The following is a 144179-nucleotide window of genomic DNA, read 5'->3' on the forward strand; positions in this document are numbered from 1 at the left end:
CTGCTCCAACCATCACATCTGCAATCAAAGAAGAAAGGAGGAAAGGTGGTACCAGCTGTGCATGTCTCCTGTTAACAGGGAAAAAAAAGCTTTTCCAGAAAATACTCCCTCACCTCCAGCAGATTCCCGCATAGATCCCTACACAGATTCCCACAGTAGATTCCTCATTTCTTAAGATAGCTGACGCACACAACTTTCCCTATCTACAAGAAAATTGAGAGATCTGCCATGACAAATTTGAGCCCTGAGTCTGGGCACATTACTGCATGGGATTAAGTTCAAGAAAGAAATGGGAATTGGATATTGGTTAGACAAAGATGAGATCTACCTCAGTGCTTCCCCTGTGCAGTGAATGCAACTCATCCTGCCCCAAAGGGTTGGCACTCTGGCCAGTGAGGGATGGGACAGTTGTTGGGTCCAGCTGAGGGCAGAATTGGGAGGGGAGTAACGGGAAAGTGGTCGAGGCCAGAGCTTTGGGTCCTTGGACTCCAGGCCTGAGTTTACTCTGTACTCAAAGGGGAGCTCTTAGCAGAGTTTTCAGCAGGTGTGTGATAGGTAGAGATGCACACAGGGAGACGGAGACACAGGCTTGGTCAGCCGAAGGGTGGACAGGGGAGGACCATGGCACCAGTTTGGGAGGGAGCAGGGGCTGCCCAGACTCCCACACCCTCTTTAGGCCTCTGCACACCCCCAGAAACATGAAGTGAGCAACCCAGGCTGCTTTGTTCCATTGCTTGGTTCACGAGAGGGAGGAATGGCCCTGTGGCAGGCCATAAGAGGGTGGCTCACGGTGGATGGGCCATAGTGCCACCCACCCCTAAGCCTCTTCTCCATGCCCTGCGGTCCTCACCATGGCCTCTCATTTGTTGCTGGTCCTCTTGCCCAGCAACCCTCAGGCACCTCTCACAGTATTCTGGTTTCATCCCTCAAAAACATTGGGTAGGAGCTCCCCAGGACCCTGCTCCCATCCCCTCCCCAGGACCCTGCTCCCATAGCAGAATAGACAGGGAAACACAGAGGGGAAGACCGCCGGCTAGACACTTCTCAAATGGCTACTAACTGGCTGTGAGGGGCTTGGAGGAGAACAGAGTAAAGCTGTCTCCCCATTTCAAGCCTGAGTGACCCATCCTGCAGGCCATGGCAGTCCAGGGGACTTGGGCAGCAGTGGTGTCCCACTGTGGATGTCAGACTTTGTCTCAGATCAGCCAGACAGTGGGTAGATGAGCCCCTCATACAGCACTCTTCCTGTCCCTCTGCCCTTTGCCCATTTCAGCAAATGTGTCCTATACCCTCTAACCACAGGGCCTTTGCACAGGCTGTCAGTCTGCCTAGAATGCTCCTCCCCGCACTGTTTTTCAAGTTAACTCCCATTCTTCCTTTGGACCCTTACCTAAATATCACTTTCCTAAGGATGCCTTTCCTGGCCCTTTGCCTGGTCAGTTCTCTCCATGTTTTCCCTCATAGGAACTGTGATTCTGTATTTGGATAAGGCAAGCTACTGAGTCAAATGGAGATTTCAGTGAGCAAGCACAATAGAGGTTTATTTTCCCTAAATGTAGAGCTCAATCTGGGCTGGGTAGCTCTCCTTCAACTTGTAGCTACACCATCTACATGGTGTCCAAGGTATCAAAATAGAACAAAAAGAGTTGAAAGAAGACCAGCTCTTAAAGTCTTTCCCTGGAGGTAATGCACATCACGTCCCTTGTGGTCCAGGGCCAGAATTAATCACTTGACTCCAACATAAACTGCAAGGGGAAGGGGTGGGAAATACAGGGGAGCAGACCAAATTGGGGAGCTTCATCTCAGCTGCAGCTCATCCTGTGAACCTTTTATCACAGTTGTCATTTTATAGTAATTTACAAGCTTCTTTGATGACAAGGGTCTCTCTCATTAGGCTGTGAACCCCGTGAGGGCAGGAACTGTGTGTGCCGGCTTATCACTCATCTTCAGAGTACTATATTGTCAGAGCTCACTAAATATTAAATCACTGAATGCATGAACAAGCAAATGGGCAGGGGGCTCAGAAGTTGACAGTTCACCTCGGGAGACATCAACTCAGAGAGAAACAAAACTTTGAAGTCTAAGGGGTGATGTTGAGTTTGGGATCAGAGGGGCAGCTCATTTTGACAGAGAAAGGCGAGAAGATCTGATAAGGAGAGGCGTGGGTAGACTTCCCCAACAGCTTCTATCTCCCTAAATCAGCTTTTATTAATCCACTTGCAAATGCTGTGCCTCGTCCCCACCCCCCACCCCCCTACCCTGGCCTCTGCTGCCTTGGGGTAAGAAGTTGAGAAGCCAGGAGCTGCAGGAGAAGGGGAAGCTTGCATAGCCATCACCAACACCCACTTCTTCCTCTCCCACCCTCCCACTGCCAAAAATAATGTAGCAACAGCAGAATGGGCAGTCTCTATAATTAGGCACTGGGAAAAGGCGACACAGTCTCTAAATGGCTGTTGCTTGAGCTCTGTTAGTAGTCTGAGCAACTGAAAGAGGAGGCCTTTTTTTCCAAGACAGACAGGTTAGGGACCGGTTTCTGAGAACAGGCAGGCAAGAAAAAAACAAAACAAAACAAAACAAAACAAAACAAAACAAAACACCACTCAGGAAAAAAAGCATTCAAATCTCGGGAGAGGCAGTGGATGCTGGCACGACCTAAACCCAGCTCTGCCTCTGATTAGCTCTGTGGTTCTGGCCACACTACCCAGCCTCTCTGAGCTTCAGCTTTCTGCAGAATGCCTCATCATCAGGTCTAAGATTCACATTTTAACATCTCTGAAATTAGGATGCAATTTGCAATCGATGACAATAAAGTTGACGGGGGTTTTTTCCCCCTTAATGTTACATAAAGTAACAATGAGTCTTACAACCTAAATGTCTTAGATTTGATGAAATACAGCATTTCCCTTTGGTTTTAGGATCAACAATCACATAAGCAAAGCACAGGACCTGCACAAAGTAGTTTCTAAAAAAATTGCATTTTAATATTATTGCTTCAGGATATTAAAGAACAGTCTTAAAGTCTTTGTGAATTGTTTGATTTCTACCCTCAGACTCTGTATGACTGTCATTATGGGCCTTAGGAGGGGGCCCTGCAAGACATGTTGGGGAAAGTGTTCTGACTTTGTAGGAAGGACTGAAATACAGACTAGAAGATGGGGGGGGGGTAGGGGGTGTTAGAAAACAGAGCAAGATTAGCAGGAGGAAAAATTAAAGGTGAAGAAATAATCGGTCATCTCACTGGAACTTTACAATGACAGCTGAAATGTGAGAGATGCTGGTTCCAAGCCTGGGAAAAACAAATGAGCTCAAATGCAGTGATCAACTTCAAGAGTGACTCAGCAAGGAGCAAAGAACATCCAGAATAAATCATCCTTAGCCTCAGAGAATGGGAGGCTAAACTCTCCCAGACCTGGAAGAGCTGAGAAGCCATGAACTTTCATTATTGTAAAGTTGGAAGTTGAAAATAGAAAACTTTTCCTTTATTCTTTTTTTAATTGGATGACAGAGACCATTGTTCGGTGCAAAGCTCCCTATTAATTGTACAAGAAATGAAGGAACACTGTTAGGTACACGGGAGTAGATCTGGAAAGAACATCTAAATTTACCTGTGGTTTGGAACCCAGCTCCTTCCCCCTCTTACACCCCACCCCCAGGGGATTTGTTCAATTTGAATGGTATCAATTTTGTTAAAATTTTGTTAGTGTGTGAATATCTGGGTATTTGTACTTGAGTTTAATATTTGAATGTTTAGTTTATTATTTGAAATGCTTTTTGTAAAAGGATTTTATTACTTAATGGAGTTGGGTAACATTTAAAGTAAAATCAGGGTTTGATCTCTATTGATCTCGAGAAATTCTGCAGGATGTCAAATGTTTATGGTTTTGTATGTCCCAATTATAAGAATCACGAAAAGACATTAAAACACCAAGATAAATACGCTTACAAAGAAATTTGTGTAAGCAGTGATTGACATTTATTATTTTAGGGGAAGGGAATTATCAATAAATCACTTTCGGGGTAGAATTGTCAATCGTTATGTTAGCTTTATGGCTGAATAGAGCAAATATGAAAATGCTGTTTTGTTTACAACCAGCATACAATTGTGCAATTGTGCCCAATTCAGCTCAATGAAAGTATAAAGTTGTATAAAAGATTTATATTCAGAAAATACAGATAATACAAAAATGCAGAACTGAGTTTTTAATCATGAGATAGCTTGGCAAGTAGCAACGTGCTTATAAATAGTTTCTATGATGCAATTTGTCCTTTAATCAAGATAACTTTTCTTTAGAGATAATTTTTGTTAAAACAGTCAGTGATGGAATTTCCATTTGAAATGGTGAGGTAGGAATTGGGCTTTAATGTAATTTTAATGTAATTAAATTAAATGTTTTAATGTACTTTTAATTAAAAACATTCCATAGTGTTAGGGTTACTTTGCCTGGTGATTTTAATAGGGGCATGCAATGGTTATTGGCGCGCTTGATGGGATTTTATGTTTTTAGCAGTATCTCATCTACCTATAATCTTGCCTGTGCTCTGAGGTGCTTTGTGGTGTAGTGAACGTAAAAGAGGCCTGGGCCACCGAACAGCTGGGATCAATGGAGAGCTACAAAGCGACTACAGACACTTTCAATGAAGATGTTACACTGTTGACACTTGATACATTTTGAAAGTAATTTTTATCTCTTTTCATTTGAAACTTGTTTACTGCATAGACAATCCCCATCTTTCAGCTGGTTCCAGAAATGACTGGAAATGTATTTGCATGATCCTGGGGGTGGCTAGTAGAGTGTGCTGTGAACATGAAATTGGTATGGCTGGATGCACTGGGGTTGCAGAAGCTGCACAGAAACTATACACATAGATCTTCAGCCTGGAAGAAATCAACTTTCAGATTGATGAATTTGATCTGGGTCCTCTCCAGTACACTTTATGTACCTTCTGTACTGTTCCTCAGACACTGTGGCAATAAAAGTAGCATCTTCTGCATCGATCTTGAGATAGCTAGAGATAGTTCAGCTTCTTCTTGGGGGCCCTGCTGGCAAGTGGAGGCCAGGTGCCAAGTCCATCAGCTGTATTGTAGTTGCGCCAATGTAGGCATGTGTCATGGCGTGCTGTCACTCAGACCATGCCTGGGCTGGGGTCTTCTTCACCATTCTAGGCCTGAACAATCCTTTCTGGAAGCAGTGGACTAAGCCACAGTAGCTGACAGCTTCCCTGGCTCTCTTCCACCGTAGCAGAATCTTGGGGAAGCTGGATTCCAGCTGAGGTTGCTGTTTGAGTGATGGCTTGGTACTTCTATTCCATTCCCTGGAAGGGTGTGACCCTTGGACCCTTCTTCTTCCAGGAGGTAAGCCAGTGCTTGCTCTGGCAGAGGTCATTGGTTGCCCTGTAATGGGAGGTCAGGTATGCCTTTATTGCAGCTTGTCTTACCTGGCAAACTCAATTCATTTTCTTCTTCTTCTTCTTTTTTTTCTGGTAGGGAGTGAACTGGGTGGAAGACATCGGGTTAATAGAATTCTGTACCTTCTTGTCTTCTTGGCCAGCCCAGCATGCACCGCCTGGGGTGGGTCGGTGGGCTTCCTATGTAAGTGTTATAGGCCACCTCCAGCTGTACCTCCCTCACATGTGTACACATTCATGTTCACTCCCACATACACTCATTCACCTGTATGCCCCACCCACCCACGCACGCACATGCATGCACGTGCACACACACCCCCCCAGCCAAATGGACAAACCAGCCAAGGCAACCATGGCACATCCCTCAGCTTAATAGATGCTCTGTTCCAGCTCTCCCCTCTCAGACCCCAAGAATGATATTATTCACCAGGAATCAAGACCCAACTCTCTGCCCTAAACCTAGCACAGGAAGGATCTGGCTACCTCTCATAGGTATCTTTGTCAGGACAAATTACAGGGGGCCAAAAAGTCCATCATTCTGGCCCACACATATATGGACAGATAGCACAAATGAGTCCCTGTACTGGAGTGTCCTACTGCCACCAAAAGCATACCCACAAGCTCCTCATCTACTATCTGTAACCCGTGTGGGAAGCCCCACTGCTCCCAGCCCCACACAACTGGAAACCATTGGTCACAAACTCACTTGGATACTTGGACATGGAGCCTCATCCACTTCCTGGAACCAGCACTCTCCCAGCTAGGTGTTCTCCAACCAGAAGCATAGTTATGGGATATATTCATCTTTTGAAGCTCAGGTCTTTCATCCAGGACAATCGAGAAGAAACTTACTATGGAGAGTTAGCAAATCCTTGCCCATATCCAGTAAGGACTGATGTCTTTTTAAAGAAGAAGAAGAAAAAAAAAAAACTTGGGAATTCCAGCTAAAATAGGATGGCCCAGAACCAGGGCTGGTGCCACCAAGACAGAAGATGTCAGTCTGGAAGGGAAACTAGGATGTAACTAGGCTGCATATTCATACAGATCTCATATAAGTACTTTTAGCTAACAAACCCCTGCCTCTGTTTTTTCTCACCAGGGCCTAGACCCTATATGGCAGCCCTACTCAGGGCAGTCACATTAAGAGACTCACTTCCATTCGTTTTCAATTCATGAAGTCAATTTGGAGGAGCCAGTCCATTCATAAAGCTGGAAATTCTGAGGACAAATAGTTTAGAGGTGGGCCTGTGGGCCAAAGGAGAAGGCCTCTGGACATGTTTGGACCAGTCCAGGTATTTGGTGAACTATGAGGCCTGAGCCGCTCCAGGTGGATTCTGAGGACTCACAGGTGTGGTCCTCCAAGGCCTCCTGATCAGGGAGGAAGCTTTGACCCATGGTTATTTCCTGCACCCTACCTTTACGACATGGGTGGGCCAGGGTCTCCTCCCCCTAATATTAGTTGACTTGACCACATTTCTGCAGTGAAGCATCAAATGCATACAACACCACCAGGAAGAATCATTCTCTGGTTACCGTAGGTATGCAAAAACTCACTTTTCTAGTATGAACTTGTTGCTTATCTATTTTATATATATTAGTATCTGCAAATCTCAAACTTCCAATTTATCCCTTCCCACCCCCTTCCCTGACTAGAAAAAAGAAAAAGAAAAAAAACTTCCCTTTTCCATTACCATCTTGTCTATGGACCTCTTCAAAAGAAAAGATATATTCTTTGGACCCCAAAGGGAGCAAAAGCTCCCCCCAAAATCACGTACCTGCTCTCTTCTGCCTTCATCCAAGCCTATCCCACCTTAGCCCACCCATGTGCACCTGGCTTGGAAGCCTCCCAACCACATAGATGAGGCCACCATGTTGCTAGAAAACTTGGACTCTTGTGCCTGTTTTTCAAAGAATCTAGTTCTGTGAGAAGTCAACTCCCAGGACACAAATAACATTAAAAGAGGCTTCAAGGCTTGGAGAGGGAAGAAACTGACATCAGAAACTGACATCAGTGGGCCTCAAAGGCTAACCACTGCAGCCTGAAACAGCTCTAAGAGACAGGAAAACTCAGCCCTGGACTTAGTGCGGGCACTTGACTTTCAATGATTGGAGTTTTCAAACAGTTAGCCGAGGCAATCACGCTGCCAAACCCTTGTCATGTGAGCCCAAGGAACAGGAACCAGGAGAAGCCACTCTGACTCAAGGAGGATCCTCCATTCTAAACAAATTGTAGCTCAGCCCTCTCAGAACCAGCAGCATGATGGACACTGGCAACAGGCCAGTGTTGCAGTCGGCAGCCCCTCGTCAGGGTCCTGCACCATTCTGTAGGGACTCCCAGAGTGCAGAGGACAGGGGAGGCTTGCTTCCTCGTGACCCCTCCAGCATATTCCTTGGGGAAGAGCCAGAACACAAGCATATACTGCTGCCAGGATGTCAACTCAGAACCATCCAAATGTCAGGTCTTCTGGTAGAACATGCTCAGGTCAAGGCAAGGCCCAAGAAGACCGTGCAGGCTCCTTTATCCATCTCTGATGCCAGAGGCCTGTGAAAAACTGGGCTCTGTGACAGTTTTGGCCTCTTGAACGGCAGGCGTTATGCATCATGTCCCCAAGGTAACGCACACGATCTCCTGGACCACAGCCCTATATCCAGCCATTATAGCCCCATTGGTCAATGTTGCATTCTAACCCAATGACTATGTAGTGGCCTCAGTTTGCACCCCAATTCTGGAAGCACAAGTCAAAGCCTAAAGAGTGCCATTATTCTCTCTTTCTCTCCTGTTTTTGCTAAAATAGTAAGTGAGCCAGACCCCAGAGAAGTCCTACCATTGCGATACACAGGGATGACTTTCAGCCAGAATCTGTTCTGCTTAGTCTGTGCTTAGGCAGTTCTAGTTATTAAATATTTTTAATGTGACCCCTGACTGCGTATCATACAGTCAGCCTGACCCAGTCCCTCACTCTGCCTCTAATGAGTCTTCTGGCTTTGTCAATTTTTTACGACCCAGAACACACTTTGCTTAGTAAGTATCTCAAGCTTCATAAAATGTCTCCTCAGTCCCAGGCACTGGGCAGGGCCTGGGGACAACGCACAGAACATCCAGAAGCCCTGGGGATCCTCAGGGGCTTCCCCCTGGCTATCATGGCCCCTGGGACCTTGCCCCAGACATGCTTGCTTCACCAAGGAGAATCAGATATCTGATACACTGAAAAAAAAAATAATAAAAACCTACCACACATATCTAGAGCTCTCAGGCTACAAGAGAGACAATTCCAGAATGGAGAAAGCATCTAGGTTCCTCCCCTTCTCAGCAACATTGCTGAAGTTGGGAAGGCTTCTTTCTGATTCCTGTGAAGTTGCAGAGGTGGTGAATACTATCAAGTGCTGCCATCAAAGACCCCCACCAGGGCACATTCTACCCAGTGGAGACTGCCCTGCCTGCCCCTGCTCCTCGCCAAGAAGAGGAATGAGACGGGGTCAGGGTTGGTTAAAGCCTGTACACCTTTTATTTTCTAGCCAGTCTTTTCCTCTGGAGTTTCCCTCTTTGGAGCTTCCCCTCTCCCCAGCTTTTAGGACTGCCCTTGGCATTTCTGACTGGCCTTCACATTGGTCACCCTGACAGCTCCCCAGGGAGAGGCACCTGCTCTGGTCCTGCTCAGCCTCAGCCTGCGCTCTGCCCAGCACCTGTCCAGGCTGAGACTTCAGCTGCCTCTTTTCTTAAAAGGGTGTGTTTATCCCCAGCTCAGCTCAGAAGCATCTCAAACTGATTCCTTTCTGTCCCACTCAAGATAGGATGTGGGAGTTCCCTTCCATAACTCCACCACTACTTAAGGTATCCAGGGCCATGCTGTTCTTCTCTGCTCACTCACATCTTGAGCAGTTGAAAGGGTGGTTGTCCACAGGGTGAAGTCACAGGAGAGCTGAACAGAGCCTCAGGGCATGGATGGTTGCCATTCCAGTTAGATAGTCAGGGGTGGTGTGCTGGCTGCCATCAAAGGGAGGTCCTCACTGGAGCTGTGACAGACACAATTCATCTGATAATTAAGGAGATGATTTATTCAGTCTATTGCAATAAGGGGAACATCAATGAGGAACATCTCAAAGAAAAGGGAGGGGTCCTGGGGTGCTCTAGGGTAAACAAGGAAGTCATATTGAAGTCTCATGGGAGTCAAGAAGGATGGAGATAAGACTTCCGTCGGAAACTCTGAGGCCAGCATGGTCCTTTGAGGTTAGCTGGTTTGTCATTTCCAAAGCACAAAATGGTGGGAGGATTTCTTAACCTTCACTGCTGAAGTTGCACAGAGCTCAGATAAAGTTCAACACTGTCAGTCCCGCCTTTTGTTCAAGATGAATATTACTTGTCACTGAACAACTCAGAGGCAAGAATAAACTTCCTGAGTGTCATGAAACAGGGCCTAAGAAATTGTCTCTCTGAAATTCTTGCTAGTGTTTTTCCTCAAAACCTGGTGGCCCATCTGTTGAGAGGTAGGACCAAAGGTCAGTTGTCTTATGGTCCTCGAGATCAGATATCTTAAAAGAAGGATGCCTGAAATAGAGAAATAATACTGTAAAAGTTGTATTAAAGAGCCAGAAATTGAACCTTGAGAATTAAGCAGTCCAGGGAATTCCAGAGGTTAGCAGAAGAAAATCTCATAGCACTACTCCTTGAGTTTCTTGAAGCTAAGATGGTCACACTCTTGATGATGTTGTAAAGAGTCTTGGCTACCTCTCATTCAAGGCCATGTGTGACCCAAACATTTGCTTGGACTTCCTCAGTGGCCCAGCAGTGGCTTGTCTGAGGAGAATTCTAGCTTGTGCATGGTCTGCTGTGGAGCTCAGACCTTCAGGGTTGATGCCAAGTCACTGGGCTTCAACTCAGAGAGCTCCTTCAGATTCTGGGGGGATGGGCCAGCTGCAAGGCAATCTGGAGTGCCGATAGGGATCCAAGTAACCAGTTTGTAGTTCTTGGTGACTCTGAGTCAGGCAGGAGGAAGAAAAGTTTGAAAAGTTAGTTTGAAGGATTGTAATCAGATATGGAAGAAAGTGGAAAGAATTTTAAAGGATTGACAAAGGATTGACAATTTGGGAAAGGTAGCAGGATCCAGTCTAGTTTAAATGTAGGTACCCAAGCTGGTTTTTCCATGAGGGGCAGGGGAAAGAGATAAATGAAATCTCATCAGACAAGACTGAGTTTGCACAATCATCGGCTACCTGCAGTATACAAAAAGGAGCAAGAAAACTCAAAAGCAATGAGAGTTTGACTCAGAGTGAGAGTCTGATAACCTGGAAAGGTATGTTATATATTGAAACACAAACTTTCTCATTTTATTTACCTCTCTTTTGAGAAAAATAATCTCAAAGATTTTTCTTGATCACAAAATAAGGCTGGTCTCATCCATTTGCCCTATTTACAAAAGTGTAGCAAGAATAGTGACTTTCCATATAGGCCTTCTTAAGTTTGTTTGCTGGAAGCTTTAGTAAGTTATCTCAGATTGGACGGTTGAAAGCCTCTTGAGGTTAGGAAGCCAAGCCAAAAACTCGCCATCAAATTCACCTGCAGTACTTACAAATTTGAACAAATTCCTCTTTTCTTGAGGTTGCCCAAACATCCTAAAGTTCACGGGCTTGCCAGGAAGTGACCTTCCTTACTCACTTGTAAGGCTGGGAATTCTATGAATTGTACCAGGCCTGTTTTCCCAAGAAGGCTTTGTAGCCACAGCCTGCATAAAGTCAATCTCAGTTCCTTCAAAGTGTCAGGTCATATCTGATTAAAGAAACATCATTCTCAAATATGATAGTCCAGGCAAAACCTTGGGTTAATAACCAATGTTTCCAATTATATCCTGTTAACAAGAAAGACAGATTCTTAATGAACCTATGCAAATAGTTATATTGCCATGAAGTTAATAATACTCATAAGAGTTTCTAAATTTTGGAGCCGTCAAGGAGGGAGACTAGGATATTCATATATGGTTTGTTTCTGGTTAGCAAAGCATAATCTACTGAATTGTTAGCAGTTATAGATGTCTTTGGAGAAAAGAGAATGGGGTTCCTTATTTATCCAGAAAGCAGAACATTAAAATAACATCAGCAATATTCCATACAAAACCCACCATCATCCCTCATCCATTATTTCAGTCCTTGGTAACTAATTCTTGTTCCACTAGCTTTTGGTTTAGTATTCCCATGAACTCATCTAAATTTCAACTAGAATTCTAGACATTCTGAATCAGCCCACTGGAATGGTCCCATAGCTATTTAAATAAGGCCATCAGAAGCTTGTACCCCAAATTGCCTAGCCTCTTCCACAGGGCTTTGAGACAGTCTCTCTTTGTCAAAGACAAGCACCCTAATCGTCTATAGCTGATTGCAAGTGCTTTCAGGGAAGCGTCAGAGAAAACCAAAAAGCTATCTGTAGATGACAAAATAAGATTGCTGTGGTTAACCTATTACTGATGATTTTCAAAAGTGAAAGGTCTGCTGGGAGTTCACAGCAAAAATAGTACAACTGACCAGGAAATCTGGTTGTTTCTATGGCATACAAACCAAAAGAATAAAGTCAACCCAGAAAATGTTTTAGACAAAATCTCTGTTAGTGTAATGAATAACTCTATTTTCAAGAAGAGTGGTTAATATATCTAATTTATAAAAATGGAGGAACATAATCTTCAGAGAAAAAAATCTTCAGATGTAACATAGAGTAATCCTGACATAATATTCCGTGAATTTACTGAACGTGTAATACACTGAGAATATATAAAGAATATCAAGTAAAGAGACTCTGTAGATCTGGAATTGGTCCTAAACATTTGCATTTGAAAATAACTCCATAGTTATACGATATGAGTTTCCAATTGAAAATTGCCACTCTGGTGGATGCTAGATTTAAATGAAAGAAGTTGTGACTGAGTTACCATTTTAAGAAACAGCTGAAATTATGACTGAGAACACCTACTGTGGTTGTCTACAGTTGGCCCTGTGTCCACGGGTTCCACAGCTGCAGAGTCCACCAACCGTGGATAGAAAATATTCTGGAAAAAAATTCCAGAAAGTTCCAAAAAAGCAAAACTTGAACTTGTAGCACATTGGCAACTATTTACATTGCATTCACAACTACTTATATAACACTTACACTGTAGGCGGCATTACCAGTAATCTAAGGAATATGGGAGGATGTGCATAGTTTATATGCAAATACTTTGCCATTTTGTATCAGAGACTTGAACATCCACAGATGTTGGTATCTGTGGGAGATCCTAGAACCCCTTGTGGATATTGAGGGATGACTGTACCGTCAAATACAGCAGCTCCAAGAAACAATGGGGCCAATGAAAGCCTGGACAATGCTCTAGGAATTTCCCCTTCAGCTTATAGTTCCTGACATCCGAATTTAATCACATTTTATCATACCGATTTAACCAGGGGCATGCTAAGCAGCATCTCTTCCAATATAACAACTCTTCCTATGCAACTCATCAATAGTAACCATCAAATAAACCCAATGACTTCTTAGCATTTCTCTTTTTACAATGAAAGAACAAATCCTTTGTGTTTTGTCCTTTGGGAAATCTTAAAGACAGTTTTAGGTGCAAAATGTATCATTTAGGATCAATTTGGAGAATGGCAAATAATCAAAAGCTGGCAGGAAATTTGAACACATGAATAAGGTAAGATCATGAGTTCCTGAGAAATAATACTTGGCTACTTACTTAAAGTGACAGTGAAGGGTTTTAAAAATAAACATAGGAGGTAACGTGACTGTAAAGAATCTTAACTCTCTCCTAAGTAAGAAAACTTTGTTCTCTTAAATGATCCAGGACGTAATAAAGTCAGCACAAACCATGGAAGGTTATTCTGGCAAAACACAGAATCTTTGTTACCTTGCAAACTACACAGAAGGTAAAGAGTAACCTTTTACAACCTCACATTCATTTCTTCTTGCTGCTTGAACAAATTAACACAAATTTAGGAGCTTTAAAACATAGTTCTAGAGATCAGAAGTCCAGAATCAGTCTCACTGGGTTAAAGCTGAGGTGTCAGCAGAGCTGGATCTTCCTGGAGGCTTTAGGAAAGCATCCAATTCCTTGCTTTTTCCAGTGTCTGCAAGCCCTTTTCATTCCTGGCGCATGGCCCCTGCCTCTATCTTCAAATCCAGCAGTGAACTATCCACCAAACTCTTTCAGTTTCTTTTTCTTATTCTGACCCTCCTGCTTCCTTCCTATAAGGACACTTGTGATTTCACTGAGCCCACCAGATGTCCAGAATAATCTTCCCATCTCAAGATCCTTAACTTAACCACATCTGCAAAGTTCCTTTTACCATATAAGGTGACATATTCACAGATTGCAGAGATTGAGCCATGGCCATCTTTAGGGGGCCATTAGTCAATCTCTCAAACTCTCATGAAGGGCAGATCAATAATTTTCTCATTTTAACAGAGAGAAAACCAAATTCTAGTTTTGCATCATTATATTTGATACTAAAGCTTTTTTTGAAAATCTTATAAATAAATCCAACAAACCTTAGCCAGCTTTGATCATGACAAACAAAATTCCCTTTTCTAGAACCTTCTATAACTTTCTATATCCACTCAGGTTGTGTCCTACACTTTCCTCTTTCTTATTCTGGAACAACCAGCCATTCTACTTCAGAACAAAATTACCCTCCCTTTTCCTTAACAAAATACATCCTACACACCTCAGCTCCCAGGAACCTCCCCCTTATTTCACCCAACCACTATCTTCCTGGACCTCAACCCTCTTCGGTCTTTGCTATTACAAAGAGGGAGCCCTCCTCCTTCTCTTATGCTCCCCTGAAGCCTCCTCCCTCCTTAGGGACCTCCAAGTATCTGTGATTCCCTTCTGTTTCCCGTATCTTCAGCTTCTTGAACTATTCCCTTCCATGAGCTCAAGTCTCTGCTAAATTCCAGACCCTCTCCTGACCAGGCCTTTCTCACTACTTCCCTGTCTTGAAAGTGTGACCTCTACTCATTATTTCCATTTCCATATCTCCTACTCACACCTTAAACCCACTGCTGTATCGGTGCCTCTCCACCCATCACTCCACTGGTACAGCTCTCCCCAAGGTCACTAAAATTCTCCTGTTACTTGACTCTACTAGAGCACTAGACTGCTGACTATTCCTTCTCTTGTAACGTGCCCCTAGGACATAATGTTCTCCTGGTTTTCATCCTACCTTTTGATTTTTCCTAGATGGTGTCCATCCAACAAATTAGCCCTATTATCCAAACAGTTGCCCATGTCAAAAGTCTGGTTTTCACCCTATATTCATTATTCTTCTCTACCATGAATATCCTTCAAGTCACCAATGACTGCCTTCTAGATACTTTTTTTTCCTACTTATTCACTTTTCTCCATGCCCACTGTCACAGTTCTAGCTCAGGCCCCATCATCTCTTGCCAGAATGAGAAGAGCCTCCTACTAGTTTCACAGTCTCTAATCTGGCCTTCTTCTCATCCACTGTGCATGCAGGATCTGAGCGGTGTTCCTTAATCTAAAGTTCAGATCTGAGCCTGTCACTCAAACGTTCATTGGCTGAAAGTTTCAATGCTCACTCACCCAACTCACCCCCACTGCCTTCCTGTTGAACAGGGATGACACAGCTCTTCCTTATTGGACCTTTCTTATCCTCCAACCTTATCTGGTGCCAACTCCCCTCCTCAAATCCTGCCACTTGTGACAACGTGGATAGACCCCGAGGGTATTCTACTAAGTGAAATGAGTCAGACAAAGACAAATACTGTACATTTTTGTTTACATATACAGGATCCAAAAAAGCTGAACTCACAGAAATAGAGAGTAGAATGATGGCTGCCAGGGGCTGCAGGTAGGGACATGGAGAAATGTCCATACTATATCCAATGTAAATACAATAGGTTTAATGTAAACATAAAATATACAAGGTACATATAATGTACAATATATATAATGCACATAGAGAGGTACATATCTAATGTACAGCATGCTGACTATAATTAACAATACTACATTATATACTTGAAAGTTACTAAGAGAATAGACCTTACATGTTATCACCACTCACATACACACAGTCATAATTATGTGAGGGGATGAAGACTTGGAACTAACTTTACTGTGATAATCTGCAATATATACACGTATCTAATCATTATATTGTATACCTTAAACTTACAGATGTTGTACGTCAATAATATCCCAATAAAGCTGGAGGAAAAAAAAAAGAAACAGCAATAAAAAATAAAATTCTCCTCCTCAAGTGCTAAGCTCTATATACTGAACTACTCATATGTACTTTCCCAAATTCACTGTGCTTTCCTGCTCTGGGTACTATTCATGATTTTCCTTGAACATCTACCCCCATTTTCAACTGGCTAAATCTTATTCATGTTTCACATTTAACTCTCCCGCAGTTGCTGTTTCCTCATGTGCCTTTCCTGGATTACAGGCTCGTTGAGAGCAGGGACCATGTGTTATCCCGATGTCTCATTCCCACTGCTCGTGCCCAGTAATTACATGCTCTCAATATGTATTTGTTGAATAAACAAAGTTTCAATGAGATTCAGAGCAGGTTTTGTGGGTATGAGGGTGTGGGAAGGGCGAATGGATGGGAGGAGCAGTTAAATAGGAGAGTTACAGAGTTCGAGCTTCAAAGGTAGAGCTGTGGTGACTGCAGGGACCAGGGTGGGGCTAACCAAGTGCCTGTCAAGTGGGGTGGAAGTGAAGGTCACTGGCGCAGAGAATACGAGGGAACCATGATCCAGTATATCAGATGAGTGGCACTGTGTTGCCTGGGAGAAGTCAGGCATGGGGTGGGGAGGGAAGCTGTGAGTCAGGCTTCAAGGTCCTTTCACAAGTGGTGTGATTAAGGCAGGGAGGTGCCTTTATCCGATGGCCCAGCTTCAGCAGAGGAGAGGAAGGGAAATGAAAGCAGATTTATACAGGACCAACACGGGATCCAGGAGAATGATGACCCTGATGTCTGTGGACATGGCACAGGAGGGTGAGGGGCCTCTCTTGAGAGGGTTTCCAGATGAAGAGGTGGACGAATTTGCTAGAAAGAGGTTTTGCCTCATATATTATAAATTATAGAATATATTATATAACATATATGCTATATTAAGAGAAAGGGATTTGAGCTGGTGGAAGGATTGGGAAAGTGTCTCCCAGTGTAAATTCAAGCGGTCAGATGAAGGGGGCTTCTTCCAAAGCGGGCTTTGGCGTGAGAATTTGTCACAAACCCCTCCTCCAGAAATTTCTGCCATCTTGCTGCTACAATTCTCAGCTGCAGTGGACTTATCCCAGTTAAGAGATTAATCTGGGATCCCACTCTGACCCTTAAAGCAAAGGAATCAAAACCTGGCATACAGGATTATCCACCCCCATGCATTCTTTTATTTTGTGGGAAGTGGGGTCTTGACTTGTTTTGGGGGAATATCAGTGCAATAAAGGCTGCCCTTTGGGGGACTACAACTAAAAAGAACTCTCCTCTCTAAAAAAAAATTAAGCTGTGGGGGTAAAGTTCTTATTGAACAAAGTTTCAAAATTAGATAAAACAAGAGGGCCGGGCACCTCCCTTCCAGAGTTGCTAGAGAGAAGCAGAGACAGCTCCAGGAACTGCCTGCTCAGGCCTTTCCACCAGCTGATTCCTCTCTGAGCCTAGACAGCTGTGGTTTTTCTAATATGTTTGAGATCAATTGTCCTTGGTTGGAATGAACTTAACTTTTAACATGTGATTATTTTACTTATATTTCACACTTTTTATTTACGTTTTTTCATGTATATATTCACGAGCAAGATTAGTCTGGTTTTCTTTGTGTGTGTGTGTTGCATTTATTGAGGTCTTGGAATCAAGGCTATAACCAGAATAAGAACAATCAGCACCCTTCTCCATCCTACCTCCAGCTTGTTACACATGGAGGGCACCACCCTAGACCCATGGACTCAATATCTGCAGTTCAATAAGACGTTCCATTAGTGTGTGTGGACATTACAGTTTGAGAAGCTGCCCCAGGTGTTGTCATTTACTAGAAACTGCTTCCTCCATAATTTCAGGGTGAGCAACCTGGCTCTCTGACTGGCACCTCCTCCTTTCCAGCTCACTCTGCCTACTGTGCTGATTACAACACCCATCCGTCCATAGATCCTACTAACCACTTTCACAGGGTGTCTCCCCTCCCACTGCTCCTCAACCCCCTGCCATTTTCTCCTCCCTCCTATCCAGCTTGGAGGCAACAGTGGGCCATTACTATAACTACTTCCTTGTATATCCCTTTCTTTCCCTGTTTTCTCTCTATGGAGTTATCTAACAAAAAGAACCCTAGCTGAATCCTAGTCCCCACCAACCTGTGCTTGCACCATCCTAGCAAAATGTGGCCTCTGAGAAACAGACTGGTCCTGCTGACTGGACCTTCTTTACGCCTTCTCCTGTCCCCTCAAACTTCCAAAAGCTCCTCCCTCTTCACGCTCTGAGCTGATGACCTTGTTTCCTGTTTCTCTGAGAAAACAGAAGCCCTCAAAGGGAATGTCCACATGTTCTGGCACCTCATCTACCACGCTCCCTGCCTCTGTGTCCACTGGGCTGCCCACCCGCAGTTACTGTGAGTGAACGTGACCTTGCTGGTCCCGAAGACCAGACCTCTGACAGCGTGCTGCAACCTTCTCTTCTTGCTCACTCAAGGACAACTCTCCAGGAAAAGCTGCTCCATCCCAATCATCAAAAGTCCCCTCACTCCCGAATCATTAGCATCAGCAGGTAAGTCGGCTCTAACAGCTCCCATCCTCAAAACAAAATGAATGATATAAAACAAAAAATCTGTTTGGATTTCACATTCTCTTCTGGCTACCACCCCATTTCTCTGCCCCTCTTTAGAGCAAATCTTCATGAAAATGTTATCTACACTCATGGTCTCTCATTCTAGAGTCCCATTCTTTCTAGAGATCCTTCTAGGTCTCATACTTTCTAGAGACCACTCCAGTCAGGCTTCCCCACCCATCTCTGCAGAAGCAGATCTTACCAAGGCCACTAAATACCTCTGCAGTGCTGACACCAATGACCAATAACCAGTACTAACCTTACTTGAACTATTAGCCACATTTGGAAGCATGGATCCTTCCTCCATCCCTGGTCTTCCAGCATACGAAGCTCTCCTGGGTCTCCTCCTGCCACCTTAGCTCCTCTCGGGATCCTTTGCTGGTTCCTTGTCATCCCCCTGACCTCTCATTGTTGGGGCCTTTGCTCATCTTTGGCCTTACCTTTTATTAACACTCTCTCCCTAAATGATCTCATTGAGTCCTGAGATTTTACTTACTCTGTGGACTCCTCAGATTCTATCTCCAGCCCAGCTCTGCCCCGAAACCTCAGACTTCCACATTAAGCTTCCTACTCAGGCGTCAAAAAGGCACCTCAAACTCAATACGCCCCCCAAGTGCATTTCCAAGTTCCTCCCTTCATATCTGTTTCTGTTCGTCTTCCCCATTTCACCAAACTGTATCTTCCAGGTGCTCAAGAAAACAAAACAGAAACAAACAAACAAACAAACAAACAACCTGAGAAATCAATAAAATCCTGCCAGCTCTACCTTCTAAATGTGCCCAGAACCTGACCACTTCTTTCTTTAGTCTTCCACTGGGCTGAGCCTGTCTCTGTCACTGGATTATTTCAAAAGCCTTCTAACTGGTTTCCTGGCTGAAACCATCAGGCCCTTTAGGCTGGTCTTCACACCACAACCTGAGAGTAATTCTTCTGAAATGTCAGACCATGTCTTTTCTCTGCTCAAAACCCTCCTAGCCCTGTTTCATTCAGGGCAAAAACCATCGTCTCCACCTAGGTCTGTTTAGCCTTCAGTCTCGCCCCATCTCTGCCTTCTGCCCTCCATGGCATCCCACCTCAGGGCCTTCGTCCTTGCTGTTCCCTCTGCCTTTCCATACACATAGCTCAAGGTACTTTAGGCTCTTTCTTGGAGTCGCTGACCCCCTGCAGAAGTACTATGAATACCAATACCCTGCACTCTCTCCCTCCTTAGCCATTGTGGTTTTCCTCAACAGCACCGAAAACCATCTAATGTCACATATATGTTGGTTTGTTGGTCTCAGGAGTAGGGGCTGTTTTGTTCATTGCCCCACCACTCAGAGTAGCACGTGGCACCCAGTAGACGCTCAAAAATATCTGTTCAATTACAAATTAAAAACAAAGCAACAGGAAGAAACTAAAATAGGCATGTATGGCATTTTTCTGTACCAGAGTCTGTCAGAGTCTTGCAACTCATTATCTCCTTCATCATCGTAAGCCTGTGGTACTGTATTACTACACTGTTGAGTGTGTGAAAGAACGTAGGAATAGGGAAATAGCCCATGGAGACTAAATGGTGGAGTTGAGGTTCAGATCGAGGCTGTTGAATCCTATTAATATGGATCATTCGATCACCTTCTAGGCTCTCTCAGAGGATGCCAAAATGAGTTACCCAGCCCTGGAAAGTATGAAGGGATGAATCTATACAAGTCGGGCCCCGGCCTTTAGCAGAAATAAAGCTTTGTTAAGAATTCAGGAAGTGGTGGTAGAAAGTTGGCAGAGGATTCCTCCAGGGAGAGTGCTTAGACAGACGACAAATGGCTGAGCACCTACTTGTAAGTGGCAGGTTGAAAAGAGAGGAACTCTCCTCCTCTGCTTCCGCTTTTCTCTGCGCCCGCTAGCGCTTCGGCCTCGGCCCGGACTCCTACGTCCTGAGTCCGCCCGGCCGCCCGGGGGCGCCCGAGGCCGAAGGGGGCGTTGCGGCGCCGCCCGACGTCGCGCCCTCGGCGGCTGCGCAGTGCGCACGTCAAAGCCGGGCTCGGGCTGGGAGCGGGGAGCGGCGCGGCCTGGGAGAGACTGAATCTGCGGGAGCCGGGCGAAGGCGAAGGCGTTGCCGGGCCCCGCAACAGAGCCGCAGCCACAGCCCGAACGAGCTAGCGCGCGCAGCAGTGCGGCGGCCGCCGCGGGAGCCCCTGGGCCGCCGTCCGCCCGCGCAGCCGCCGCCGCCGCCGCCGCGGGATCCTGTCGCCGGGAGCAGGAGCGGGCGGAAGACAACGGAGGGGCCGAGCGCCGGAGCCGCGCCGCGGGGACCGAGCGAGCAGCCCGAGGCGGCGGCGGCCGAGGACGGGGACGGCGACGACGTGGAGGCGGAGAGGGAGCCGCCCGGCCCAGCCCCGTGAGTGACCCCCGGCCCGACCCTGCTCGCGGCGCGGACGCCAGCCCGGCTTCCGCCTGCTCTGCCCCGGCCCGTCACCGGCCCCGGGGCTGCCTCCATTTTCTCAGGTGGCGGCGGCCGCCCCGGCCCGCTCTGGCCCAGGAGTCGGGGGAGCGGCCCGGCCTGCTCTCTCCGCCCGGCCTGGGTCCCTCGCGGAGCCTTCCCCCCTCATCTTCGCCGGCGCGGCGCCGGGGGCCTGCGGCCGGAGCTCCGGGGGCCCCGCGCTGTCCTGCCAGCCTCCGCGGTTCTCTGGCGGGGTTGGCGGCGTGGGGATGTCCGCGGCCGCAGCCGGGAAGGCAGGGAAGTGCGGGCCCGGCCAACTGTCACTCCCACCACACAAGGGCTCCGGGCACCTGGCTCCTGGCCCTTGGTAAACTTCCTGTTATCGGGAGGCAGAGAGCATCTCTGTGATCTTCATTTCGGGAAAATGCCTAACTGATTTCTGGTTAGGAATTGTGCGGCCGGAGCGTTCCCGAGTTCGGTTGAACCAGCCTGCACGCTCACTGTGTGCAGGCGCCCTGGTCTGTCCGCGCCGGAGGGATTCAAAGGTGAACCCGGGCCCGCGGTCCCCTCCCCCGAGGAGCTTACGCTCTGGTGTGGGAGATAAAACGAGTACACAAATAACCACGTTACAAGGAAGGAGGTGATAAGTCCTGTGAAAGAACTGCAAAATGCTAGAAAGGTACCCAGGGAAGACCGGACCGATCGATCACTTCCGCCTAGCAGGAATCTGGAAGGCTTCTTGGGCGAGGCGGTGCAAAGCGGGGTCTTGAAGGCCCGATGGGATTTGGGAGAGAGGAGAGCTGCAGAAGAGAACGGTATGTGGAGGCGCAGTAAAGCTAGAGGACAAAGGTAAAAAGGCATAGTCTGGAAATAGTACATAATGCAGTTTGTTGCGTAGGACCGTGGTGGGGAGTGGGGCTAGGCCAAAGAGTTGTTTGGGGGCCAGATCCTTGAATGCTGTGGAGGAGCTGTGGAGTGGCATTCTAAGGGAAACTTAGAGCTCATTTCTCAGTGACTCATGGGCCCGGAAATGTAAGCTAGGGGATATTAAAGGCGCTCTTGTGAAAAAAGAGAGAGGAGGCCCAATGAAGAGTTGACATTCTGCGCCTTGAGTATAATGCAGTTTGAGATCGATTTTGACAGCTTCCCGGATATTCAAATAAATCCACGTCCAGGCTAAGCAAAATATTTCTTGCAGAAAGCTTCATTAGATGTCCGGCTCTTAAGATGTAATGGAAACATGTGTATAAAATAAACTCATCTGCACATAAGGTGTTTCTGTTTCTGCAGTTCCCTAAAATGCATCAAAACTTATTGCATTGTGTAATAGGTATCTACATTTTGGAATTACTGAGCTGAACATAACTTACTTTGAAATGACTTTTGTGTAAGACCATCTGAATAATTGATGCTTTAAAAAACCAGATTGTTACTAATATTCTGGGATAGAAAGTTGAACATAGAACCTTTTTGTCAAAAGGTAAAAATTTCTTAATTAGCTTTTGGTTATGAAAATCTTTATAGGAGAGCCAGAAGTGGAAGTCTGGCTTTATTTTGTGTCCCGTTCCCCCCCCCCCCCCCCCCAGTTACTAGCAAATAATTAGCTGTATTTGAAGTCTAGACATAAGATCTATGGAAGCAGCTTATAATGTGTGTGTTTTTTTTTGGTAAGCACTTATTTGTTGTTTGCTTATATGACAAGTGAACATGAACTTTTTTTAGTTAATAAAAAGGCTTGTAAAATGCAGTAAGTACCATAACATTTTTAAAAATTATTTTTTGTAATCTTAGATTTTGTTACTGTTAAAATTTTTGCACATTTCCTCTTCAGTCTTTTCATGTTTATGTTTCTTTACATTGTGAGAAAAACTACATAGGTGTATATATTTATATATGTATAGCTTTTATTAACCTTTTCTTTTTGTCATTAAATATCTTCATATAAAAATATTTTTACTGAAGTGTAAGGGAAATCTTGCGTGTATTATTTTTTCTGACAAGACATTATTTACCTCAGATAAAATGCAGTAGTCATGCTTAATAACTGCTACCTGCTGCTGTGAACTTCTTTTTAAAGGCTTTTTGTTTGTAGTATATTTATTAACTTTCCTGTAAGATTTCGATCCTATTGCTTGTTGAGTAAAGAAATGTTTTATTTTGGATGCAGTTGTCATCAGGTATGGAAGAAATCATACATACATTTCTGCCATATGAGTGGATGTACTTTTTTAGAAAGGCACTAAAAAGATTACTTTCATAGGTGGAATAAAATCTCCCATACACTGTGATGCATCTCCCCCCACCCTTAAAAAATAGTCTTTGTACTAGGGCCATCCATATAGGTTAACTCCTATGTGATCATGACATCACAAAAATTCAGGTTAGATGTATTTTGTTTTCCTATTGGTATTTCTACAGTAAAATACAGAATTTGTCATGAAATAATTTGCTGCTGTAACAAAAGGGACTTTTTTTTTTTTTATTTCAAGGCAGTTCATTAGCAGGTTCTTGTTTAAGCCAGTTTTTTTTCTCTTGTGCTTTACAATCTAAAATGTATTAATGAGGTCTCTGTTTCTGTTTCTAATGGCATATAAAGTGAGATACTGAGTTAAACTGTATAAATTTTCGTAAAGTTAACATAAAAGAATAGATAAGAAAGCCCAGTTTAAGTATGGGGCTTGGTTTGATAATAATGTTTTATTTGAAACTTTACCTGTATATTGCAAATGGGTGTACCACATGGCATCCTTCATTAGTTTTGAATATTCACCAAAGTTTTTTCTTTTGATCAGCTTTTATTATTAGTTACTGATTTCTGTAATTACTGCCATACTTTACTAAACGTTTTTTTCCAGGAGGGGTTGACCATTGATCATTCACAGTTGTGCCATCTGCCATAAAAATACAGACACAAACCCAAATGCCTTCCCACCCCTTCTCAGCAGGCAAAAATGAAATCCAATATGGGACAGAATTTCATTTCAGGTACTGTCTTCTGGTTACCTTTCTGGTGATGTCTCTATTTTAAAAATCAATTTTCCACTTTTCCACCATTCCCTGTAATTAGGAATTTGATTTTATGGGTGATGTTTGGTGTTAAAGAAATAGGAATTGATAGGTAGATTCATATGAATAATGATAAAATGTTAGTAAAACTTTGTTGTGTGATAAAGAGGTGGGAAAGAAGATCAAACCTTTGAACCTCTGAGTTAGATTGCTTGTGGTTTGCTATTTAATTATTGAGGTATAAAGAGCTTGTATTTGTGTGAATGCAGATCAAGCCAAGTAGCCTAAAAATTGTGTAACAATTTAATCATTGGTCTATATTTTGGTTTTATTGGAGTGAAGACTGGTATTGGAGCCATCCTTAATTAAAGAAGGAATTGAGCCATGTGAGTTCTCACTTTGTCTGTCTCACCACTCAAATGACTGTCCAGCTGCACCCTAATCATTACCTTTGTCAGTCCAGAGTATGAGCGCAGAGCAAAGTGAGGCAAATAGTTCTACCACCAGCATTTGTAGAGTAGACCAGTCTTGGAGTAAATGCTAAACATTTGTTCTACTTCTGTTTCTTAGGCCTTCCAAGGATTCTGGGAAGGGTTATTGCAAGACAGGGTGGCAGATGATAGACTGTGGTGATAAAATTAAGGTTAACAGCTTATTGCAATCAGCATTTTGTTTTGGGGTGTGTGTGCGTGCACGTGTGTGCATATGTGTGCGTGTGTTTTCCTCCGATATGCCATTTCTACCGCCTGAGCTCCCTGACCCCACCCTGCTTTTAACTTTTCTCTTGAGATAGAAGGGGTGAGGGGATGGCAGAATCGTGGTTTTTTAGCAACTGTGTTGTTAAGTTGGCAGAGGAAGGAAGAATGGCATGCAGAGAATTGCAAGAAATCAGTCAGGTATGAAGTAGATCTAAAGGAAGAAGGTAAAGCCTGCCCTGGTCACCTGTGTTGGCGGTGTCCAGCATGTACCTATACACATGATCCTTAATATTTTGGGTCTAATTTGAGATTGTGATACTCAGAATACAGTGTTTAAGTTGTAGATTTGTGCTTGCTTGTTTATATGTATGTATGCACTTTCATATGCGTAGTTACAAAGCAGAAAATCTAGTAAACCAATATTCAGTGGCAGTCTGGTTTTATATAATCCATCCTTGGAAACATTATCCAGCAGATAGACTATTGCTGACCAGGGAAGTATGATAATGTTAAAACATCACAACACTTTGATTATTGTGATAAAATGTTTGTCTGAGAAACAAAATATATATTTTGTAGCTTGACCTTAATTAAATTGCTAACTTCTTAACTTTGTCTAATGAACTATAGCTTGTTCTTTTACAGGGTACTGTTAACCTGTTAGTCACTGTTCTCTCCCTCCACAGTAGATCATGTATAAGCTGTAATTAGGCACAAGGAAGAAATAACATGAACAGATTTCCATTTACACGTCTATAGTTTAAGGCTCACTCTGAGATTTATATGATTCTGAGAGCCTGTGTTACCATTTGTTAAAAGCACCAATGCAACCAGACTCCTGGATTGTTGAACCCTCACCCCTCCTGTGGGCTCCATAACTTTAGGCAGGTTCTTTCTCTCCTGTCTAGCTTAGATTCCTTGGATAGAAATGATATAGACCATATGAGAAGATTGTAGGGGAATTGAATGAGTTACTATGTCTAGAGTGCTTAGAGCAGGGCCTGGCACATACTAAGTTTTGTGATGATGGTGGTGCTGATGCTAGACTGTTTCCAGGAGAAGAAATGTGAGAACTTTAGGAATCCTGTAGGGGAATGGTTCTTTCTGCACATGGGTACAGCGAGGCCTACCATAACTGGAGAGGCATGTGGCTGACTTTGAGCTGTAACTGGTGGATTTTCTCCAAAGTGGAATTGTGCTTTGGGGTTGTGCTACTTACCACCTGGTTCTCTGTTCTTCATTCAGTTTGCTTGAAAGAAAGTTTTATATTATGTAGTAATGTCTTCTTTGATCTTTTTCATTAGCATTTACAAAGATTGTATTCATGTATTAAATGGTTTATGGCACAAAATCCTTTTTTTAAAAGGTGTTTAATATACTGTTTATCATTGTGGTGTAGCTGGCAAGTTTTGAGGGGTAGTTGTATGAGTATAAAGTTGAAATAGACAAAGAATCAAGCGGTATTATCCCCAGCATCATTGCAGGTGGGAAATCAAGGTGAAGGCTTGTGCACAATCACACATTGTGCAGTTGAGCTAGAATTTGAACCCAGATATACCTGACTTCAAAATCTGTGCTCTCTGAAACAAAATATGACTCTCTCATGTGAAATAGTTTTATTTCCTCTGTAGGGTCTTGGTTTCTTGCTAACTTTTTTTGATTTAGTGCTTTAGAATGAAGGTTTGTAGATAGAGCCTAATGAGGTCATTAATAAGTTTCCAGGCAGTAACCACATTTTATAATACAAAATGAGATGTGTTATTCTAAATGCTCTAGTTGTGTAGAGTTATAATCTGATTACTGGTTTATAGTTTTTATTAGGCCAGTAGGTAGTATTTATTTTTCATGTTAGTCTTGTAGAGTAGATGGGAAGCCTTGTGTTATAGTGGGCAATGCAGAAGCCTGGGAAGTGGAAGATCTGAGCTGGGTCTTGACTCGTTAGCTAGTCATGTCACTCTGGGCAAGTCGTCGCACCTCTCTAGGCTTCAGGCATCCCATTATTATAATAAGGGAGCCGGCGGAAAAATCCCTTCAGTCTCTTTTGCTCTATTTTCAGGGATCCTGTATATAGACTTTCTGGAGGCTGTTTTTCCTCTACTGAGTACCTTTCCTCTTTGCCTGTGGTCTTGAAGTAGTTTCTTTACGTGAGCTCTGTGGCATGTAACCATGCTTCAACATTTTTTTCTCCTGGTTGGTCAGGTGCCTCATGTTATTTCACAATACAGTAGTTCTCTGCTTCAGGCAGTCTTAGATTAAAATATATATTTTTTCAAATTTTTTACTTTCGTACTTATGAATAAATGGCTAAGAAGTAAATGTTATGTGGTTGTAAAGTACAAGCTTAGTAAGTTAATGATTAACAAATACTCAAGCCTCACGTCCAGTCTCATTGTCAACTTTTAAGTACTATATGTTGTGAAGTTCTATGAGCTAGCTGTTTGTTGTAGGGAAAGGAAAAATATTAACTAAAGGCAAGGGGAGTGGAAAAGAAGAGACTAAAAATATAGAAACAAATTTGAAGATGTGAAGAACATGCTTAAGATAGTATTCTTTGGCTATAATTGGTACTAATCCTCTGCCTACAAAAGGGTGGTATGCTGTCTTAGATCACAGGATTGTTTCCAGCCCAGGGTTCTATCACTGATAAGAGATGAGAGTGAAATTCACCACCCTTGGGTATTTATAACTCCTCAAATATCTATTTTGAATTAATTTGTTCCACAGCATTTTTTATTGCCCATTTCCTGGCTCCTGTTTTACATGCCAGTCTCAGAGGTTTCCTAGTCCAGGTAAACAACCCTTCCCCTCTTTGTTGGCATGTTATCAGCCAGTTTACTTATTCTGGATTCTCCAGCAGGGAGGCAGAAACTCAGGTCCCCGAAATGATCCTTGCAGATTGTTTGGCTGTCTATTTACGATATGGCTTTATTCTCTGTTCTGCCTTTGTGTGTTACAAGTTTTTCCTGTGTATGTGAGATTTTGTCTCAGTAGATTTCCTATGTAAATTTTGTACGGTAGATTGTAATTTATTTGAATTGCAGATTTTTAAAATCTTTTTTCATATCTCTTTTCTCAACCCTTTCCCCCATCTCGTGTTTTTAGAGAATAAAACATTGTTGTGGTAAATATATATTAAATGATTCAGCCATGTAATATTCTGATGAAACTAGTCAGCAGAGATGAAATATTTAACCAAAATACAATTTTCTGTGTATTTTCTGTATTTCTGCTCTATTTGTGCTTATTTGAATTAGGTTTTAAGCTGTAAAGCTGAAGCTTATTAGGATTTCCCTTTTCCTGATAAGTTCACATAAAATAGTATTTCCTAAGTTGTGTTTTGCAGAATCTAGTCTTGTGAGAGGTTAGTACTTGGTGGGAGAGGTTCCAGAATGAAATTTTAAGTGTAGGAGAGCACTGGATTAAAAATAGTTAATCAGTTTTTATTTTTTGATAGTGGTTGTGTTTATTTTTTTTCTTCTGAGCTTTTCAGTTTTTAATAATGTGCATTGTGACTGTCTAGGAGGGAAATATAAATATTTCCCAATTTGTTAAGTATATTTGGTCACAAGAACACCCCCTTTCCGCAGAAAATACTCGCAGATATCTTGAAGGAGGATTCTATTGGAACATAATTTGAGAAACCCTCTTATTTTCATACTAATTAGTATGGAATTCAAAGTATTTAGTTTTTAATTGGGATGATTACTTACAGCAGGTTTGGAATCCAATTAAGGTTGGAATAATTTAGCTTTGTTAGGTAAAATAATGAGCACTTTAGGTGAGTAACTTTTCAAGACCTCCCCTCCTCCTTTTAAACTTCAACCCACAGTGAGAAATTACATTTTTGATTAGTGACTCAGGACATACATAAACACACTGTCAGAACTGAAAAAGAAGTTTCATGAAACAATACTTAGGCCTTTCTATGTACAATACATGCAATCTGATACTTTTTATTTTGTTCTATTTTGGGGGATGGACAGAGTATGTTGGTTCCTTTTTTTTTTTAGTTGAAGTATAGTCACTTACAGTGTAAATCTCTGGTGTCTGTTCTATTTTTTAATGTATGTTATTAGTTACTAAAGTAATTCACTGTTCAATTTGAGAAACACTGTGAGGTTACATGAATTTATAAACTCTTAGGATGTTAGAATGAGAAGGTATTGTCAAGACTGTTTTATGAGTGAGAAAACTAAAGCTCAGCCTGGAAAAGGAAGGGCTCTAGCCTGAGAATTCCTGGACTTAGATTCTAGCTGTGTTTTCTTGAGCAGGGTGGTTAGTGCACATTCTGCCTCGGCTTTTCTCATCTGTAAAATAGCGGGAGTAAAACCTATGCATGAAATGGTTGTGATGATTTGAAGATTCTGTAAGAAATGCTTTGCATAATGTGTCTGAAATGCTGTAAGTGTTCAATACCTTTTAGCTTTTACGATAACTGAAGTTCTAAAACTCCTTCTACTGTACCATACACACTTTCAAAAATATTTTAAGACTTTGAAAATGTTAAAGTGGCCTTCAAGTGAACCTGGACTCTTTTTGATCTGTACTTGGATATATCATTTATTGTGATATTAGCCCTTTGGAATAGTAAGCTTTAAAATATCCAAAAGGACCCACTTAAAGTTGATTTGCCTCATAGCTGTAAATTGCTTTATGCTATACTATTGTATTTTTTAAACTATTTTTAACAAGATCTTAAACTTAGAATAATCTTTCTTTATAGCATGTAATTAAATATAAGTAAATACATGACCTATATTAGTGATTAATTTAGCATTCTTATAGTTACAATTCCCTAAAAGAACAAGGTAATCAATTTAGCATTCTTAATAGTTTTGGTTCACTAAAAGAACAAGGTAAAAATTGTTATTTACTGTTTTATCTGCAGTTTTTAAAATTCCCCATCCTAAGTATTGCTGTTGGGGGTTTAATTTTGTGACCTGACCTAAGAAAAGGAGTATTTAGAAGGTGTTATCAGTGGTGGGGGCCAATCCAGTTCGTGGAGGATTCTCTGTTGTCCTGAACTGTGCTGGCTACCTTAGACATTTCTGTTACCTACTGAGGCGTTTACATTGTCTATCGCTGATTAAATGTTTCTCTTTTTGTTTCTTTCACTGCCCCTTTGTCCTCAGTATGGCCTTAAGTTGCTGAAATGAGAAGTTGTAGTCAGCATCATTGAGGCCTACCAATTCAGCATTAAAGTAACATAAAGATTCTGTACTTGTAAAAGGAATGAGGAATGAGGTAAAAAGGATAAATAATTGCTAACATGGCCCATGTTACCTTCTGGTGTAAAGTTTAAGACCTCTCTATATATTTACCTCATTTAATCCTATAGTAACCCTGTTTTCAGGTGAGTAAACAGGGAAAAAGAAGCTAAGTAATTGGTCTGAAGTCACACCTAAAAAGGGGCCCCAGATTTGAAACCCTGGTCCCAGAGGGTATGCTTGGACCCCACCATACTCAGTTGCCTCCACCACAAGGTATTGAAATGTAGAATCATCTTGCAATATAGGTAATTTCTGTTACAGAAACTGATGAGATCAAGTTTTTTTTGGTCAGGACGTGTGATAACCTAACACACTGAGAGAACTTTCACATTACTGCGGAGCTGGCAGTGGTCTTTGAAGCGCTGTGGAGAGAGGGAGCTAGCTGTGCAGGAAGCTTAGTGAAGCTAATGTACTGTTTTTCCAAAAAAGGAAAAAAGGTAGAATCCATGAACCATAGACACTGAACTTGATGTTGATTGCTAGACAGATTCCAAAAAGAAGTGAGTCCTTAGCAAAGTGTTGATTTCTAGAAGCTACCGTCCGTTTATTAACTGTTTCTTTTCCTAACAGGATTTTGTTAAGTGTCTTGGATAAGGATGTAGGTGAGACATGGATCTGTACAGATTCGTTTCATTCATTTTTGAGATTATTAGTAATTTAAGTTGGAATATTTTCTAGGGCTTAATAGGACTTCGTAGATGACTTAGAAGTCATTTGATGTCTTTACAAATTCATTTTACTTATGTTCATTGTATTAGAATATAGCTTTGCAGTACCCTTTTCCTCAGCTGGCAGATTAGTTGCATGTACAGTGGCCGGCATCCCTGTGCCTTGTCTTCTTGAGTAGGCGAGAAGGAACTGGTACCATCTTCCTGTACATGCACACCGCAAAGTAAATACTTCCTAGTTTTATATTGTTCTTTAAGATTGGTCATAACCCATTTGTTTACTCAAGAGCTAGTCTTGCTCTGATTCCTGAAGACTGCGTAGTGAGTGCCTGGAAGTAAGTTGATGGGAAGAGGGCTAGACAGTCGGAGAGAGCTCCTTCCTCACAAAAGCTAAAAACTTATGGTGGAGGGCAGAGGGGTGGTGAAGGTGAAGAATGTTAGCTTTTTCTTTATCTTGTGAAAGCTCCCCCACTTTTAAAATTAAATGTAGTGAGGGATGAGCGTGCTTAGCATAGGATATCATAGGTGTTTGGAAAGGGCACAACTATTTTTTACAGAGGCCTTTGTTGTTGTTAAGAAGAGGAAGGAATAAGAAAGGAGGAGGAGGAACAAGACATAGCAGTACATCCAGAAGAAAGTGACCAGAGAGAGAGAGACTGGATCTAAATTTGTATGTCATGTGCAGCTTTGAGAAAGCTAATCTTGAAAGTGGAACTGGTTGCTTTTAGGAATTGTCTCAAGGGGTAGAGCACTTGAATAGATTGTTAATCGTGGAATATATTTAATGTATATTAAAGGCCATGGCCTCCTAACCAAAAGAAAAGAGAGGAAGGAGCTTCATACCTTGATAGTATAGAAATTAAAAGTTCTTTTTAAAACTTTGAAAAACTTATCAATAAACTATCTCATTTATTCTAGATCCTAGAAAAATACCAGAAGATATAAAAATCATGTTTTAAAACCAGCACAAATGCTCAGAAGCATAATAAAATATAAGAAAGACAATTTGATAAGATATTCCGAAAGAAGAAAACTATGTTTTAGTTTCACTTATAGAAATAGCCCTGAAAATTCTCAGTAAAACACCAGCAAATTTAATTAAATAGGAAATTCTCTTAATTAAAGAGGACAAATGACATGTAACGCTTGGTATTTACTGTGTGCCAGGCATTGTTCTAATACATTATTATTATTATCCTCAGAACAACCCAAAGAAAGAGGTGGTTATTATTATCCTCATTTTATGGGTGAAGAAATTTAGGCCAAGAGATTAAATAATCTGCCGAAGGATAAATTGCCAGTAAGTCACAGAATCTAGTTTTGAACCCTTGGGTTCTGGCACTAGCATACATTGAACATGCTGTATCATACCAGTATGTGCCAAGATTAAAATGTTAATTCAACAGATCTTCCTGATTATGAACTCTTTGAAAGCTGGTAGGAGGTTTTGAAAAATCTGTCTTAAACCAACAGCAAACAACCTACTAGTGGGAGAACACTGGTGGAATTCCTCTTGAAATCCAAACATGAAACAAGCATGCCCAGCACCTCTGATGTTTGATATCATCCTGGCTGATGCAAGAATACATCAAATAAAAGTTATAACTGTTTGAAAAATGGTGGAAAATAGCAATATTTGCAGATGTCACAATCTTAAACCTAGGAAAACCAGTAGAATCGATTGAAAACTAAAAACGAAAGTTCAGTAAGATAACTATACCACATAAAGATATTTAAAAGTTGGTAACATTTTTCTTGCTGGCAATATCCAGTTATAAAAAAAAAAAACTGGGACAAAAATCTCATAGCAACAAAAATTGAAATTCTTCAGTTGGGAGGATTGATATGAAATGTTTGGGATCTCTATGAAGAAAACTAATATAAACTTAATTAAGTGAAAAAAGACTCAAGCATGGAGAGTTAACCTTGTTCTTGAATGTGAATACTGAATGTTATGAAGAAAGAAAATTTCCCAGGTTAAATTAGTGTACTGTTAGCCAGAGAGTACTGTCAGACTTCTAGAAAGGCAACTCAGGGAGTTTAGTGAAACGTATATATGCATCTGCTACATAAGTGAAATCACACATCGGTGGGGAAGGAGGAAAGATTATTTAGCTTTAAAGAAGATTTTTAGATAATTGGTTATCTGTTCTTTGGGAAAATCAGTTTTGATAATTAAGCTACCCTTTGTGAAAATAAATCTGTTGGGAGGATGAGTTAAAAAATATTAATTAGAAGAACATATAATTGTATGAATATTTGTCAGACCTTTGGATGAGAAGCAGGTTTATTTCCACTGCTGTCAAGCAATTGAAAGGAAAAAAACACTTAAGATAAATATGTGAAAAAAATTTTGCATGATAATAGAAGGTAAATACTTACCTTCAGTACAGTAAAAGCTCATACACATTGGTAACTGCCATTTATTAGTAAGCTCCCCCTATTTTTTAAATGCTATCCTGGGCATTTTACTCATGTTAACAATTTAATAGTTATCCTATCATTTTACAAATAATCGAGACTCAGAAGGTAAATGTTTTGACCAAGGGTTTTTGTGTATACTTCTAAATGGCAGAACTCAGATTTGACCTTGGGTCTGATAAGATCTTACGCCTCTTAACCCTTACCAGAAGTTGTTTTTCAAACAAGTTGTAAGGCTAAAAACGCTGGATAAATGAATAGTCAATTCAGATAGTGACTAAATAAAAGAAATGCAAATAAACAATGAGAGAGAGGCTGTTAAATAGAGATTTTAAAAATCGGTAATGCTTCTGCTAGTAAGGATGCGTGGAGACTTGAGATAAGGCAATGTCATATACAGCCCAGCCCTCTGTATCCGCAGGCAGGGTTGGGGTGGGGTTGGTTCCAGGACCCCCATGGATACCAAAATATGCAGATGATTAATTCTCTTATGTATCAAATGACATAGTATTTGCATATAACCTTTTTACATCCTCCTGTATATTTTAAATAATCTCTAGATTACTTTTAATACCTAATACAATGTTATGTAAATGTTGCAAGTACAGTGTACAGTTGACCTTTGAACAACATGGGTGTTAGAGGTGCCAGCCCCCTGTGCAGTGGAACTTTACCGACAGCTCTCTGCATCCATGGATTCAACCAGCCTCGGATCTTGTAGTACTATGGTACTGATTTTGTGGGAAAAAAATCCATGTACGTGGACCCCTGAAGTTCAAACCTGTGTTCAAAGATCAACTGTACCTGCTATGTAAATAATTGCCAGCACATGGCAAATTCAAGTCTTACTTTTTGGAATTTTTCTTTTCTGAATATTTTTCATCCATGGTTGGTGGAACCCCTGGATATGGAGGGCTGAGTATATTGCTCATTTGGCCTTTCAGGAAAATTGTATGGTTCATTGTATATCTAGATTCTTGAAATGTTCATTTTATGTAAGTCAGAAAAAAATAAAATAACATATTCATTTTTCATTCTTACTATAAGTGATCTCCAGTGTCTCAAGAACAATCTAGATATTTTATTGATTATGGTGATGGCTGCACAACTCTGTGACTATATGAAAAACTAATGAATTGTATACTGTAAATAGGTGAATTGTGTGCTATGTGACTTATATGTCAATAAAGCTGTTATGTAAAATGATCTAGATATTTTAGCTGTCAGGAAGAAGAGAAAAATAAAGTTTGCTTCTCTGAATCATTGAATTGTTAAAGATGTGTGAACAAGCTAGATTCTTCCAATTGATGCTGCACTGTTTTTATCTGTATGCCTGATTTGATGCAGTATCATAAGCCTAGGTGGAGTGGTGCTGAGAATATTCTAGTAGTCAAAGGAGAGAGAGCTGGTAGCCCAGTGATGTCATCTCTTAGTAGAGAGCTCAATAGTTTTACTTCAGGTTTATCAAAGTCAGTCTTAGACCACATGCTTGGGTTACACCTTACACCTTACCTTCATTTGAAACTCATGTGCACGCACACACTCTTTCACTATTGATGTTCCTTTAGTATCCCACCTTGTGAGGAGTATATGAACATGGCCTTGGCTCTCTAGGGGCATGCATGAAATGTATTTTTTTTGTAATTTTCAAATGCAAGAGTGCATAAGCCAGGGTAAAACAACTCAAAGTTTCAGTAGAGGGAAAAGCTAACACTGAGATACTGGGCTCTTGGGTGAATTAAACCAATTAGATCAGCCTGCTCTGATCCCTTTAGCAATGAGAACAAGGTGTGATGAATCAGGGTAATATTTAAGTATATGTCTATAGGAGAACTGGTAAATTGTTGACTACCTAGCCTGGAGCAAAGAGCAGTTGGTGAGAGGTTGAAGAGTTAATAGTTATTCCATGACATGGGCATATTCCCCCCAGTGAATTGTTGGTGTTTACTGATTTGAAATACCAAACATTGCCAAGAGACACTCATTTTCATCATCACTGACAAATATTTATGTGCAGGTGACCCTGCTAGGCCTTGATCTGAGTGGAGGGTGCTTTGCCCTTGCTGCTTCAGGGTAATGAAGTAGAAAAGTGGCAGGAGACAGTTTAGTAGGGGTAACCAAATGTCCTGGTTTGCCAGGGAAAGTCCAGGGCTGTGCCTGTTGTCCTCACATAATTAAATCATTCTGTCCCCTTTTGTTCCCTGAATTGTCCTGGTTTTGGATGATAAATTATGTTATCTAATGTTTAGCAATTGCAAGACTAGCTGGTTTTTTACTCCCTCCCCTCATTTTTTTTTTTTTTTTTGATGCGTAAGGACCAGGGCTATTTTTCAGATCCTCAGGTGTCTCCCCCTAAAGTGTGGTTCTTGAGGCATTAATTCTGTGGCCATGGCAGCTATCTGATCCCTCTTTGGAACCAAAGGGTTTTCTGTAGATTGGAATCAAAAGACTTTTTTTCTCTGAATGAGAACGATGATGTTCCAACTCTAAAATGTTCTGCTTTACTTCAAGTCAGATACTTAAAAGGAGAGATTCTAAATGTAAACACCTTGTTTTTGCCCAAATTCCCTCTTTCACCCTTCCTCCACTCATATATGTAGCTTCTAAGGACCTACTGAAGAAAGAGAAGTTGAGGGGTTCTAGTTTTTGTTTCTAAATGTTTTTAACATCTTTATTGTGGTATGGTTCCTGTATAGTCAACTACACGTGTTTCAGATGTGCAACTTGATGAGTTTTGATAGATGTATACACACATGAAACCACCACCGCAATCAAGATAGCTAACACTTCTATCACTAGGGGAGTTCTAGTTCTTAGGTGATTGTTATTGAATGCCATGTAATTCTTGAAAGAATGGTTTAAAGGGATGATGTGCCAGTATTCATACAGTTATATAATATATTTATGTAATCCTTAATTCTTTTCCATATTTCTTCCAAGTTTTAGAGCAACTGTTTTCAAGGGAAAAATCAGGAGTTTCACAAAATCATCTTGAGAGTTCAGTTTAGGAAGGCCAGGGGAAAAAACGGCATTTAATTTGCATTTGCTTATATAATCTTGAACTTTATTCTCAGTTTGTGACATAATCTGTTTTCACATTTTAATTTTTTTATGTTTCTTCCTCTGTCATTTAATGACACATATCAGATCTCTGGGCCCCAAAAGTAAGTATGCAGAGTACCTGGAAAAATAAAAGGCGGTTCCACTCTCAGTCTTCACTACGTCAGTTTTGGCCTCTGAGAGTTTTAAGAGAGATGTCTAAGGTCTCGCCTTACTAGAGTGGCCTTTCTGGGACACAGGGCTGGAGCAGTGATGCCTAGGAAGTAGCCCCTGTGCTACTTGGAACACTGTTTCTTTCAACAAGGCAGGGATTTAATGAAAGTTTATCCCAGGGGAGAGTCAGACACTCAGGCTGTGGGAAAAGGCAGAGATGCACGTGGGTCCAACCAGTAGTTCTCACCAGGAACACAGACTCCATGGTGATTGTCCAGTGCAGACCGACTTTTTCTGCCTGATAGAAAGGCAACCACCTACATCTTTTATGGAGCTTCAGCCTCTCAAAAGACACTTTAAGCAGAGATCTACTTGCCCCTCTAGGCTATTTTGCTGTGGACAGCAGGGGTACAATTCTTTTAAGACTATGGCACCTCCCATTGGAGCTGTGTTAATGGTGTGTGTATGGTCGGGGGGTAGTTGCCAGAAGGAGGTGGTGCTGGGGATAATATAGAGTGACCGTATGAACTTCCCAACTGTGAGGATTGTTGGGAGTCTCATCCTCCTGTCTGATTTGTTTAGGTGTCCAAGGTACACGTTCTAAAGGACTTCTTGGTTGCTTGTCTGCCCTGAGGCCACATATTTCTTGCTATTCGTATTTTGTCCTTTATCTCTCTTTTTAGCCCAAGCAGGTTCATTTTAGCTCTTCTGGCCAAAGATATCCTCAAGGCCCAGAAGACTGTGAAGGATAAGACCATAGGATACTAAAGGAATTCCACCTTTGACCAAAAAGCCATTGCACTTACTTCAACAATCCTCGGAATACAGAAGGAGGGACTGTGTGGACCCGAGTTCTGCTTTGTTAATCTGCTTTTTGTCTAAACGAGCAATGTTTGCTAATTGGGTAGCTTTTGGTTTAGCTCATCATTCTCAGTTTGTTTTGATTATAATGAAATGCCCTTTGCCTGTCACCCTGCCTGCCTCTGCCCTCATCCCTAGTTATATTCTTCTTGTTTTTCCTAATTTCCTAGAAGATACTGGAATAAAATATACAATAAAGGTTTGGAAGTACAACTCAGTCACTATTTTAATTTATGAATGATATTTTTTACACTAGTTGAATAGCATACATTTTGTATAACTGGCTAAAAAATATTTTCTATAAAGGCAGCCATTTAGACCTCTTACCTATAATGCCTCATACATAACAGGGGCTTGAAAAATATGTTGAATAAACTTGGAAGTATTTTAAATTTATCCTTACTTACCAAATGGCAGGGACTGAACAGGCTTTGCATGCTGGAGTCGGAGCTCTTTGAGAGGTGGAGGAGCTGTGATAACCATCTCTCACATTACAGAGGAGGCCTGGGCCGTTGTTATTCACAGAAATTATTTGACTCTAAGGAAAAATGATGGAAGTACTGTATTTTGCTATACACTGTACATGTTGATTGCTTTGATACACTTTCCCTATTTGACTTAATTTAGTAATCTTTTCCCAGATAGGATGTTACCTGTGTTACCTGTTTCCACTCCAGCAAGAAAATTGACCACTAGATCCTGCAGTATTTAACAAATTTATCATGATAGTAAGGTTAAAGGCTACACCTCATGTTAAAATTAGCTAGTTCATTTTTCATGTTCCTTGCCTTTCATTTTAGGAAAATGGAAAAATATAGGGGTATGTTTCCTTCTTTTTTCTCCTTTCTGTCCCATCTTCTCCCTCACCCCCAAAGAATTAGATAAGGAGCAAAGAAAAAACAAGGAAAGACAAATGAAATGATTCCTGGAGCAGGGTTAGTACACAGATAAATGCATGTCTTTGACATGAAGTAGCTGGGGACCACTCATTTTGCTTTGACTTTTAGAACAAAGAAGAAAACAAGCTCTATTGCAAGGTTCTGTTCAGGAAATAAAAAACAAACTAGCCACTGAGCAGAAGCATAATTTTTTCAGAAACTGAGACCCTGTGGATCCTTTATTAGTGCAGCTTTGGGTCCTTAGTATACGTCTCAGTTCTCTACAGTGTCTGTAAAAGTACCCAGTTCAAGTTTAAAGCATCTTAGTACAAGATATAGGAATAATGTTAGACTGGCATGCAGTTTAATTAAATCACTACTTTTCTTGATGCTCTGTACATGTGGAAATGGCCCCCATCATTATTCATGCCACTGAACTTTTCATTACAATTGGGTACCAGAGATGTCCAGGGCTATAGTTTTCTTGTAACTGCTCTGCTTTGACAGCTGAGGGGCCAGCAGCAGTAATCATCTGCCTTTGAAGATTCAAAAGCTTAACCAGCACTTTATTTCAAATCTAGGTGCATAAATTGAGTTGGAGGCCAGGTCATTGTTTGCCTCAGGAAATAGTTCTCTGTTCAACATGCAGATGTGTTTAACGGACAGTGTTTTATGTTATAAGTAGTAGTTTTTTAAAATTTGTTATATTTCTGACACAGAAGCCCAGCATAAAAACCTGATAAGAGTGAGGTATTCAGGCCAGAGAGGAGGTAGATCCTTACCTGCTGCGACCTTAGGGCAAGATTTAAAAGCTACTGTCAGATTCATGGCTAACACCATTTTAGTTTGGGAAAACTTTAAAGCCTGGCTCACCAGACTCCACTTTGCCCCAGCTACCCCCAAGGACACTTGTACAAAGCCAAATTTTAATATTTAACTCAATAACTTCCTGTTTAAACCACTATGATTCTGATAGGTTGGTGATATGGTTAGCAGTAACTTAAACATTTAGTAGATCAAGTTAAAAACCAAGAAGGTAGGTTTTTGAGGCTTGCACAGAAATGATAATCTCTGTGTGCTTTTTTTGCAGATTTTAGAGCACTTCCACAAATATTTTAGTAATCATATTCACTTAAGTTGGTAGCATTCTTCTGCTAAATAGCAAAGGAAAAACAGAATCCCATGTTCAAAATTTTTGCAGAAGGAAATAAGTTTTTAATGTAAGTAAATGTATCCATTGTAGCTTTTCCTGAGTGTTTTGGGGGATTAACTTTTTATACTCTCTTGGGTATAAGATGTTTCTGTTGTGCATTTCCAATACAGGTTTCAGATTAAAAAGCAAGTTTTCCATTGTGGCTGTATTGTCATGTCAACACTCACCTGGAAAGCACCACTCCATAAAGTGTGGAATGTTCTTTGAGCAATAAAAGAAGGCATGTGGTTATTCTGTAAACAGCACTTGAGTTTACAGTGAGTTCTGTAAACTCATTGCCTTCTGCCTTCCTTTTCATTTGATACTTTATTACCCACCAGAACTTGATGAAATTACAAAATAATTTTTGTTTCCTTATCGTAGTTCAGATTGTTGCATAAAGCTCCCTAATCAGTCATAATACATTTTTCTGTTATCCAGATTTATTCTGCCTACAAAATGCAGCTCAAGAAACATCTCGTCTGTTGAAGTCGGCACACAGTGCCCTGTCTATCCTCTGAGCTTGCTACTCGGATCTCTTATTTGGGTTTTTTCATGCAGGGTCGGGTGGCATACATTAGTCTTCCATAGATTTCAGTCTTCCTGTGTGTGCCTTTTCTCCCTAGAACACAGTCCTGGAACTCCTAGTGAATGTGTGCCACAAGATGAGGTGTGTCCACATCTTTTGGTCCCTGAGCTGAGTTTTGGCTGTAGAATTGGGAACTTTTTCCCTTCAAAAGCACAAGCAAGAGTTATATTTGATCATGCCGGTCAGTTGACAAGTATATTCACTTACTTCCTCTGAAATAAAATGCTTTTCAACCTCATTGTTTTATCTAGAATTTTTCTCTCAACCCAGGATCAAGCCTCCATATGCCAGTGAGTATGTTGATTGGGAGGGGTGGGAAGGAATGTTGACCAGTTAGAAGAATTCTCAGAGAAATCATCCTTGAGTAAAGTGTTCCACATGGTCCTCTAAAGGGCCATGCAGTTGTATATTCTGTGACTCCAAATACTTCTGCTGGAAGAAGTCTATTTACACTGAATACGACCATACGGTGGCCTTTGAGCAGTTTAAAAAGAAAACAAATCTTCGAATCTCCAACTATGGTGCTTCAGCTCAGGCTGGTTTTGTGGCATGTTTGTGCTTTTGTGGGCATTTAGCCAGAACAGAAATAGCCTCGCTGGACCTTGAAGAAGACCGGGTTTACATCTGATCCTCTAGAAATAAGTTTTAAGGTTATAAGTTTTAAAAAGGAAATTGTTTATTCAAAATACAGTTTTTCATTGAAATGACTAAAAGGAAAGAAAGAAAAATTATTTCACCACTCTCAGGTGTAACTTTAGAACCACAGCATTTTACCTTTTCAATCTATCTTAATTCTTTGACACAAAAGTAATTTTCTGAAAGGCTTTTATTTTTCATATTTGAACTTTGTTTCAAATTCTCTCACTTGTTTACTGTTCAAGTTGTGAATTACACTTTTTTTTTTTTGTAAAGAATTGCCATCTTTTTAAAAGAGCAGGATTGGCTATTTGCTTTTCTTACTTACCAAAACGTGGGTGAGACCGTGATGTTTGCTCATGATCATATGGACTGTGCTTACACAGCCTTGTGGCAAAGGGAGTAGTAAATTTAACCAGAAGAAAAATGGAGTTATAATATTATCCTTGAAGATTGACAGTTTCACATTTTAAAATATAGACATTGATTAACCTTTCGTATTATTAGAGTGCTAATTTGTGAAGAAATAGTTGAAGTTCACCTTTTCTGACACTAATTCTAAAACTATGATTATATAACTTAATTCCTTAGAATGTGAATGAAACAGTGTAGATAAAATTAAAGATGGCTGATCCATATTGATAAAAGGCCTTTAACATATTCATGGAAATCAGTTAATTAGTCATGTATTACAGATGTTTCTAAATAATGCTTTGTAATATGTAACTATGATTTCAGGTCTTAAACCAAATGATGAAATCTTTTTGCCTTGTAATAATTTGAGAAGTTCAGCATTGTGAATAAGATAGCTATCATTAGTAAATGAACCACCCAGGTTGATTATAAATCTGTTTTACACTGCGGGTCCCATATTGTCAGTTGGTTGTGAAATCAACTTAGTGGGTTATGACTAGCATTTTAAAAGGGAGGGAAGGAAGCAGGGGACCTGGATAGAATAAAATAGAATGGAGAATATCAGTGTAATTTTACATAGTGAGGATAAGTGCTGTTTGGTGATACTTTCTGTGTGTGATAACTTATTTTTTGTGTATGAATATATGTGTGTTATGAAATCAGACAAATCTGTAAGCCATCACCACTAGTAGTAATGCAGTTAGGTGGCCTGGTGGCCTTGTGGTTGTTTAAATGACTGTACACACAATGCAGACTGATGGCAGGCTTTAACTGGAAAGTTCCAGTATTTGTACTTTTAGCAGGGAGTAAAGGCTGTGACTTGCTGATCAGATTTGTAGTTGACAGACATCTGGTAAGGAAAGCTAATAATACTCTGGATAACAGAATCAAGATCCAAAAATAAAATTGAAATGTCAGATGTATATTGAATCTAAATCAGAAGCAATTTAATATGAATAATTATTGTTCAACCCTGCAGATACGTCCTAGAAAGCTATAGTAAACAGTGGGTGAAGATGTGGTTCACTACCGAACATTGAAGTCAATTAAGTTACTGGATAGAGATCTCATGTAATGTATCAAGACTGTTAATGGTGTTTATATGAAATCTGTGGATAGGTTGTCTTGGCTGGTCAGTGGGCTGGTCAGATTGCATATGGAGTATAGGGTCTCGTTTGGAACACCACACTCTTAAGACGGATGGTGACAAGCTGAAATCCTAGAGAATAACTGGAGGGGGTTGGGGAAGCGTGTGGTCCTCTGATTGAGCCAACTCCCCCAAGTTGTATCTTCTTTGTAGCAAAATCACAACTGGATACATTTTATAGAAATTTGGTTGCCAGCAGTGCTAAATGTAGTACAGACTGAATATTATGGCTCTTGCTCCCAGACAGCTCACAGGCTAGCATGGTGATGGTAATTTATATGTTAATACGTCTGATTAGACTGTTCAAAATGCCTGAGTTCTTTCTATTTGACATCTCTCGCATACAGTTTATTCCAGTCCCAGATACAGGTCTTAGGACATAAGGATACAGGTCTACTACAAAATATTCCTACCTGATGCCTACTGAAATTGCTGCCAGGTGTGATGATGTAGTCTGTCAGTTTACTTCTAGGCCTAGTAATTTGCCTCTGGCTTTGCTTAGACTGAGATGAGTCTAGGAATGGAAAGTATATTATATCATCATTGGAATCTGTTTCTAAAAAACATGTCTATAAATTCATTTTTTTAAAATATTCTCAAGTCACAGACCTATACTTTTGAAAAATCTATCAAATTTAAATGTTTAACATCATCCTTATTTAACATGTATTTTAGTATAGTTACTATATGTAAAAAATACATTCTGCACCCCTCCCCCAATAACTTAAGTAGGTGGTAATTGGAGAAAGGTCATGAATTCATGTTATAGTGGATTTCTTGATCGATTTTTTCCCCACAACTAAGCAGTCCTGGTATGAAAGTTGCTTCACTGTCAAACTGGATAATATAATGAGGTTTGTTAAATTAGTTTCTACTAGAACTAATTTCAGAAAAGGATGTTGTTTAATTATAAATAATTTCTGATATCTATAATATGAAATCATGTATCATATTTAATATGCAGTTACAAGCCTGATAGGAAATTTGGAATTCATAAAGAAGATAGATAAAGCTGGAAGAAAATGAAAATTTTGTACATTGACAAAAAGTTGAAATACAAATGGTAAACCAGAACATATTTGCAAAAAAAAAAAAAACTAGCTGAAAGGATAATATTCATAATTATAAATATCCTATAAATCAGTAAGAAAAAGACTCCAAACCCAGTAGAATAATGGGCAGTAGAGATGTACAATTTTGATAAGGAAACACAAATGGATAATAGACATGAAAAGGTGTTCATGTCGTCAATGATCAGTTCAAATCAAAAGAATCAAATTGATGAGTGGGTAGGAAGAGGAGAAGGTCAAGAAAATAGCATTTTTAATCTGATGGACCGGCAAAAATCAAAAAGATCAATAGGGCTTATGCTGGGTGGCTGGTGAGGAGATGGCTGCCCTCATGCACTGCTGATGGCAGCATAGATTGGCTTTTGGTACAAGCTACTGTTCTTCATGTTTTGACCCTCAGACTGCTACCTTACCCCAGTCAGAGCCTCCTTGTCTTCTGTCATTCTGGTATCTGATATACAGAACACTGTGGTCTTTTTGTGGCCAGAACAGCCCTTTGCTTTGTCATTCTTTATAGAAGATTGCTTCCTAAGGTGGACAGGTCAAGTATCATTTCTTTGGTTTTTATAAAGATGAAGAACTGACACATACACTCAGTGACTGTCCAGAGTCAGGTATGTCTGGCTGGTAGAGAGAAAGACAAGAAGTTTCTTTATTCTCACTCATTTTACATGACTTCCAGGAAAAAGTCAAGCTGGGCAGACAGGTTGGGCACAAAAGAGAAATACAGTAATGCATTAGAAATAAGACCTGAAGCCTATGTATGACCTGAGTATTTTTGCTGAAATAGTTACAAAACAGTCTGTCCTTTGGAGGAATGCTGCAGTGACCTCCTGCTGACTCAGAAAAGAGATGTGTTGGTCCAACAATTTCAGCTATGAAAAAAGTATGTATTTACTTATATAATGAATTTAAAAGACATTGTTAAATGTATATTTTGTGTGAAATTATTGACATAAAATATTTAAAAGTTTTGCCAAGCTGTGTTCATACAGAAAATTGAAATAAGGACGTAGACCTCAAGTTATATAACTCGACTTTATAATATTATTAAGCAGATTTGGAACTTGACGTTCATTTAGTCACAACTAGAAGAAAGACATTTAGAAGAGTACTCCCATTCATGACAACTTATTTTAGTCCTGAGCAAACTACCTTTCTTTTAAACAACAAAAGATACTTGAAAACTGTATTACTGGGCCAATACTAAACTGGAGCAAGAAGCAGATGTATAAAGAGCAAACTTTTCTGTGGAAGCCAGATTCAAGTCAGTGTGTGTGCGTGCGTGTGTGTGTGTGTGTGTGTGTGTGTGTGTGTGTGAATTTTTAAGGTTTTTTAAACTTACAAGAAAGATGGCAAAGAGCTCTGAAACATGATAAACTCCTAAGAATTAGTTATGTTCAGTTTGCTTAAAACACTGTCAACCATATTTTTAAGGGAATTCTAGAACTGTTTAAGTGATTGTTTGTACGTGGCCTGCCTATTTTCAGAAGGGATTTAAGGCAGCTTGAAATATTCTATTGTACTTAATTATTCTAGTTTTAGTCTTGGAAATCCACTATGACTGCATAGTCCACAGTGAAATGTGACGCTAGTTATATAGTTCTCTCCATAAGTGTTTGAGGTTTAATATGAGTTTCCTGTTTGTAAAAGTAATACATAGCTTAAAAAAAAAAAAAAAAGAGCCAGTGGCTTAAAAAATCCTTGTAAAATTACTTTTGTTTAAAAATCTACTAAAGCAAAGCCTTCTTCTATAAGGTGTCTCTTGCTTTGTTGTTCAAATAAAGAATGAATTTTATCATTAGAGCATATTTCAGAAACATTCATAATTTGACATTCTCTTGTTTAGTATAACTAAAAGAAACTTTCAAGGAATAACAGAAAGCCTGTTTTAGAACAAAAAAGTGAAATTATTTCTAAACATCACATTTACTAAGCCTATATTGTTAAGTATTTGATCTGTAATTCATTCAGAACAAAAAGCTATTAATTTAAAATAGGATTTTTCTCTAGAAATTTAAACTTGTGGGAATACTACTAAAGATCCATTTACCTAGTAATTTTTTTACTACTTTTGATTACGAAAAATTGTAATTAATGATCCGTATGACATATATAATTGGTACATTGAGCTTTAGGGTCATGGAGAATGTTCCACCAACAATAATCTGCTCTTACCTACACCTCTATGTTAAAAAGATTTGAAGTCTCTGACATTCTCTCTTTTTTAGAAATGCTCTGGAAAAATTATTAAGCATATGCCTGAAGGAGCTTTGTTTTAGTTAATAGGGCATTTTCCCAGAGGATGAATCCCTGGAGAAGCTCTGATCTCTCAGACCTGTGTATGTGTTTGGGAGACTTGTTTGGAGCTGGAAAGTAGTTCCTAGTTCTCGAGGCAATGTGCTTCTGATAACTTAACACAAAAGGAACTTGGGTTTTCAATGATGAGCAATAAAAATCCTCTCTAAAGTATATGGAACAGAGGTATTGGCCAGTTTTGTTTTTTTGTTTTTTGGTTTTTTTTTGGTAGTTTTTTGTGTGCGGGAAGGACAAGGGATATTCAGGGGGGTATCCTTTTCATATTTAATTCATAATAATCTTAAAATTGCCTTTTGTCTATTTGATCAGAATTTTAAAATGTTTTTAAAAAGTCACTTAATGAACATTTATTTCTGGTTACTGTTTTTGATAGTTTTCATACTTTTATGTTGTACATTTTTGTAATACTTGATCCGTATAAGATGACAGAACAAATAGAAAGAGAATTTGGAGTCAAGAGACTTGCCTTGAATCCTGATGCACACACTCAACATGGGATCTCAGGGCTGGCCTTTTATGTGAATCTTAAGATGTACAGGAAGTATTTACCATAGGAGCTGGGGAAAGTGAGAAGAGGTAGTTTCATGGATAGAAAGCATTCATAGACCTTGGATTAGAGAATACACGGCATAGTGTAATGCCCAGGTGATCAGTTTATTAAGTTTATTCTAATTTAACACTAATAAAAAGTCAATGCAAAAGAGCTATGATGATCTAAAACAGGATGGTTCTGCAAATTATGCCACAAACTTGAGAACCCAGATCAACCTTTTCAGTATTTCATCTTGGTTAATTACATGACTCTATTACACTTTAGTCAGAATTTTGCCATGCTTATATTCATGGCACAAACAACATACAGTTGGAGTTGCTAAGCTAATGTGGGTCCAGCTTTGTACATAGTAGTAGCTAGATTATAGATGCTTTCTTAGATTTCCTGCTCACTCACCCTGCAAGACCATCTCTAGTGGGTGAAGCAAACCCCAAACCACCCATACTTCAGTATGTATGTCTAATTAATAAGGATTTTCTTTTACATATAATACCTAACAAAATTAACAATAATTTCTTAATTATCATACCCAGTGTATAATTTTCCTGATTTGCTTGTATATCTTTTATAGTTTATTTGAATCAGGCTTCAGAGAAAATGCATACATTTAACTATTTCTAGTGAGTCTCTTTTATTACTTAACATCATCTTCGTGCCTTTCCTGCCCCTCTTCTCTCGTGCTATTTGATTTGTTGCCGAAACCCAATATTTGTCTTGTTGAGTATCCCTTGTTTTGGATTTGACTCAGTGCTTCCTTGTGATGTTGTTAAACTTGTTCCTCCATCCGCTGTGTTTCCTGTAGACTGATAGATCTAGAAACTTAATTAGATTCTTTTTTTTTTAAAGTGGGGGAAAGGAGGTCAAATATTTTTATAGGTAGAGCTTTGTACTTCCTGTGCATCCTATCATGAGACACATTGATGTCTGGTTTTCCTATTTTTAGTGATAGATCAGTGTGTTCCAAAGTATCAGGTCCAGTGTATCCACTGTGAAGTTCTCTTATCAACCTTTCACCTCTGATTTTGATGGCCATTGATGATTGTTGCCTAAATTGATGCTTATTTCATCAAGGATTACAAAATGGTGATTTTCTGTCTTTCTACATTATTAGCTATGTGAATCTTCTATAAAGAACTTTCCCATTCAACTATTTGGTTATCTCAAAAACAGGCTGTTACAGAAAAGATGGGATAAATGTGCCATTCCCTTTCTTTTATTTCCCAGTTTTTGGGGTGTTGAGTTCTCACAAACTCTAAGGTGACCAGTAAATTTTCCTTTTTAGTATTATAATTTTCAAGGATTTTAATGTTTCATATTAACTATATTATAGTTACTTATTATATATGATAATTTACAAATTGTACATGTAACTTTTAAAATTGAAGTACAGTCAATTACAGTGTATCAATTTCTGGTGTATAGCACAATGTCCCAGTCTTGCATATACATATATTCATTTTCACAAATTATATATGTAACTTTTAATTTGCATGTCAATTCATTGCAGTAATTTTTCTTTTTTTATACCCAAATTGTACTATCCTAGGCCTATGGGAGTCTTTCAGACTGGTTCCTGTGTCTTTTTTGGCATGACCCCATTCATCTTTGCTTTCTGAGGTAACATGTCCCAGGTTCACTTTATATATTTACTGTTCCTTCATGGAGCCCTTGTTCCTTTTATTGGGAATGATCTTGTACTAATTTTTTTTTTTTGAAAAAGCACTTTTATAATCAGTAAAAAACAGTATTACATGTACATTGTAAATATTTAACCTTTAGAAAAATTTAATATACAACTCACATTCTCGCTATCCATTATTAACCTTTGATATTTTTTCTCCTAGCATATGGGTTTGCATATTTAGATCACACACAGGAGAGAGAGATATATATACACATACATACATACATACACACGCACGTATACACACACACACACACTTTTGTATCTAAAGTGTTTTCAGTTAAAAAGATTGTGGGCATTTTTTCACATCAGTAGAAATCTTCAGAAGCTTTGATTTTTAAGTGACTTCACAATGTTTAATTATATTTCCTGAGGATTTTTTTCCTTTTTCCACTGTTTTAAATAATGATTCAGTTGCCATCTTAGTACATAAATCTTAGAGAAGCAGGTTTAAGAGAGAAGCATTTTTAAGTCTACTGATATATAATGAACATATTCATTGTCATATGAAAGATAATAGATAACCTGACAGATGATGCTAATAAGAGTTAGAGTCAAAACCTTGGAAATCCTTGCTCTTCCACTTTACTAACTAGCTTCATGGTATTTGAACAGATTATTCAATATTTTTGAGCCTTAGTTTACTCATCTATAGAACAGGAAAAAAAATGATTAAACTTCCCTTAGGAATAAAGGATCAAAAGAGTTCTACTCTTTCCTCAAGGATCAAAATAGACAGGTTGTTTGTTCTACAAATATTCTACAAGTATGTTCCAGACACTATTCCAGTTTCTGGGTTTACAGCAATGAATGAGTGAAACCAGCAAAGCCCTTTTCCTGGGACTGATGTTTATTTGCTCCCTTCTTTATTAATGTGTGTCTGGTAGTGGTGATCAGTGCTGGGAGAGCAGTGAAGCAGGATAAGATGAGATTTGGGGAGAGCGCTATTTTGGAAATATTGGTCAGGGAGGGCCCTGTGAGTAAAATGAGGGAGAGAACTGTGGAGATTTGAGCTAAGATCTCTCCATGAACAGTCTGGGGAATGTGCTTAGGTCTGGCACTGGAATGGCAAGCCAGGCAGTGTGGCTGAAGCCAGAGAGGAGGAGATCACAAGGAGTCTTGCAGGCCTTGGTCAGCAGTGTGGGTTTTATTCTGAGTGAAATGGGAGGTCATTGGGGGAGAGGTTAAACAAATAAGTGACGGGGCTTTGTAAGCTGTGAAGTATATAGTACTTTAGGAGAGATCTTACGTTATTTTGAATACTGCTACTATTACCACCGAGGCAACCATCTGATTTGCCATCTAGGCTATTAAAAACTGTCATTTGACTCCTGCATACTGTTCAGTGTCGAACATCATTGGGCTGGTCAAGATCTATTAATTGCAAAGCACCTGTCAAAGCCTCGTATGCTCTTGAACACTTAATTTTGGTTTTGACATAGTTGATGATGAGCTGTGTATTTGGTAGCTTTGGTAATTAACCAAAAGATTCAGCTATTTCTTAAAGTTACTCATGGTTTATTTTAATGGGGCTCAGTGTCATTGGATCTTTTTTTTTTCCCTCATCTTTTTTTCTTGAAGTATGGTCAGTTTACAATGTTTTGTCAATTTCTGGGGCTCAGCATAATGTTTCAGTCATACATATAAGTCACTGCATCTTATTTGCAGCTTATAAGGGTGTATATCCCATCCTTCCAAAAACTGAATCAGAAGTTTTAAATGCAGTTTTAAAAAGGATAAGATCACTCATTTTATATTGCTGTACAGTCTGTGTGGATATCTTTTTTTTTTACACGCATTTTGGTTCTGGAAATAATAGTCACGAATCAGATTTTAGAAGGGAAAAAAACCCCACATAACTATCCTTTCCTACTATTTGGATTTTACCATATGCAAATGCTGTGCTAAGCACTTGAAACACGTGCAATTCTTGTACCAAGTTGTGAGGGAGCAATTGTTTCTCCTGTTTTAGGAGAAGAGGAAAGGGAGCTTAGAAAAGTGTAAGTCACATAAGTGAAATCAGGATTGGGACCCAGGCTGTCTTTAAACCCCATGTAATTAACTACTCTGCTTTATATGATTGCCCTGCCTTACTGTATAGATAGTCTACCACCTAACACAGTATCTGGCATATTGTAGATACTTAATATTTATTTGAATCAAGTAGCATTAACCTGGAAGCAGGGGATTCAGTCTCAGAGCCATCTATCTAAAAAATGGATTCAGATGTGTACTACATTTCACACTTTCCATGACTACTTAATTAAGTACCTTAATAGTTCTTGTGTACAGCGGTCTCATTGTATGCAGTTTTTTCATTTGAACACAAAGTTTGTGAGTCAGATGTAGCAGATATGTTAACATAGTGTCCTGTGAACTCAGCTGTCTAGGAATGTGTTGTCATTCAGCAGCTTTTCATTATTGTCTCTAAACATTGACACCCACACCTACACATGCCAGAATGGTGTCTGCTTGAGAGCAAGCACTCTTGGTGCCTTGAGTTTGTAGCACATAGTGTGTGCACAGTTGGTTCTTGAATGAATGAATGTCCTAATTAGTGGCTTATGAACCATTTGGCTACTTTTCAGTATTTGTCAGTACATACGTAACTAGAGTTAGTTACAGTTAGGGATGTGTTGCACAAGTCAAAAGCAGTCAGAGTGCCTAAGAAGGGCAGTGCCTAACCATCTTGACTCTAGTGATGTTAGACTTCCTGGGTTCCCAGTGGGTGTTCTGTGTGTTACCCAGCAGTTTCTTGGGGGTGGAGTATTAATACTCTTAGGAGTATTAACCTAAAAGAGCAGTGATTTGAAGTTTTTGTGCTTTGTAAGATAGAAGTGACCATTTCTGCTATCATCTGGTCTCCATCTGTTTTGGAGAAAAGAGTAGATTCCCAGTGCAAAAGACCACAAATACAGAGCAAGTAATAAAAAGACTGTTAATCAAACTGTTAATACTAGCTGTCCCTGTAGGCTTTGCAGGTGGTTTTCACTTTCTACCTTGTGTAGTCCTTTAGTGTTTGAATTCTGAATGAACACTGTAACCATTTTTTTTAAAGCTAGAAGTTTAACTCTCAGTGATGGACATAGATGCAGGAATAGATAGAAAGGCTTCAATTATTCTGATCCCCAGCCTAACTCTTCTCCCCTCTACACCAAGGATATAGAAGCTAGTTGAGGACTATGCTTATGTGAACAATGACACAAAAAGCATCTCCTCTCCCTTTTTAAGTGATTTCAGCAGATCAGTAAACGTCCCAGCTATTGTGACAACCACATTTCCAGAACATCTTGGGATGATTTTGGCCCCATTGACAGCCACTTGCCCTATGTGGAGAATAGTGAGGGTCTCCACTTGATGTCTGTAGGGATAGAAAGATTTAGAAAATAGAATTTACTGAAATTTTGAACTGATTATATGGAAGAGTTAATGAGTGGGAAGAGTCTGCTGTAAAGACCAAGTTTTGTGATTGGGTGAACAATGGATCCATTCACTGTGAAGGGGAATTTAGAAAAATAAGCAGGACTTGGGGATGACGTTTGAGTTGCAGGAGGACATCTGTAGGAAGCAGCGGTTGGAACTGCAGGCTGATTGGTTGGGGCTGGAGATAGATTTCAGGTTGTTGAAAACATGGGTAGATGAGATCACTCAGAATATGGGTAAGAAGACAGCAAAGATAAAACCTTGAAGGACATCAACATTGGAATAGAGATGAGTCATTGAATTAAAGGCAGAAAGAAAGGGCATTTGGAGAGACAGGAAAACAACAAATGCATGAAAGCTAAGGGGTGTGCAGTGCTAAATGTTCATGCAGATTCCTTTCATGCAGTTTTAGCATGTAATTTCATAAATATTAATTTTAATATAAAAGCATGCTAAATTATTCCCCACTCCTGTCCCCACTCCCCCTAGTTTTCGAGTTAAATTTCCCTTCTAACTCTTTATCTTTGGGATTCAAGCATACACCCTGATTACCATTAGGAGCAGGCTTACCCCTAGTTTGAGAAATGTAGGTGTGGGTTTTCCACAGCCCTCTTTATAATTCCAACGGTGACTAGCTTTCTCCCAATGGCATTAGTAATTTTGACTCAGCCCAAGGAATCCTGCGGCTTATTATGAACCTTTTTTTTTTTTTAAGGGATGGGGGAAGTAGGTATTTGATAACTAAATTATTTAAATTATAATATGTATTTTTGTCCATTTCCTTCGTGAACTCCAGTTCTGTCTAAAATACAGTTTAGGCAAAACATAGTTTAAGAAAACACTTGAACATACAGAAAATTGAGTAAAAATGAAAATCCATATATCCAACTAGATCTAAAAATTAAGGTTTTTGCAATATTTGCATGTGTGAGATAGTTGCCATATTAATGAACAGAAAAGACCTCAGTGTGGCTGGACCTCTGTAATAGAGGCCAGAGGGCTGTGCTGCTAAGTTGGGGATGGGTAAAGCCTTGAACGCTGTGGTAAAGAATTTGGATTTTATCATAAGGGCAATGAAAAGTTACTGAAGGGCCTTGGTCAGTGGATTCTTGTTATTGTTCCCTAAAATTCTTTCAAATGCTTATGATAAAGGGGGGAAAGTGGAAATGAGAGGCAAGCAGATGGTTATGGTAAAAGGTGTCTTTTAACTATCTTAACCTTGCTTAATTGTTGTTACTTCCAGCTTGGGCATCTGCATACTCTTGGGATTGTCAGTTCCAAAACTCAGACATGTCCCTGTGTGTTTCATGTCCTTCAAGGACACAGAGCCTTGTGAATAGTCTGCTTGATGGTGGACCAGCCGCCTGTGAAGTTACCATCTCCACTCCTAGGAGGAAGCATTGTGAGCTGAAGAGTCCACTCTCAGTGGTGCCTTTACTGTCATTTGAGCCTTGTTGGAAGGTCATGAGTTGTTCTGTGAAGGGATTAACCTCTGTTGCTTGTAAGGACTGAAGTAAGGAGACTGAAGCTTCATGTTCAACTCTTAAACTGTTTGTATTTGGTTCCAAATTTTCATGTTCCTCTTTATTGTCTGTCACAAAAATCAATTAGTGATTCAGGAAAACTAGTTTAGTCACCAACTTTTTTTAAAAAACATAATTGAATAAAATAGAAAATATCAGTTTTGGCGGTGTGTGTGTGTGTGTTTGTGTGTGTTGTGCAAGTGCACATGTGTAACATTTTAAATAGTTTTCTTATAGATCATAATCAAAGTTTGAAAAACACTGCTGGTCCTATTGGTTCTATCTGATTTTCAAGATTAGTAAATTGGCAGCCTTACTTTTCTCTGTCATTCAGCCTTCCATTCAAATTTTTTATGAGTAGTATAAAGGATACTTTTTATGTGTTAACGATAGATTGTTTTATATTATCCATTGATTTCCTTAAACTTAGTTTTTATGTTTATTGAAGTTATACATGTGAAATCGAAGGAGACAAATAGTTACAAAATGTGTTTGTAAGTAAAAATACCAGTCCTCCACACTTTTCCTGCTCCCTAAAGGTACCACCTCTTTTGACTGGTTATTTTGTTATCTTTCTCCGTGTCTTTAATGAACGTACTTAAGGACACATCCATGATTTCACCATTAACCTGTAACATTTGTCTCAGTAGCTGCTTTTGTTTTCTTTAGTATATGCATTGTAAAGTCAGTAACGCAATAAATACTTAGTTGCTCTATGCATATTAATCTAACATTTATTAAAAACTATTTCTTAAAGCATTATGCTTCTTAGCCTTTTAGCAGTGTTCTAGGGACATGTGTTGTCAACCTGCTTGGTTACCAGTTAGGAACCATTCATGAATTTTAACCTTACCTAGGTTTTCAGTTAATTACTTAAGAAGTTGGATCACTGAGTAGCATACATTAGTATAAGATATGTAAGCTTAATACAAAGCAAATTCAGGCATAAGCAGTTTCCAATGCAGGAGTTTTAAGGGGTTTTATTTCCTTGTTTTTGCCCCTCAAGCATAAGAATTGGTGAACCTGAGGAGTAAATGAAAGAAATAAAAGGATTTGTTTAATTGCTGCACTCATACTTTAAGAGCTGTGTGATATAGTTTTTATTTATATATTTGATAATAAAGTTATACACTTCTTATTTATTCCTTTACTTAGTAGTTATAGTTAAATGTATTTTTAAAGCAATAAATTTAAAGTGTGTATATGAGAGAGGGAGGGAGGAGGAGAGAAAATAAAAGCATGCCAGGACAGCCTCACCACCATGGCTGGATTGGAGCCTGCTGAGGAGTGTCCACTGCTTGTTTGGGGTACTTGTTCCTAATTGTATTTCCTCAAAGTGCAGTCTTCCTAATTTGTAAGTTCTGCAAAATCCTGGCTGCCCAGGGTATTAATTAGGAGGAATGATTGTATCATGCTTCCCCTTTCCCTCACAAAAGCATTTTATACATATGTTGTCTTCAGCCGCTGTACTCCTTCTGCTGTGACCAACATTTAGTATGTGGTAGGACTTTTTAAGACCCCTTTTGCCCTGAAAAGTCACTTCTTCCACCATTGAGCCAGAGCTGAAAATATCTCTGTTGCATAGCACCCTAACACTTCCTGCAAAATACCATGAAACATTCCCACCCTCCACCCAGCGTTGATTTGTAGCATCACTGCCATTATTTGTGGAGTACAGATAGGGAAGATTATATCTTCATAGGATCTGTTGTGAGTGTGAATCCACTGTGTTTATGGAGAAGCAACCTGCATTGCCCCCCACCCCTCCTCCAAAAAAAAAAAAAGATTAAAAAGAAAAAAGTAATGGAAAAGAATGATTTGGGATTTGGGCCCCATTTAGCCAAGTAATCAGAGAGAGAATGTAACAGCCACTTGGGAATAACTTACCTGTAGTTGATCCAAACCTCTTGTCATAGAAAAGATATTTAGAATTTTGAGAACCTGTGTTTGAGGACATTTCCCTTTGGTTAATGAAGATGCGGTTTTAATGTGATTGAAAAGGGATTTGCAAGCTGAGATAAGGTGAACTATATAGATGATATCTTGGTATAGAGATTGTCAGAATAGATCATATCAAAGCATTGTCTAGAAATAGCATACCTGTTCATGATTTAATTGTAGACTTAACACTGGCGTTCATTTGCATGTTCTTTTCCCTAAAGGTTTATTTGTAAACAGATATGCAGATCACTATATCTCAAACTTTAGAGAAAAAACATTCCAGTACTTTCTTCAAATGAAGTCTTAGGCAGAGGTCAGAAGAAGCGTTACTATGATGCTATGCAACAGAGATATGTTGACGGGGGAAACAATAGGGTTAAGATAGCCAAGACCCACCTCTTCCCACTTGGCAGAAGTGGGCAGTGGGTGCCAGGGGCAGTTAAATATAGGAGTTTCAAACTCACAGTTTGAAAACCGCTGATCTAAGCAAACTGTAAGGTTCTTCTCAAAAGTGTTATCTTTTGGTATCTCGTATGAGGTTGTTTAATGCCTGTGGGTATAACTTCTTTTAGTTTATTTAGTGAAAGAAATTGTAACTTCCAACATGTTCCTAAGTTACTTCCATTGTTTATACTGTTAACTTTGTTTTTCATTGTGACTTCTTGGAATAGTTGATGTCCTCTTTCTGGATGATGTAATATTGTGGTTTATGTGGTTGAAGTGTTGTTTTCTGCTGACCACAAAAAAATCGAGAACTTCCAGAATTTCATTATCCCCAGAGTTTTATCCCTTGAGTTCCTTCATAAGAGATAGTTGTATCCAGGCAGTAAAAGTACACCGTCACTTAAAGGATTTGGGGATCTGATGAGAGATTTGTCCAAGGCTCTGTCCAAGGTTCTCTCCAGCCCTGAGACCATAGGACTGACTGAAGAGGAGGATGGGTGTGCCCACCAGAGTGATTGGGAGGAAGCAGCATGAACACAGGAAAAGGCCTCCTCTGGAGAGACAGGGAGAGGGCCTGTTGCTAGTGCTTTTTGGCTAAGTTCCTTACCTAACTTTTTACTTCAGTTTCCTCAACTGTACAATAGAGGTGTCTATTAATCGGAGGTATAGTGTCGTGATTAAGGATATTTTGCATCAACACAGACCTGAGCTGGTTTTCCCCCTTAGTACCTTAAGCCAGTTTCTTAACCATGTTCAACTTCGCCTGTAAATGGGAGTGATACAGTGTCTGTGTGGGAACTGTTTGAAAGGATCCCATAGATGATGGGTTAAATTGCTTAGCGGGGACCAGGCAGTACTAGTTGCCCTCCCTCATCAGCACCATCATGTTCCTCCTTAAATGGATGGTTAAGAGAGCAAGGGATTAAAACTGTGATTTGAAAAGTACAAAGTGTTCTGTAATTCTAAGATATTTCTTTATTATCATTTCTCATATATTTATTTGTTTCCAAGTACTAATTTTGAAAGTCATATAAAATAACTTTCTCGAACACTAGTTTTCTTTTCAAAGGAGGATTTAGAAAGCATGTCTTCTGTCAGCCTCACTTTTCCTCACTTGTTCCTTGTGCTGTGTCCCCAGGTGAAGCAGGCAGAGCGCAGTGAGGCGCCTGTCGCTGCCGCCATGCCGTTCCCCTTCGGGAAGTCTCACAAATCTCCTGCAGACATCGTGAAGAACCTGAAGGAAAGCATGGCTGTGCTGGAAAAGCAAGACATTTCTGACAAAAAAGCAGAAAAGGTATGTATTTGGCTTCCTCTTATATTTTCAATATTTTGATTAGGAGCAAATATAAGACAAATTATGAGGTGATTTCTAAAAATCAGTAAATCCCAATTTGGGTTTATTTGGGGTTTTTTTGCATTCTTTTTTTTATTGACGTATATTCAGTTTACAATGTGTCAGTCTCTGGTGTACAGCATAATGTTTCAGTCGTACATATACATACATATATTCTGTTTTCATATTCTTTTTCATTATAGATTACCACAAGATATTGAATATAATTCCCTGTGCTATACAGTAGAAACCTGTTTATCTATTATATATATAGGAGTTATATCTATATTTAGGGTTTTAAAAATATAGTCCTAAAGTGGCATTTGCTGCGGCTTAAACACCATGTGTTTTCTGTGGTACTACCATCTAAGAATATATTTCTAACTTTTTTCCTCCATTTCTCATTAGAGGTTTTCAATTTTATTTAGATTTCAATTTTTTTTCATTGTTGAAGTGGTTTATCTGATTCCTGGAATCAGTGTTTGCACAGTAGTCCTCCTGGGGAGATACCTATCCTGGTTTCTTTTTGTGTTCCCTGTATCCATGATGAGTATCTCCCTCTACCCAGGCACCACAGTCCAAAACCTGACTTTCATCCCAGTCTGTCTCCCTGCTAACTAAAACATCATCTTTCAATAAACAGTATGAACCCCTACTTACTAAGGGGTTTATGGGTTGATCTCAGTTTCCATTCCTACTTGATGAAAATCCTTACGACTCTTCTTATGGACCTTAGCTGTAGCCTCCTTGCTGCTCTTTCTGAAATATCTCCCCTGCTTTAAATCTTCAGTGCAACCTTCTCAAGGGGCACACAAGACCCTCCGTGACCTGGTCTGTGCTTCTCTGGGTGAATTTGAACCCCTTTCTTCCTTATTCTGTATGCTTTAACAATCTCAGCTTACCTCTGTTCGTTGAAAGCAATTTAAGTAAATAATCAGCTACACTGCCTTTGTCTTGTTTTTACCTGTTCCATTTTCACCTCAGCCCCAGTTCACCTTTCAGAACCACCCTATTCATTTCTTTACTCCAGGTGGCTTCCCAGAATGCTCCATCTCCTGGCCTTACCCTTAACCCCAAGAACAAGTCTCTACCATTTGGTTCTTCCTTTGTAAATGCCAAGACTGCTGCCATCTTCAACATGATTTTATTTGGGTTGTATTTTTCTTCCTTACTAGACCTCAAGCTCTTTAACCCATGTGTCATTTCTGGCCCACCTGTGCCTTCCACAGTACCTGATTCCCATGGGCTGGATGCCTGATGATTCATTGAATGAATGTTTGTTTGGAGCAACATCTTCCACCCTATCTTTTATTTTAGGTTGTTTTCGGTTTTGAGTTGGTAGTTAAACTGATTAACTTTTACCATTTTTTAAAAATCTGAGACTCTGTGGTTTACCTGTGTTCTTATAAGGAAAAGAAGTTCACATTCATGGGATTAAGATTTGTAAGTATAGGCTATTTAATTAGTATATTTTTCTGTCATTGAAAGCAATCTACAATTAATAAAATTTTCTATTATTCAACTTTACTTTAGATCTTCCATGAAAATTCTAGATAATTTCTTGCATACTTACACTAAGTAATGTGGATAAATGTTAATGATGTGATAAAACTAACTCATTTTAAAGATGTCTGGTTTAACAGAAGATAGCTGAGTTCTCATATCTGTGTTTGCATTCAGTCTGCTGTTACGTTATTTTGGTTGAAGTATATAAAGAAAATCTGGCTTCATACAGATATATAATTGGAAAAGGGAAAAGTAGTTTAATAGCTTTTCAGATAATTTTGAATATTTTTTGATATCACATCGCAATTTGACAGTTGATAGTTTCTTGTTTATAATAGACTGAAACTATGTAAATGAACTTTTCATACTCTGCACTTTGAAAATATCCTTTATCCATGCATGACTTTGTAACATGCACTGGTCATTTAAAAAGTTCTGAATCACTGACTTACACATCTTCCAAATGTTGACACATTATTAAATATAAAAAAAATCACATTTTAAAATATCACCACTGTGATCTCACCAGAAAAGTATGTTTTGGGAAGTGGTCAGACTTATTTATGGTGTATTCAAATTTCAAAATTCAAATTTGGCAACAAATACTGTTGGTTGTTTTCCCTAATTAAAGTGACAGGTTCACTCTGTTTATTTTTGAGAAAATGTCTGCCAAATATACAAGCCTGAATAATTTGTCAGTTTTTCGTTCAAGGAAAAGTGATCCTCCATAAAGAAAACAGCTTGTTCGGCTCATAGCTCAAACATTATTACCCAAGTACTTTTCCTTAAGATAAGCAGCTGTACTTCAGTAAGGGGCAAAAGGTGCTTTATGCATTCTTCCCATTTATCACACCAAATGTTAAAAGGATGTATGTATACTCAAAGGTCAAAATTTAATAAAATGAAATTTTTTCTGCTTCCTCATGACATTTTTAAGTGAAACTGGCCTTTTTTTGTTAACTGAGTGCATGATGATGAGGACTACAGTGATAGCTAGTCTAGTATAGTTCGTTGTCACTGCCTTGACTTGGGCTATGAGTCAACACCAGTGCAGATGGCAACAGTGGAAAAAGGCACATTATGTGTTGGCATTGATATGAAAACAGTTTTGACCTCATAGACCCCTTGAAACAGAGGTGAGAATTCCTGCTCTAACCCTAAGCAAGAATAGACCTCTTGCTATTAGGATAAACAGAGCAAAGAAAAATAGTTGAGTTTATGAAAAATAAATTTTATTTCAAAGGAAGGGGACATCTCTGAAGAGCAGTCCATGCAAATTACTTATTCTGAAATAGATGAGGAATAGAGAGGAAAATCCTGGACTTTCTGATTTTACTTTTATCAAGAGTCAAATGGAAATAGCACTAATGCAGATGGTAAACAGAGAACTGAGACTTGAAAACATTGCAAAGATGAAAATCTAACCATTAAATTAAAAACCATGAAAAACAACTTTGACATCATACTTAAGACTGAAAACTTGAAGGTAGTCCCATTAAAACCAGGTTGCTTGCTATAACTTGTTATTTAGCATTGTTCTGAAAATTCTAGCCAATTCATGAAGAAGTGGTTTAGAAATAAAAAACACAGCTATTTCCAATAAAGAGGGGAAATTTCAGTGTTAAGATATTAATATATCTTTACAAAAAACAAGAGACTCAGTGTGAAAATGAGAGTTCACTAGGGCAGCTAAATACAAAATTCATAGCTTCCCTAAATACTAATCAAAACTATCTAAAAATTGTAATTTTTTAAAGTATTTTGTTTACTTTACAACAAGAACAAAAGTAAGGTGTTTGGGAATACTTTCATCAGGAAGTATGTCGAACCTATATAAAGAAAACTGTAAAAACTTATTCAGAGGTACGAAAAAATACTTGCTCCATGTTATTGGATGGAATATAGTTAAGATGCCATTTCTTATCAAATTAATTTTTAAGCTTAAAGCAGTTCTATTCAAATCACAGCAGGAGTTTTTTATACCTTGACAAGAAATGATTCTGAAGTCCTGGAAGAATAAACAAAATAGCTACAAAGTTGTGCTACAATTTAAGGAATATGAATTCTATTTTGTTTTGGAACAAAACATGCATTTCACACATCCACTCGTAGTCTTCCCAGTCATGGTTAATGAAACTCCATCCTTCCAGTTCTTCAGGCCAAAAGTTTTGAGTCATCCATGACTCCTTTCATACTTCCCAAATCCAATTCATGAGCAAATCCATCCACTTTATTGGGGTGGGGGTGTTAAAAAGCCAGAATCTAATAACCACTTCACCCCGTTTTCCTAGTTACCACCCTTGGCTGAGCTACCATTATCCTTGCTCTGGATTACTACAGTGTTCTTCTAACTCATCTCTCTTGCCTCTTCACAACCAGAATGATTCTTTCAAAACATGCGTCAAATAATATTTCCCTTAGAGTAAAAGTCAAAGTCCTTACAAGGGCTGAACTAAGTTCTACAGGTCAAATCCTGCCTACGCCTGTTTTTGTAAGGCTTGTAAGCTAAGAATAGTTTTTACATTTCTAAAGGGTTGGTTTAAAAATATGAATATACAACAGACTTTATGTGGCCTATAAAGCTTAAAATATTTACTGTCTGATGCTTTTACAGAAAAGTAAATGTCCACCCTTCTCCTGGCCAGTCAGGCCCATGACCTCAGTGGTCCCTTCTGCTAATATTCCCCCCGCATTGGTGTCCTTTCCTCATGCACTCTGGTCACACTCCTGCCTTAAGGCCTTTGCATTGGGCTGTTCCCTTTGCCTAGGATGTTCTTCCCCCAGCTCTCCGCTTGGCTTACTCCCTTATTGCCTTCAGGTCTTTACTCACGTGTCCCTTTTCACCCAGCCTGATGCTTAAAATGCAGCCTTGCCCCCGGCATGTCTGTTCCCCCTAATCTTGCTCTATTTTCCATTGTATCACTTAACATCTTTAATATACTTAATGAGGTTTGTTTATTGTTTCTTCCCTCTGTTAGAACATAAGCCCTCCAAAGACAACTCAGTAACTATTTGTTATTGAGTTTACTGAAAATGGAATACAGAGTTAACATGAAAACACTGGCACCTTATAACTCTTCTAAACCCTTAATTTCTACTGAATAGGATGAAGCGTATTACTAAGAGTGTTGTAACAATTTGTATATTGAGTTTATGATCAATAAGAAAGTATCACAGCCAAGTATCTTCTGAATTTTATGATGGTGGCCAAGTATCACATTCCCTTTTAGTGATACCACCCACAAAAATAGTTTAATGACCCTTCTCAAGAGATCTACCCTGTTGGTCCTAGTATCTTCCATATAATTTTGTGTTCATTAATTATCTTCCCCTGTAGTTTGGGATATTCAGTGGACATTTTTCATGACTGGATGAATAATTATACCTAGTGGATCTGATTAGTGGATAACTGAGCACCTAGGCAGGATTTTGGTATCTGTTGCAGGATACTGTCCCCAGTTCTAAACTTTCGATAGTATTTGTTATCATTGATTTATATGAGGAAAATTAAAGGGCTTAATTAACAGAATTTGTGAAAGACAAAAATTGGAGAAGGATAGAAGGCTCTACAGGTGACTAAATCAGGTGCAAAAGAAGGATCAGTTAGCTGGGGGTGGTGGGGTAGGGGTTGGAGGAAGGATATGATTATAATTAATAAACTGCAATATGGATAAAAGTACAGATCTGTACTACGGTCTAAAAAAAAGATGAGATACCAAGGGAGAAAATAAGACAGTCACTAAAAATATTTGATTAAACCAAAAGAAGGCAGAAAAAGAAGAAAAAGTAGGATTAAAGAACAGATGGACCAAATGGAAAACAAGCAGCAAGATGATAGACTTAAATGTACCATATTAATAATAACATTAAGTATAAATGTCTGAAAACCCCGATTAAAAGGCAGAGATTGTCCTGTTGGATGAAAAAGTCCTCTAACTGTATGTGCTTACACGAAATATACTTTAAAGACAGTGACACAATTAGGTTACAATTGTGGATGTCTCTGTTGTATTCTTGATCTCAGAGGTAAATGACTCAGCCTTTCACCACAGTGTATAAGGATGGAGAAAGACCATTTTAATTAACACTTGTCAGAAGAAAACTGGAGTGGTCTATTAATATCAGACAAGAATAGATTTCAGAGCAAAGAATATTATCATGGATAAAGTCATTTCATGATAAAATAGGGGTCAGTTAATCCAAGGGACATAACAGTCCTAAATGTTTATGTACCTAATAACAGCTTTAAAAAAAAAGTGAAATAAAACAAAGCAAAAACTGGTAAAACTAGAAGATGAAACAGTCAAATCCACAAATACAATTGGAGATTTTAGTTCCTCAATCCCAATGGTTGATAGAAGAAGTAGGCAGAAAATCAGCAAGTAAAAGGCTAAACATATGTAACATGTCTGTGACTACAGTGGAATTAAATTAGATATCAGTAACAGAAAGAGCCTTAGAAAAATTCCAGAATATTTGGAAACTACGTATCATACTTTTAAATATCTCATGGATTGAAGAAGTTAGGAAGTTATTTGAGTGGAATAAAAATGAAAACACAACATATTAGAGTTAATGAGATGTTACCAAAACATTACTCATAGAAATTTATAACACTAAATTCATACTTAGTGCTATAAAGGTCTCAGCTTCTACCTTAAGAAAATAGAAAAAGAAGAGCAAATTAAACACAAAGTAAGGAGAAAAGAAACAAATAACAATTAAGGCAGAAATTAGTTAAAAGAAAACCAGAGAAAACAATGAAACCAAAACTGATTCTTTGAGAAGAGGAGTAAAATTGATCAACTCTAGGTAAGACTGATCAGGAGAAAAGACAGATTACCAATATCTGGAATGAGAGAGTTGACAGCACTACAGATTCTACAGATAGTAAAAGGGTTATAAGGGAATATTATGAACAACTTTATGCCAATAAATGTGACAACTTAGATGAGAAGGGCAAATTCCTTGAAAGACACAAATTCTTTCAAATAGATACAGTACCTTAATAGCACTGTATCTATTAAAGTAATGCAAAATTTAGTTAATATCTTCCCACAAAGAAAAATCTAGGCACAGATGGTTTCAGTAGAGATTTCTACCAAACATTTAAGGAAGATATAACACAATTTCTTCACAGACTTTTCTAGAAAATTTAAGAGGAGGGAATAGTTCTTAACTCATTCTGTGAAGCCAGGATTATCCTAATACCCAAATCAAAGACATTATAAGAAAACTATAGACTAGTGTCCCTCGTGAACATAGATATAAAAATTCTAAAGCAAATTTAAGCATTCCTGATTAAAACTCTGCAAAACTAGAAACAGAAGAGAATTTCCTCAACCTAGTAAAGGACATCTACAAAAGCTGTACAGGGAGCCTTATACACAATGGTGAAAGGCTGAGTCCTTTACCTCTGAGATCAAGAAGAAAACGGGGGCGTCCACTTTCACCTCTTCTATTCAGCTTTGTGCTTGGAGTTGTAGCCTGTGCAGACGGGCAAGGGAAAAAAAAAGGCATGGGATGAAAGAAGTGGAACTGTCTTTGTGAATGACATGATCATCTACTCAGAAGATCTACAAAAAAGCTAGTAGAGCTAATGTATGAGTTTAGCAAGCTTATAGGTTACAACAATATACAAAGGGCCAATAGGAGTGGAAAAACAAAATTCAAATTTTAAAATGTTAAATATAATATTAAATAAAATATTAAATAAAAAACATGAAACATGTAGAAGTAATCTGACAAAAGAAATGAAAGACCTGTACACTAAAAACTACAAAATACTGTGAAGAGATGAAAGACCTAAGTAAGAGAGAGGCACCTTGCTCATGGGTTGAAGACTCAATATTGTTAAAATGTCAGTTCTCCCCAGATGATTTATAGATTCATTGCAATCCCAGCAGGCTTTTTAATAGAAATTGACAGACTGGTTCTAAAATGAGTATGGAAATACAAAAGACCTAGAATAAAACAACTTGGAACAAAAAAACTGGAGAGTTCACACCTTCTGATTTCAAGAATAGTAAAGCTACAGTAATCAAAACAGTGTGATATTGACATAAAGATAGACAAATAGATCAATGGAACAGAATAGAGAATCCAGAAATAAACCTACACATATATGGAAAATTTTTGACAGAGGTGCAAATGCAATTCAGTGGAGAGAGAACAGTAGTTCCAACAATTCATGCTGGAACAGTTTGATTGCCACACATGCAAAAAACATGTTGGACCCATACCTCATGCCATATATAAAAGTTAATTCAAAATGGATCACTAACTAAATGTAAAACCTAAAATTATAAAAACTTCTAGAAGAAAATGAGATAATCTTTGTGACCTTGGGCTAGGCAAAGAATTCTTAGATATGATACCAAAAGCCTACTCTATAAAAGAAAAAAATTGGAATTTGTCGACACTAAAATTTCAGCTCTTCAGAAAATACTGTTGAAGGATGAAAAGACAAGTCACAGACTGAGAAAATCCTTTCAAAGCATTTATTTGACAGCAGATTGCATCCAGAGTACATAAAGAACTCTCAAAACTTAATAAGAAAACAATCCAATAAAAAATGGATTAAATACACACTTCACCAAAGAAGATACACAGATTTCAGACAAGCACTTGAAAAGATGTTAATCTTAGGAAATTGCAAAGTAAACTGTGATGAAATACCACTACACACCTATCAAAGTGGCTAAAATTGAAAATACTGCTATACCAAATGTTGGTGATTATGCAGAGCAGTAGGAACTGCTGGTGGGAATATAAGATAATACAACTATTTTGGAAAACAGTTTGGTGGTTTCTTAAAAAGCTAAACTTACATCTAGCCATTTCACTCCTAGGTATTTACTCAAGAAAACAAGAAATACATGTCCATACAAAGACTTGTGCATAAATACTTATAGCAGCTTTATTGTAATAGTCCAAAACAGGAAATAGCCCAGATAGGTGAATAAGCCAGTTGTGGTACATCCATAGAATAGAATACTACGCAGCAATAAAAAGGAATGAACAATTGCTGTACACAACAACGTAAATGAATCTCAAAATAATTGTTGAGTGAAAGAAGCCAGACTATTAAGAATACATAGTGTATGATTCTATTTATACAAAACTCTGTGACTAGCCATAATGACAGAAAGTACATCTGCGGTTGCTTTGGGGTTGGCAGGGGTATATGTGGAGGGTTAGAGTGGAGTTAGTGGAGGGAGGGGACTACAGAGGAATCATGGTGGTGATAGATGTCACTGTCTTGAGGGTTACATGAGTGTGTACCGAAGTCCAGAATGATCAAATTATACATTTTAAACGTGTGCTTTGTTGTATGTCAATCATAATTCAGTAAAGAGAGTTAGAAAATTTTATCCATGTACCAACTGAGATATATAGGTGGCTTAGAAACCACAGATGTTTGCCCTGAGACTAGATTGTGTAATAAAGCTCCCCCAAAAAACTATTGAAAGCCTAGGTTGCAGTATTTAAATTCAGAGTGATCATCTTCTGCTCTGTGTAGACAAGTACACTCCTGGGGATGTAGAGAAACTACGTCTTAGGGGGAGTGACCAGGTTGGCACAGAAGAACAGTTTCCTTAAGAAACAGTTGAATGAACTGGAGATGTGAAGTAGAGAAAGAATAAGATTTGAGCCCTCAAGCATAGTAAACTGTTTTTAGGGGATCATCTAATATTAGATCAGGGGAAGGTTCCAGACAGTGACAGAAGACAGAATTAAGACCTGTGAGTGGAGGTAAAACGAGTCCAACTTCATCTTGATATTAGGAAAAATAATAAGTGGAATTTGGCTTCCTTGGGAGATAACAAGTTTCCTGTCTCTGGATATGTATTGGTGTGGACTAGGGGACCACCTAAGTCTTGTAGAAGGAATTCAAGCTTTGTATGATTGGCACATCCTTACATTGATACAACACCGTAGTTTACGAGTTGCCTTTGTAGAGAACAGGCCTCCCATCTTGTTTTGAGGTGGAATAGTTATTATCCTCATGATCCACATGAAGAAAGCTGTGGTTCCCTAAGACACCCCTTATGTTAGAGTCAGAGGTGGTAGTCACTCCTAGCTCTGCAAACCCATGTAAAATCTTGTCTGTTTCTGCTTTTTTCATTATACCCATGGGCATTTTCTCATTCATTTCTTGTGATCTTATAGACGAAAATGATAAATATAACATTTCAGTGTTTCTTTCTTTGTAGCATGTGGTATTTTTCCGTGTTCTATATGGTACACAGTTGCCATATTAAGAATTGTGTATAATACAGATAGATTACTCCCTTAGGAACTATGCCATACCTTTTAAAGAGAATTTGAAAACTACTTTCCTTATACCTTTAGCAAAACCCTTTATTTTTAAGTAACCAGGCCATGAGAGTGGGGTGCAGTGGAATTTGTTTTTCCGTTGCTAACAGTCACACAGATCTGGTATAAATGACTATTTACACACTCTTTGCCCACTGCGTGCTATATAAAAGAAGGTATGGCTGCCTCGCTCAGCTTATACTTGGTTCCCTTCATCGCTGTGAATGCATGTGTTCACAGCATTGAATAGCTATATTCACTCATTTCACAAGAGGAGTAAGTTTGCTGGCATACTTAAAAGGGGGGAAGGGAGTAGCCTTTTCATAGCATAGCCATTTAGCAGTGACTCATGGTTACTAAACTTGTTTAGAGTAATCTTTGACACCAGAAGGTTATTAATAGGGTTTTCTTAGTCCATGATCTTTTAGCTTAGAATACTCAGACATTTTCTTTAGTAGAGAGGCACATATGTGTGTAGGATTTTTTTTAATGTAGAAATTGATATGATAATAGGATTGGTCTCATTATTGAATATTTGGCACCAGCAGTATTTGTCAGTTTACTTTAGGTTCCATCTCACATCCTTTATCTTAATTTATTTTAAAAACTTACTTTTTTCTATGAGATCATCTAATAAATCCCTTTTAAAGAATGAACTGACATTTAAAACAGTAAATATAGATTGGTATATATTTAGAGGACTCTTATCTAAAATGATTCTTTTGCTAAAGAGTGGATGTAAAGAAACTGAAAAAAAAAGAAAAATACAAGACAAAATAATAAATGATTTAAATCCCCTCCCCCTCAAAAAAATCTAGGTCCTTTGAGGCATTTCTCAATAATAAGAACTAATTACATGTAAACTATAATAAACTCAGTTATGTAAACTAATAGTGAACAGAAGCATGGAAAATTCTGCTTAATAGATCATTTCAAAATTGTTTCTAAAAAGGATGACTTTATAAACAGTGATTCCCATCTGAATTATGTTTCCTTATGCCAGGTTCCATACTCACAGTAGTTGACAGGACAGTTTTTTTGGCAAAAGATGACAGTGGAAGTAATTACTGTCATCACTTCTATTCTTATCTTTTGCAAAAGATTTCCAGCTTGATTGAATCCACAGACATTTTAGTACCGTTGTGTATGTGGGCAGATAGATGGGCACATGGATCAAATTTTATCCCTATTCTTAAGGAGTTTTTAATCTAATCGGGAACAGATATGTAAACAATACAGTACAGAGATACTTGGGGGTATGAGTGAAATTTTGTGGGAATGAAGAGGATAAAGCAGTTATTATCTTTGTCAGAGACAGGCACAAAGATAGCAGTAGGTGAGATTTGAACTGGTTTTGAGGTGTTTGGCAGGCAAAGAGTGAGAGGAAACACTGAAACAGCCTGAAGTGTGGCGTGTTCAGAAAATAGTGGAGTTTAGGTGACTTTATGGGGTGATGGAAGAGAGTGGTTAAGAAGTGAGGCTAGAAATGTAGATTGTGGGAGATTGAAAAGGGCCTTATATACAACATAGATAGACTGGGGGAGCTGAAGAAATCTATTGTTGTTTTGCTTTGTTTAAAAATCCTTATTTTAAAATAATTTTTAATTCATAGGAAGTTGCAAAAAAGTATACAGGGAGATCCCATTTACCTTTCACCCAGTGTCCCCTAATAGTAACATCTCACTAAACTATATACAGTATCAAGACCTGGAAATTGACATTGGTGCAGTCCACAGGCCTATTCCCAATTCCCCAGTTGTATAATTCTGTGAGTGTATGTGTGTAGCTCTAAGCATTTTTATCACACATATAACCACTACCACAGTCAAAATACAGAGCTGTTCCCTAGCCACAAGGCCCCCTTTTGCAGTGCCTTCATAGCCACACCCATCTCCTCTTCCCCATCCCTAACTTGCTGGCAACAACTGATCTGTTCTCCCAATCTGTCATTTTGTTATTTTAAGAATGTTTTATAAATAGAATTATATGGTATGTAACCTTTTGAAATAAGCTTTTTTTTTTTTACTCAGCTTAATTCCCTCCCTCCTACTTGCATGAGATCCATGCAAGTAGTGATTATCAGTAATTCCTCTTAATTGCTGAGTAGCATTCCATTCTGTGAATGTACCATAGGTGTACATAGGGTGAATGTTTACCCTTTCACCTATTGAAGGACATCTAGACTGTTTCTAGTTTTTGACTAATACAAATAAAGCTACTATGAACATTTTCATACAAGTTTTGTGTGAATATAAGTTTTCTCCTTCCTCTGGGATAAATGCCCAAGAATGCAGTTCTTGGGTCATATGGTAAGTGCATATTTAGTTTTATAAGAAACCATCAACCTCTTTTGCAAGTTGCTGTAACATTTTACATTTCCACTAACAACGTCTCAAAGTCAGAGATGGGGTGAGATTGAAAGTGTTGGAGAGATGGACGTAATGGCAGAGGGTTAACTTGGTAAGAGGACTTTGATGACAAGGAAAGCTTAAGGGTAAGGTGGAGATGCAGGGTATGAGACTAGATTTCTCAGGGAGAATTGAGAGGATTTGATGGTTGTCTGCAGTTAACCACAGGTTCACATATCCTTTGGTCTATCATTCTACCCACCACATTTTTTCCAGAGCATGAGTCAATAAACTGTGACCTGGGTCAGTCCATTACCTAGTTATTTAAATAAAGTTTTATTGCAACACAGCCATACCCATTCACTGACACTTGATCTATGGCTGCTTTCCTGCTGCAGAGGCAGAGTTGAGTAGTTGTAACAGAGATCATACGACCCACCAAAAGATCACTACCTATTATCTAAAGAAACTTGATACTTTTTTTTAAAGGGCATGATAGTTTATTTTTTTAAAATGTACCACTCTGATCATAATGACCAGCATATGTATTATGATGGCTTTTCTCTTGGGTATTAACATTACAGTATATTTGTATACTGAAATGTTTCAGTAGGATCAAGAACGTTAGAGAAATAAAGATCTTAGATGAAAATGAACACTGATAATTCTGGTGTCCTACCCCACAGAATTAATATTTAAACCCCTTATGAATCAGTGACATTATAATGTTATATAATTATGAAAAAAGAAAATTTTCTTTTAAACAGGAGGCATGGACTTATACTTCTTTGTTCTTTAATCTTTAGTTTTTATAATTTAAGTTATGTCCACCCTGGCCAAAGCACAGTCATGTAAGATACTTCAGATAATTTCCATGCTACCATCACACAAGTTTAATGATTTTCTTTAAAAAAAAAAACAAAAAAAACTGTCAAAAAAGTAGGCAAATAAAACTGATTTTTTAAATCATTTGAAAAGCATAGTGCTTATTTGTCCAGTAGACTCGAACTTAAATGCTATAATTGTAATTTCCAACCTTCTGCAATAAAATTAACATTTATACCTGATAGATACTTTTGATGAGATAGATTTTAGTAGGAATTCTTATTTAGGTTAGAAATCAAGGCAGGTAGGTGCAGGGAGAGTGTGTGTTTTGTGTTTGTTTGTTTGTTTGTTTTTTGTTTTATTTTCATTTTTTGAGGAGTAGGGTGGTAGTTAGGTTTATTTATTTATTTCTTAATGGAGGCACTGGGGATTGAACCCAGGACCTCGTGCATGCTAAGCAGGCACTCTACCACTGAGCTATACCTTCCCCGCTATGTTTGTGTTTGTTTTACTTTTAAATTTAATGTTCCACATATGTGTAAAGGGTGCCCTGGAGAAGCAGGTAGAACCATGCTTTCAGGTGCTCTTTCTCCCTTCATCCACTTTTTCAGCTTTACTTGATCCTTGTTTGTATATTGGGATTCTACACAAGATCTTTATTTTGAAAAATGGTGACAGCAGGTTTAGGGAGCATGATATCGGTGACCCCAAAAGCATTTAAAAACCATTGATTTAGATGAGCTATGTCATCTCTTTCAACACTTAAGATATTGAGATTCCATACTTGAGTTACCACTTCAGACTTAACACATTCAACTCAAAATTCATTTTCTCTGCCCCAGAAGTGGTCTCTCTCTTCCTGACTGACTGGTTTAATTTTGCCTTTATATTCCTGGCTCAAAACTTTAGGGTTATCAGATTCTTTCTTTACTTCAGCATCTGTTTGCCAAAGTCCTGTACACTTAAAATCATTTGGTGAGGGGAGAGGAGGCTGAAATTTGCAGCTTCTCCCTCTTTCCCTTTTTATAAGCGCTCCATAGGTAATGTGGGTGTGTGGGTACATGTGTGTGCAAGAGCTCTAGTCTTCCTTCATTGAGCCTAGTCTTAACTGATTTCTATAATTACATTTATCTGTATGAAATAATGTATTTTAGTTGATGTTCATTCCAAAAATTCAACAGAGTATGTAAGGAAAAATAAAGCTCATCCTGATTACACTGCCCCACGAGTGAGTGCTGTTAAGATGATAGGATATCCTCACCAATTCTCATTCATATTCTGACTCTCTCTCTCTTTCTGGGGCAGATAAGATACTGCACACAAAACCATGCTATTTTAGAACCTCATTTGTGTTTTAATTTTAATGTTAACATCTTTGCTTATCAGTATAGATCTACTTAATTGTCCTTAAAGCTTGCCATGATCTCACATTTTATGGGCACACCATGATTTAACCAGCTCAGTGGGATAACTTTTACTTTTAAGCCTTTGCTCTTGTAAATGACACTGCTTATACTTACATCTTTGTGTAATTAGCTATTTCCCCCAAGGTAAATTCCCTGTAAGTACAATGGGTGATTCAGAGGGATTGCACCTTTTAAAAAAGCTTTTTGATAATATTTTGCTAAAATACTACTAGCCCATCTTCTAGAAGTCTTTGCCTCTGATAGGAGGAGGGAAATCTCTTATCATTTTAAGTTAATATTATTATAAAGTAGAATATCTTCTTTTAAGGTTATTAGCCTTTTAATTTCTGAATTAAGCCTCATCTATACTTTAACCATGTTGCTGTAAGTGTGCTTTATATATTAATAAGCTAGGCTTCACAAGTAACTTTAGCTATTAAAAAAAAGTAGTTGGGCCTTGTTGGGTCTAGAGGAGGAGTGGGTAATAAGGGCTTTGAGCCCTTAGAGACATGATCTGGAAGAACTTGTGGGTGAGTGAGTACCTCCTCTGGTCTTCTAAAATTGTATTTTTGCATCTGTGTTTTGTATCTGAGTGGTTGCTGCTGCTGATGGTAAAATAGTACAGGGACAGGTATACTGTGGGAACGTTGGGCTTAAGGGAAGAGATTTAACATGAAACCTGAATTGGTGGGTGTCTTGAAATAGGCCATTTGTACTGTTTGACTTTTTTCCACCTCGTATTTTTTGATGAGGAAACAGGAAGTCTTACAGTCTTAGTTCTAACTGGAGAAGTTATTATGGGCACTACCCTGAAAATTTTGGAGTAGTTACTTGTCTGCTCACTCTGGGAGGGAAAGAAGTATAATTCTGGTACTGTTACTCGTAAGGCAAGTAGTAGTTGTGTACTTTGGAACATTTGTTACTGCTTAAGTAGATCCTGTACCTTAAATTGTTTAATTTAAAAATATTTTTTAAGATACTAATTAGAAGTAAAGTTGTTTGTGGAGGATTAATATGCCTGCCTCCCCCCCACCCCGCCCCCCGCCGGTAGTTAGGGGCGGCACTTCTTAACCCAGAGCCTTGACTCTGAGAAACTGCCCAGCCTCAGACTCTTTCCTCTGTGGCTTTGCTCGGCTGCGTGTCCCAAACTCCCACAGTATGGCTACTTAGTAGAATCACACAGGTCAAACTACTTCTCAAAAGCTGCAAGAAAACTACCAAGAATTAAAATTCTATGCCTCTCACCGAGACGAGTCGGCAGTGAGCTAGTGAGGCAGGGTCCGCGTCATTTTCCAGTCAAAGGAGTGGGCTTCTCACCCAACAGAGTGGCTGTTCTCTCACGTTTCTCTCACGACCATGTATTTATAAAACAGTTGACCATGTTAGTAGTCTGTACCCATGAAGCATAATAGAGACTCACTGGCCACACAAGCGTGGCGTCTGTGTCTCAGAACCCCGGGTTCTGCTGACGAGATGTTCCCGGCAGTTCAGTCAGGTGACAGAATCATGAAGTCAGATCATGTGCAAATCACCGTCTCAGACACTGGCGGCAGGAGGGTGTAAAGACGCGTAAGCAGGCCCTTCCCAAAGCTCTCGAATGTATGGTAGGGAAATGAAAGGTAGGGATGAGAAGAAACAGCACTGCAAGGCCAGGACTGAGACCTGTATCAACTGCTGTGGCATCAGGAGGAGAACAGGGGAGGGGGGGAATGGGCTGTGAGAGGGAAGGGGAGCAGTTTGAGCATTCAGTCTCTCAGGGTTGCTTGAGCAGAGACAAAGCTTCCAGGGCAAAAGAGTGAGAATAGGTGATGTGGTCAAAGAGAATTGGGAGAACCCTTATTTGGGATTGAGATCTTCAGAAATGGAATGGATCCCAGCAGGCATTGAGCCCAGCAACCTTCCATGAGGCCACACTATTGACAGAATTGCAAGGGGGGACTTGATTCAAGGCCGGCCCCCTCCATGTGTAGGCCCTTTCTCCAGCACACGTACATAGAGCCATCAGCTGGGGAACTAAGGAGGGGTGCCTCTTACCTGTGAAGTAAAAGCAAAATACGAAGATTGAAGAGCTTTTTAGATTGATAAAAACGATTGCAAGAAGAGTGGTCTTCACCCAGCTTCCTCAAATGTTAACATTTTATGTAGCCACAGTACAACAATCAAATCAGAAAACTAATGTTGATATAGTACTATTAAGTAATCCACAACCTTTTTCAAATTTCTGCAGTTGTCCTGCTTATGTCCTTTTTCTGGACCAGGATCCAATTCAGGATCACACGTCGCATTTAGCTATAACGTCTTAGTCTCCTATCGTCCGGAACAATTTCTCAATCTGTCTTTGACTTTAGTCACCTTGACACTTTTGGAAAATACTGTCCAGTTATTTTGTAGAATCTTCCTTAATTTGAGTTTGGCTGATGTTTCCTCATGATTCAATGCAAGTGATACCTTTTTGGCAAGAAACCCACAGAAGTGATGCTGTGCCCTTTGTGGCATGTCCTTTCTAGAGGCACATGCGGTCAGTCGTCTTGTTACTGTTCAGGTTTGGTCACATGGTTAAGGGCTGTCTCCATATTAAAGTGCTGTTTTTCCTTTTGTCTTTGACAAGTCTCTTAGGGGAGTGGGCATCTTTGTTTAAAAGTCCCCCAAGTGATTCTGCTGTGTCTGCAGGGTTGAGACAGAGGATGGCAGGGATACACAAGATGGATCAAGGAAGTTGAAGATGTTTTCATTAGAAAGTCTTATCTCAGTATGGAAGGAGTGAAGCTAAATGTTCAGATACGTAGACTGGAAAGAGAGCTAAAGCCTCTTGAGGAAAGTGAAGCAACTGTTTAAAATATTTGCTGCTGGGAGTAACTGGTTAAAAACCAATCCAGCTGAAAGGAATGTTTCTGGAGGGAGTGAAGGCAATTGAACAGGATGAATTTTAGTGAACCAAGTGTGCACAAGTTCCATCACCTTCTCTGCAATGCTCAGAACCCTGGGCGCTGAAGTAGAGAAGATTTTCAGTAAAGGCCATCCAGCGTTGCGTAGGGGAGTGAGAGACCTGGAGCCACAGGCACGGGCAGCCCTGAAACATACAGTCTTCCCAGACAGGTAGCACGGTCATTACGGAGCCCAGCGGATTAGGTATCATGATGATCTCAGCAGCTTGACGTGGGTACAGTGTGTGAGGAGCTGTAAGTGTGAATAGCTTACTGAGTAGGTGTGAGGAGACAAACTGGAAGGTGGCAGATAAGGAGGATGTGGTCAGGGAGGCAGAGAACATATTGATATAATGCAGGCTGGCCAGAGATGGGGAACTGGGCAGGGTCACTACTATGAATGCTGATGTAGAGAACCAGGTGAAATCTAAATAAGAATTATGGCCAAGTTATTTGCTCTGTATGTGGCATCTTCATTCAGTAAATTCTTCATCGCCTTTTCTGGTGAAACACATAAATTCTTAAGCTTTTCTGATCACCTTTTAGTAATAGTTGGTCATATTACTTATTTTTTAAGCTCTTTTTTAATCAACGTGTGGTTGATATATTGGGGAACAGAAATCACACAAATAGTTGAAATATGCGTTAAATTAGAAGTCATCAATTGAAATATGAACTTGATCACTCTCATTTATCAGGACTGTTAATAAACAATAAAGTTGATGAAGTTTAGTTTTTCTTTTATATCATGCTGCCGATTATCCTGTGAAGATGGTAACTAACCTTGGTAGTACCCAGGTATTTGGAAGTTTCTTGTCCCCAGTGCCATTCTCTATTTCAGAGTAGTTCGAGTCAACCTTTTATCTGTTAAGCTCTATTCCAAACTAGCTTTTTATTTGGCATCATTTGTGGCGCTGTTTTTTAAGTGCCTATTTACATGGTTGGTAGACCTATTTACATATGTGACCTATATACTTAGTTATTTGTTAGAAATCTTAAAAGTTTAGGGTTGTGTGGGGAAGAGTGAAAAGGGGGAAACGAAAGTAGAAATAGGAAGATAAACCAGTTGTTACCAACATACTGAACACTTTCATCTATTTATCTCATTCCCTATGGTATTTTGCTCTTTAAAAAAATTAAAATATGAATTGTAAAACATTCAGACAGCTCTAAAGTACGGCAAATGAAAAGTGAAAGTATTCTTTTTACCCCTTGCCATAGGCAGACTGTACTCAGTTTGGTGTGTATTCTTCCAGACTGTTTTCTCTGAGAAAACGAGGAGTTAGGTTCCTTGCTCGCCATTGTAACTCTACCAAGTAGATTCCCTTAACTTTTCTCGGTGAGATGTTGCAGGGTGTCCTTCCTTCCAGCCCCTGTATCTGCACTACTTTTTAAGAAGGAATTCCTTGACTTTATGGTGTGATAATGTCACATTTCCCTCCATCCCATGTTCCTCTGGATTTTATACTGATGTTCAGTCATTTCATGAAGCATGTACAGAGCACCTGCAAGCACTGGGCTCCTGATGGAGCAGAAGGAAACAGACATTAATTAGAAATCGTAAGGAAAAGCAGAATTATATGCAGCTCTGAGAAACACTGAAGAAGGACCAGGTGGTAGGAGAATGTATGATAGAATTTACTTAGAAAGACTTCTCTGAGGAAGTGATCGTTGAGCTGAGCAATGAAGGGAGAGTGGGAGTTGGCCAGGAAGTGGGGCAGGATGTGAGCACAAAGAACGTTGCAGGCATAGGAAACCACGTATGCAAGGACCCTGACAGGAGACCAGTGTGACCAGAGCACTGGTGTATAGATAGTGGGGGGAGGAATTGCACTGGAAGGTAAGTCAGAGAGGTAGGTCAGACGATTCAGGGTTTTACAGGCCATGTTAAAAGGAAATTTTCTCCATCCTAAGAGCAATAGGTAATTAAAGCATTTGAAACACAAAAATGTAAGCATTTTAAGACAAAGCCTTTTAAGTTTTGAGCACAAATGTTAATCATATTTCTGTTATGAAAAGATTGGTCTAGTTGTTATGTGGAGAATGGACTGTAGGGGATTCAAGGAAACCAGTCGGTAGTCTACTCAGTAGTCCAGACAAGAGTTACGGAGACTCTGACTTGGATGGTGATGGTGGGGGGATAAATAGATGGATATGGGGGACTTGATGATGAAGTAGATATTGGGGCAGTGTGAGGAAGATGGAAGAGGATTAATCCTAAGTTTCTGAGATGTTAAGAGCATCAGCAGTGGTATCACTCCCAGAAATATGGGACAAGGGACGAATACCAGGCATCAGGCAAGGTCATGAGTTCTGTTTTAGGTGCGTTAGGTCTGAGGTCCCTTGAAGCATCCAAGTAGAGACATTTTGAGTAGGCTGTTTAATATACTAGTAAGAGAACTGGATTAAAGATAGGAATCTGCGAGGCATCTGCATTTAAGGGTTAATTAAAGATGTGGGTGCGGATGAGATCACTTAGGGAGAGATGACAGAATGAGAAGAGGGCCTTGTGCTCTGCCTTGAGGAATTCCCAGTGTCTAAATGGCCCAGTCAAGGAGGATGAGCTGAAAAGGAGACTTAGAAGGAGCAACCAGCGAGACAGGAAGAAAAAAATTAGAGTTTTGGTAAGTCACAGAGGACAGGGAGGATCAGTTTTAAAAGAAGGATGTAATCAACAACTTCAAATGCTGCCAAGAGCACACATGTAATGAAGACTGAAAATTGTGTTTAATGGCAGGCAGGTCATTGGTAACTGTCTTAAAGTTATAAAGTACTAGTCATAGAAGGCACATGGGATTGAGGTGGAGAGTGAACTGGAAAGATATGTGGGCTATAAAACACAGGTAGGTGTTTTGAGAGGTTTAATTATGGGTAGGCAGTAGCTGGGAGTGGGTTATGCAGTCAAAGGAGAGCTTATGTAATTTTGTTAATGAAAATCTTGATCATATTTAAAATTGAGTTTGAGGGGAATCAAGTAAGAGGGGAGCTGACTATATGAGAAGGAGATAACAGATGGGATGAGATCCTGAGAAAGCAAGGAGGTGAGTGGAATCCAGAGCGAGGAGGGTTAATATAGGTCGAGGGGTATAATGGTTAGCAGATGAGGGAATTCCATTGGTATTTTCCTCCACACTCATGATGTAGGTGACAGTGTCGTCTTCTGAAAGGCAAGAAGAGAGCTTTACGTGTGAAACCAGGATGTCTTTAATCTCAGAAGTCCCTTAAGTAGCTTTCTGTTTCCTTGCTTCTCTCCTCTGTTTTTCAAAAACAGCTTTATTGCAATATAGCTTGCACATCATACAATTCACCCACCCAAAGTGTACCATTCAGTGGTTTTCAGTTTATTCACAGATAATGTGCAACCACAACCATGGTCAATTTTAGAAATTTCATCACCTCAGAAACAAACCCCATGCCTTAAAATACACCCCCACTTCTTACTCATCTTTTACTATCAGAAAGCATAGAGTATGGTCTGAATTCAGATTCAAAATCCTATCATGATTTCAAAGCAGAGTATAAAACTCAGGCACATGAAGGGTTGTTAAAAGCCCCCAAGCTTTGATCTAGTCAAAGAAGCAAAGGGGGCTGAGGTCTACTACATAGGGTCACTGAATAAAATCCACAGATAATACTCAGAAAACCTACTAATTGCCAGATTCTGCCCTGTCAAAGAGAATCGTCTTAAGAATAAAGACTAATACAAAGAAATTGAAAAGGCAACACATGTAATTAGATTATAAAAGAACATTTACTGCTAATAAGTGATTTTTATCACCTGGCTCAGAAAAAGTACATGCTGAGATACTTAAGATTTATATATGGGATGATGACAAACTGCTGTCAGAAATCTAAGGCATTAACAGAATAGAGTAGTAACAGCAGACTGGAAAAGGTAAAGATTCTGCTTAATATTGATACTGAATAAGGTTTCATGATGGGATTAGGAGGAGGATAATTTATAAGCATTTAGAAAAGAAAGCAGTAGTCAGTAGAAACCAGCAAAGACTAAGTAAAGAAGTCATACCAAATAACTTCATTTCATGTCCTCTTATTCAGGAAATATGGAGGAAATAGTATATTCATATTTTAATCAGAGTAGTTAGCAAAAAGCCTTTTGAATGTGATTTGGAAATAAGTATAGATATAAGTGGCTGAGCAACCACACCCAAAAGATTATTAGCCGATTGTTGCTGAAAAGAGTGTGATGATTCAAAGGCTCCATTCATAGCTACTTCCTTTTCAGCATTTTGGTTAGGGATTGAGGCATGGGAGACATACCTACCTATCAGATTTTCAGTTAATACAAATGAGAGCTATAGCTGGCATACTGGATGTCCTTCAGAATTCAGAAATACTTCCACAATGTTGAATGATGGGCTGTTAATGAGATTAAGTTAAATAGCGAGAAGTATTAAAGCCATCATTGCAGTGTTACTCAAAGATCTGGCTTTGAATGAATTATATGATATAACTGCAGAAATTCTTCATGGCGGTCCTGAGCTACAATGACATTTGCAGCGTTTGCAGGAAAGTGGCTGTCTGGTGTCTTCTGCATCATTCCATCTGGATAGAGTTGAAATGTTAGTCCTGCCTTTAATAAGGAGGACAGTTAAAGAAGCTGAGCGGAGGTTTTTGGAGAAGACTATTTGGGGAAGACAGACAAGCTGTTTTCAGTGAGGAGCCTTTATGTGGAGGAGACGTTAGGAGACTGGCTTATCTGCAGTGCAGGCCCAGGACCAGCAGACACTATGGTGAGGCAATGTTTGTCTCACTATAACATTTTCTAACAGTTGTCTGATTCTAAAATCTGTTCATACTCATTACTGGACACTGGAAATATTTAAAGTGAAGCAATGTGACCATTTGGTAAGAGGATTATGAGGTTGTAAAAGGGAACACCGTGGACCTAGATGATTCTTTAGGTAGCATTAAGCATTGCTGTCCTCTGACTCTGTGTTAAGTAATCTCCCTGAGGTATATTTCTGGTCATAAATACTTCTGTTTATTTAGCTTTTTATAGCCTTCATATTTTTCGTATACATTTAATAACCTGCTTTTTCTGTGTATTGGCTGTAACTGTTTTGTTTTATAGTGGTTCTTTTAAGATTTACAGTATATGCATTTAACTTTTAGTTTGTCTTCAAGAAATAGATACTGCTTCACATAGAAAAACCTTACAACACTAACCTCCCTTTGAGTTACTGTTGCCACATATTCTTGGTCTACATATGTCATAACCCCAGAATACAGTTACTTAAACAGCCAATTATTTTTAAATACTAGGAAAATCTTTTATATTTATTTGCATTACTATCTCCAGTGTTCTTCCTTCTTTTCTGTATATACAGGTTCTCACCTTGAATCTCCTGCGTATAGGACTTCCTTAAACATTTCCTATAGCACAGGTCTGCTAGTGACAAAATCTTCCAGCTTTTCTATGTCTCAAAAACTCTTATTTCATCTTCACTTTTGAATGATATTTTTACAGTGGGTTATAGGATTCTACAATGACAGTTTAGTTTTGTTTTTCCCCAGAACTTTAATGATGTTCTTCTACTGTCTTTTGACTTGCATCATTTCTGTCAAGAAGGCTGTTGTCATTTTTTGATTCTTTGTAATGTTTTTTTTTCCCTCTAGTTGCCATAAGTTTTTCTCTTCATTGAACTTAAGCAATTTGATTTTTCCATGCCTTGACATAGTTTTCTCCCTGTTTCTTGTGCTTAGAATTTTTTTTAAACTTCTTGCCTCCATGGGATTACAGTTTCCATCAAATTTGGAAATTTTTCAGTTGTTATGTCTTCATATGTTTTGTCTGCCTTCCCCCTCCTTTGGGGACTGTAGTTACACATATGTTAGACTACAGTTACACATGCATCAGACTGCTTCCAGTATCCTGATGTGCTCTTCCCCCCCTTGTGTGTTTCATTTTGGATAGCTTTTGCTGCTCTGTCTTCATATTTACTAACCGTTTCTTCCATAATGTCTAATCTGTTAATCCCATCCAGTGTCATTTTTGTTTCAGACCCTGTAGTTTTTATTTTTTTTATTGAAGTAGAGTTGTTTACAGTGTTTCAGGTGTACAACAAAGTGATTCAGTTGTACATATACGTATCTATTACTTTTCAGATTCTTTTCCATTATAGGTTATTACAAGGTATGGAATATGGTTCCCTGTCCTTAGATCCTTGTTTATCTATTTTATATATAGTAGTATCTGTTAATCCCAAATTCCTAATTTATCCCTCCACCCCCGCCTTTAGTAACCATTAGTTTCTTTCTATGTCTTTGAGTCTATTTCTGTTTTGTAAATAAGTTCATCTGTATCATTTTTTTCAGATTCCACATATAAGTGATATCATATGATATTTATCTTTCCCTGTCTGACACTTCCTTCATTTAGTATGATAATCTCTAGGTCCATCCATGTTGCTGCAAATGGCATTATTTCATTCATTTTTATGGCTGAGTAATATTCCATTGTGTGTATATGTGTGTGTGTGTGTGTGTGTGTGTGTGTATACACACCACATCTTTTTTATCCATTCATCTGTTGATGAACATTTAGGTTGTTTCCATGTCTTAGCTGTTGTAAATAGTGCTTCTGTTGAACACTGGGGTGCATGTATCTTTTTGAATTAGTTTTTTTCAGATACATGCCCAGGAGTGGGATTGCTGGATCATATGGTAACTCTATTTTTTAGTTTTTTAAGGAACGTCCATATTATTCTCCATAGTGGCTGCACCAATTTACATTCCCACCAAGAGTGTGGGAGGGTTCCCTTTCTCCATACCCTCTCCAGCATTTATTATTTGTAGACTTTTCAATGATGGACGTTTTGACTGGTGTGAGGTGATACTGTAATTTTTGTTTTTAAGTGTTTGATTTTGGTCTTTTTTTTTTTTTTTTATGTCTTCCTTACCTTTACTTAACATGCTCATTTTTTGCCCTGAATATATTGACAGTAGTTATGGTAACTTTCAATGTCCTTATTTAATTTCTACCGTCTGTGTCACTTTGCAGGGCTATTTCTATTGATTGGTTCTTCTCCCCCTTAATGGTTGTGTTTTCCAGTTTCAATTCTTTCTAGGCTTGCTTTTCATTGTTTGGCAGGACTAGAGCAGAAATTAGTCCAGGACTAATTTTTTATAACAGCAGAGACAAAGCCCTTTGAGAGCTCTGCTTGCTGCCTGTGAATATGAGGTTTTCCATCAGGTTGATGTGAGCCTTGTGTGAGCTCCATGGCTCTGTTCCCCGGCCTGGGGTGCTTTCCTTGTATGCATGTGCTTATCAGTACTCAGCTGGAGAAGCAAGTGCGTCTTTGCAGGTCTCTAACACCCGTTCAGTGCCTCTCTCTGCTTTCTGGTACTTTGCACTGCGGAACTAACACGTCTCCTCGGCCTCCGTAGATGCCGAGCTCGGTCTCCTCATGAGGAGATTGCCTGTTCTGCCTGTCTTTCCCTTCCTGTGATATGGCCTAGAGATTCTGTCTGGGTAATGAGCCAGGGCAGTTGTGAGGTTCACTTCATTTGTTTCCCTTCTCTCAGGGCTCGCTGTCCCGTGCTGCCTGAAGTTTCATGTTTAAAATTCATTGTTTCATATATTTTCTCCAATTTTTGGCCCTTTTCATGGGGAAAGGTAAATCTGACCCTTGTTCTTCATCTTGGCCAGAAGTAGGAACCTTTTAGTGTCTTTTTATTTATTGCTAATATTTTAGCTTTCCATTCAAGGCCTCTTTCTGCTTCATTTCTGCCATTACTCCCTTATTCCCTCCACACCTTTTCTCTGACAGGCCCTGTGCTGCTTCCTCTACCTCAGCCCAGTCCCTGTCAGTCCTTTCCCCCAGTCTCCTCCCCAGCGGGTCCTTGCTTGTCAGTGTCTCCCAGTTCTCAGGGTCAGCTCACATGCCTCTTCCACGTTGTTTCTCTCTCAGGGGAGGCAGAATTGAACCTTTACTCCCTGCTTCTACTATAACAACGTTGTTTTCAGAATTCAGGTGTGCAGGTTGTGAATCTGGCAGCCTTCTCTGTTGAGCGCGTATGTCAGTCCCTACATGGGCGCATGCGCGCGCGCACGTGCGCGCGCGCTGCGCGCGCACACACACACACACACACACACACTCTCTCTCTCTCTCTCTCTCTCTCTCTCTCTCTCTCTCTCTCTCTCTCTCTCTCTCTCTCTCTCTCTCTCTTTCTCTCTCTCTCTCTCACTCACTCACTCACTCACTCACTTTCACTCAGTGTTTGACTCCTGAGGTTAAGGATGGGGCTTTCCCACTCTCTTGTACAAAAATCTGTGGGTACATAATATATGGGGAAGGTATTTAGCAAATGTACGTATGCTGTTTATGTTTGTTTAAATGAATTACTTTTCTCCTCTCCTACAAAATCAGGCTACAGAAGAAGTTTCCAAAAATCTGGTTGCCATGAAAGAAATTCTGTACGGCACAAATGAAAAAGAGCCACAGACAGAAGCAGTGGCACAGCTTGCTCAGGAACTGTATAACAGTGGCCTCCTTAGCACCCTGGTAGCTGACTTACAGCTTATTGACTTTGAGGTAAGAAATCAATTTTTATAGCTCTTTTCCGTGTGTTCTCTCCTTTGAAACTCCTTACGATTCCTGTTGGGCTCTTGGCTCAGGGAAACTGACCTGCAAGCATGCCCAGGCTGTCTGCCTAATTAGCGGGGCCAGGGCAGGAGCTCAAGGGCGTCTCGGGCTTAGGCCAGGTTCCCCCTGCTACCCCCCTGTTTCACTACATTGTATGTGAAGTTTCTTAGGTATTCATTATGCCCTTTCATTTAGGTTGTACTTAATATACAGCTGCTGTTTTACGTAATTCACTGGTCCTTGGCTCTCAAGGAATAAACAGTCTAAAGAAGAATAGACTTTTAGAGTTGTTGAGATAGATGAGATCTTAGAGAACATCTAGTTACGCCTAATTTTTTTAACTTGTTGAGAACTTATTACAGCAGAGATTATAGGTGTTTGTTTGGCACTGCTTTTAAATATTTAAATTAGGGTAACTTAAACTGACAGGAGATTATATACACAATTTTGAATTTCTGGCTTCTGTTGAACATTTGGCAGCACTGGGCGTGTGGTCCTGCACGGCCCCCTCCGCCTGCCACGCGGGAGGCATCCGCACTTGAGTTTGCTACAGGCAGCACAGCTTGCTCTTCTGCCTCAGGGCCTGCTGCACTCGTTTGCATTTCCTGACCAGCCCTGGGAGGCATTTGAGATCCTTTCCCAGGCTTATACAGCCAGATCATACCAGATCTGATGGTTAGATATTCAGTGAATTTAATAGTGAGAAGAATGGTCCTTGATACTGTTCTGAGAAGCGTGTAATGAAGGTTTCTGGCATGGTCATGAGCAGTCTCCTCTTTGACTCTTTGTCATAGGTGTGCTTTGTTTCAAGCCCCAGTGTTTATTGTTCTGAGGGATTGGATATCTATGTAGGTGTTTGAAAAACCAGGGGGGAAAATGACAAACTTATAGACAGATTTAACTTCGGAGAAGGATGGGAAGGTGTGGTTCATAGGCTACTTGAGTATATTACCTGTAGATAATAAAAAAGAATAAAAATGTATTTCTGTCCTTTAGAACAGATAGAACTATGATATTTCCACTTAATAGCTGGTTTCATGTATTTTTAATGGAGTATCAAATTCTAACAACAGTTTTTATTTCTGCTGCAAAGGTGCGAATGCACTGGAACATCTAGTTCCTTCTTTGTCTACCCACCCAGCTCCCCAACCTGTACCCCGAGTTTAAAGTCACTTGGGACTTTAGAGACATGAATTTAAAAGAAATGTGTGCCCTTGAAACTGGTTCTTAGAGATTGCCGTTACTACTCCAGACCTAGCACAGGCCCCAGGGGGATCTCTGGAAAGCCAGCATTTCCCTTACTCCCCAGCATACTTGTCAGCCTCACAGCAGGTGGCTGCTCTGAAACATCTCTTGGAGTCTGCTTCTCTATTTGTTGATTCTTGTGCAGCTTTCATTATAAGATTCACCATATAGCGTTAACATCGCGCTATTTTGTTTAGTAAAATACAGTGGTATAATTCTGATCTTTAAACTATTGCATCATGTGACACTTAGTACCTTCGTTATTAATCCATGTAAAGCTTTTCCCAAGTAGACCTAGTTTAATAGGATATATCTACTTACCATTAAAGCTTAACTTCTTTGAGAATTCTTTCACTTTTCTTATACTAGCAGAGTATAGTTTCTCCTTCTACCACTATAAAAGGAAGCTATCTGTATTGTTTACAGTATGAGCATCCTACTTGAAGCTTCTTGTTCCGTTTGGGTGGGAATCAGACCGCTGAACAATGTAAGCATATAGCAATGTTTTGTTTTTCATATCTGAGTCAGCATGATTCTAAGAGTTAGAAATGGTTCAAATTATATGAAGTAAGATTTCACTTTGTCAACACATTATTCATGTCAAAAATATTTTACTATTAAAAGTTAGAATTTGGAATTATAAAGGAAATAAAATAAGAAACTTTAATGTCTATGAACATTTTAAACTAAGATATTCAGTCACAATTATAAATATGCAGTGCCTTGATTTTAGTTTATTTGGGAGAGTGGATGGGCATTTTGATACTTAGTCAGGTAAATATTTTTGTCTTCCTAATAGGGCAAAAAAGATGTGGCTCAAATTTTCAACAATATTCTCAGAAGACAAATTGGTACAAGAACTCCTACTGTTGAATACATCTGCACCCAGCAGAATATTTTGTTCATGTTATTGAAAGGGTATGTATAATGTAATAAAATTTGCATTTTTGACTTGAAAAATACAAAGGGAAGATGGTCTTGGGCAAAAACAGTATGGTAAATGTGGGAAAGCATTTTCTCTGTAGTTTGAGCAGCTCATTTTTCCATAGATCTTGAACACATTTCTGTCCTTAAAATTCAACCTGTGAGCTAAACTGAATTTGAAAATGCCCATGGGGTTTTAAAGTTAGGTGAATTGTGATGCTTTAAAGTCTCAAATCATGCATGACTGAAGAAAGAGGTAAGTCCTTTGTGGCCTCGTTTCACCACTCTAAGATGTAAAAACCTTAATTATATGAAATACCAGTTAAATCTTACAGTTAAAGACATCTTATTTGGACATATGTGCACACTGTAAGGCAGTAAAGGCTGCCCAGTAAGTGGAGCGTGGACGCTGTATAGCTTAACCTTCTTCAGTCTACAAAGTCATGTTTATGGCATTGTCCCCTTTGCAGTGCACCTGTGTGTGTCCATTCGCTAACCCACTTAATTTGGTAATTCACACTGCATCTTCTTAGAATTACTGTTGGACTAAGCAGGCATTTATCTTTGGGTAGCCTGTCAGTTTCAAAACAAACAAACAAACAAACAAACAAAAACTAAAAAAAATGCCTTACAATTGAAGCTTAAAAAAAATCCTCTCTCTCTTCTCACTGATTGGCAGAGTAGCCTCTTGTTGTTTCACACCGGAGCGGTTGCCAGCTCTGGGTACGGTGTGCACCGGTGTGTGCTGTCAAGTTGACGGGCGAGCGTTTTACTGGCATGACTGTGGGCGTGCATCAGCCTGCTCCCCTGCCCCGAGCTGGGCAGCTTGCCTCACTCTGATTCGTATCTCTGTGGTTTAACACTTCCCCCAAGTTCAGACTTGTTCAGGCAAATCATGAGTCAGTGCGTGTGTTGGATGCCAGCATCCTATTTCCTTCATTCTAGTTCTAACTATCTATGTTGCTTCTTCAGATGTTGCCATACAGAATTTTTGGCATCTAATTTTTTTGTTGTCTCAATCTAGCACTGCATGTGTAAGCATGTAGTGAGTAGCCTGACATTTTGGTGTTCTTAGAGCAGCTTCCAGATGTCTTTGTGTATTTTTAAAGCCAATATTCCTTTTTCCATAGAAAGCAGTGGTTATTAAAATCTATAAATTAGTTAACTCTGCCTGTGTTTTCACTTTAGAATAGTAAGGGGTATGATACGAAAAACATTGTTAAATATCATATAAAGTCAGACTTTTGAGATACAATGTAAAGAAAGGTTTAAGACTCTCCACTGAGCTGGCCAGAGCAGAAACCTCGGCTTAGGGAGGTGAGAAGCATGGGGAAGCCCTTGGTGTTGGGATCCAACAGAACCCCTCCCCCCACCCTTTTTAGTTTTTAATGTGGAAAATATACATAAAACTGGAGGGAATAATACAAGAAACCCTTCTCTCCTGTCACCCAGCTTCAGCAGTTACTAACATTTTGTCATTCTTGTTTCGTCTATTCCTTGCCTCCTGTTTTCCTCACACACATCACTCCAGTGTGCAGCACTAGTACATAATACATAAAGGATTGTTTAACATAATTATAATATCATTTTTAAAACCTCACATCTTATACCCAGTCAGTGCTCAGATTTCCTTCATTTTCACCAAAAATGTCATTTTTCAGTTACTTTGTTTAAATCAGTTTTCAAGCAACTTCACAAACTGAATTCGGCTGCTGTGACTCTTAAGTGTCTTTTAATCTGTAATAATTCCTGCCCTCTTCTTTTAACACCATTTATTTGTTGAAGCAACTGGGTTATTTATTTTGTAGAAAAATCATATATTTTAGATTTACACCCTGTGGTTTCATGTATCATGTTTCTCTAGCCTCTGTTCTTTTTAACTGGTGATCAGGTCTAGAGGTTTGATTAGATTCGGCTTCAGTTTTGAAGAATTCTTCACGAATGGGGCTGTGTACTTCTTACTGGGTAACACTAGTTGTCCTTCTTCGGGTCATGTTTAGACTGGTCAGTGGGTGCACGTGTTGTCCGTCTAATCTGTCTCTCATGAAGTTCTCCATCAACCCTTCACCTAAACGTTTTCAGTACCCACTGAGGATCACTGCCTAGATTGAGAATGGCGATTTCCTAATTCTGTTATTCATTCTCCATATAGTAAATGTGTTTCGTTCCTCATCAGTGACTGCTGTAGGAAAAACAGAATAGATGCTTGATTTTTTTCACTTGAATTATCATTTTTTTAGTATAAACAGTTGGTACCCTAGCTACTTCCTTAGATGAGCAATGAGTATATTACTGTTTGAAGCATCATTATAAACTCAAGTTTTAGGGGGTTTTAAAATATATTTGATGTGTTTCAATCCATTACAGTCATTATGACCAAATTTTTATGTCCAAATTGCCCTGTCTTGGGCTATCGGGAGCTCCTTCAGATTGGCTCCTGTGTCTTTTTGGCAAAACCTCATTAGGCTTTGATAGCTTCCTTGCTGTCTGGTCCCTTGCTCATTTTGTGCAGGTTCCTGCATGAGACCCAGAAACAGCCATTTCTTCCAGGAGTCTTGTGAGCTACCTTTTTAAGATTTTTCTGCTTTTGTTGATTAATTAGTTTGAACTACTTTCATGCAATGTGATTATCCACCCAGGCTAGAAGTTCTTTGATGTTAGACATTTTGGGGGGTTATGCTGCCAGTATTAGCGTGCATTTGAAAATGATCTTGTTGCTAGTGTTAGTCTGCATCTGTGGGCAGTAGGTTTTTTCACTGGCGATTTAAATGTTAATGTGCTCTCCACTCTAGTGCTAACAGGTTGTGCAGCATAACTGTTTGCCTTGTACTCATTGGTTTGTGGTTTAATCATTCAAGATAAGCTTGACAAATTGCCATCAAAGCCTGCCCTACTTGTTGTACGAAAGTATCTTACCCTCGTCTCTCTAGTCTCCTGCCTGTTACAGATCAGCTGAAATGAATTGTGCGATCAGCCATTTTGTGAGCAGACATTCTCGTCACCTAAGAGCCAGTCAGCATTCCAGCTGCCGTGCCGCAGGTGACACAAAGGAATGTCGTTTTGATCTGGTTGAGGGTCTGTGATGAACATTTGTACAACAAAAGGATACTACTACTAGATACCCGTTCTATTGGATTTCAGGGGATAAAACGTGGGTTTAGGCAGTAAGGCAAGAGTTGATAACAGAGTAGGACTTAGGCTTGAGATTCCAGATAGTTTAGAATATGCATAGACCGAAAAAAGGGAGTAAGTACCGGGGTGAGAATGAGCACGGTGATCAGCAACAGCAGGGAGATAATCAGGATGTGCCCTGGCCCAGCGGTGCCTCTCAGAGGAAAGGTACCTCCTGCAGGGAAGCCTGCACGTCATAGCCCAGAATTTTGTCCATTTGATTAGCAAGAAGGAATCATTTTAAGGCCCTGAGCTGGAAAGGCTATTGATATACTTGTACGTTGGGTAGATCTGTTTAGATACAGCTTGAACAAAGATGCTAGTTAGGGGGCACTTGCATGAGGAGGTGTGACTTCATGCAGCAGTGGGAATGGATCAAAGGAGACTGAGCTATCTCAAGTATTAAAAAGTAGTGGTGAACTGAAGATGGGAAGATCAGGAGTGGATAAAGAGGGAAGGTTTAGAACTGTGCTGTTCAATACAGCACCTGCTAACAGCATGCAGGTATTTTTTTTAATTAATTTAAATCAAATAACATTTAACAATCAGTCATACTAGCCAATTTTCAAGTGCTCAGTAGACAGCACAGATACAGAACATTTCCATTATCAAAGAAAGTTCTGTTAGACCTGTTTTAGACACAAGTAACTGAAACAAAATAGTGATGCCAAATTAGACCCAGAGAGTTGATGGTAGACTTTAACTGAAGTTGTCCAGAAGCAACAGAAAACACCTAACTACAGTTCAGGGTGGCTCTGAGTGGGGCAATTTAGGAGTCATGCTGGGAGCCATGAGGTCATAAGGCCGGTCACTAGCAGGCCAGAGGCAACGGAGGAAAGACCTCAGCCAGGCAAGAAATGGGAACAGTCAGGAGGTAGAAAGGAGAACTGGGAGAGTTTTTCTTTCTTTTTTTTTAAAGAGAGAGAAGCAAAGATCTGCATGTCAGGAGACTAGCAGAATTTGTGTTATGAGGAAAGACCATTTATTTTAGCCAAGAGGAGGCCCTTCCTAGTAGCATGTTGGGAAATGGAGTCGATGGCAGGAAACCAGAGGACACTGTGAGTGGGGAAAGAGATTAAACCTGTGCCTGCATCTTGAAAGGAAGTGGAGGAACAGAGCGATGTTTCTGAGCAGAGTAGCAGAGTCCAGTCCGAGAGGTTTGGTGTGTGTCAGAACGGAAAAGGCTGCTAGGCTGAGGGGAGAAGGAGGTTTTCTTTCTACTCATCGGGCAGGAAGAGGCGAGAGGCGTTGAGATGGGTGTGAAGGACGGCCGTGCTTGGAGAGCTGATGAAGGATGTCATGGGGTCGCCTGTGTCCACTGAGAGAGCCCTTGGGCCATCCCTGACCCGGCACTTGGTGACATCCTCAAGACGAGGCTGTCAGCTTTGTGGTATTTATGTGTTGCCAAGAGTCTATTTTGAGTGTTATCTTGAAACAACTGAAGTATAAATGCTATATATTTCATAGACCCATTTAGGTACTATGAATTTAAGAAACTATTTTGTATTTCATATTGTTTTCTGACTCAGCTTTTGGTTTTTCTGAAGTGTTGAGAGCACCACATGTAAAATTAACCCTACTGGAGGTGTGATCCTGAACACTTCTCTTTAAACCTTTTAGCTTAAGTAGTGGACTTCAATTCACATGATCATCCTCATGGCTATTACTTTTCTTAGGTTTGAAGCAGTCACGACCAACTATTGTGTGTGTGCCCTCTAGAGTCAAGTCCTCTGAGCACCTATTCTGCTCTAAGAGGAATGCATTTTGTAACCTGCTCTGGTCAGTTAGGACACATCTGAAACTTCCTGTTCTAAAAATTGGAACTGTTCAGTGTTGGAGTTTTTAAAAAGCAGTAATTGGGGAAGAAGGCAATCATATTTGTCTTTTTTTTCTTTTTGCAGGTATGAATCTCCAGAAATAGCTCTAAATTGTGGAATAATGTTAAGAGAATGCATCAGACATGAACCACTTGCAAAAATCATTTTGTGGTCAGAACAGTTTTATGATTTCTTCAGATATGTCGAAATGTCAACATTTGACATAGCTTCAGATGCGTTTGCCACATTCAAGGTAACATAAAAACTATAGAATTCTAAATACATGCAAGTCAGATTAACGGGTGTGCTGTTTTTTTCCCTAAACTTTCTACCCTCCAAGACTGTGCACGGCTGCCCTCTAGCGGGGAGAGAGACTTTATATTCTGTGTGTGTGTGTGTGTGTGTGTGAGAGACTCAGATATACACAGTAGAGTCACAGCTTAAAAGAGGTCGGAAAGGTAGATTCTAAAGTCTTTCTAAAAGACAGAAGTCCTATATGGTCAAAAGTACAATTTTCTGTTCAATTACCAGTCAAATACGGTATATAGAATACAGTACGTGTAAAAATCAGATTTCTCTCCTGCATTGGAACATATAAAGCATCAGACGAAGCAGTTGGCCTCTGTTCAGGGCTGTGTTAATTTGGAATATGCGTGTCTTTAAATACTGGAAGCACGTTCAGGACAGGGATTTCACTATTATGAACAGGCTCGAGGGCGCAGTGGACTTACCTCTCCCATCTCGTGCTCAGGCCAAAGCTTGTTTATTAAACGCAAGGGGTAGGGGGAGTGGGGGCGGAGTCACTGGAACTGTTCCTTCCGCTCCTGCCTGCCTTGTCTCCCTGTTGTATGTCTGTATAATTTAAGTACACATATGGTGTGGTTACCACGGTATAATGTGCACAATTTTGTTTTGAGTTGCACAGTTGAGTGCTGTTTAAGGTATATAAATAAAGCAGTAATCTTTATTAGTGTTTTTCACAATGAGAGCGAGTCTTTATATGTTACATTCCCTTATATAAAGTGTCTGACCTCCTAAGTGAATATTTAGAACTGCAGTTTTCATCAGAATTTAACATACTAACATGCAGATGACTGTGTTCAGGAACCATGAACACTGTTACAGTGAGAAGTGGCCACTTTTCTTGTGAGGGTTCAGTTTTATATATAAGGAGCTGCTGAGGTAATGAGCACACAGCTTGGCATCTGAATAAAATTTGTCCCTCGGGGCGAATGAACATTCTTAAAATAGGATGAAAGCCTGGGGACCTTTCACATTGAATGAGAATAAGGTAATGATGTAAGAGGTGCCTAGGGATTATCAGAGAGGTTTTCAGAGGCCTTAGGGTAAGACCTCAGATATTTATATGCTGATGTACAATGCAAAATGAAATGCATTTGAGATTGTAAGGTAGAATGGTAACAATAACATCTTAGGGATCACTGCACTTGGTGGGATGGGACTCAGGGTTAGGATGTACTGGTGGAAGGCTGTGCCCCGTTCAGAAGCAGCAGACCTGTTATGAAGGGAGGTGTAGCAGCACCGTGTGTCAAGAAGGGATGGAAAGCCAGCCAGGACCCGAGAGTGGAGCACTCTGGGAGCAGGAGGGTGGGGGCAGAGGGGAGGGGAGCAGCAATAGTGTGAGAGAATGCAGCCGGGCCACCTGCCCCAGTGGAGGAAGGACATGGAGACGTGCTCCTGGCACAGATGGCAGAATTGGCCTAGAGGTGAGAGAGGTGCTCACTGTGTGCCAGAAGTTGATTCGCAGTACTTGACAGTCTTGGTTGGCCTTGCTGATAATTTCATCTCAGTTAGGGTAGCTTCTTTGAATGAAATTCTCATCAAGAAGATGGTGGTGATAGGATCACTGTGGGTAAAGCAGCCCTGTCAGGGCATGGTAGCCAGTGCAGGAGGGACCGGGCAGAGGGAGGCAGGTGTTCTCCACTTGAAGAAGGGAAGCTTTAGAAACTGTGTAGGATTCTAAGGATGAGCTCAGGACAGAGAGGAGTGAGGAGCAGGCCTGGCTTCTATATCTCAGCTGCTCCTGATGACCAAGAAAGGGGGAACTAAGGCCCCTGAACAGAGAGCTCTCCAAGGAACAAAATTAAGTACAGCCCAAAACTAAGCCGATATAGGAGAGGCACAGACCTGTCAAATAGACTGAAGCCACACCCACCCCACCCCACCCCAGGAAAGGCCACCCAGCACAGGGAGAAGGACCAGCAAGGATGGTCTCACCTTCGCACCAATGAAGGTGCTGATGAGGAGGGAAGGAGGACCACTCCTCTCTGGTTTGCCGCCGTTCCTCTTTGCAGAGAGTATTTTTATAATGGAAGAGAAGAAACCCTTAGTTCATTCTCTCCTTTGAGAAAATGTGACCAGAGCTACCTTCCTAGAAAATGCATTCTACACACAAAAACCTCCAAACAAATGCAGCTCATCCATAACCCTGGATTTCAAGTCTGAGGAGCAGGTGCTGAGTCTTAAAAGGAAATTAAAACTACCTGCTTGAAATGTGTCCAAGATTCATAGCTCGAGTGAATGGGTACTGGGGGATAGTAAATCAGCAGCAAAATATTTGTTTGAATTTTTTTTTTTTTTTGAAGAATTAAGGAGACGGGAAAGGGTGTCAGAAGGCCAACAAATTTATTTCCAGTTTTCCAGAAGGAAAGAAGGTAGATTCCCCAGAATGGCTGCTGGCACTTGGATTTTAAAGTTGTATCTGTGTGAGGTTCTAGAAAATACTGCTAAAGAGATGATTTCTGAGCATTTTGGAAAGGAAACCACGCACCCATAGCCCGCATGGATTCACTGAGAGTAAGTCAGTCCTACTGGTCTCATAGATGCCAGTAGATCAGGGGGCTTGAAGGCACAGCTGCCTGGATTCAGTTCCCAGCTCTGCTGCTGATTTAACCGCAGTCCTCTCATTTGTCAAAACATAGGTAATAATACTAGTATGTCAGGTTTGTGGTGCCCCCACATAGTATGTCTGCAGTAAACAGTAGCTGTTAGGATTATTCCTTTAGGACAGTGTGGATGCATTAGATGTTGAATAATTGTACAGGTCTCTTTTCATGGAAACAGTGAAGGTAGGCACTAGATAAGGTTTCAGAGTAGTAATTCATGACGAGTTCATAATTTATAAGGTGACAGAAAATGAACTGCCACCATCCTGGAGAGAAATTTTCAGTGGATTTGTCTTCACTCGGCACAATTGAACATTTCTGTTAAAGACTTGGATAAAAAGCGACAAGGCATACTTATCAAATGTATGCCATAATGGGATAGAGAGCAGAAAACAGAGGTCCTAAAATAAGGCTTCATAAAGACCCAGAGAGGCCAGAGAGAACAAGGTGAAGTTAAACACGGATAACTGGTGCGGTCTTTCACTTGAGGACCCAGCTCTGTAAGTGTGAGATATGAGAATAAGGCATAGTAACAGTTAATACTAAATGTAGTCGTTACCAAGTGTAATCATTACTGAAATGCAGGTAATTTCATGTCCCACCCAGACAACCCTGTGAAGGAGGTATTGTTATTATCTCCTTTACAGATAAGGAAACTGAAGCCTAGAAGTGTTGGGTGAAGTCAGACAGTTAATGGGGAATCCAGAATTTGAACCGAGGCAGTCTGACTCTGACTACAGAGCCTACTTGAGTAAACAAATTCTGAATATGTCCAGTAAAATTAAACAGCATGGTGCTGCCACCCCAGAGCTACCTATGACCACATAGTGTGTGATCTGAGGAGCTGTTGACGGTCTCGCCCCACTATGAGCTTATAAGGTAACAACACATAAATGTGTTCCGTTCCAGGCGCTACACTTTAAGAGGCACATAGACAAATAGATGACTTTCAGAAGACAGTAGATGGTGAGGGGGACTCAGAACCTGTCATTCGAGGAGTGGTTAAAGGAACTGGACGTATTTAGCCTGGAGAAGAGAAGACTCGGTAGGGACTTGCCATGAGAACACTACTTGTCTTTAAAGTGGGGTCCTATAGAAAATGGGTTAAACCTATTTGTTGACTCTGACAGATTCTGGAAATAACCTGGGGATAGGTTTTGACTAGCACGGCAGGAACTTTCCAACTTTAAGAACTGCAGAGGTGAACCACACAGTGGGAAGAGTCGAGTCTCTTGTCCTTGGACGTAGTCGTCAAGCACGAGTTTGGGCCACACGACTTGCTGAGGCCCTGTGAAAATCAGCTCCCTGGGAGCAGCGTTTCTTCAGGCGTTCCAGGGCTGTCTTTGTCACATGATGTTTGGGACCCAAACTCACGTAATTTTCGGGAATCTTTTTGATTCAGCCCACCCTAAAAGTTGGCTGCTCAATCTGCTGGACTTGGGAGATGATCCCTGACCTTTCTCCGGGTAATAGAGTTTAGGTAGGTTGGGAAGCCAGAAATCCTGCTCTTTCTGCCCTCCCTGCTGGCTGACCCAGCAACTTTGCTGGTCTGGGACCACGTGCACCCTGTCAACTTTGCACGTCACTTACCAGATGCTGACTATATGACCATTTCCCTTCATTTTCTAGTCTGTTGGTGTCTGACCCCCTACCCTGCTTTGAGCTCTCCAGAGCTCTTGGCTCTAGTCCAGATCGCAAGGTTCTTCCCACCTCTCAGGAAGTAGAGGCTCTGCCCAAGTCCCCACCTCCTCTTTTCCCAGCTTAGTGTCAGCCTTGTTCCTGCGTGCTGGCTCCCAGCAATTGTTTCTTCCCTGCTAATGTTTTACTCTCCCTGCCAGGCCCCACATGGCCCTTCTTAACAAAGGGCTTTCCTCCTGTCGTGCACTGGGGTCCGGCTCCTGCTTTCACGGTCTCAGGAACCCCTTCCCGTCTCTCCTACTGAAGGCTATGGAGATGTGATTCCTAGATTGGCGGCGGTTTCCTGAGCTTCCTGGTCTCTTTAAGCCAGATGATAAAAAGCAGAGTCACCGATGGGGCGATATTTGAGGCTCCCCCTTGTCGTGTGTGGCCCAGCTGTGACACTTGGCCCGTGCTGGAGAGACAGCCTTCAGGGCAAGCAGTCTCCTTACTCAGACCAAAGGAAGAAATCTTCCACAGCATGTTTAGGATCTCCGCTTTTCAGAGAAACACCTTCTACCTGCCTGTCCCTGAGAATCCACGCCCAGCTGAGAGCCGCCGTCTGTAAGCCCCCTCCTCGGGCATTCTCTTGCATCAGGTTCATGACGGAGCAGCGAGTGCCCGGTTCCTGTCGCTGTACTTCCTCGTGCTGGCCTCCAGAAAGACTCAGCCACGAAACAGTCGGCCTTGCCTAGGTCCAGACAGAGCAGTCCTTAAATTGGCATATTCACTGTTTCACAAGTCTGGAGTGCCCACCCTGTGTTGGGCGCTATTCCTTAGGTGCTGGGGTTCAGCAGTGAGCCGTCCAGACAGACCCTGCCCTTGAGGCTCCTACACAGGCAAGACCTTCATAAATAGATCACAGTAGCATCTTAGAGGAGGGACACTCTCTTTAAGAAGCATGCTTGATAAATTCGCTTAAAGTTGGCACATTCCTCTCTCCCTCACATCTGATGCCGTGGACCCATATACTCACATAATACAAATTCTTCTTCCCCCACTGTCTCCTCCTTCCCCAAATGGGGAAGCCTCATATTTCTTTCCAGATTCTTGAAGGTATTCAAAATAAACCCCAGGTTTTCTAATTTTGCCTGTTTTAATCCCCAAGAGGGATTTGGGAGGAACTGGGTAGCTCTTCCATGGTCATAGGACACATACCCTATCCAGCAGTTTGGACACCTGTAAATCTTTGGGGTGGAGTTAGAAGCCTTCTTAAAGCATACTTTGAAGATTGCTTAATGTGATGTTTTCCCAAACATGTTCCCTGATTCTGTTGGTTCATTCATTTATTTATTAAATATTAAGCTCTTACTATGTGCTGGGTACTGCATGGGTGCTGGGGATTCAGAAGTTAGTGAAAATAGACCTGACCTTTGTATTTATAGAATTTACAGTCTACCGTGAGTGAGACGTTAATAAATCATCCCACAGATGTAACGTCATAACTGTGACCATGCTTTGGTGCCAGTGACCAGTCAGGAAGGGCTCACTGTGGAAGTGATGCCTGAGTTGAGGTCTGAAGGTAGTAAGTAACCAGGCCGAGGGGAAAGCCTGTGCAAAGAAAGCCTTTCAGGGAAGGATGTTAACAAAACAGGGAATGGAATTGCTCCCTGCAGAATCTCTTGAGACCTGATGGATTCCCACGGGGGAACCAGAGTTGCAGCAGCATTTCCACATTTGTTGGCCATGGAACATTCCTTAGAGCGCTTTTCAGGACCAGTGTTGTACTGGACATACTTCAGGAAACACGAGTTCATTGTAACCTGGGTAACTCAGAACATAAAGAGCAAAGAAAACAAATGTGGAAAGTTGTTTTGGAGAAAGGGAATTAATTATTGGCACTGACCTCTCCGGTAGGCAGCTCTAAAAGAATTTTATTCATTAAGTCACCAGAGATCAACTGGCCGTTCCTGCTGTCACGTATTCCCATTCTCATCCCCACCTGAGGAGACCAAGGCTAGTTCATTGCTAACTTCTAGGTCCTTGAAGGCAGGGACCACATCTTTCTGTCTGTGTAGCCCCAGCACCTAGAACTTTACCTGGCACATAGTAGATGTTTTCTGAGTGAATGATCCTTGAGTCGTTTCCAGGGAAAGCTGTGGGATGAGGCCTAAGCTCTATTTCATAGGGATGCAGAATTGGACTCTAGTTCACGCTGACTTTGGTTCTACGTGTCTGCAGCATTAGTCCGCTGACTTACGAGCTAATGTTGTAATATGATGGGACTTTTGAAAAACTTTCTGCCTCTGAAAAAGGATTGCAGTCAATATGAAACTGAATTTAGGAAGAAAATGGGACCTCCAGTACTTTTTCTAATAAAAGAAATTTCCTTTCTCCACCAGGAGCAGTATGCTATTTGACAGTTTATCACAAATGTTTACTTTTACTTCACTTCAGTTCTTGATTCCCTTTCATTGGGTTTTTGTCTCCATTGCCTTTCATGTTTGCTTTTTAATTTTTCCTTCTAAGAACTATAGACCTGTGACAATCTTAATCATTACAATAACAATTTCAAATCATTAATGATTTTATTTGCTCTTGCATAGAATCAACATTTTCAATACAATTTATGCGCAAGTTTTAAAGTATAGTAATTTTTAACTACAGTTTTTATCAGGTAAAATGGCGTGGAATGTTTAGGATTCTCTTTTCTAAAAGAACTTGAATGCTAAACAACTGTAAAGAGTATATTTTCTTTTTCTAGGATTTACTTACAAGACATAAGTTGCTCAGTGCAGAATTTTTGGAACAGCATTATGATAGAGTAAGTATATTAAATGCTATTTTAAAATAGCAAATTGTAGATTTTGTTACCAGAAATGAAAGATTTTAATTAGATTTTGTACCAGAATATTTATTTTGGAAATACAATGTTTTTAATTGGTGCTGTAATCATTTCTCTACTAAAACAAAGTATAGGGCATTACTTGGTCAGAAGCAGAATTTTATCTTTTTGATGACATACCCCCTTGCATCTTTTCTTGCTTTAGAAGAGGAAAATAAAGGCACTTTGCTGCTGAATGGTAATACACAGTTAAAATAAAAGGACTTCTTAACTTCCCCTTATTTTCCGTTAGTTGCTCACAGTCCTGCTGCTTCTAGATGGACGGAAAGGAGGCAGCAGCTGATAGAGCACTAGCCTGGAGAAGGCGGCAGCCAGTTCTGCCCCTGGCCCGCTGCTGACTCGTGGCCGTCACTGCAGGGGGACTGAAGTCTGCCCTCCTTTGTAAAGTGAAGACATTGGCGTGGCCCAGCCACACGGCCCCCTCCAGCTTGAGTTGATGTCAGACTTCCCGATGGAGAATCCCCAGAGGTCTGTGACCAGTTCTGAGTAAACTGCCAGCCTGGCAGCTCCGATTGTCACAGCAGCAGTGTCCTGTGTTGCCTTCTGCCACATGTCAGCTCTGCGCACCACGCAGCCACGAGCACTTCCTTCTGCGGAACTAGTTACATGTATGCATTGTCCAAGATCTCAGGGCGCTCCTAGAGAAGTTACAGTAACAAAGGGCCACCTAAAATTTCTGTCTCTTCCCCACGATTTGGCTTGGGTTTCCTCCTTCCACTAGTTGTTTGAACTTTTAAAATCCTAGGTATTATTAACACCTCATTGTTCACTGTACTGGTCAACGAAAGTAGAAGAGTCTTGGAAGCAAACGTATGCTTTCTAATTCTTTCATTCCTTCCCCTCCCACTCCAAGTAGCGTCGTAACGCAGTGCCAAGTACGTAGTAATTCCCTCATAAGTAGCTTCTTAAATGGCTTAAACATTGCTGGTCACTTATTTTTATTTCTGTCTGGGTGCATTTGGATGTGGGTGTGTTTCTTTCTGTTGGTGCCATTTTGTTGGTGCCTTTTACAGTAGTTAGAAGCGTGGGCCTCAGCACCAGACTGCGTGCAGCTTGGCTTCAAGTCCCAGCTCCACCGTGTGCTACCAGACCTTGGGCAGCCGCCTTCATCCACCCTCAGAGTAGCTCCTGTTTACTGCAGGGTTGTCCTGAAGGTTAGACAAGAATGTGTGTCAAGTTCATGACATAGAGCCTGGAACACAGGAAGCATTTAATAAACACTAGCTATATTATTTTTATTACCACATGGTCTCAAAGATTGTTTTAATTGAACATATGAGTATCTTATTTAAAGCCTGCCAAAGATAGAAACTAATTTCCAAGAAATTTACTACAGGCAGTGACATCAGTTTAATTTTTAAATATTTTCCTGTGTGTTATTAATGGATGACATCAGTTGACAAGATTTTAGAAAATTTTTGTGCGAAACTGACAGAAAAGTATATATATGCACAATGCAGTCAGGTATGAGGGAGGAGATTGCAAGTGGGGAGATGTGTGCAGTTTAAATTATGCGAGGGGTGGAGTTATTACACAAAATAATGCATGCTCTAAAATCTGTTTATTTTGGCTTTGAGCTTTCTAATAATCAAAGCATAGGGGGGAACAAAACCAATTGAAAGATCAGAGTATCTGTAAAGCAAAACATGCATGTTCAAAAGAAACAACCTTTTTTAGCACAGGACCTGAAACAAATTTCTCCAGTTGGCATCCTTAGATGGGAATTGAATTACAGTGTCGTGTAGGCACGCAGTCCCCGAGGGTGACTCTGCAGTAAGTAAAAAGCTGGGCTGAAGCGCCGCTCGCGGAGAGCAAGCTTGGAGGAGCCCACACAGTGCCCGTCCTCTTTCCGTCCCATTCCTTCTTCCTGAGCCAGGGGTCTAGTCTAACCAGACAGCTCTCCTTGAGAATAACTTCAATAATTCCTACCTTCTGTGGGACACCTACTTATTTAGCAGTGCTGAGTTTGTCCTCTCTTCTATTTTTAATTATTTTCTCTTCTTGCTTTGCAAGAACAGGTAACTTTTTTCTTTGTGGTTGTCCTTTGGACTAGCTGAGTTGTAACAGATACGAATTTTCTAACACCAAGAAATGAGAGCTGACTCAACAATGAGAAAACAGTATGAGGAAAGGGAGTTAAGTTTTGTGCATATGGAGTTTGGGTGACAGAAGAGGACCAGATTTAGGGTATCTGCATTCCTCGCTCGAGCAGGGGGGTTGGTCCGAGGAGCCTTTTTCACGGAGGTAACCAGCAGGTTGTCACGCCGAGGATGGGTGTGAAACAGATGGGAAGAGGTGAGCTTGGGCAGCAGTTGGCTTTTGTAGTGTTAGAAGTTTGTACTCATGCTTTTTAATGTTACCTACCAGTCTTAAAAAAAAAAAAAATTCTGATATGTGTTTTCTTGTCTTTTAGTTCTTCAGTGAATATGAGAAGTTACTTCATTCAGAAAATTATGTGACAAAAAGGCAATCGCTCAAGGTATGACACATTTCAAGTAATTTATCTCTCTCCACTCCGTGCTTGAAATGTGTATTTGGGGAAAGGGATATATGCTGGTAGGAGTCCTAGACCTTTGCAGGGAAAGTCCACGGTCATGATTTTTGTGGAAAGGAGCAGGCTTCAGCAGTGGTCCAGGCAGGGCCCCTTCCCCTGCTCACTTCCTTGCACATTAGGGATACCAAAATGGAATATACAGAATTTTGGAGAAGATTTAATTTCTTAGCAATGAAGTATTTTAGATTTCGAAGACTTTTTTTTTTTAACACTTAGACGCATATCAGCGAGTTGAAGGCAGTGCGGGTGCTGTGCTCCCCGGGATGCTGCTGGGTGGCTGGCGCGGGCTTGCTGTGCGAGGGGAGGGCACGGCCGGGGGCAGTGACACTGGGAACCATAGACAGGTTTGGCTGTTTTGTGTCAGAATAGGATGTGGGCAATTCCATTTGAAATTAAATATAAGATTTAAAACTCTAGAACAAGGGTTGGCAAACTACAGCCCGTGGGCTGAATCCAGCCCACTGCCTTTTTTTGTAAATAAAGTTTTATTGGAAAGAGATACATTCATTTATTTACATATCATCTGTGGCTGTTTTGGCTACAACAGCAGATATGAATGGTTGCCCCAGAGACCATATGGCTTGCAAAGTCTGAAATATTTACTGTCTGGCTCTTTACAGAAAGTTTACTGACCGCTGATCTAGAAAGTTCATACCTCAGTTAATAAATGCACACCCCTCATTCTGCCAGTTAGTGGTCCTGACGGGAGCTATAGATGGAATCACAAAGGATCTGGGGGGAGGGGAAACTGTAGTTCCATTTATATTTTTTGCCAGGTCCATTTTAAATTCTACTCTGCCCAGAGACCTTCCCCTCAGAGATGTCTGAATTCATTTTGATCAAGACACTCCATTCCTAATTCTCCTCCTACTATGAGGATATCACTCTTGAAAACCATATATTTCTGTGGAAATTGACTAAAGGACATGGGGAGCATCCGTTGTACTTTGTGTCCTTTGATGAGAATACTCCCTGCCATCCAGATTTCCAAAAGATCCCTTTCCATCTGACCATCTACTTCCTTCATTCTCCTTAAGGCTATGACTTCTATAACTGAGGGCCAGTAATGGCCACAGCTTGGAAATGTGTCACTACTGAAGTGTCCTGGTCAGGCTGGGGTGCTTTCCACTCGTTGCTCTTGCTTGGGCCTAGCCTCCTGGTCTTCCGTTGGCCCAGTGTCAGGGATCCATAACCTGTTTTCCATCTCCAGGTGTGCAGCCTAGATGGTCACCGGTGATTCTGATAGCTTACGGGAACAATCCTCTCATTTTCAGGGGTGGATGCAGCACATCTGGCAGCTGTTTAAGGAGTTGTTCCTCCCTCTACATCAGTGTAATATAGGCAGGTTCCCCTGTGGTCCTCAGAGGGAAGTGGCCCTACTCCAGGAGCTTCTTCATATCTGAGGGCCAGGATATCCTGCTCTCCTCAACTGGATGGAGTCAGTGTTTTCTGAAGCCAAGGAGGCTAGAGAGGATTGCATAGGATACTAGCTTCCAGGGCCAATACCTCTTCACAGGGCAGGGGATTTTTTTTTTCTTTCAAATCAATAGACTTTGACCAAATTCTGAATTCTTGGGCTGCTTATATAAGGAGAAAGGCTTTCTGCCACTTCAGAATTACCAGCATGAAAAGGAAGATTGACTGCCATTTTCAGGACCTTGGTAATGGAAATGAAGCAAGTCTTTCATTCCTGCTGTTTCTCATGAACACAGGGAGCAATTTTGAGGACCAGTGGTACTTTAAAAATATATTTTAATTTGTACTGTCTTTTTTGCAGCCACATTGGCATTTATTTATCCCCATATTTATTTTACCAGCAAATTTGTATTCCCTGTACCAAACTTCAATCTTTATTTCTATGGCCAAAGAAATTTTTTAAATTACCAGTCGTCCTCGTCTAGATAATCAAACTGAAATGAGCCATTTTCAGTATTTCCTTGGTTTCTGTGATAGAAAACAAACACCAGTAAATCTATAAACCTTCACATACTTAAATAATAACTTTTGAGCCTCCATAAGACTAAATACTGGGCTTCTTACTTTAAAGGTGGAGATTTTGTGATTCAGATTGATGTGAAGCCTGTCTGAGCTTTTGAATTCTTCCTGTAAATTCTTTATAAATCCTAAGTAGAATAGATTTGTTTTGCTGCACATTGGGTTATTTTTGATTTACTACGATGATACGTTATTTATCTAGAGATCAGTTATCTGAAAACTTCAAGTTTCTAGATCATAACCAGGAACCCAGAAAGGAATTAACAAAAGCAAGTAATCCATGGGAAAGTAGCTCTATTCGTGCGTTTTCCTTACCTCAGGCCTCACTCCTTGTCTCTTCAGGCTCAGGTCCAACGTGCTTTGCACGTATTCCTGCTTTTATTTCTCACTACACTCTCATATGATGTAGGTACCATTACCCACTCCCATTGTACAGACAATGAAACTGAGGCACGGAAGTTAAATAACATGTTCTAGGTTACAGAGCTCACAGGAGTAGGGAGCCAGGATTTGAACCCAGGCAGGCTGTTGCCAGGAGCCAGGCTCTCCACCACTCTGCTTCTGCATCTGTCCATGAGCACTGCAGCTTGGTCCCTGTTCCCATTAGGTTATACCACCTGCACACTAGACCTTGACTAGAAGTTGGCACACTGACAATGTGAAGAGGTGACTGCTGGTTTCAGAAAAAGAGAAATCTAGTACAAGCAGGAACAATTTTAAAATTCCATAGACCTCAGTAAGCACAGACTTAGCTGAAGGCATAGACTTTTTTTAGTTTAATTGATGTCATTAGTAATGTTGAAGAATCACTAAAAAAAGCTTAGAGTATCTTCAGGATGCTTTGCTTAAGAAGGAACAGAAAAGTATTTGTTTTTATAAACTTTTCTGAACAGACAAGATAAATGTGATGAATTTGGTGTGTCTAGGGGTAAGTGATGGAAAACATTGGACATGATGAAACCCTTCGTCCTGTGAAGTTCAGATAAATAAAACTTAAAAATAGTAAAAATTTTTTAAAATTAAGCAAAGGTTTATAGTTATTCAGTAACTTATCTTCTGATCACTTTTCTTGGATAGTTTCTTTTTAGTGAGATAACACAAATGCATGCTTACAGAATAGGTTCTGACAGTCTCAGATTCTGGGCAAAATGTGCCTTGAATGTCCTCTTCAGGGAGCAGTGTCAGACTCACCATGGTTTTAAACTCCAAAAGAAAAGGGAGGTGTTCAAGTAGTAAACAGTAGGCACTCGTTAGCTTTTAGGTTATAATTCAGTACAGTTCATCAGTCTTTTGAGTGCCTCCTAATACTCCATGCTTAATAATGATGATTATTAAGTGAATTGTTTGTAAAACTTTCGTTTTTACTTCAAATCTGAATGCTAATGTTCAATGTTTTCTCAGCTTCTCGGTGAACTTCTATTAGACAGACACAACTTCACAATTATGACGAAATACATCAGTAAACCTGAGAACCTCAAATTAATGATGAACCTTCTACGAGACAAAAGCCGGAACATCCAGTTTGAGGCCTTTCACGTTTTTAAGGTAGAGAAGTAAAACCAGAAACATTGTTTTCCTCTAGAGTTGTTCATCTTATTTCATTTACAAATTACTGAAGTTTTACTAGCCTCGTTTTGGTAATCTAAGTCACCCACTTGAGTTCAGTTTTCATATTTGTGTGGTACAACATTTTAAACAAAAATAGACCCAGAAATAGGGTATATACCATTTAGATTTGGGAATAAGAAAAGTTTATTTGCAGAGGAGTGTCATTTATCTTTGGCATAGAAAATTATTAATCACAAAATAAAGGGTAATCCACGTCTTAATGCTTTCCATGAAAAGTTTTTGTTCTTAAAATCCATTCTGATCTCCTGTGCCCAGACATAATTTCTGCTCATTTTATTCTAAAATCAAAGTCTAAATTTATAAATACCAACTGAGTTTCAGAGCATGAATGAACATCAGTCCTTTTTGTGCTGAAACATGTAATTCTCTCTCTCTTTTTTTAAATTGTAAGATAAGGGCTTCAAAAGGAAGAACCTCTGAGCTCATCATCCTGACTTCACCACGCGCCCAGGGAAGCCCTGGCTTGTGCACTGCACGTGCTCTGCCACCTGCAAGGTGGATGTCTCCGTGTCGTCCTTTCCCTGTGGCTGATGTGTATTCTTTCTGCAGGTGTTTGTGGCCAATCCTAACAAGACGCAGCCCATCCTCGACATCCTCCTCAAGAACCAGACCAAACTCATAGAGTTCCTCAGCAAGTTCCAGAATGACAGGACCGAGGACGAGCAGTTTAATGATGAGAAGACCTATTTAGTTAAACAGATCAGGGATTTGAAGAGACCAGCTCAGCAAGAAGCCTAATTTCCAATAAACATCTAAAATGTTAAATCCAAATTCAGCATCTGCTGTTAGCTATTCAGCATCAGGCACTGTTATCGATTCATGAGGAACATTACTGCTAATCTGCTGTTAAGTGAACGGTTTTCATTTTACCTTTTTTGTTGTTTTTTAGTCCAAGTTGGAGAACGTAGCTGCTGCTTTCTTGCACACTAGAGCACACGTGGACTTTCTCTTGATCTTGGTGTCATTTCAGAATTCAAAGACTCCGTTGGCTGTAGGAGTTCTGAACACGGCTAGGTTCATGAAGGCAAATGGATAGATGATAGTGTGTTTTAGGGAAGGAGGGCATTGATATTATCAGAGTAAACCTGCCTGTTTGCATTTATCTTTGTTAAGGATCTGAGCGCAGATTCTTGGTCAGATTGTATGCCTTCACTAATGGAAGATCGTGCAGAGCTTTATTTGAAATCATAGGGGAACTATATCCAAGATGTGAGCTTTCTGGGTGAATAAAGTTGACACATGAATAAATTGATATTGAAACTTAGCAACTTCTCAGAAGTGTGGAGCTTCATAAGGTCATAAGGAAAATGTATATATGCTTTTCACAGCTTTCTAGAATTTTTTGACAGTTGATTTTCTTGAGATTCGTAAACCTGGATATGTTGAAGGGTATTGTTAATTTTACTTTTTGAAGGTATTTTAAAACAGTAGAGCTAGCAACGACACCTCGCATTTCATTTCAATGATGCTTACAAGTTTCTTTTGTATATAATTCTTAGAATGCTCATTTCTTTTAAATGATTTAATTTGTACAGCAGAGGAATGTTATTGTATTAGTATGTAACTATTACCTAATATTGAGTTTTTGCAAAAAATGAATGCTCATATGTAATTGAAATACTTCAAATCACACGAAAATGCTGATTTAACATTTAAGTATCACAGCATTAAAAGAAAAAGTAGTAAACCAATCCTTTATATTCAGTTATCTAATGGGGTGCCATCAATAGGCTACAGTACAGACCTGGAACTCAGTCAGCTACACTTTCCTGCATAATATTGGCCTTATTCATTTAAATGAGTCATGAGCTCGCCAGATCTATGAATGATCCTGATTATGCTAAATTAACGCTGATTCTTTGTGTGTGTGGGAGACCTCTGTAGAGCACCTTTTCTTTCTTAGAGTAAGTAATCCAGTACAATAGTTGTGAAACTGAATAATTAAAACTTTGGCTTCTCTTAGGAAAAGAAGAGTTCCTAGTCATAGGTGTCCTATGGGGAAATTTATTTTTTTTAATGTTCTGTTCCTTAATGCTGCAAATTACCAGTATTTATAAAGTAACTGATTTTGCACCACCTTTTTGTTACTGTGACCACGGCAGAACAGCGTCTCCTAGAATATATCTGTGTAAAGTTAGAATGGTATTTGTTCATCTTAGTGATATGAAAATCACAACTAACAACTTACGAATCAGAGTCTGCCAGTTCGAATTCAGCATGGCTGTAGCTGATTAAGAAATTTATATAATTATTCTTTGCTAGCCTCTCTTACTGATTGAAATTATTTATCAGCCAGTAAAATGAGACTCCCAATTGATGTTTCAGCAGACTTTAAGATCTTCTAGGAGCACCAGTTAGGAAAATACCTCCAGAAAATACAGATGTGTTTTATTCTATTTCATTCAAATGGCAGTCTACATTATAATTGGTTTTTCTGAGGCTGTCTTTACCCAAATCTGTGTAAAATAATTCATGTTCTTCTGTTGGAAGTAGAGAGTGATCCAAGCTCTCTGAAGTGGAAATATCCAAGAGTTTAGAAAGGCAGACTAGGCCGTGATGCATCGTTCTGCTTCTCGTGGTCCAGTGCTGGGTACCTGGATTCAGTGCAAGAACAGTAATTACCCCAAGTAGAAGGAAGGTTTCCTTGCCAAGCTGGTTCTTAGAACTTGAAACAACAAAACAGCTTCCACTTCGGCAGTGCCGTCGCAGCACTGGAGCCTTGGTGTGGATGACATGAGGGGTGCAGCGTGTCAAAGACAACACTGAGGTGTTACTGTCGCATTGGAATCTGGGGATAGTTGAGACTTTGGGGGGTTTTGTTGTTTTTAAACAAAAATGTGAAAACATTCAAGTTGAAAAGTTGCATTTGAAGTTATCATTTAATATATTCATATTACCAAAACTATTATACTGGAAGTGGTTTCTTTTGTGTTATCCAGGTTTAATTTTACATAAGTCAGTTACTCAATGTGACTTTTAACCCTTAAAAAAAAAAAAAAGGTGGAGATGTATACAGTTGTTAACAATGCCATGGAAGCATTTCCTTTCTCCTGAGGAAAAGTAAATTTCTTATCAGAATATCTGGCTGGCCCTGTAATTTAAATTAAAATAAAATTTTGGAGAAACAGCATTGTTGGTTTTTCGTTTTTCTAATGTCTTATAGATAACAGCATTTGTGTCTCTGTGAACAGCCCCATCAGGAGACGCACAAGCACAAACTTTTGTCACACACTGTAGCCGGTTTATTACATATGTCTCTCAATCTTTTTTTCCTATTCAACATTTTATTTTTGGTGTCAAAAATGTGGTTTTCATTTACCTTATAGGGCTCATGGTTCCCTGGCCCTACTTTCCACAGTTAATTATTATTAAACCTTTTACTACCATCACTTTTTAAACCATAGCCTTTGGGGAGATGCAAGGTAAAACTAAGCGCGTGGCAGGAGTACTTGCAAGTTACTGGAGTGAAATTACTAGGAAGGTAAAAGAACTATGGGAGCACAGTGTTAAAGGGCACCTGGAAGGAAGTCTGCCCTCCAGGCCACCTGCTAGCACGGGCACACAACGCTGTCCTCGAGGACCCTTGTCAGCAAATGGGATCTCCACTCTCCGGGACATGCTGTTGCCAAAAGCACTTAACCTGAACTCAATTAACATTTTACTCGTCATCATCTCTTCTAGGTAGTTCAGCCCGCACGTGTGTCGTGCTTCTCCAAAATGACGCGGGAACGGGTGATGCGGCCGTTCCTCCTGAAGGTGAGCACAGGAGCCCCGCGTCACACAGGAGGGTGGCCACACCGCGGGCTGGATTCGGCCCTTGAGCGAGTTCTGCTTCCTCCCACAGCCCGCACACCCGGAGCTGAAGTTACCCGGCTTCTTCCTTCCTCCCTCCCTCATGTGTAAGGATCAAACAGATGGCAGCTGCGGAAGCTCGAGGAGGGCTGCCGTGCTCGCCAGCGTGCTGGTTCTGGAAGCCAGAGCCACCGGGGCAGCAAGTCACCCTCGTGGGCCTTCGCCCAGCGCGCCCCCCGGGGACCAGAGGCGGGCGTCCGGCCACTCCTGTGTCCTCCCCGCGCCGCACGGCCCTCTCTCTGACCACGTGGCCTCCAGGAAGCAGGAGGACGAGGGGAGTCGTTCCCCGCCACTGCCTCCAAGCCCTCACGGCCAGCCCCGACTCCGACCCACGGAAAGACCGCCCGCACGCGCCCTCTGCTCCCGCCCAGCGGCGACGTCAGCTTCCGGTGTCCGCCTGCACTTCCGGTCCGCGCACAGCCCCAGACGGGTAACGTGACGAGAGCCTTGGAGCCTCTGGCCCGGGTTTCCAGCCCCCGGCGTTCATGCCGCCTGCGGACCCGGCCCTCGCTGCGCCGGCCGCTCCGGCTGACCCCTGCATGAGCTCTCGGTGACCCGCGAGGTTGTGATGTACAGGCTCCTGCGTGTCCGTCCGGTGGGGACCCCGCCCTGGGTCCCCAAGCCTGGTGACCACCAGGTGTCTGCGCAGGAGGTCGTGTGCTCCGAGATTGTGAGACACCGTTTTCTAGGTAGCCCTTTAGGAAAACCGACACGAGATTTGGGGAAAGATTTCTATTTTTCACCATCCTCCACAAGATGAGCCTTAGCTCATCTTGAACTGCTGTTCCTTGGTGATACATTTGTATCACCTGCAAACGTGGCGTTCCGTGCTAACAACCTGGTTCTGTTCTGTTTTTCAGGGAGCTAGGTCCTCCATTCATTGGAGATTAAAACGCTTACAAAGGTGGCTGGCGGGCCCGGGGAAGCTTGCAGACAAGGCCGCTGTCCATCTGGCTCCTTCTTCCTCCCTGCTGCCCCGCACACTCCCCTCCACACCCCCAGACTTCGCTGCTCCCTTCCTTACAGTCTCCCCTGTGCAGAGAAGGCGACCACCGTCCCAGAGGCGTCGCTCCTAACCTGACAGTGCTCTGTCCTGCCCCGCTCATCCCTGGACCTCATTCCCTGGGGCTGAATAGGTGGCGTGGGCAGGTGGACCCCCGTCACACGAACACAGTAAGAGGACCTGGCAGTGCCTCACCCCAGCCCCTTGGCACCTACTTCTGCTCTCGGGAAGCTGCTTGTTGTGGCCCAAGGTACCAGAAGTGCAGTAGTTGATGCCCCAGAAGCTGCCCTTTCCCAGCGTCCTGGCCCCTCAGCCCGGGAGGTGCTCCTAGCAGGACTCAGCTCAAAGCCATCACATTAATGGTTTGCTGACACATTTTACTGGATTCTTTCCCTCCCCTGACTCAAGTCCCACTCTGTACTGGGGTTTCCGGGGACTGAGTTACAAATAAATAACATTTGAACCCTGATCCCAGGCTGTACTTCCAGGGCAACCCCAATTAAGACAGGCTTGCCTTGTTCCTTGTAACCCAGGGGCATGAACCGCCACGCCTGCCGGCTGCCAGGTGAGGGGCCTCCCTCAGAAGCGGAGGCCTGGTATGGCAGAGCGGTGCTGCCTGCCCTCGGGAAGCACCCATCCTGCCCCTCTGGCCTCAGTATTTAGGAGAAACTGGCCCGGCCTCTGGTGACCATAGCTGTTCCTGCCTGAGGAGGCTGTCCGGAGGCCCAGACCAGGCCCCGACGTCCAGTGAGCTGAAACCTCCACACCCTTATCTTTCTAAAGCAGCTGGACAGGGCACACCCACTGCTCTAAAACTGTTCTTCATGATCATCTAGACCTGCTAGTGAAACTTGAAAACTCCCAATTCCCTCATGCTCTGCCCCCTTCCAAAAAATTGAAAAGTATTGTTTAACCCTACAAAATAATTGCACAACTGGAAATTGGGGCCAAAGTTAGGAAATGCCTAATTCTAAATTAGAATTGAGATGGGGATCAGTGGGGAAGGGGCCAGGGTGGAGTCATCTCTGGGCTCAGGGTCCCTGGCAGCCTGAGGGGCCCTCTGCCAGCAGGCCTCCTTCAGCTTTTCCTGCATTCAACCTTTTAATTTAAAAATCCACTAGGTGGCAGTAGAGCTCCTTGTTTGTAGCGGCTGAGCCTGGGGAATGGGCATTGGGAGAGCAAATCCAGCCCAGTAGAAGTGAAAGGACCCAGAGACACTGTGGGTGTTGTGTGCCCATCGGCCCCCGGCTTCCTTTTTGAGCCAGAAGGAGAAGATAGTCAAGAGAGGCTTTTAAAAAAAGAGACAGAGAGAGGGACAGATAGGTGATGCAAAGTATGATAAAAATACTAAAGTGTGAAGGGTAGAATTTAAATGATGCTTATATGGTTGCTTTGTTTTTTAAGAAACTTTAGATTTTAGAAGAGTTTTAGTTTTACAGAAAAAATTGCAAAGATAGTACACAGAGTTCCCATATACCCCCGCACCCAGTTTCTCCTATTATTAACATCTTAAATTAGTATGGGATTTTCAACACAATTTATGAACCAATACTTATGTATTATTATTAAGTCCATACTTTAAGCAGATGTCCTTAGTTTGCCCCTGATGTCCTTTTTCTGTGCCAGGAGCCCACATGACATTTAGTCTTCATGTCTCCGTAGGCTCCTATTGCCTGTGTTGTCTCTCAGACTTTCCTTGTTTTTGATGACAGTTTGGAGGAGGACTGGTCAATTTGTAGACTCTAACATAGTTGGGATTTGTCTGATGTTTCCCGCATGATTCGAATGAGATTATGGGTTTAAAGGAAGAAGGCCACACAAGTAAAGTGCCATCCTGGTCACATCGTATCAAGGACACACACTGTCACCGGGACTTAGCCTAGGTGATGTTGACCCTAATCACCTGGCTGAAGTCGCGTTGTCAGGTTTCTCCACTGTAAAGCTGCTCTCTCATCTTCCCTCTTTCAGTTCTGTCCTCTTAGGAAGGAGCTACTATGAGCAGCCTACACTCATCTCCTTAGGAGTGAGTACCCACATATATTAACTTGGAAATTTTCTGCATGGGAGCCTTGTCTCTCCTCCCCCATTACATTGTTTCCCCCTGTAAAATCCTTTCCATTTTCTGTATGCTTGAAATGTTTCATGATAAAATTGTGGAAACAAAGTAAGTGATCCCAAAAATGGCTGGGGGTGGGATATACACTGAGCACGTATGTCTGAATGCAAGGCGAAAGGCCGCTTGGGTTTTCAGGACGTGAGGGGACAGAGCAGCGCACACCGCTGCACGTGGATGTCCAACAACCCCTGATCTGCCAGGTCCAAACCGGAACTCCTGCAGCTCCCCCCCACCCCCACTCCAGGCCCAGGGCTCTGGTGACTTAGTCAACAATCATCCTTGATGCCTTGCCTGGTCTCCTACCTCCTCCTTCCATTCTATTAACAGCAAATTGTTTGTTCTGCCTCAAAATGCTTTAGTCTCAAGGTTTCGAGTCAAACACCCTTGAAATGATTATAACCAGCCTTCTAAAATCATAAGAAAGCTCTTTCCCTTCTTAGGAAACAGACTTCAATTGTGTGATGATGCAATACAGAATAAGCATCGATTGAATTTATTTTTGTGGTAACTGGTAGCTAAATATTTGCTAACCATCTATAAGTCTTCCTAAATCACCCATGTCAACAGATTCTTTCAAGGTTCTTCGTTAACTGCCAACAATCCTCATTAATATTGACTTGAGTGGTCACCAAGCATTTTACAAAGGCTAACTCACTTAATCTTCACAACACTCAGATGAATCAGCCCTCCATTACCCTGATTTTACAGATGAGGAAACAGAAGCACAGAGAGGTTAAGCCACTCAGCCAAGGTCACTCAGCAGCAGGTAGCAGAGCCAGAAGTGAACTCAGAAGGCGGCATCTCTTTTCTTCAGTCCTACACACAGCAACCTCTTCCAAGTGCCTACATTCCTCCAAAACCGTTAAGAGCAGATAATTGAGGCCAAATAAGCCTGGCAAAGGGGGTCTCTGAATCTTACCCACTCTGACTGTTTACATTAAATGCCCAGATGAGGCCATTCGTCTGGCACCCTCCTCACAGGTTCCCGGAACTCTGAGGCACGGCTCAGAGCAGTGTTTCGCAAACGGTGACGTATATGCCACTTAAGGGGGAAGGGGGGGCGTAGTTCTTGACAAAAAGCTGATTCTGATCAGTGTGTCTAGGGTGGTGCCTAAGATCCTGTTTTTCTAACAAGATCCCAGAACCACCCCTGGAGGAGCAAGAGAGGGCAAGTGTCACAAGCTGCAGGTGCCAAGAACCTAGTAGGCTACCCAGCTCCTGGGGCTGCCCGCAGAAACAGCTCCAGTGAGGCCTGGCCAGGCAAATGGGCAAAGAGGAGCACCACCCACAAGTGTTCACGCTGGAGGTGAACTGGCCTCTCCAGGAGGAGGGCAGGCGGGAGACTGGGGGCAGCAGGGATGGTGGGTCTCGGAGACCTCACTGAGGCCGCCCTTGAAGGCCATGGCCACCAGAGAGGCCTGAGGGGCTGAGCCACAGTGAAGACCAGCCTCAGAGGTCAGGCCTGGACCTAGCACCCGGAGGGGGTCTACAGGGCCACCGAGAGAGGGCACAGGGCTGGGCCGAGCTGGGCTGACAAGCGATGCTGGGCACCCACCGTGTGTGGTCCATCCCTCACTGGGGAGTCAGATTTATCTGTTTATGCATTTGCCCCCTCAGACTGGGAGCTTCTCAGGATCAGGAATTGGGGGTTGTCACTCACTTTTATGTCCTCAGCCCTCACTGGAGGCTCAGCAGAGAGCTACGTACCAGGGCAGCCACAACTGCACACTTCTAGGGGGCGCCGTTCACTTTCAGACTGTCTCCATGGTTGTCTGTTTCACTTGATGGTTCTCAGGCAGATGGCAGTGAAACATCTCACGGATGGGGCGCCTTTGTTTCGGTGCCCACCAAACACCACCAGAGCCACCTCTCACTGACCCAATGAATGAACAAAACCCAAGTCATCTGGTAGCTACAGTCCCACCAGTGGGTCTAGGGGCCCAGACTTGCTGAAGAGGGAGGCGGCCACCCACTCACCCTGGGAACTTGAGATTTTCTGGATCTTGAAGAGGAGCCTAGAGCTGCAACTGGCCTATTTGTGCTGGAGCAGCTGAGAACCCAAGCCTTAACAATGACCTAGGCTCTGGTCATGGGGACAGCCCACGCTGCCATCAGGTCATCCAAGAGGGCCATGTGCCTCCACCACGCAGAGGAAGGACATTCCTGAGCCACCACTGGCCATGGTTTTCAGTCTGGCTAGTAGCAGCTTCACCCACAGACATGGAGGCAGCAACCTCTGTCCTTCACAACATGCACGCAGACAAAGCTTGAGAGGGAGTCCAGTTCTTCTGGGCTCGGAGGTTCTCCCTCATCCCTGCACCAGCCCCTGTGGGCACAGCCAGAGGGGACGCCAAGGGCTGGGCACTGGGAGACACAGGAGGTGCTTCTGCAAGAAACAAGCCGCTGGCTGCAGATGGTGTCGCGGGCAGAGCAGGGACTGCCGCCGACAGCTTGGGCTGGGCCTCCCTAGCTTGCGTGTAAGCATGGGGCTGAGGGTGTCTGTGCAGCAGCTCATTTAATCCTCACAACAGCCCTCTGAGGTCAGGACTGAAACAGCAGTAAAACAGAGTGGCTGAGAGCATTCATTCTGCAGTTCAGTACCCAGCGGAATCTCCAGATTTGGCCTCTGCTTCCAGCCAAAGTTTAGCAGGTCACAAAAGACTTTATTCCTGTGGTAAGAAGAAGGAAAGCAAACAAACAAAATTGAAATAATATGTTTCTATGAAGCTAGCAAAAAGTGATGGACACAAGGGAATCTTATATGAACTAAAGTTCCAAGATGACTGAGGTTTCATAGGTAAATGGGAAACTGAGGCAGCTTCTATAACCTGGAGGTGATGCCTGCTCTGGAGAAGAGCAATTCAGCCATAGATGGAGAGGCTTTGCGAAAGATAAGGGGAAATCAGCCAGATCTTGGAAAACAGATGGATTTTGGTACAGACTGGAATCTGGAAGAGCCCCAAACATAAGGACACATCACTTGGCCCAGAAGTTTTCTCCTCTGAGTTTTGCCAAGAAAACAGCAATAGGATAGAGGATGCTAAGCAAAAGGAAACAGCATAATCTCAAACATTCTTGTGGTGATTGAATTCTGGGGCTTTGCCAGAGCTGAATCCAAAGATGCACCAAAAATATCTGAAATTGAAGCCAATTGCCTCCCAGTTCAAATGATACAATCAAGAAGGCAGTGACCCAGGAGACTGGGGGTTGGGCTAATCACAGAGAACACAGTTGAAATAAAACTGCAGCCCAGTCAAAGCTCATCCTGTTCTAGGAGGAATCTGAAGGATCACCCCCACACCAGATGGAGGAAGGAGCCTACAGTCAACATGAGTGTGTCTAAACAGCATTATTCTACACATTCAGGAAACTCGGTGAACACCAAGCAAGATAAATACAAAAACATCCACATAGTAGGGTCTCCATTATGTTGAAACCACAGGGAGAAAAACTTGAGCGCAATAGAGGAAAACAACTCATCAGTAAGGGGAACTTCGATACAATAGTGGCTGATGGCCCGCGTCTGCAGGGATGGCAGCCAGAGGCAGCGGAATGACAAATTCAGAGTGCTAAAGAAAAAACTGTCAATCAGGAATTCTGTATCCAGTAAAATGTTTCTTCAAAACTGAAGTAAAGACTTTTTCACATAAATGAAGACTGGAAGATTTTATGGCTAGCAGACCTGCCTTAGAAGAAATATAGAGAAAATCCTTCGAGGGGAAGGAAATGACACTAGATGCTAATTTAAATCCATGGGAAGAAGAGAAACAGAAATGGTAAATATGTAGTTTTATGTAACAGATAAATGTATTTTTCCCCTATTTCTTCTCGTAAGACATAAATTTGCATAAAGCAGTAAGTATGATACTGTAGTATGGTGTTTCTAACATAGATAAGTATGAATAGATAGATGATAGACTTATTATCTGTGACAATAATAGCACAAAGGAGAAGGGGATGGAATTGAGCTATACTGGAGCAAAGTCCTCTGTTTTACCAGGATTGAGTTAGTATCAATCTGAAGTAAATTGTGATAAAATGTATATTGTAATGCTTAAAGCAATCACTGTGGGGGGAAAAATCTTAAAATGTCATTCAAAAATCAACAAAAGAAAAGGGTGTACCCAAAATATTTATTTAACACAAAAGAAGGCAGTAATGAGGAATGGAGGAACAAAAAGACATACAGAAAGCAAATAGCCAAATGGCAAATATAGATCCAAATATTTTAATAGTTATATTAAATGTGAATGGTCTACACACCCCAGTCAAAAGGCAGATATTGTCTGATTGGGTGGAAGAGACAGATCCAGTTAAATTCTGCCTACAGGAGACACACCTTAGATTCAAAGGCACAAATAGGTTGGAAGAAAAAGGATGGAGAAGGATAAACGATGCAAATAGGTAACATAAACTTACCATGTCACCCAGCCATTCCACTTCAAAGAATCTTCCCAAGCAAAGTGAAGACACATGCCCACACAAAACCATGGGCCTGCGTGTTCACAGCAGCATTGTTCATAATAATGAAAATCTTGAAACAATCCAAATGTCCAACAACTAGTGAATGTATAAAGAAAACATCATAGACTTACACAAGGAAATATTATTCAGCAGTTAAAAAGAAAGAGCTGATGATATAAGCTACAAAATGGATGAACCTGAAAAGCATTGTGCTACTGGAAAGAACCCAGACCAAAGACTGCATATGATATGAAATGTCTCAAGTTTATGAGATAGAAAGCAGATCAGTAGGTGAGGATGGGAGCAAGAATGAATTGCAAATGGCATGAAGGAACATTTCAAAGTGATTGCACTGTTCTAACACTGGATTGTGAAGATGATTGCTCAGTTCTACTATTTACTAAAAAGCATTGAATTGAAAATATATATATATACATTTAACAACCAAAAAAAAATACATTTGACAGAATATTTTGCTTCTATCCATCTGCCTTAATGTTTGGAAACATTTTAAAATGCAAATAAAGATTGTTTGTATTTTTTTCTATTGCCTAAATATAATCCACTGAGAAATAAAGTAATAATGGATGATGCACTTTTTCTAGTACAAAGTCATGGTAAATATCATTGTAAAATGGAAATGAAAAAGAATGCTTTAATTTCTATTGTATCAAAAAATGTTAACGAAGGTAAAATAGACATTTTCAGATAAATTACAGCTGAGAGAACTCATAGCCTGCAGACTCGCTGTACAGGAGGTGCTAAAGGGAGCTCATTAGGCTGAAGAGAAACGATACCAGATGGAAACTCACGGAAACTCAGACTTCATAGGAAGGAACGGAAGAGTGCCAGAAATGTGAGCACACGGGCAAACACGGAAGACTGTTTCCTCTCTTTCCTGACTTCTTTAAAAAGCAGTTGACTTTCTAAAGCAAAAATAATAAAATACTGTGGGGTCTATAACACATTTAGAAGCAGGATATATGACATAGGTGAAAGACAAGAAAGGAGTGATTACCCTGCTCTAAGTTTCTTGTGTTAGAAGTGGCTGAATATTAATTAAACATACACTGTGATAAGTTAAGCATACATGCTGTATTTAATCTCTGAGGCAACCACTAAAAAAAATAATTCAAATAAAAGAAAATGAACAATGTGGAGCTGCAAAACCAATAGAGGTGCTGAAACAGCATACTACAACATAACTGATTCATTCAAAAGAAGACAGAAAAGGGAAACCAGGACCAAAGATCACATAGGATGAATAGAAAACAAACAGCAAGACAATGGACTGAAACCAACCATGTCAACACTTACATTAAATGTATTAATTGTCAGACCCACAGAATGCACAACACCGAGGGTGAACCCTAATGTAAACTCTGGACTTTGGGTGATAACGACGTGTCAATGTAGGTTTATCAGCTGTAACAAAGGTACCGCTCTGGTGGGGGGTGTTGACTATGGGGAAGGCTGCACATGTGAGGGGCCAGAGGGCCATATTGGAAATCTCTGTACCTCTCACTCAATTTTCCTGTGAATCTAAACGGCTCTAAAAAATTAACTCTTAAAAAATGAAACTGGAGAACATTAATAAAGAGCTGGAGATTGCCAGCTCTTTAACTGGGCTTCAAACAGGCACTTTTAGAAAAGGACATATCAAAGAGAAATCTATAAACACTCAGAACAGGTTGAGCTGATGGCTAGCATTACAAGAAACAGTCAGTCTGTAGAAGATTCATCAAAATATATCCAATATCAAGTACATGCAACTGAAACAGCCTTCAAAATACACCAGAATTAAAAAAGGACAACTTTAGATAATGCTAAAAGATGCTTTGGATGAAAAGGATGATCTTTGAGGATGCAAGAAGCTGCTTCCACAAGAAGCCAGAGAAGGGAAAGGGAGAGGAGCGAGCATAGTAAACAAAATGAAATGTTAGAGAATTCTGAAGAAAATCAGGTTAAGCCTCTAAGTGGCCACTGCCTACAGAGGAGTAACTTGGTTGGTGTTCTTGGGAGAAGACAACGTGGGTGGTGGGAGCTTGGAACTGGATATAACAAATGCACCGGAAAACAGAGACGGCCTAGGAGATGAATCAAAAGGACTTCTGAGGAAAGAGAAAGAAAAATACCATATGATATTACTCATATCTGGAATCTGAAAAAAGAAAAAAGAAGACAGTCATGAACTCATCTACAAAACAGAAACAGACTCGCAGACATAGTAAACAATCTTATGGTTACCGGGCGGGGGAAAAGGGGGTAGGAAGGGAGTTTGAGATTTGCAAATATTAACAACTATGTATAAAAATAGATAAATAACCAATATCTTCTGTATAGCACGGGGGACTGTATTCAATATCTTGTAGTGACCTTTAGTGAAAATGTATATGAATGAATGAATGAATATGTATGTATATGTGTGACTGGGACATTGTGCTGTACACTAGAGACTAACACATCGTAACTGACTATACTTCAATTTAAAAAAGGACTTCTGAGGAAACTGATTGATGCTACTCAATTAAATGATTATTTTAAAACACTTTAAAAGAAATAGAATATACACTAATAAATCAGCTGAAGAAGATGAAATAGCCAATGCCCTCATATTTAAAGTCTTCAAACTGAGAAAGCTTCACTGAACTTAGAAAAACACAAAAAGAGAGAGGCAATCGCACCAGCAGAAATTTCAAGTCCTTCCTGAATTACAGCAAGAAAAATAAATGAATGCTCGCCAAATATCCAACCAAGAGAGAATTTGCCCTTTAACGTTATAGGAGAATCTCTCCAAAGCAGATGGCAAGATCAGCCGTGCTGGATACCTACAGAGTACAAGCCAAAATTCCATCAGAAATGTTCAAAAGAATCACGGGCTATTACTGAAGCCAGCTTACTTCCCAGGAAAGAAGCCCATAATAGTGGGCTTCAAGCTCTCTTGGCCGAAAGAAACCTTGAGAACTTCAGAAAAGAATTTCATACATCAGACAAAAAAATCTGAAGAAGAATTTACATATTTTGAAGAGCATCCTATGTCCTGGATGCTCCAAATGGACATTTGGCAGCAGTGGAGAGGACCACTAGTGGGGGCTGCCAGGAAACGGGATGCCCATTTAAACTGACAAGTATCACCTCAGCCAGGTGCCCAAGGTCACCATCAGCAGACATAAGTGATGCTGATAGCCCGTGTCTCTGATAACACCTGGATGAAAATGGCACTTTACCTCTGTGCTCCTCCTCCCCCAAACCCATAACCCCAATCTCAACATGAGAAAAGCATCAGACAGATTCCCCTTAGAGAGACGTCCTACCAAATAGCTCAAAACTGTCAACTGTCATCAAAAACAAGGAAAATCTGAGAAACTGTCATAGCCAAGAGGAACCTAAAGAAATGTGACAACTAAATATCCTGTTGGATCCTGGGTGAGATCCTGGAAGAGAAAAGGCACATTGAGTATAAACCAAGGAAATCTGAATAAAGCATGAACTTTAGTTAATAATAATGTATCAACATTGATTCATTAACTGTAGTAAAAGTGCCGCACAAACGTAAGACGTTTGTTAACAAGAAGGGAATGGGGTGTGGGGCCGATGGGAGCTCTCTGTACTATGTTGCAATTTTTCTGTAAAGGTAAAACTTTTCTAAAAAATAAAGTTAATTTAAAAAAAAAAGAAAGGATATAGAAGATTTGAACAATACTATCAACCAACGTGCCATATTGACATTTACAAAACTTTGAACCCCAAACAGCAAAATGCACTTTTTCTCCAAGTCCACATGGAATATTTGTCAAGGTCTACTATATGCTGGAACATAAAGTGATTCTCAAAAAATCTGAAGAGAAAAGGATTGAAATTATATAGAGCATGTTACAATATGTTCTCTGAACACAACAGAAAGAAATTCGAAATCAGTGGCATAAATTTCTCTCTCAAGTCTCCCAATATTCGGGAACTAAATCACAATCTTCATAATCTTCCACGTGTCAAAGGAGAAATCACAAGGGAAATAAGAAAATAGTTTGATATTAGTGAAAATTAAAACCTAACACATCAAAATTTATCCTGACCTTTGGCTTCTCCAACTATGGTTTATTCCTGAGTGACCTCACCCAGTCCCATGACTTTAAATTCCTTCTGTAAGCTGCTGAGTCCCACAGTTATACCTCCAGCCCAGCCTCCTCCCAGAATTCACATATCAAGTTATTTGATGTCTCCTAGATGCTTGAAGGGCATCTCAAACCCAATCTGGCTGGGAAAACTCTTGGCTCTTCTCCCTATAATCTTCTCACCTCACCACCATCCTGGACTTGGCCCCAAACCTAAGAGTCATCTCTCTCCTTTCCACCTCCCCTCATGTCTGATTCCTCTCCACGTTCTTCTTACTCCACTTTCAAGCAGATCTTGTATCCACCCTCTTCCCTCCATATCCCAGAACGTAATGCCTCCCTCGCTGTGTGTCTCAGGGCCTAGCACAAAGCAGATGCTCAACAAACAAAACTTGGGGTGAATGGTGGGCCTTCTTTCCCAGATCAGGGGACTTGGAAAGCTAAATCAGAAACCAGAAGGCTGCTGAGTCAGCATCCATCCAGTGGGAGGAGGGGTCACGTAGGGCCGGCTTGATGGTCTCTTCTAGCAGAGTGCGGGACAACCTGATAACCTCTCCCTGTTGTCTAGGTTGCTCCTCCCTTGAACTTGATTCACTTCCATCCTCTAGCAAGTAGGTGACACTAATGTTGGCTGGATGTGTGGGTTTCTGAAAGCTGCCTGGTCCCTGCCCACTGCCTCCTTCCTGTTAACGTTCTTTCCTTGCCCCACTCTGTACACATGGTTAGTTAGGACTCAGTTTTCCTGGGTTTCAACACATTACAATTCATGGCTCCAACCCTAGTCATGTGCTCCTCAATCTTCTAAGCCCATGTTTACAAATATTTTTCACAGTAAGTCATTTACTTCAACCATTATACTTTGATTCTTTTAAATTTCATTCTAAAGGTAATAATCATCTAAGTATATCAAGTATCAGAGACTGGCTTGCTCAAACAACAGAAATTTATTTTCTCCTAATTCTGTAGGCTGAAAGTCCAAAATCAAGTCAGCAGGACCCGTTTCTCCTGAGGCCCCTTTCCTTGGCTTGGAGACGGCCGTCTTCTCCCTGTGTCTTCACAGGGTCTTCCCCCATGTCTGTGTCCTAACTGTCTCTTTTAAAGACATCAGCTGTATTGGATTAGGGCCCACCCTAAAGACCTCATTTTAACTTAATCACTGCTTTAAAGGTCCTATCTCCACCTACAGTCATATTCTGAGGTTCTGGGAGTTAGGAATTGGTTGGGGAAGACTATTTAGCTCATAACACTGGGTTAATTCCTAGATTTTGGTTTTTGTATTGACAACAGGAAAAATATCTTTAATCACAGCCTGAAAGACAGCTCAAGGTCTAAAGCGAGATGTCTCCCACACCCAGACCAGAGCTGCCAACATCCATTGTCTCCAACAAGGACAAATTGCAGGGTCTGCAGGCGGATGGGAACTTCACTCTTACCTTATGGGTGAAACGTAGCTGCATCGTAAAATATGAATATGAAAGAATGGACAAAGCAACAAAGATGCATATATTTACATTTTCCCTGTTTAAATCTCCCCTCCTATTAAAAATACAGGCTCTGGATTTGACAAAAGACCGTAACCTCTAGTCCAGCCATCCTCCTGCACTGACTCCTCATCCAGCTCTTCGCTTCAATGACACCTCCTCAGAGAAAGAAGCCCGCCCTGACCCCCTCTCCATTCTTTTCACATCACTATTTTTTCTTCAAAGCACATAACATTCTTGGGAATAATCACATTTATTGACTTGATTATTTTTGGTCTCCTTTCACTAGAACATAAGATGCAAGCGAACAGTAGGGCCCTTGTCTGTCTTGGTTCACGCCTGAATCCCTACAGCCCAGCCCATAGGACACCCTCCATCAGCAGGCGTTGAGTGAATGAATAAATAGCTCTACATGTTTAAGAGTCGATTTGGCTTTAGAGTGACTTTTTCACAATTCGTCTTCCAAACTGTATTTTACTGAATCGAGAATGTTGAAAATCGTTTGCTGTCCTTGTTTAAGAGGTGTCTTGAAGGTCTAGCACGGAGAGAAAATCAAAGAAGGTGATGTGAAGGTGAAATTGAAAATTAGCGGAAGCGCCGCCCTGAAGGTGGCCACCAGGGGGCGCCATCGAATCGCCCCGAGCAGGGTGGGGACGCGCCACCATCCGTCGCGGCGGGCGGACCCTGGGCGTGGCCATGTGCGGCTCCGAGAAGCAGGAGGGGCCCCCAGCTGCCCGCCGCCCCCACGTTCTACGTCCCCAAGTGTGCGTCTCCTTCTCCCCGGGTTCCCCGACCGCCTGCGATGGTGTTCCCAGGAAGAAGGCTGGCTGCAAATATATTTCCTTCCCAATAGCAGCTACAAATACAGAATTCCTGGGAATCAGTTTTACGACCTAGAAACTTCACTGAGGACCATAAAGCTTAAATGGAGAGACAAACCGTATTTCTGGATGGGGATGTAGACTCTCCCCCAAATTAAAGCAAATCCAATAAAAATCCTAATAGTTTTTTGCAGACAAGTAGAAAAATCATTCTAAAATGTGCCTTGAAAAGCCAGTACATTACAATCATCAAGAACTTTGAAAGTAATGCCCAACGATTTCGATGTTCTATATACATAACAATGCTAGAAGAATTGATGAATATATAAGTTTAAAGAGAAGAGAGTTTTTCTAAGTGTACAGGCGAGGAAGAAATCATAATGGAAAATTTGAGGGATTTACATATCAAAACAGTCCGTGAATTCAATAAAAAGACAGATGTCAAAATGGAAAACTACCACTGAATTCTGATCGACAGAGCTAATGTTCTTAATATACAAAGTGTATTTTTTATGAAGAAAAACACGAATAGAAGAACTGGGAAAGAACATAGGCAGAGCCTGATTATAGTAGAGTCTGGAGCCCCTGGTCAGATCTGTGGGGTCTATTCTGAAGGAAATGGGAAATCAGAGCCGGGTTTGGAGCAGATACCAGAGCATGGTCCGACTTACTTTTTAAATTGCGCTCTCTGGCGGCTGCATGGAGAACAGACTTTGCGTGGGCCGGGGAAGCGGGGCTGCAAAGGTCCAGGTGATATGATGGCGTGGACCAAGGTGAGAGAAACTGTCGGATGCGGATAGACTTTGGAGGCAGAGCTCAGGGAACTTGCTGGTAGATTCAGTGAGCTGTGTGAGACAAGAAGAGGTAACTGGATGACCAAGATTTGGCGTCACCAGCTAAAACAGGGTTGTCCTTGCCCAGATGTGGAAGGCTGGGGACGAGCAGGTATGGAAGAGGAAGTGTTCTGATGGAGGGAGTGTAAAAAGTCACAGCTTTTCTGAAGGGCAGGTTGTCAATATGTTTCATAATATTTTGCAAGATGTAGGTCATTTAAACCAGCCGACCGACTTGTAGCAATTTATCTTAGGAAAAGAGCAAGCTAGCAAGCAAGGAAGCACACTGCATACAAGCATCTTCATGGCTGCTTTGCTTGGAAGAGCGAAATTTGCACTGTTCTTCAATCAATAAAGTATGGTACATCAAAGAATAGAATTCTATGCACTCATTAAAATATAATCTGTATTTGATGACATGGAAAGGCATTCAGAACATTTTGCCAACTGAAAAAAAAGCAGATTAGAAAACCAAAGAACCCTATTCTTTACAAAATAAACTTTGTGAGTGTACATATGCATGTAGAGAAAACCTAGAAGAATATACACCAACTGCATATGGATACTGATGGCAGAAGGTATCCTAGGGAAGTGTAATTACGGACAAGCCTGTGTTTTGGGTTGAATTGTGTCCCCCAAATTCATATGTTGGATTTGAATTTGAATTCAGCCTGAGGGTTAGTAATTCAAGCACCTCAGAAGGTGACCTTATTTGGAAATAGAGTTGTTGCAGATGTAATTAGTTAAGATGAGGTGATTAGGATGGGCCCTAATCCTGTAAGATGGGTGTCCTTATTAAAAGGGAAATTTGGACACACACACACACACACACACACACGGAGAACTGCACGTGAAGAAAAAGGCCAAGATTGGGGTGGTGTTCTACACACCAAGGAACGCCAAAGATGCCAGTAAATCAGCGGAACGTGGGGCAAAATATGGAAAGGATTCTCCCTCCCAGCCCTCAGGGGGAACGAACCATGACAACACCTTGACCTCAGACTCCCAGCCTCCAGAACTATTATTTCCACTTCAAATAAAAAATTTTATTAGAAATTACGTCTCATAAACCTTGACTGGGTAAAAACAACTTGCTTCAAAATACATTTCAAATGTGTATACCTGCTGATGACATTTTTATTTTTCTGAGCAACATTCTGAAAAACTCAGATAAAATAGTATTACTGTTTTTCAGATGATTTAAATGGAACATCCCCCTCCCCAACGGGGAGGGGTGTGGGGGGAAGCAGCAGTAGTGGCACAGCTGGTGGGGTCTGAACTGGATGCCCTTTGTGGAGAGTATTGAGGATGTCCACTGCAGCATTGTTTATAATAGTGAAAAACTGAAAGCAATCCAACAACCAGCAGCAGAAAGTTATTTGAGTTATAATGCTTTCAGTTCTGCACTATTTATCATCTCATTTACACCTAATATTATTACTTAATTATTATTACCTATGAAATAGCTAATATTTCCCCTAATTTGTAGACAGAGACATAATGAATATAAGGACAAATGTTTTATCTTCACTAGTAAAAAAGAGTTAGGAAAAAATAACAAGTTCTTACTATATAGCACAGGGAACTATATTCAATATCTTGTAAAAAAAAAAAAAGAAAAGAAAAAATTAAGAAAAATAACAGAACAAATCTGAAGAAAAGAGAAAGATATAAAATTTTTTAAAGGCAGAAATAAAGTAAATATAAAACAGGAAAAGAAACAGAATTGATCAATCTAAGAGGTAGATCTTAAAAAAACACATAATTAGCAAATATCTGGCACTTTAAAATTTTTGAATAAAAAATTGACAAAATATTATAATATTGAATAGAGATAACATATGATCTAGCAATCCCACTCCTGTGTGTGTATACATGTATATATATATATATGATTATTACTCAGCCATAAAAAGACTAAAATATTGCCATTTGCAGCAACATGAATAGACCTAGAGAATATTATACTTAGTGAAGTAAATGAGACAGAGAAAGACAAACAGTATATGATATCACTTATATGTGGAATCTAAAAAATAATACAAATGAATCTATATACAAAACAGAAACAGACTTACAGATGCAGAAAACAAACTTACAGTTACCAAAGGGGAGGTGGGAGGAGGATAAATTAGAAGTATGGGATTAACAGATGTAAAATACTACACATGAAATTACTAAGCAACAGGGATTTACTGTATAACACAAGGAATTATATTGAATATCTTGTAATTACCTGTAAAGGGATATAAGCAGAAAAAAATAACTGAATCACTTTGCTGTACCCTTGAAACTAACACAATAATGTAAATCAAGTATACTTCAATTTTTAAAATTATAATATTGAGGTCTATGTTTTTACTTATAAAATTAAAGGACACATTTTAAATAATTTCACCAAAGGTAGTATAGCCATTTCTTGCAAATATGCCTGGTGATAAATTGAAAAAAACAGTTCTGGCGAGGACCTTGGCAATGTTTAGGAAAAAAGCCTATGAGATGAGACAAAGATTTACATACAAAGATGTTTGTGAATTTGAGATGATTTTCAATCCTGCCAGACACATTGTTTTATATTGCTGCTGTAACATATTGTCATAAATTTGGTGCAACACAGATTCCTCGTCTAGGAGTTGTGTAGGTTAACAGGACAGTGGGCTCTGCTGTTTCCTCTGCTCCTGGTCTCACAGAGTCAAAAGCAAGGTGCAGGCCAGCTTGGGCTCCTTATCTGGAGGATCCAGAGGGGAATGTTCCTCCAGACTCACTCAGGTTGTTGACAGAATTCAGTTCCATGTGGTTGTAGGACTGAGGTCCCCGTTTTCTTGCACTCAGCTGGGAGTCTCTCTCCTGCTCTCCTCACAACACTCCCCCATCATCTTCAGACCAGCAAGGCCACATCCAGTCCTTCTTAGTTCAACTCTCTCTTGATTCTCCTTCTGCCGCATCCCTCACTCCAGCCAGGGAAAGCTCTCTGCTTTTAAGTTTTATGTGATTAGACTGGGCCCACACTGATAATCCAGGATAATCTCCCTATTTTAGGCTCGTAAACTTAATTACATCTGCAAAGTTCCTTTCACCATGCAAGGTAGCAAATTCACAGGGTCCAGAAATGAGGACATGGGGAGGGAGATGGTGGGCATCCCGCCCAGCACCTGATAAGATGCTGAAATTATCTTAAAGGGAATAAAAGGAGGATATTAATCAATATTTCTCAACCTTGACGCTGCTGACGTTTTAGGCTGGATAATTCTTTGTCTTGTGCACTGTGTTCAGCAGCATCTCTGGCTTCTACCCACTAGAGGCCAGTAGCACCGACCCTGCCCCCCTTTCTTTCTCCCCCACTGTGACAACCAAAAATGTCACCAGACATTGCTAAATGTTCCTGAGGGTCAAAAATACCCTCAGTTGAGAACACACACACGCGGTGCACACACACACATACACAAAAAATGTGATTCCAGTTTTCTTAAAGTCACAGCACACATAACCATACTCATACACAGAGAGTGTAAAAAATGTTGGCGAACAAGATAACAGGACATTCACAGTGGTTATTGTGGGTTTTGTCATAATAGTTGCTTTGTTTTCTTTACGTTTTTCTGTGCTGTTCAAGTTTGAATAACTATGAGTTTTAAGCATTATTTTATAAATCAATTTCTCCTGAAATAGATTTTTAAACACAAATTCTGTGTCATTACTCTTAGGAGAAGTTCTCCTTGATGGCACCTCACTGTTCTTGTAATGTTCTATTGAATTTTTGTATCTCTATTTGTAACTAAAATTATGTTTTCCCTTCTATTTGTCAGATTTTTGTATCAGAATATATAAAGTATGCCTGAAACTAATCAGAGCATCAGTGGAATTAACTGTTCCTTTAGTTGGAAAGAATTATCCAGTTAAATGATCTGACTGCTCTTAGCCATTTTTTGAGATAATTGCTTGAGAACTTTTTCCAGTAGCTTCCTTAATTATAGGGCATCATGATCTACTTCTTCTTGAGTCCATCTTGGCCATTTCTTCTTTTTCATAAAATCATTATTTCAGAATATTTATATTTATTAGATATGATTGTGTATAAAATATTTTATACCTTGTAATATCTACCTTCTCTATACTTGTAACTGCAGAATATAGAAAGGTATTAGTATTTTCTCTTATTTATTAATTAGATTTTCCAGAGATTTGTCTCTTTTTACTGATTTTTTTTCAGTAGAAATATCTCTTCAATATACTTAGCAGGTACAGCCATTATGGAAAACAGTATGGAGGTGCCTCAAAAAATTAAAAATAGATATGATCCAGCAATTCCATATGATCTGGCAATTCCTCTTCTGGGTGTACATCCAAAGGAAATGAAATGAGTATTTTGAAAAGATACCTGCACTCCTATGTTCATTGCAGCATTAGTCACAACAGCCAAGACGTGGAAGCAACCTAAGTGTTCATTGATTCATCGACAGATGAATAGATAAACAAAATGTGGTGTATATATTAATGGAATATTATTTAGGCATGAAAATGAAGAAAATCCTGCCATTTGTGACAACATGTGAACATGGAGGACGTCATGCTAAGTGAAATAAACCAGACAGAGAAAGACAAATACTATGTGACCTCATTTAAATGTGGAACCTAAAATAGTCGACCTCATAGAACCAGAGAGCAGAACAGTGGCTATCACAAGGTGGGGATGGGGTAAATGGGGAGATGGTGGCCAAGGGATATGAACTTTTAGTTATAAGATGAGTAAGTTCTGGGCAGCTGACAGAGCTCTGAGGGTGGTGGGTATACCCTTGTCTGAGACGCCTGCATGTTTTTTTCGCTCCACTGACCGTCTAGAGCTTAATTGTAATTGTAAGGCTTAAATAACCAGTGCTTTAAATTGTAATAAGCCAGATCTCTTTTAAGAATAGCACTCAACTACTCAATTTGGAGAGAGGTAAACACACGTGGGGTTTTAGTTTTTAAATGAGCTTTTGCAGGAGTTGATTCCAGGAGACTTTCCCACGGTGACCAATCTTGGTCCTCAACTGAGTTGATGGAGGAGTGGGAGGAGTTACGGGAAAGGGCGTGGCCAAGCAGCTCCAAGGCCTCCCCAGTAAGAGAAGGATTGAGTCTCCAGACACACTGCCCTGCAGATCTTCCCATTACACTTGCCATAATCCTCCTGGATGGGTAAGAAATGGGCAACAGGACCCTTCACTCAGTAACTGAGGCCACAGCTAACACAAGAGCGCCAAAGAGCAGGGGCTGCTTTCCTTTCTCTACTCCCAGTGTTCTCCGCATGCTCCCCGTGAGGGCTCTCAGGAAGGTTCTGCAGGAATGAATGATGAAGGGAAAAGAATGATGGAGAATGAAGCCGGTGTGGATGGATGCAGGATGCGGGACAAAGGCAAGTAGTTAGGCACCTGGCCTTGACACCTCCTCCCAGGGCCCAGGACAGGTCGGAAGAGGGACTGGGAGGAGGGAGTGGTGGGAGCATGTACAGTGAGGGCTCCAGCATTTCCAAAGAGGATGGTATGAAGTGGGGTAGAGGAAATGTGGAACAGGTCTAGAAGATGCATTTGCCTGGCAAACACGATTTTAACAAAGATTGTATATTCTGGGGATGCTGGTCTTGGAGAGGCAGATGGAAGGGATAAGGCTGCGAAGGGGGTTGAGTCCATGTCTGATTGGATGGATGGATGGATGGATGGATGGAGTGAGTTACTGAATGAGTGGTTGCGGGAACTTCAGACTTCCCCGGGTCGGAGCAGCGCGCCCGGTAGGGGTCACTGCAAGCCCCTCAGGCGGGAAGGGGGCGCAGGCGCGGCAGGAGCCAAGGCCCTCCCTTATTGGGGCGGGGGCGGGGAGGGCTGGGGGTGGGGTTAGAGAAAAGGACGCGAAAAGGATCCAAACTTCCGGTGCCTGCAGAGCGCGGAGCGGTGGTGGCACAGAGAGAGGTTGCACTGAGAGAGGCTGCACGGGCAGAGGCTGCAGAGCGGACGCGCGGTCCGTCGCAGCCATGGTGAAGATCAGCTTCCAGCCCGCGGTGGCCGGCATCAAGGGCGACAAGGCCGACAAGGCTTCGGCCTCGGCCTCTGCCCCGGCCCCCGCCCCGGCCGCCGAGATCCTGCTGACGCCGGCTCGGGTGAGAGGGGCTGGGATTTGTTCAGATGGGGGGCGGGGGACCAAAGCGCGCCTTGCCGGTTCCGGCAACTGCCCGAGGCGCACTGGGATCCCGGAGCCTAGAGCAGAGCGGGGGTGGGAGTCAGGAATGGGTCATCGATCCCAAAGTGGGGAGGGGGCTTGGGTCCTGTCCCCTTAAGGAGTCAAAAGCATAAGTCTGAAGAGTGAGTGGGGGTCCGAGTCGAAGATGCCAGGTGGGGAAGCGCTCGAGGTCTCTTCCAAAAGTGGAGGGGGGCCCTAGACGCCTGGCCCCAAAATACGGGGAGGGGGCTGGTCCGAGGAAGTTCGAGGAATGTTGGTGGGGGTGTGTGCGTCTGGTTCCAATCAAGGAGGAGGGGCCGCGAGTCGATTCCCCAGGTGGGGGATGGGAGAAGGGTTGGACATTGTTTCCCCAAAGTAGGGCGGTGGGTTGTGATTGGTGGGGAATGAGGGGAGGGGGTCTGGTGCCAACGAAGGGGGAGGGACTATTGATTTCATCCCAAACCGGGGACTGCCGGGGACGAAGGATGGGCTGCTAGTGTGCACCTGAATTTGTGGACCAGATTTAAAGCGATGAAACATGAAATGGAAATAAACCAGAACCGGCCTGGCCACAAGTCCGGGATTCGAGATTCGAGTTACGAGTCTGGGTGCCCTGAGCCCACCCCGCCCCCCGCCGTCTGGGCCTCCCAGCTCTCCTCTTCCTTCCTCTCCTCGTTCGCTCTCCCTCTGGGCTACCCCCTCCACTCGGCGGGGACGCCCCTCCTCTGCCCGGGGGCCCTCCCGCATCCAGGTTGCGCTTTGTGGGGGCAGCGTCCTCCCCTTCCTCCCCTTTCCCTCCAGCCTTGGGGAGAGGAGGCATTTCCGCCGTGGAGAACTGTCTGAGCTGCGTGGAGTCTGACCGGGGGAGGGCCCCGAGGGGCAGGACGCGTGGCGGGCAAGGAGGGGAAGGAGAGCTGGTCCGGCCAAGCTTTATAGTGCCCCAGCAAAGGGGCCTTCGCGGCCGTCGCCCCTGGCGGTCTTGGAGCGCACCAAGCACCCGCCGGCGCCCCCCCCCCCCCCCATCGAAACAGGAGTTCTCTCCCTCTCTCTTTCCGTTGCTAGCTTCTGAGGAGTCTTCCACAGCACCAAGGCCCCTCCCCAAGTTGACTGCTCAGACTAAACCTTGAGGTGGGGGCGGGGGGTGGGGGGGCAGTCGGCGGTGAGGAGATGCTGCCGGATTACCTGTGCCCTGGAAAAGGGGACGCTGGAGAGGGGACTCAGAGGTGGGTGTCACAGCTAGAGCAAAGACTGAGCATAGAATTCCAGGAAGAGCCTTAGCGAGCCCCCTTGCCCTGGTGTGGTCACTGCAGCATCAGTGGCCACCGGGTCTGGTTTGGGGGTTGCATAGCAACCCCCACCAGAGCAGCTCTGTCTTCTCAGCTTAGATGCTGAGGGGATACTCCACATTTGAAGGCGTGGCCTGCAGCTTTAAAAGTTTGAAAGGGGTTCTTCAAGCCTTCTTCCTCCCTTGCACCCAGCCCCTGTAGGGTGCCAGGATGGGATCCCAAGTACTTCTCCCAAGGCCCAGAAAACTGGACCCTGCTTCTGAGAGCTATAGGATTCTGGCAGGAGGGAGGACCAGCCAGACAGTCGAGGATGTAATTCAAACTCCCGTTAGAAGGTCTGCCGAATTTCTCAGGAGTGGCACATTTTCTGGTAGCAGCCGCGCGATGGTAGATGCAGCCTTGGCTGTAACTGACATCCAGCTTCTGGCTCCAGAATCAAGCGTCCTCTCTTAAACCGTCCTCTCTCCCCTTGCACAGCGTGAAATGGAAACATCAACATCTTCCTGGTGCTGTTTGCAATGGTCTGAAGCCAGCTGAGTGCGCCTCCTCCCCAGACCTGATTAGTTAGGCAGGATTTCCCCCCTAAAACTCCCCCACCCCGCTCTCTTAATGGGCAAGGGGGAGCGATGGGGCCCCAGAAGGAGGATTAAAATCCCAGCACCTTTAGGACAGATCTGCTTGTTAGTAAACTTCCACAGCTCACCCGCCCTGAGGTGATCAGAGGAGGCTTTTGGGTGTCACACTTTGGCCCTGCCAGTCACCTGCTGGAATTGGAGGCTTGTGAAGAGAATTGATCTCTCTGAGCTTCTTGTGGCCTCGCCTGGCCAGTGGGCACATTTTCCACGTGTGCGGGGTGTGGAGCAAGCCCCCCACTCCTGCCTCCTCCTCCTGCGGTAAACACATCAGGCGCCCAGCATTCACAGTAGCCCAGGACACCAGCCAGGGACAGGCAGGCAGGCTAGGAGTTCCCGGGAGCTGCTGCTTTAAGAGAGGGCATTTGGGTTTGTCCCCTGCTGATGGGCGTGTGAGAGGAAAGCTGATTAGAAGGTCTCTTCTGGCTGGGGGCGACCCTAGAACCTTCCTTGGCTACTGAACTGCACTCAAAAATAAGATTACAAGCTCTGGAAGGACCACTCAATGAAGAGTCTTGTGAGTGCCTTTCAGCAGTGAGCCACCCTCTAGCTGTCATAATAAAATGTCAACCTGTATGCCCGCCCCGGGGGGCTAGGGGAGGGCAGCCACAGCAGCAGCACCAGCACAGTGGGCCTCCCCCGGCTTCTGAGTAAAACTGAAACAAGGAGGATTTTGTCCCAGACCTGCTGCTGGAAGGAAGTGCCTCGGTGGGCCGGGAAGGGATGGGGGTGGGGGCCCAGCTGGGCCTCCAGCTGCCCACCCTCCCCACGTGGTGCTTGTCTCTGAGATAATAAGAAGCCAGCGCTGATGGGCAGCTGGCGGGAAGTCAGCTTGGAAAGTGGGCTGGACGGGAAGCACCCCCTCTTAGCACTCTCTAGCCGGATCATTCTTCCCCTTTGGAGGCCCACCGGCCAGCCCTGCAACTCTCAGCCCAGTTCCCCTGTCCCTACTATCTGCCCGTGTCTTTGTGTATGCGCGCGCGCGTGTGCACTCACGCACACACACACACACACAGGCAGGTGTGGGCGTGTACAGACTCGAACAGTCAGGTTGGAGGCGCCACAAGAAGAGAGAACCATGTTCAGTAGTCATCTTCTCAGCGCTGTAATTTTCTCCTTGGCTTTTGCCTTTGATTAATGGCCCCTGTGTCACCCCCTCCCCCAGCCCGCATACCTGGGATCAGATTTCACTTTCCACCTCCTGGCCTCAGGCCCTTGGCAGGAAGGAGCTGGGTCTCCTGGAGTGGTTGGGGGAGGGACCCCTGCCAGCCAGGAGAGTGGATCTGGTGGGGCCTGGAGCCCTGCTGCCCCATGGGCCCTGAGGGCTGGGCCAAGAGGATCTTGGTGAATGGGCGGTCCTGCCCCTGTGGTGGTGTAGGAACTTCGGCGGCCATGCCTCGCCTGCCCTGGGACTTCCCCAAGGGGCTCTGGCTTTTGGACTTGTGCCCCAGTGACTTTTCTGCCTTCTCTCTCATTTCCCTTTCTTTTCTGTCCTCCTTTCGGCCCCTCCTTGCATGATTCAAGGCTGTCAGCAGATTGCCACGAAGGGATGAGTTTCGCTTACCATAAAAAAATCTTAATGGTAAGATCACGGAAGCACAGCCCCTGCAGCGTCTCCGAGTTGCGTCTCCCCTAGGAGAGCTTCCAGCAGCAGCTGTGCTCCTCGCCCCCCGAACCTTTGTTCTCTGGGGTCTCATCTTGACTGTTGGGAATGGAATAGAAAGAATTAGCAGAGGGAATCTACCCCGGCTGTGCAGGGCTGTTCTCCGGTCCATACCCTTCTTCCTCCCCAGGCCTGCACTGTGGGCACCACTGGGTCACACGACAGGAGTGGGGTTTCACTGATGGTGAGTTCATGGTGCCCTGTCCGCGTTTACCTAGCTGATGTCTGTACTTCTGACCACACCTCTGCGTGCTCGGTGGGCGGAGGGCATTTACCCAGTCCCCCCACCTCTCCAGGCTTCTGTTTGTCTCAGTCACACACACACTCCCTCCTTCCCTCCCTCCCTCCCTGGTGCCCTTGCCTCTGTGTTCTGCAGCCTGGGAGAGGAAGAGGCTGAGGAGGGGGAGTGGTGCCGGTGAGCTGAGGTGGGAGCCCACCCCCAGCCACCAGCCTGGGCCTGCCATGAGTGTATTTCTGGCGCCTGTGCTAGCTTCCTCCGAGCAGCCTGCCACTGTAGTTTAATCTGCTTGCAGTTAATTTGGACATTGCCATGGAGGGAAGGTGGGTGAGCTTTCTCCCTAAGCCGGGGAGTCTTCAGAGTTAATGCTTCTGTTGGCAGGGTTCCCCCTGACTCTTTTGTCGCTGGCTTTACTAAATCATTTAATGAGAGCCCTGCAGACTCCTGAAACAGGCAGGCCAAGGCCCGGGCCCCTCCTAGGTCCCCGGACATGTGGCCCAGGTGCCCCAGAGGCATGCACAGCAAGGCATGTTTCTCAGGATGCTCAGTTGCCATGGAAACAGTATCGCTATTTTTCTGCTTTCTCTCAGTGGAAGCCCCCCAGATGCCCAGCTGTGAGTAACTGCTCCACTTGGGAGCTGTGTTTTCCTGGGGCTTCAGCATGACAGGTGAAGCAGCTTAAGGGCTTCGGGAAGCAGGCTCCTCGGCCATCATCCTGGGTGAGCTGTGCAGCCAGGGATTTTCCAGCCCAGGCTGACTGCGTGCTCCCAGGGGCCTCAGGGCTGCTGCAAGGGGCTGAAGGTGCAGGCACGGGGAGCTCCAGGCAGGATTCAGGGGCCTCCCCTGTGTGGCTCTTTCTGTTCCAGAGCGTTTGTCTCAAAGCAGAGTCTCTGTGATTTCCAGTCGGCCTCCTAGCAGCCTCTGGGCCTGCTTTCCCTTCCACCCCTGCTGCTCCGTGATGCTTCTGGGGGTTTGGCCCCTGCAGGCCAAATGTGTTGGGTCGGAAGGGGAGCAGGGTGTGAGCCAGGGGTGTGCACTCGGTGGGGGTCTGTAGGGACCAGATAGGAAGCCACTTACCTGCTGCATGTCTAGGAAAGGTGGGGGTCCACCACAGAGACCTGTGAGGACACAGGGTGGCGTCCCGGGGTCCTGACTGGAGACTCTTTCTCAGTAATGGTGGCCTCTCCTCCCTTCAGCTGCTGCCTCTCTTCCCTCCCCTGTCCTCACTGACCTTCCCTTTCCCCGCTCTTCCGCCTGCCCAGCCCCTCCCCCAGGCACTTAGAAGCACCTGACCCAGCCTGGGCCCAGAAAGGCCGCTGTAAAGCTAGTAGGTCTCACCTTGTCCGTGAACTTATATTGTGGAGCAGACCTTGGGGCTCTTGCTTTGTAGCCTATTGAGTTTTTTTGGTGTTTGTTTTGTTTTGTTTTGTTTTGTTTTTTAAAGGCAGTTCTCACAACCCTGCTTCTCTGGTTTTCCCCAACAAACACAGGAGCAAAACTTGGCCACAGTGCAGCTTCAACAGCTGGCTCGGTGGTGGCCCTAAAAAGGAAAGGTTTAGCTGATAAAGGTTCTGCTATTTTTATCTAGCACTTTATCCTTTATAAAGGGCTTTCAGGGTCTTTGTATCCTTTAATCCTGACAAAACCCTGGCAGGAAGAGTCTGTTCACATTTCACAGGAGGACCTGTGGAAGGTCAGGGGGCTGGGTGCTTCCCACTCATGGATCTCAGCCCATAATGGGGCTTCTGAGTCCCTGCAGTCCAACAAAATACACGTCCTGCCCTTAGGGCAGGATTCAGAGCAGGTGCAGTGCTTGGCCTGTCTTCCTGGTCACCCACCTCTCCTTTGGACCCACTCACAATAGCTGGAGCCTCTGGATAGCTTGTTCCTTGTGAGACCCTGGCAGAGCTTGGCCATCGGGTCGCCAGGTCCTGGGCTGCTCCTGGGAGCCCACTGGAAAATCAATGCCATTGCAGCCCCCAACCCATTCTGGCTGACGGCCATCCCTCAGGGCCCTGTGGGCAGTGGTCACGTGTGCTAGTGACCTTGCATAGTGCCCCCAGGGAGCCGAGGAGATGGCAGCCAGGTGGGTGGTCTCACCAGCTTGCTTCTCTGGTTTCGATCACAGGACCCCTGCAGCAGGGCCAGGGTTGGGAGAGGCCCCAGGCCTGTAAGGGGGAGCAGGATGGGCCAAGGTTCCTCTCCAGCCTGCATCCCTTGGTGCTGGAGACTAGGGGCTGCTGGCCTGGCAGTAGGTGTGCGCAGTGAGGGGGAGAGTCCTTCAGGCATTTTCTGCCGTTTTCCTCGGGAAAGGGGTTGGGGAGAACCCCAAGCGGGGAGGTATCAGCCCCTCTGATGGGATGGCCCTCTGCTCCCTCAGGCCCAGGCCCCACACCCCCATGTGCCCTAAGCAAAGGGGCGGGACCTGAGGGACACAGCAGGCCCTGCACCCGACCCCTACCAGTCTGGGCCCCCTTTGCTGAACTGAGGATAAGGGCCTGTCCTGGGTAACCTGGACCTGAACTGTGTCCCTACCTTCCTACCACCTGCTCCAGGATGAAGGGAGAATGGAAACACGGCACAAAGAGGGCTGAGTGGACAGTGGCAGAGCTGGAGTGAGAAGGTGCAGGCTCTGGGCTGGAGCTCCCGCCTTCCCCAGCTCTGCCTCAGCCCCTTAAGTGGTGGGGGAGGGGAGCTGGGACTGGCCTCTAACCTCTCCCGGCTGCATCACGGAAGAGGGTGGGCTCTGTAGGCAGAGACAGGCCTGGGGCCTTGGAGACATCTCCAGGATGAATGAGGCCTGCATTAGGGCAGGGGTGGCTGGGAGGACAGGCATAAAGATGAGGGGTGGCCAAGGCCACACACAGCTGGTTAAGAGCCCGAGTCACTAGACTCCTGGTCCAGTGCTCCAGGGAGCGCAGGGTTACTGAGTTATACACACACACCTTCCAGCCACTGGCCCAGATGTGTGTGGACTAGAGCTGGGTCAGGCTGGCTGGCTGCTTCTTGGCAGCCCTGCAGCTACTGTCCCGAAACCAAGCATGGCTCCCCAGAGCAGGTTTTTTTCCAGGAACCTCCTGCCCTGGCCTCCCTGCCGGCAGCTGCCGCTGCCACAGCCACGTTTCCCTCCTGGCAGAGGCGCCCTGGCTTCCAGAAGCCTCCAGACTTCACCCTACAGTTTCCACTCCTGACAGCCTGCTTGACGCTCCCAGCCAGTGCCTGGGTGATGCCATCACTGTCGTGGCTGGCTGAGCCCTGCCCGGTGTGGCCTGAGGGGACAAGCACCCCTGCCCAGACCCTGTGGGCTTCCAGGAGCCCTGTCCCCATCAGTCAGTGACCGCTCCAGCCTGCAGGTGGATCTTGTCACTTCCTACTTCAGAAGCCTTCCCTTGCTCCCCATTGCCCAGAGCAGTGGCTCCAGCCTGCCCAGTGCACCCCAGTTCCTATAGGTTCCTAGGCCTGGAACAGTCACCAAGGTCACGTCTGTGCTTCCCCACTCTCTGTTTGAAAGAACCTACTGTGGTCAGAGCTGGTATAATGAAGGGGACTAATAGTGTGGGTAACTCAAAATACGCTTGCTTGATCTCCATGGGTCATCTTCAAGGTGGGGGTCCGTTTCTCTTTAGATGAGAAGAGCTGGGGGGACCCTGGCGATGTTTTCCTTTCCTGCCAGATGATGTTCTGTGTGTTTTGAGCATCTCCCTTCCCTCTGCCCCGAGGCTTCCCCTCCAGCCGGTGGGGAGAGGTCTCACTTCGGGAAAGGGGATTCCCAGGGGGGTGGGACCACCACCTGCTGACCCTGTGCTGCTGTCCACAGGAGGAGCGGCCCCCCCACCACCGCTATAAGAAGGGCGGCTCCGTGGGCGGCGTGTGCTACCTGTCCATGGGCATGGTCGTGCTGCTCATGGGCCTCGTGTTCGCCTCCGTCTACATCTACAGATACTTCTTCCTCGCTCAGGTGAGGCCGGGACGAGAGAGAATGGCGTTTAGAGAGAAGCAAGGAAGTGTGCGTGTTTGCAGGGGTCAGGGGTGAGGGTGTGGGAGCGGGAGGTGTGAGCTGTTGAGAGCCAGGGGCTTGGTGTTGTGAGGAGAGGGCAGCCCCAGGTGGGAGGAGTGCTCAGGGGAGCCCAGAAGATCTGCATCCTCGCCCTCCCTGGTCTCGGTCCAGGATACAGGACTGGGGCCCCGGCCTCAACTCCCATGGGCTCTGGAGGAGGGTCCTTGCCTAGTTCTTCAGACACACCTGAGCTTGACAGGGCGCTCTCCCAGGAACACAGTCAGTGATGGGGGAGCCAGGATTAGAGTCTGGGCCCTTGAGGCTCCTTCCCACAGTGTCACCCCCAGGGCGCTATTACCGGAAACTCAGGTCCAGCAGAACTTGGATCTCTGCAATCCCTTGAGAGTCCAGCCCCTATGCCTGCGGGTCATGCTTTCAAGAATTCCATTCCGGGCCTGGACATCTGGGCTACAAACCTTGAAAGGTGGAGGGTGGGTTGTAAACAGATTCACCTCCACCTCCTGTGAGGGCGGCCTTCGCCCAAGATTGCACCCTGGTTATCTGCTCACACAGCCAATCTGGGCCCAAAGCTGGCCCAGACACCTGGTCGTGGTCACAGCGACCTTGTGATCAGCCCAGACCTGGGGAGGGAGGCAGTGCCACCAAGTTCTCAGACCTGAAGGTAGTTCAGTTAAAGGTCGCTCAATAGAATAACCATGAACACAACTTACGGGGAATCTCAGTGACACGAAGGCTGAGAATTGCAAGTCATTTATGACCCAAGTGACCTCCTCCCACCCTTTAGCACTGGGCTTTCGCTTTGTTGTCACCCAGTTTTTCTGCAGTGGAAATTACTGAAGAGTTTGTGTTCCATGTGACTTACCCTGTGAAACCACACTCCCACACACCACTCACTTCCCGTTTTGTTCAGCATCTGCTCCAACTCCCCATGGCCTGCTCCATACCTGCCCCTGGTTCTCTTTCCCAGCCACGCGCCCTCTGGGGCCTTTTCCTGTTGCAGCCTCTGTACCCAGCCCCGACTCACGCCCTCCTGGGGTTCCTCACCCCACCCGGATTCCTGGGGAACAGGGCCACCTCAGAGCAGCCTTTGGGTCTGGGCCCTGGGACAGTATGATTTATATGTGATGATTCACTCTCCTGGGAGAGCTGACACTCAGAGAAAGGGGAGTTCTGCCTATCACGGGCCAGGGCCAGCAGTCCCTGCTCTATCTGAAGGAGCCCCTGGGGGAGTGGGAGGGGCACACGGTCCCTGGTCAGTCAGTCACGTGCCTATCAGTCACGCCAGGCTGCCTCCCTACCCGTGCTGTTGGAGTGATTAGGCTGCCCCCCGAGATAGGATACACCATGTTTATCAAGGTTTCTCATGAGGTACGGGGTCCAGGGAAGGTAACGGGACTTGTGAGAGAGTGGACACGCAGCTTGTGGGGGGTGGGGGGGTACCACCAGAATCTAGTAACAGGGCTGCCTCTCAGCTCCTCCCTCTTCCTCCCGTGCTGGACCCCGCAGCAGAGGGCAGGAAGCGCAGGCGAGCACCCTCTGGTGGCAGCGGAGGGTGGCTCCCCACAGGGCTCCGCCTGTCCACAGTCCCTGTGTTTGCCTCTGCAGATCCACCCCATTTCACAGCCGTAGACTCACGGACTTGGAGGCCAGAAGAAGCCTGAGGGGCTCTCGTCTTTTTACAGATGGGGGAACTGAGGCCTAAAGGTGTCTTCCTTTTAGGAACTGGCAGACCTGGCTCACCCTTCCTGACTCGGCATGTTTCTCGGTTTCTCCTTCTGTAAAATGGGTCTCACAGCCCCACCCTGCCTGCTTCCCCAGGCCTTCAGAGCCTGCTGTGGTTGGGCAGGCAGCAGTGGCTGTGCCGAGGGCACTGAGTGACCAGGCTCCCTCTCTTTCTCGCTCTTTCTCTCACCCCCCACCCACCCTTGCTCAGCTGGCCCGAGACAACTTCTTCCACTGCGGTGTCCTCTACGAGGACTCCCTGTCCTCCCAGGCCCGCACGCGCATGGAGCTGGAGGAGGACGTGAAGATCTACCTCGAGGAGAACTACGAGCGCATCAACGTCCCTGTGCCCCAGTTTGGTGGTGGCGACCCCGCGGACATCATCCACGACTTCCAGCGGGTGAGGCTGGCCAGGGACTGGGGCAGGGGCGGTGAGGGGGCACCCAGGGACCCAGAGCCCCCCTTCCACCAAGAGTCACCAGGAGAAGAGGAACAGGAGCAAAAGGAGAATGCCGACGTCCCTTGTCTAAACCTGAAGTACATACTGTGTAATGTACACTGTGTGGTAGATGTCTACGGTTTAGGTCCATCGGGGATTTAAAGACACAGCTTTTATCATATAGGTAATGCGGCTCTCACAGGACCTGAACTAGCCGTGTCTGACTTTCTCCTCAGCCTCCTGACAGCTGCAGATTGTTACCTTTTTACTGAGCTGTTTGCATGTTGACATCTTACAGAGGTGCCACACACAGGGCCTGGGGTGGAGCATCTCTTGCTGAGGGTCCAGGCCGTCCACTGGGGTGTTTGGACCGCGCAGGTTTGATCAGATGGACAGTTGGGACACTTACCGTGTTTTTCAAACCTCAACTGTGTGACCCCCCTGAGAAGAATCCTTGTAACAACTGAAACACTTAACAGGTGGTGTTTTCATCTGGTGAGTGGAAGCTTCTACAAACAGGCTAGGAGAGGTGCAGGAGAAGGGAGCCCCACCCAGGTGTTGAGGAATCTGGGAGCGTCGCATGGGTGCCCTGGGGTTCGTGCCTTGCACAGCCCACCAGGGCCAGGCTTTCGCCTGCGTAGACTGATGTGGCCCCCTCCTCCTGCTCAGGGTCTCACCGCCTATCATGACATCTCCCTGGACAAGTGCTACGTCATCGAGCTCAACACCACCATCGTGCTGCCCCCTCGCAACTTTTGGGAGCTGCTCATGAACGTGAAGGTGGGCGGGGCCTCGGCAGTGGCTGGTCCCCCCCCATGAGGCCACGCCAGGACAAGGGAGGTTCCTGCGGCAGGGGTGGGGGACCCGATGTTGTGGTCAGCTAGGCCGGGCATCAAAGGTCGATCCCCCACCTGCTCACTTCTCCCACATTCGAAGTTAACGCCTAACCCTCCAGTTCGGCCTCCCTCACTACGGAAGAACCTCGAAACCAACTTCCTTAGCGTTCACGGCCAAGTTCCGTGTCACCCCACGTCAGCAGTGCAGGGAGAAGATGGGGGCCCTGCCCCCGAGGAGCAGTCCCCAGAGGATGGGGACCAGGCTTGCACACCTGCGTGACTCACAGCAGTGCAGGTGCAGGCACTTGGCACAAACAGGAAGTGTCTCGGAATGTCAGAAGGGCGAGCCATGTGGCCTCTGGATGAGGAGGGTGGTGTTGGATGAGCATTTCAGGCGGGGGGGAGCTTGGCTCAGGTGATCAGCAGGATGGTGATGAGGGGCGTGGGCAAGTGGGGACCACGGGAGGAGAGCCCTGGTTCTGACCTACCACTGTGGCTGCTCCCTTTGCAGAGGGGGACTTACCTCCCGCAGACGTACATCATCCAGGAGGAAATGGTGGTCACGGAGCACGTCAGCGACAAGGAGGCCCTGGGCTCCTTCATCTACCACCTGTGCAACGGGAAGGACACCTACCGGCTGCGGCGCCGGGCCACCCGGAGGCGTGAGTGGCGGGCTCCACCCACCTTGGCCCCTGCCCCAAGCTCCAAACCATGGCCATCCTCTGGCAGTGCCTGGCCGCACAGCTGGAGACCAGCTGTCAGAGAGCTCAGTAACAGTGAGGATAACAGCTGGTGTTAGTTGAGCCCTGCTTCACATTCGTTATGTCTCCTAAGAGAGAGTGTAAGCAAGCAGCATCATCCGCATCATCACTATTCCTGCTGCCCCTTTTAAAGATGAAGAAACCGAGGCACAGAGAGGTTAAGAAACACTCCTGAGGTCACACAGCAGGAAAGTGGCCGTGCTGGGTGGTCTGACTCCAGCTCTTAAATTCACACCACTTCACTGCGCTGCCTCTGGGTGAATCTGGGTGTCATTACCTGGGCCTCCCGCTTTCCCCTGGGGGCCTGAGGTCCTGCTAAGGCTCCAAGGCTGGTGGCCTTTGTGGCCCAGCCAGTTCTGGGCCAGGACACAGGCCTTACTGGGATTTCTCGGTTCTCTCTCAGGGATCAACAAACGAGGGGCCAAGCACTGCAACGCCATCCGCCACTTCGAGAACACCTTCGTGGTGGAGACTCTCATCTGCGGCGTGGTGTGAAGGCCCCTCCCCCAGGCCCCGTCCCACCCTCTTTCTTTTTCTCTTCCGGCCACTCTCTGGCCCTCCTTCCCCTCGCTTAGCTTGTATTTTGGACACTTTTCCATAGATGTGACGTGTCTCCCCGTTTCTCTCTAGCCCTACCCGCCTCCCTGTACCAGAGCTGTGACCTCTCAAGGCCTCCACCTCTGCTGACCTCCCCGGTCTGGGGGATGGATGGGGTGCCCCAAGGGGGTTTCTTTGACCACCATCTGGAGGTCAGGTCCATGGGGGCCGGGCCCACAGCTGCACCGACAGCCCAAGAAGAAGGGCTGGGCAGAAGGGCCAGGCATGTTGGGGTTCTGGCGGGGGGAGGGATGTAGAGTGGGGTTCAGGAATGTCTGCACAGCTGGAAAAGTCCCGAAAGGCCTTTTCCTTGCACGGTACACTTCCTCCTCTGTTCCGATTCTGGGGCCTGAGCTGAGGGTGGCAGAATGTGCCCCAGGATGGAGCCACCCAGAGCACAAGGGAAGATGGCTGTCCTGGGGTCTCCCCAGGATTCCTGTCAGTGCCTTCAGCCCACCAGCGGGAGCCTGGAATTTGGGGGTGGGGGTGGGATGAGTCCGGCAAGCACAATCGTTCGGGTGGAACCAAAGAAGGGAGGAGCCAGGGCCCCCAGCCCTGGCCCCCCAGGAGCACAAGTGGGGTCCCCGCAGCCACAGCCACAGAGAAACGGGCAGGAGGTGGGGGGTCTCTTCCCATCCTGTCCACAGGCAGCCCTGCCCTGCTGAGCACTGAGCCGGGATGCACTTGGGGCTGTGGGTCCTGCTGAGCAGGTGGGGCTCACTGCATTCTCCAGCTTAGAGCTGTCTTAGAAGATCACTGGGGGAAGAGGAGGGAGAGCCACCTGGTACTTGCACACCCTGCCTCCTCTTTGTTCTGAAATTCCGTCCCCCTCTGCTCTGGGGGAATGCAGCGGTTTTTTTTCCTTTTCCTTCTCACTTCTGCATGTTTTTACTGATCATCCGATATGCTAACCCTGTTCTCAGCCCTGAGCCCTGAAGGGGAGGGCTCTGACGCCTCCAGTCAGACCTAGGTGCTCTCTGGAGATGAAACTTTTAAGTGCTTTGTATGTTTTCTCAATTAGATCTCTTTTCAGAAGTGTCTGTAGAACAATAAAAATCTTTGACTTCTGACTCTGACTTGGGAGTGGTGGGTGGCGGTGGGCGGGAGGTGGGGTGCGGGCTGGGTGAGGGGTGCTCCTCCATCCTGTAGGCTGGGCAGGTGTCCCTGGGGTCAGAGGAGCAGGTGGGCGTGGAGGGGGAGGCAGGCAGGAGAAGCTCACAGGCCTTGACTTCTGGCCCCCAAAGAGGTGGGCCTGCTCTTGGTTCAGCCAAGGAACCAAGATGTCCCCTTCATTCTCCCCTCAGTCCAGGTAGATTTGCATTTTACAGGCGAGAGGAGTAGGAAAAGGCGGAAGAGCTGAAGCAACTTGCCCAAGGTCGTGCTGCTTTTAAGCGCCTATAAACCACCTGTTCAGTTCTACACAGAAGATGACATCATTATTGCTTGTCCTTAAGCACAAGGACGGTGTCATGTTCTCCACAATTGCTGGGCAATTAATAACCATCTTGGTGGAGCTGAGCTGAGGTTTGGCATGAGTCACAGGGTCACATTCTGCAGAGAAGGAGGGGGTGGGAGTTGCCCGGAGGCTTGGTTGAGTGGACCGCAGAGGTAGGACCTGGGTCCTGCCCTGGGGACAAGGATGAGCGCCTACACCCTTGGCTCACAGGCTCAGTAATCCTGCGAGGGACACAAAAGATCCAACAAGTTAGTGCAGATACACCTTGTTCTCAGATCTAAAGGCAATCTTGGGAAGATGTAGGGTTTTGTTACATTTGCCAATCTAAATGCAAGGCAGTCACAATTAAAATGCCGACAGAATTTATTTTTTAACTGACACATTAAGTTCTTTGGGCAAAGTAAACAGCGGGAGCAGCCAGGTGAATCCTGAAAAGGGGGAGGAACTGTCTCCAGATACTAAACATAAAATACTGTAATTAAAGAGTTTGGGGTAGCAAAGGACGAGGTCAGTGGAGAACAATGTGGGGGCTCAGAGGCTGACTTAAATACAAGGAAATTTAGGTCAGTGGGGGACATGTGGGTTCTTTTTAATTGCATGACTGGCTAGCCATTTTGACAAAAAACCTCGATCCTATGTCCCTCTAACAAAATTAATTCTGAGTGGATCAAAGCTTTTAAGTATGAAGTGAAACCATAAAAGTACTTGAGAAGAGATGCTTTAAAAGAGCATCTTGGAGGAGATAATCTTTAAGGTTGATACCTACCAATAATCACTTGAAGTATGAAAAACTAGAATTTATAGACAGCAGAATATACCACAAAGTTAAAAGTTTTGTAAGTGGCAAACTGAGAGAGTGATTATAAACATAGGACATAAAAGGGCTATTTTTCTTAGTATGAAAGTTATTATAAATCGATAAAAAAAATGAATAACCCAATAGATAAAGCGGCAAAGAATATGAGCATGCAGTTCACAGAGAAATTCAAATGGAACACTGCTTAAGCATGAAAAGATGTTCAATCACGGTTACATAGAAAACACAAATCAAAACTAGGTAGATACAATCTGCGTAAGCTAGAGGTTTTTTCGTATTTTATATTGTGAAGCATTTAATACGTACAGAATACTGTACATCAATCACTAGCTTGTAAGCTATGAGGCACAACCAGTGTGCGTCTGGAACCCGACAGCTGACTAATGAAACAGAAGACTGCCAGTATCACTGAATTCTTCACATGTACCACTCCCCTTGCTGCCGTGTAACAAAGCACCCCAGAACTTAATTCTGCAGGGATGGCTGAGTTCCACGGTAACTGATGTCAGCCCTCATGGGCTACCTGCTCTCTCCTGCTTTGCATTCAACTGGGAGCTTGGCTGAGCTGGCACATCCAGAATGGCCCCTTCCTTCCAGGATATGGCTTGGAACAGGCGCCAGTCAATACCCTGGTTTTCCTTACAGCTTGGCGCCTGAACTCCAAGAGGGGAAGCTGAAGCTGCCTGTTTTTTAAAGCCTGGAATCTGAAGTTCCAGAACATTACTTCCATGCATTATTGGTCAAAGCAAGTCACAAAACTAGCCCCTATTTAAGTGAAAGGGAAGTGGACCACCTCTGGATGTGGGGAGAAGCTTACATGCTCAGGGATGCAAGGATTTGTTGGCTCCCATGTTCGGAGGCTCCTACATCATCCCAGCCTCTTCTTTCCATCCCTGCTTCCACTTCTATATCCTCTGAGGGACGTTAAAAGTACATCTATTCTTAGATCCAAAGACAATCATGAAAATATATCAACATTCCGTATATTAGCCAATCTCCTTATATTAATTAACCAAGCCAGGTTAACTCCTATCCTGAGTTTCTGTGCTTTGTGTTATAACTCTACCACAGCTCTATGAACCCCTCATGAAATTTTGCTTGGATTTGACCATCATAAAAGTAGTAATAATACACATGTATTATTCCCTGATTTGTTTTTCCTCCCCAACCTTATATTTCTAAGATTCTTCCACATTGGTGCCTGTAGTATTTAATTCATTTGAACTGCAGTGTATCAGGCTATTAAGTAGATATACAGTTTAATTACCTTTTCTCCTAACAATGAATATTTGGGATCTTTCTGATTTTTTACTATAAGAAAAATGCTTTGGTAGACATTTCTTTTACAAAGCTTCTGGTCACCCGTGCAAGGGTTTCCCTATCATATACACCTTAAAAGGGAACCAGTGGGTCACTCAGTACGCAAATGTTTAACTCACAAAATTCTACCAGATTGTTTCTTATAAAGAGTTGAACCAATTTACATTCCCACCTGTGCTGCAGAGACATTCCCCCTGCTCCAAGTTCTTGCCAACACTTAATATTAATAACCCTTGGGATTTTTTGGCAATGGATTGAGAGTAAATGGTATTTCATTTTGGTTTTAATTTTCATTTACCTGATTACTAGGAAATTGGGTTGAGTTTCATATGTGTGTTGGACTTTTCCTATGAAATGCCTATTTGTGCTCTTTGGCCTATTTTTCTATTAGATGCTTCATTTTTTTTTTATTGACTTACAGGAGTTCTTTATATATTTTATATAGTCTTTATGTATTTTGTCATTGATGTGTGCAAATCTCTTAGCCAAGTTTGTGGCTTGTCTTCTCACTTTCTTTGTATTCTCTTTGATGAGCAGAAATTATTGATTTTAATGTAGTCAAATGTATCCCTCTTCCTTTATGGTTAGGGATTTTTGCATCTTGTTTCCAAAATCCTTCCTATACCAAGAATGAAGAGCGATTGTCCTATGTTTTCTTCCATTCCTTTTAAAGTTTTGTATATTACATTTTAAAATCCCTTTTTATCCCCTGGCATGCTGTGAGGTAGGGATAACCATTGGTTCTGTTTGTGGTGTGCAGTGTGTGTCTGCAATGATTGAATTTCCGTATGTATAAGGTCTATTTCTGGGCTTTCTAGTCTGTCCTACTGGGTCTATTCTTTGAGTCACAACCACACTTAAAACAAGACTTACACACCTGACAGTGCAAGAGTCCTTCCTTGACTTTC

At 42.3% G+C, this 144179-nt stretch overlaps 2 protein-coding genes across 4 annotated transcripts; both read left to right on the plus strand.

Moving 5' to 3' along the window:
* The first annotated feature begins 20214 nt into the window (after positions 1–20214).
* Positions 20215–105745, plus strand: CAB39 (calcium binding protein 39). Of its 2 annotated transcripts, none has more exons than XM_031452370.2 (9): positions 20215–20590; positions 55721–55876; positions 81637–81801; positions 83897–84015; positions 89094–89262; positions 96297–96356; positions 98851–98916; positions 102388–102531; positions 103165–105745. In XM_031452370.2, the coding sequence occupies exons 2-9, from the start codon at positions 55763–55765 to the stop codon at positions 103351–103353; spliced, it is 1026 nt and encodes a 341-aa protein (XP_031308230.1). In that variant the 5' UTR covers positions 20215–20590; positions 55721–55762; the 3' UTR covers positions 103354–105745. The 2 variants fall into 2 exon arrangements, with proteins under 2 accessions (XP_031308230.1, XP_064341325.1); XM_064485255.1 differs by lacking the exon at positions 20215–20590 and adding an exon at positions 23219–23617.
* A 21349-nt stretch (positions 105746–127094) lies between these two features.
* Positions 127095–140748, plus strand: ITM2C (integral membrane protein 2C). Of its 2 annotated transcripts, none has more exons than XM_010985658.3 (6): positions 127095–127427; positions 135123–135263; positions 137257–137445; positions 138154–138264; positions 138832–138982; positions 139485–140748. In XM_010985658.3, exons 1-6 carry the CDS (start codon positions 127302–127304, stop codon positions 139574–139576), a joined length of 810 nt encoding a protein of 269 aa, XP_010983960.1. In that variant the 5' UTR covers positions 127095–127301; the 3' UTR covers positions 139577–140748. The 2 variants fall into 2 exon arrangements, with proteins under 2 accessions (XP_010983960.1, XP_064341326.1); XM_064485256.1 differs by lacking the exon at positions 127095–127427 and adding an exon at positions 131233–131251 and having other exon boundaries at positions 139485–140257.
* Positions 140749–144179: the final 3431 nt, after the last annotated feature.

The sequence above is a fragment of the Camelus dromedarius genome, chromosome 4 (genome assembly GCF_036321535.1).
Source record: "Camelus dromedarius isolate mCamDro1 chromosome 4, mCamDro1.pat, whole genome shotgun sequence".
In the NCBI taxonomy this organism is placed as follows: domain Eukaryota; kingdom Metazoa; phylum Chordata; class Mammalia; order Artiodactyla; family Camelidae; genus Camelus; species Camelus dromedarius.

What these genes read in the sequence shown, in the direction of transcription:
- CAB39 (XM_031452370.2), top strand. Translation starts at nt 55,763, where the DNA reads ATGCCGTTCCCCTTCGGGAAGTCTCACAAATCTCCTGCAGACATCGTG. An exon ending in TTGTTCATGTTATTGAAAGG is followed by an intron (nt 84,016 to 89,093) that starts GTATGTATAATG and finishes TTCTTTTTGCAG; the next exon opens with GTATGAATCTCCAGAAATAG. An exon ending in AGGCCTTTCACGTTTTTAAG is followed by an intron (nt 102,532 to 103,164) that starts GTAGAGAAGTAA and finishes TTCTTTCTGCAG; the next exon opens with GTGTTTGTGGCCAATCCTAA.
- ITM2C (XM_010985658.3), top strand. Translation starts at nt 127,302, where the DNA reads ATGGTGAAGATCAGCTTCCAGCCCGCGGTGGCCGGCATCAAGGGCGAC. An exon ending in TCATCCACGACTTCCAGCGG is followed by an intron (nt 137,446 to 138,153) that starts GTGAGGCTGGCC and finishes CCTCCTGCTCAG; the next exon opens with GGTCTCACCGCCTATCATGA. An exon ending in GCGCCGGGCCACCCGGAGGC is followed by an intron (nt 138,983 to 139,484) that starts GTGAGTGGCGGG and finishes GTTCTCTCTCAG; the next exon opens with GGATCAACAAACGAGGGGCC.